Raw genomic sequence first — 141,094 nt, forward strand, 5'->3', positions numbered from 1 at the left:
GCATGCTTGGCTCCCAGTGATGGACTCTTGTCAACAACTAGGAGGTGTGGCCTTGTTGGAAGAGGCTGGGGTGTTTCTTTTTTTTTTTTTTGGAGCTGGGGACCGAACCCAGGGCCTTGCGCTTCCTAGGCAAGCGCTCTACCACTGAGCTAAATCCCCAACCCACTTTTTAAGTTTTGTTTTGTTTTGTTTTGTTTAATTTATTAGTACATTGTTGCTGTCAGATCTCAGATGGTTGTGAGCCACCGTGTGGTTGCTGGGATTTGAACTCAGGACCTCTGGAAGAGCAATCAGTGCTCTTAACCACTGAGCCATCTCTCCAGCCCCGTCTTTGGTGTTTCAAAAGCCTAAGCTAGGCTTGATCTCTCTCTCTCTCTCTCTCTCTCTCTCTCTCTCTCTCTCTCTCTCTCTCTCTCTCTGTGTAGCTCTCAGTTCCTTCTCCTGCACCATGCCTACTTCTGTGCTGCCGTGCTCCCTGCCATGATGACAGTGGTCTATCCTTTTGAAACTGTAAGCAAGCCCCAATTAAATGCTTCCTTTTGCGCCCTTGTTTTCTTTCTTTCTTTCTTTCTTTCTTTCTTTCTTTCTTTCTTTCTTTCTTTCTTTTTTTTTTTTTTTTTCCGGTGCTGGGGACCGAACCCAGGGCCTTTCGGTTGCTAGGCAAGCGCTCTACCACGGAAATGCTTCCTTTTGAAAAAGTTGCCTTGGTCATGGTTTCTCTTCGCAGCAGTAGAACGGTGACTAAGACAATGGGTGTTTTGCCTACATGCATGTCTGTGTGCCATGTGCATGCAGTGCTCACAGAGGCAAAAAGAAAAAGAAAGATGTGTTGAGTCACCTGGGACTGGAGTTACAGTGAGTCACCACATGGATGCTGGGTACCACATGGATGCTGGGAACTGAAATGCACCCTGTTCCTCTCCGAAAGAGCATTCAGTGCTCTTAACCAGTGAGCTGTCTCTGCAGCCACTGCTATGTACGTACAACTTAACATATTATATCCATCCATTCATGCATCCATCCATCCACCATCCATCCTTCCATCTATCCATTTTCATAACCTAAATTTGAGTTAGTGTTTATGGCCTGGCTTGGTGGCACATGCCTGTAGTCCCAGCTATTAGGGAGGCTGAGACTGGAGGATCCCTTGAGTTCAAGAGTTCTGGACTATAGTGCACTATGCCAATCAGGTGTTCACACTAAGTCCAGCACCAATATGGTGACCTTACGGGAGCAGGGAACCACCAGTTTGCTTAAGGAGGGGGGAACCAGCCTAGGTCAGAAACAGAGTGGGTCGAAACTCCTGCACTGATCAGGAGTTAGTGTTCATGAATAAAACCACATTGAATAGAAAATAAATGTCAGGAATGCTAGCATCTTGAGGGTAGCTATGAGGGTACTTCCCAGAAAACTCAATGTCTAAGCTAATGTCTGAATGAGGCAGGAAAGCCAGGCATGGAAAAGAAAAGTGTTCTTGGAAGAGGATCCATCAAGAACCAAGGCCCCAAGGTGAGGTCAAAGTAAACTTTAATCTGGTTTTATTCTTAACCATTTCAAAGAAAACTGGTATTCTTAAAGGCAGTCACCCTGACAGCCTCTAGGACAAGTGCCGCCACCATGACTACAGTGAGAGTTACAACAAAGGGGCTGGTGCACAGCTTGGGTTGAAGCAGACTTTTCATGGTTAGTCTGAGAGTCAGATGTAGGGTTGTAAGAGCCAGTGTCTCTCTGTCTCCCATCCCCATTGACCCCTGCAGGACTGCGCGTCACCCCACTGGTCCTCACCTCAGTGCAGTGTCTCTTCCTCTGCCCATCTCATACACACTGTGCAAGAGGGTCGCTGGCACCTACTCAGGTAGATTTCAAAGCTGTATGCGTTTTACCTCATTGCCTGAAGATGGCTCTGTGGACAGTGTAGACTCCTGGTCAGCACTGTTGTGCTGCCTGTCATGGCCCCAGAACAAAACCTCCAGTCCACGTCCCTATGATTGGGAGTGGACTGATTTGGTCTGAAAAAGAAGAAACTGAAACGTTCTTGCCTTTCATAGACCCATAGCCATTCTGCATTGTCCTGGACAAACTCTTATGGCTCCCCGGTGGGACTGGCTATGAGGAAGAGGGAATAGAAACCTAACTTCTTCTGCCTCGGAGCGCAGTCTGTGGCCGGATTCTTTCCCTGCCACTCTGGGCATTTGCCGTTTCTTTTTTTTCTTTTTTTTTTTTTCTTTTTTCTTTTTTTTAGAGCTGGGGACCGAATCCCGGGCCTTGTACTTGCTAGGCAAGCACTCTACTACTGAGCTAAATCCCCAACCCCGACATTTGCCATTTCTTTCAGTTTCCCTAACAAGCCAAGTCCTTCCCTGCATACATCCGGTACCACAGTTTGAGGGGAAGGCCAACATGGAGTAGAGAAATCAATCATGGAAGCAACAGCTCTTAATTATTCATAAAGAAACGCAACTTTATTATTTTCAAGTACACATGTAGTGCCTCAAACTAGTGTCTCACAGAAGGTCGCCAGTAAGGATCTTGTAGGTGTTCCTTTAACAAATATATCAGGACTGATAGTAATTAGCCTATGCACTTGCTGATTCTAAAGGGAGATTGCTAAAGTGCTCGGAAAGCATACTTTGAGACTAACTATGCTGCTCCTAGCAATATCGTTTATGCTCTTGAATTACCCAGCAGATGATTCTATTGATTGTGCAAAGGTAAACTTTTGTTCAAAGTCAGTGATCTCAAATTAGTCAGGCCCAAATAAATACGGTGTCCCATTTAGACTTCCGACTGAAGGCTATGCATGACTGACAAATTTCAAGGTATTTAGGGTAAGGCAAAACTCAATCCACCACGATGAGACAGTAGCCTTTGGGAGGCCCTGGGGCCTGGCCTGATGCTTGTCTTGACTTTCATATTCCCACCTCAAGCCTTCCAGTTTCCTTGCTGATTCTCTCTTGCTTCCCTCATTCATCCAGGTGCATCTATGCTATGCTTTCTAGGCCAGGATTAGAGAACAGGCAGCTGTCTGAAGAGCGAATATGTTAGGTTGAGAAGAGAGTAAGGAAAGATAACTCTATGTCATAGAAACCTGAAGCCAGCTTCCTGTCTCAAGGAAAGTGGGCATTTGCCCGGGCAGCGGCCGTGCCATCTGAGAGGTCAAAGGCGCATAGGTCTCTTAAGAATTTCTCTTGTGTCTAAAGTTTCTGACTGTGTCATGAACTACACTGATTCTGCATGTTCCCGAAAGTCAGGGATGTCCTGGAAACTTTTCTACACTGATTCCTGCCAATGGCCAAGAGATCCTTTTTCAGGACAAGCAAGGCGATACTGGACATGACGTGGGTTCAGCAGGTGGGTAGGAAGCAGAAGGCAGTGAGAGAGCACAGGGAGAAGTGGCAGCTAACAGGGCTCTCAGAACAGCACGAGGCCCCAAAGAACTAATTATTCTAAAGAAGGGGGTGTTCCCGAGTATGTGGTTGAGATAACTGGACCTTCTGTGAAATCTGAGCCTTGTGGACAGAGAGGACCACTACCCAAGGGTCAGAGGGGCACTGGGTGGCACTTACTGCTAGTCTGATGAGATGAGAGTTTGGTCTGCTGGTGTGCTAGCCTCTTAAGTCTCTCACAGAGCCAGAGCCTGTCCCATATACCTGAAGGCTGAAGATGACACACCTGTGGTCACTTCCTTCCTTCTTTCCTTCCTTCCTTCCTTCCTTCCTTCCTTCCTTTCTTTCTTTCTTTCTTTCTTTCTTCCTTTCTTTTTCAGCCAGTGCACCCCAATCTCCACTTGCCAGCCCAGCTCCCCTCTGGTTCCTGACTGGTCTTGGCTGGGAGACAGACCCCACCTCTCCAACTGGCTTCCTTTTCTGGCCCCAGGCTCTTGCACTCACAGAAGCAGAATTTTGTGTTTTCAAGGTGTAAGGGGAGGAGCAGGGGAAGACTCAGGCATGAAGGTGAGGAAGGCAAGAATGAGAAGAGGAGTGAACAGGGTGGTGGTGGTGGTGGTGGTGGTGGTGGTGGGTACTGGTGGTCTGAGAGGCTTTCCTCCAGGGTTAGACAGGATTAACCTTTGGGTGTTGATCTAATGCAGGTGAGGGTGAAGGACTGGGACACAGGGAGGGCTAGGGCGACCCCCGGTTCTTCAGAAAATGTAGACAATGTAGGAGAGTGGGACAGGAAGGATCTGAGGAGGCGACCTCAACATGCACTGTCTTAGGGTTCACAGCGGGACCTATGGAGAAGTTGGAGCAGTCTCCTCAAGTTTATTTACCCAAGCCTACCCTCTGAGTTCACGCCACCGTCGCTTCCTTGTGTCTCCCCAGCCCTTCCCTTCACCACAACACCCATCAGCCCCTCCAGAGCACCCCATCTCCCCTGTTCTTCCTTTTGTCGGTGAGCTCAGTAGTACGTCTCCTTCTCCACCCAGCCTGTTGGAGAGATGGGATAAAGATTGCAGCAGGAGCATAAAAAGAGGTAAAAGATCAACCCCACCTATGGCTTGAGTAGCTGGGGTTAGACCAGGGCTTGAATAGCTGAGGTTAGACCAGGGCTTGAATAGCTGAGGTCAGCGAGGAGAAGCCAGGAGAGTAGGGCAGAGGAAAAGGACAGCCCCCGGCCTGCTGGGTGGGCTATATATTTTTAACTGGGAGGGAGGGGACAAGTCTGTTTTCAGGGTAGACTTGTATTTCACTCAGTAGAGGCTGAAAATGCCTCCCAGGCTCTCCTGGAGGCAACTGTCCCACCGTGGCTACAAAGACTGACATCCTTACTATTTCTTTTAAAAATCAGTTTTCAGATTTTATGTGAAAATACCAAAGGTTTAGCTATTGGACCACTGAACACCAAACACTGTACGTGGGTCTGTGGTTTGCAGGCTATCCATTTCAACCCAGCAAATGCTCAATGATGTTTCTAGGGAAAACAAACTAAATTTTAGTTGATGCCTGGGAATCAGGAGCCCTGTGTTCGTAAGTAGATAAGTCACCTCTGGGCATCCTTTTTTATCATCAAGTGTATAGATGATTAGATGACCTTGAAGGTCCTTTCTATCCTGACAGTTAAAACCTGTGGTTCTAGAGCAGTAGTTCTTAACCTGTGGGTCATGACCTCTTTGGGGGTCAAATGACACTTTCACAGGTCAAACTAAAACTCGAAGGTCAAGACAAGCACTAGGCTAGGCCCAAAGGCCTCCCAAGGGCTGCTGTCTCACAGACATTTACATTACAATTCATAACAGTAACAAAATTGCAGTTATGAAGTAGCAACGGAAATAATTTACGGTTGGGGGCCACAACAACATGGGGAACTGTATTCAAGGGTCACACCGTCAGGAAGGCTGAGAACCACTGCTCTAGAGGAAAGTGGAGACCCTAAAGGGCCCTAAGTTAGATGGGATACAGGAAGAGGCCGGGGCGGGCGGTAGCTCAGGGCTGCTGGGACCTTAGGTCAGACAGACCTCTGCAGAGTGGACATGCTTACCCCCGGGGTACCGCCGCAGGATGAGCTTTCGGACTTCATCATAGATGAAGATGAGGAGACTGTAGGGAAAGGCACAGAACCACCACGTGACCCTGCAAGCAACGGAGGGAAGTGTCAGGACCTTCAGAGAGCGGCACAGTGTCACAAAGGTAGAATTAAAGTCATTCTTGGGTCCTAGAAGGAGCCCAAGATTTCTCTGCTGCTACCACTCCTTCGGTCACCTAGAGAGACACTCACTTGAGTGGGTACATTCGGAGGGCCACCCCCATACCCGGGCAGTAAGACAGGAAGGCAGCCAGAGCCGTCTCTTCTAGCAGCCCAAAAATCAGGATCTTGTTCCTAGAGAGACAGAGAAGGCAGCGTTGTGGGAGGATGTCTGGAGGGAGAGCTCCAGGGACTCCCCTGGGGGCAGAAGGGAAATGTGGGGAATCGGTCTTCATCCAAGTCCTTTTCAAACCTTTTCTCATGCTTTATGTAACCAAAGAAAACAAATGTTTTCTTCTGCTTGTTCTGTTCACCTCTGGTTACTGTCTATTTTATATACATATACATATACATATACATATAAATATATTCATTAAATAGTTATTTCTATGTAACTCTGTGCCAGAGAAATAGAAGTCAGCATTTAATATTGTTATTAAATATTAATATTGTTAATATAATACCCATAGACAACATATAATATTGTTATTGCTCTAGGCCCATGGACTGGGAAAATATCATCTTCCCAACAAGATGCTTTAAAAGCTGCTCCGGACAGAGCCCATGGATGTCTTCTGTTTCTCAGCATCTCCTTTGACCTGAGTGGTTGTTTATCACAGACACTGACTCAAGAGGCTATTTGGGAGAAACTGATCCCAGCCAATGCTTGCTCCCGTGTGACCACACAGGAGATGGTTACCATAGATTCTCTGCATCAGAATTCAAAAGCAGGACGGAGCCAAGTTCTGAGGGCAGTTTCTAGAGTCAGATCTGTCAACTCTATGGCTAGCTTCGTCCCTTCCTGACTTTGGGTGATTGATGAGTGCCTAATTTCTTGGAGCCGTGTGCTTGCTCTCTACGTATGGTAAGAGGAAGAGAAGACAAGTTTCCTTTGGTTACAAAAAGCGTGAGGCAGTGCCTGAGGAGGACATAGGAATGCGTCTCTCATTGCTCCTCTTCCACACGGCCCACATTTTAATTGATTTTTGCCTCCCAAATTATACTTGTTAGTGATGAATATATTAAAATATATTATAAATATTCATAGGTTCCAAGCAGAATTATGGATTAATATGCCATCACTGTCTTCTTGGGGACTGTCTAAGGATGACCCACTAGGAAACCTGGCAGATTCTTGTAAGTAAAAGCATATCTCTTTTTGAAATGTTGCGAAGAGTATGTCTGAGGACTGTTAGTGGGCTGAGACAGAAGGTGAGGCCTGGGTACTCTGAGGCTGCCTCTGGCGAGGTGGGTTTGTGGGTCTCAGTGCTTCTTCCTGTGCTTAGCCAGAGTCATATTGTTTCGTTCCTATCTGCCTCTCTGTGGACTGACTTAATCAGTTTGGCTCTGTCTCTACCTTCCTGCGTCTCCCACATGCTTCCTTACGAATGTCTCCTACAGGACTGGGCCTAATTTCTTAGATTCCCTGGGACAAAACATGGGGAATGGTGGCCTTTCTTTATTGTAGAAAAAAAAAAAAAAAAAAAGAGCCTGGCCCTTTCAGTATTCTGCCACTCTCTGTGTTAAAATCACAAGTGGTCGAGGTGACAGATGTACCCACGATAGGCTGCCTACTGCAGTGTGGGGTGGAGAGACCAACCCAGACAGCCCTGATCAGCAGCTCATCAGCTTAACCATTTAACCTCGGGGAACTTCTTGCCCACACAGTGTACAATGGTACCCACCTGGAGGAGCCATTGTGAGATTAGTGAGACACTTGATTCACTCCCTAGTATACGGTGCCACACTGTAGGAAGGCCTGAGTATGCCCCTGGGCAGATGCAGCACACGACACGAGTGCTATAAACCCAGCTACCTGCCAAGTGTTGGTGTGGAGTACAGGAGGCTTGACCCAGAACTGGGGAGAGGATGTGGCTAGGTGCCATTTTAGTAGGGAATGGAAGAGGAAGGAAGAAGGGTGAGAAGAAAAGGAGGAAGATGAATGTGAAGGTAGGAAACAATAACAAAGTAACTCTCGGAGCAATGTTACAACTCAGTAGAAAGAGTCTTGCCATTCCGTCCTCATTTTTGGTCTGTTTCAAACACAGCCATGGTTAAGTACTTATTACAACCAGACACTTCCTTAGCAAACCTGAGCCCTGGCAGCTAAGGTGAGCTGGCGTTGGAGTCCTGGCCTACGCGGGTTGGTGACCACGTGTACAGGACTCTGCCTGGTAGGGCCTCATCGTGGTAGGTGCTCACTTCATGCCCTGCTGGAACACCGAGTTGCGCCGGGTCTTGCAAATGATGAGGTCAGCCCACTGCACAACCACGATGCTGGCAAAGAAGGCCGTGTGGCATGTGAACTCCACCACCTTCCGCTGCTCATAGGTCTGGGCAGAAGAGAGGCAGGAGAAGGTAAAGTGTGAGAGGAAGGCATGGTGCCAGGAAAGAGCATGCTTTAGGCGGTTGTTAAACCCGGCACGTGACCGTCTTCTACCCCCAGGCTGCTCCTAGCCAATTCCTGCCAGGGCCTCGGCCCCATCCCTACTTATTAGCACCACGCTTGCACAGCCCCACTCACCCACTCTTGTCCATAGCTGTCCTCCAGGTCGTTGGTAGTCCGATCGTCCCAGTCAAGGCGGATCCCAAGTAGCCTCGATGGCAGGAAGCCGTTCTCTGCCAGTATTACAAAGTAGGTGAAGAAGCCGCCCAGAGCCTGGATCATGCCTGGAAGTAGTGTAAGCAAAAGGTAGGACCTGAGTAGAGAAAGGAGAGGGAAAGGGACATCCCTTGGGGACAGAGGTGGAGCCGGACTCTTTCCTGAAACGTCACTCATCTCTCTCAGGAACTAGAAGCAGCCTTTGGTGGTGGTGGTGATGGGGTTTACCCTCCCAAGCCCTGGCGCACCGATCTGTCCGTAAGCCATGCTGATAAGCCTCTCGTTCACCAGCTTGTCCGTCTGGGAGTTCCGTGGCTGCCTCTTCATGATGTCGCTCTCAGCCGCTTCGTATGCTAATGAGATGGCAGGAACCTGTACACACGGGACATGGGGAGGAGAAGGTATCTGAAGAGCTCTGTGAAACCGCTCAGTGAAGCGCCAACAGAAATCAGTACACTGGTATTTAAGATCCTGTTATCACGAGGGACATAGCTTAGGGGTGCTTGTCTAGCATTGAGTGAGTCTTGGGTTCAATCCCCGGTACTGCAGTGTGGTGGAGAGGAACTTCCTATTTCCCTCCAGGCCTGTGAAGATCTGCTGTCTACTGGTCAGGGTCTGGTCAGATGCCCTGGTGCTGCTCACCCCACCCCTATTCTGTGGGACTGCCTGGTCTGGCTCGACTCCGCCCTCTGTCCTCACCATGTCTGTGCCCAGGTCGATGCACAGGATGGTCACGGTGCCCAGGGGGAGGGGGATGTTGGCAATGATGAACAGCAGGAAGGGGGTGATCTCAGGGATGTTGCTGGTCAGGGTGTACGCGATGGACTTCTTCAGGTTGTCAAAGATCAGGCGCCCTGTGGAGAGGTTCTGAGGGCATCAGGGAGATGAGAGGGACCCTCCCCACCCCAGCCCCTGGACTGTGGCTGGCTGCTCGATTTTCTAAGAGGAAGGTTTAAAACCCGAAGCAGCCTGGAGTCTTAGAGTGAAAGTCAGAGGAAGCAGAAGGTCTGGCTTCAGACATCCTGGATGTCACACAGCCCACACCGCTTTCTCACCCTCCTCCACGCCCGTCACAATGGAGGCAAAGTTGTCGTCGAGAAGGATCATGTCAGCCGCCTGCTTAGAGACATCAGAGCCAGAGATGCCCATGGCAATGCCGATGTCAGCCTTCTTCAGCGCGGGGGAGTCGTTCACCCCGTCACCAGTCACTGCCACGATGGCTCCCTGGCATGGGGAAGACACCAGAGGTCCTTGAGAAGAGTCCTCGTCTGTCTGGCTCCTGACTTTGCCCTGTCTCTGCCTCTTGCTGTCTTGCTCACCTGCCTCTGACAGCCCTCCACAATGATGAGCTTCTGCTGAGGGGAGGTCCGGGCAAACACGATCTCCGTGTGGTCCCTGAGGATCTCATCCAGCTGCTCTGACGTCATGTCCTTCAGGTCTGAGCCGTGCACTACACAAGCCTTGGCTTCTCTGGAGGGTAGGGGCAAAATATCTGACCATCTACGCTCAGGCCGGTCCTGTTCCCCCTCCCTGCCCGCTGTGTGCCTGAGTTTCCCGGGAGGTGGGACTCCATCTTGCTTCTGTGCTCCCTTCTGTGAAGCCGAGTCCTGCTATTTCTCTGATTGGAGACATCCTACCCATGCAAGCATAAGGCCCTGTTTGCTAGGCAGGACCTATCCCTATAGCAACCCTGCAGTGTGGACAGCATCTTAATCTCATAACTGAGAAAATGGAAGTTCAGGGCTGCAAGATGTTTCCAAGGTGACACAGCCTGAGCACAAGCTTGTCTGAGGAACCAGCTGTTGGGCTGTTAAAGGAAAAACCTTAGTCTACGGGTCCCAGAGATGCTCAAGGGACACCCCGGGCCTCCCTGGGAGGTGATGTGTTGGCCAGCGATGGGGTCTTTGTAATGGCCTCACCTGGGATTGACTTGGCTGACAGGAATGTTGAGCCTGGCTGCAATGTCTTCCACAGTCTCGTTACCCTCTGATATGATGCCCACACCTTTGGCAATGGCCTTGGCTGTGATAGGGTGATCCCCAGTCACCATGATCACCTGATAGGAAGGAGAAGGCAGAAAGAGAAAGCTATGTTGGTTTCTCCCTCCCCATTCCTCTCTCCAAATTATGTCAAGATAAACTACTAGGGGTGTGTGTGTGTGTGTGTGTGTGTGTGTGTGTGTGTGTGTGTGTGTGTGTGTTTGGCAGTAAGGGCAAGAGAAAGAACAAACTGGGTTCAGAGGGACAGCCAAAAAAAAAAAAAAAAAAAAAACCATCTATGGCAGATTGACAGGTTAATGACGGTCCCTTGGCAGAGGAGAGTCTGTGTTCTTCCCCAACCCTGTCTGTCTGTCTGTCTGTCACTTGCTTGCTTACTCTATGTTCCCCATCCCCTCTCTCTCCTCCAGTCTCTGTAGGACAAGATCTTGAGGTATGCAGCCCACACCAGCCTCAGACTCCCAGGATCCTCTTGCCCACGACTGTCAAGTGCTGGGATTATGTGTGTACAGTGAGGGTCCTGCCTGAGTTGTCTGGGAGGCTGCTTCAGGAGTTTGGCTACGTGGATATGAGACAGTCAGAGCTGGCCAGGCGCTCCTTTTTATCAGCTTCCTTCCTCCTCTTCCTTCTTCTATTACTTTATGTGTATAGAGGTGTTTTGTCCGTCTGTATGTCTGTGTACTATGTACGTGCCTGGTGCCCTTGGAGGCCAGAAGAGGGTCCTCTGAAAGAACTGTCAGTGAGTGCTCATAACGGTTGAGCTACCTCGCTACCAAAAAAGGTTTGGTTTCCCCAGTGTCTCCAGCGGTCACTGCAGCAGTGCAGTGAGTAGAGCAGGGCTAAGATGGCGACAGTGTCCAACCGCTGACACGCTCGTCTGCTTCCAACTGTCCTGCATAGTGTGGGGGGAGGCAAGGCGTGCCTTCGCCGGGATAATTAATGTTTTCTTACTGTTGCACAATACATGGAGTGGGATGAGAAGGGCGTATGCCTGGAAAGAGGCTATTATCAGCATAAAGTGAGCCAAGCTAGAAGAGGACAGATTTGCATATGTGGGCTTGTAGAAGTCCCACAGATCTGAAGCAAGACACACATCTTCAGGCCCCACTGCCTTCTCTCCCACCCCCTATTATTAACCTGAAACTACCCCCAAAGTACCTTCCTACTGAAAAACAAGAGTCTCTTCAAACCTCATTGTCCTTGACTCCCTAATACATCGAAACCCTTCACTCTCTTGGTTTCTGCACCTCCTTCGTCTCTGCCCCAGTTGTATCCCCCATTCTATTGCGTGCTCACTCAGCTTCCTCAGGGTGGCAGAATGGAGCAAGTCCTGGCTTGGGACAGGAGCATTTCCCAGCTGTTGGAACTTAGAGGAGCCAGTTTTCTGTTTCAGCACAATGGAGGGGGTGGTCCACAATCATCCCAGGCTGGCTTTATGTAGACAATAAATGTTAGCTGCATTTTACTGCCCCATCACCCTCCCTTCTCTTTCTCCACTTCCTCAGAAATGTCGGTGGACCTAGGGTCTCACTCCTTGACTCCTGTTTGCTTCCTGAACAGTGTAATAAAATACTCTAATAAACCTTTAGTCTCTACTCATGTGCTAATGAGATTTAAATCTCCAGTCCTGACCTCCTTTCTTGAACTCTAAACTATATTCCTGTCTCTAGATGCTCATTCCCCCTCCCCACCCCTTAGAAATGCTTCAAGCTTAAGGTCCAAGCTGAGATACTCAGTTCTCCCAGCTCACCCTCCGGCTCCTCCCTCCTCTTAGAACCATCTGTTCTACCCATTCTGTCCCGTTCTCTCCCATAGCTTTGCACCTCATGCTCACCAACTTCTCAAAATGCTTCTCAAATGCAACTCTGTGTCTCCTTTCCCTGTCTCGCTGTCGTGTTCAGATCCTCATCTTGGCCTGGGCTACTGTACATCTTCAATCTGTCTTAATCTGTCTCCCTGTTTCCCTGACTTCAGCTCTTGCCCAAATCTAGTTCGTCCTCCTTCAAGCTATCTCTGTGACATCTATGGCCTTCTGTGGCACACAAGTCTGGCATTTAAAGGAAATCCTTCCAACTGGCCCTGACCCAGTGTCTCAGTCCTAATTCCCAGGAGTCCCCCATCGTCTCTCCCCCTGCTGACCTGCACACCCCTGAGAGTGTGGGCACATCTGGGTACATACTGTTCTTGCTCCCCTTCCTTTCGAGCCTACTGAATCTTCATCAGCCTTCAAGGCCCAGGTCAAATATCATCCCCTCTGCTAATCCCTGTCTGGTTCTCTGAGGCGGAATTAACAGTTCCCAGTTGGTTTTCCACAGAGCCCTTGCCCAGCCGCTGTGCCATTTCTCATCATGCCGAGAGGCACCTGACTGGGCAGAAGGAGGATGGCTCCCAGACAAGCCAACTGGGCATCCTATTCCCATCTCACCTCTTACGACATTTCTATTTCGGGCAAGCTATTTACCAACTCTGAGTTTCTCTGTGTTTGTTTTTCAGTGGGGGTAATAATGCCTATTTTCCATACTGAGTTCTAATTGTATTCAACACACACACACACACACACACACACACACACACACACACACACACACACACAGCACTGAGTCTTCCTGGTGTGATGGTTAAGAAACAGACTGCCTAAAAAAACAAAAAAACAAAAAAAACAAAAAGAAACAGACTGCCTAGTTTCAAATTCTGACTTAGTAACTTACTAGCTAGGTGGTCTCGGGCTTGCTACTCTGTGCCTCAATTTCTCTCTCTGTGACAGGGAGATGCTGGTGCTTACTCAGAAGACAGCCATGCCCAGTGCTTAAGAGTAGTGTCTGAGGCATGTAAAAAGTTAAAATGACTTACTATTGGGCATCTAACCAATTGTGACTGTTCTGTGATGTGCTTAGAAGCATCTGTCCCCCACCCAGAGAGATCTTGAGCTCAGTTTCTACTCATCTTTGTATCCTCTGTGGGATACCGAGACTTTGCTTTTGGGGGGCAGGCTGAGTTGCATTGTTTAAAAAAAAATTGTAACAGTGATGGGACCAGAATTGGTGACCAGAGAAAGAGGATGTCAAAGATGCCTGATGAATATCGGAAAGCAGTAAAACCAAACAAATAGAATAGAAGAGAGTAGTCGGTGATAAATGACTGACTGCACTTGGACAAGGATTCAGTGGCAGAAGAGGGGGGATCGTGGGTGAGAGAGGAGAATATGAAGTGCTGAGAGGAGCCCATTGGGGTAGACAAGAGCTTACTAGTCCCATTCCAAATGGACAGACTGAGCAGTAATGGGGCAGTCAGATAACTAAGTATCCATGCCAGGAGTGTTGACTGGTGCTTTGAATGAGGTGGGGAGGGAGGGGGCCCATGCAGATGGGGCAGTGAGCTGAGCTAGATGCTAGGCATGCGCAAAAGACAGAAATGAGCGCTCTTGTCAGGCATGCGCCTCTCCCTGCAGATGGATAACTCCTCTGGGTCAGTGGGAAGGAGGCCACCAGGAGCCTGTGTCTCCTCAGGACACAGCAGCTGCAGTCGCTTGACCTCTGGCACCAGGCATACAAGGACACGGGTGTGTGTGTGTGTGTGTGTGTGTGTGTGTGTGTGTGTGTAGGAAGGAGGCCAGTACCTTGATGCCCGCACTTCTGCACTTGCCCACAGCATCTGGCACAGCTGCTCTGGGGGGATCAATCATAGACATGAGCCCCACAAAGCAGAGCTTCTCTGTGGGAAAGTTCAGCTCATCCGTGTCAAATTTGAAGCCCCGAGGGAACTTTCCAGAAGGCAGGTTCAGCTGACAGAAGCCTGAGGAGGAGCAAGAGGGAGGAGTGAGAGCAGCAGAGTGAATGGCTGCCTGGCAACTAGAGACACCACCAAGGCTAGAGACACCACCAAGGCTAGAGACACCACCAAGGCTAGAGACACCACCAAGGCTGGAGACACCACCAGGCTCCACCTTCTCAGCCCTGCTCCTCCTTCTGCCTCCTCACCCAGCACTCGCTCCCCGAGTCCTCCCAGCTCCATGTAGGCGTTTTGAAAGGCATCTTGCATCTCCTTGTCAAGAGGGATCTCCTTGCCCTGTACCAGGATGGTAGAGCATCGGTCCAGGATGCGCTCCGGGGCACCTTTCATCACCAGCACATGGCTCTGGGGGCTGTCTTCCCTCTCATGGATGGAAAGCTGGAGAAGAGAAAGGCAGTTACCAGGGGGAGCCATATAACCTTGGTGGCTCTGTTGCTTAGCCCAGGGTCGGATAGCAGCTGCTTTGAAGGAAACCTTCCTTAATAACATAACTCTCATCCATCAAAGACTGTCAACAAAGGAGAAACTCTGTGTGTGTGTGTGTGTGTGGGGTATTTGCTTATCATCCAGAGTCTTAAAATCCATGGTGTTCTATGGAGTCACTTCCGTAGAACAGTGACTCATTCAACAAATAGTCATTAGGATCAGCTGGGATAGGCGCTGTGCTAGGGGGAGGATGGCTTTCACTAGCGTCCCCTAGTCTCCAATGACAGGGGGACTTTCCCTCCATGGTGCATGCAGAATAGACCTGAGGCTATTCTTGGCACAAAGAAGATGTGTCTAAAGGCTGAGGAGTGCAGCGTTACGGAAGTGCGCGTTAGTCATGCGGATGGCAGTGTTGAAGGACCATGGCCTGTAGATGGGGTCTATGTGAAGAAGAGAAGGTGCTAAGCTGTGTGAGGTAAGGTTTGCCTGTTAGAGAGTGATGCGGTCGGGCCAGCTAGGACTGAGGTGGGAGAGCATGTCCCTCAGACATACCCCGTCCCTTCTTTCCGCTATTGAGTCTCTGTTCACCCACTCTCCCCGCTTTCGTCCCCCATTTTCTCGCTCTGTCCCAGGAGCCCAGCCAGACCTGATATTTGTTGGTAGAGTTGAAGGGAATTTCTGCCACCTTGGGATTCCTGTCCCTCATCTTCCTCACTGAGCCACAGGACAACTCGATGCACTTGAGCAGAGCTGACTCAGAGGCGTCACCGGCTGTGTCCCGCTGCCAGAAGAAGAGGGAGTTCAGTGTCAGGGTGGGGGAGGGGAGGGAATGGAGGATGGAGGAGACAGAGCACCAGTTGAGGTCACCAAGGCAGCTAGGGGATGTGAGAGGAAAGCTGGGTATCTGCAAGGGGACTTGGGAAACATCCCTCTAACACATCTGCACTCTCTGGCTGGCCCCCTACCTTAGACACGGAGATGTTCTCCTGCCCAGCCTTGAAGACGGCACGATTGCAGAGACCAGCGATCCGAGACAGGGCTGTCCACGTCGGGGACCGCTTGTCAAAAGTGGCCCCTGGCAAGAAAGGAGGGAGAAGCTTGGCTCTCCATTAGAGAGTTTTCACACCCTGGTCTCCCTCTTCCGCGAGGGCCCTCAGGACCATCCACTTCCCTTCACCCTTTCCGGAGCACCCAATCACCAGACTGATCTTCAGTGGTGTCAGCCTCATGGATCTGGTTGTCAAACCACATGTGAGCCACCGTCATGCGGTTCTGGGTGAGGGTGCCCGTCTTGTCCGAGCAGATGGTGGACGTGGAGCCCAGCGTCTCCACCGCCTCCAGGTTCTTCACCAGGCAGTTCTTGCGAGCCATGCGCTTGGCTGTCAGCGTCAGGCACACCTGAGACACAGAGAGGAGAATTAGAGTGGCCAAATCGAGAGTGACAGCTGTCTATGACTTTCCCCATTCTGAAGCTCTAATCCTTTTCCATTAATTCCACTCAAAAGATTGTGTGGGACCTAGCAAGAAACAGTGGCAGGTCAACTTTAGGCGTGTTAAATAGGTTCTTAGGGATATCAGTGGTAAATGTCTGGAAGAAAGTTGACGATAACTGACTCCAGGACAGATACAGAGATGTGACAACCACCCACATGGAAGGGACAACAGAAACTGTGGAAGAAAATGGGTTTCTCTGAGGGCAGCAAGGAAGAAAGGAGAGGCTGGGGCTTGACAGCCACTGAGCTGCTGTGAGGGCAGAGGACGGGAGAACCAGGGTGGTGACACATCACAGCGGCTGATGAAGGACAGAGGACAAGAAGGTGGGACAGAAGTATTCATTTCAGCAGCAGAGTTAAGGATGAGAACCGAGAAATGTCAGTGGATTTGCTAGTTAGTCACCGGTGACCTTTGAAAGAGTCTTTATAGCACACGAGACAGGATGAACCCCAGACTGCATTGGGAGACAAGCGCACAGATGGTGAGGGACACGGCCGTGACAAGCCCCCAAAGAGAAATCAAATGCTCAGCTACAGCTCAACCCCCAAGTTTTCATCTTAAGACTCCGAGGCGTGCCCTGAACCATTTCTGTGTACAGCGTCCGCGATGTGACTGCAGGGACCTGAAGAGAAGAACATTGCTGAGAAGCAATAAGCCACTGTCTGCATCGAATAGGGAGAAGGCCAGAGACACTGAAGGCATCAGCCTCACCCACTCACAGTAACAGTGGCCAAGAGCCCTTCGGGGACGTTGGCTACGATGATGCCGATGAGGAAGATGACAGCCTCCAGCCAGCTGTAGCCCAGGATGAGCGACAGAACGAAGAAGGAGACCCCCAGGAACACGGCCACCCCCGTGATCAGCTGAATGAAATGCTCGATCTCCATGGCTATCGGCGTCTGTCCCACCTCTAGGCCAGAGGCAAGAGTGGCTATGCGGCCCATCACCGTCCGGTCACCTGTGGCGATCACAATGCCCCTGGCAGTGCCTGCCATGAAGAAAAGAGCAGAGGATGAGTGCCCCGGACTCGCCGGTGACTGACATCTCCTCACGCTTTCTAAGGAAACAAAACCATCACAAAGTAAATGAGTCAAAGGTTCGAACCCTGGAGGCCACTTTTAGTAAACAGGGCATGGACCTCCCTGCCTAGACCACCATTCTTAGGTTTAATACAGTGGCGAATTGTTTTCTTTTATATTTGAGCCTGAGGAGACATCTTGCAAGTATTACTGAAGTTCAAATTGAAGAGATTCAATAAATGAAATAAAAATTGCTCACAACATTTCAGCAAATCAATTTTATACTAGGTATATTTTTCCAAAGCATATTACAAACAGAAGTAAATTACTTATTGGTTTTTAAGATTTTCTTGGGCCAGAAAGATGGTTCAGTGTGTTAGGGCTTCTACCTGCCAAACCTGATGACCCAGGTTGGAACCAAGTTCTGCAGGTCCTCCACATGTACACTGTGACGTGAGTGTGCTCACTTACACAGACACACACACAGACACACACACACACACACACTTATGAAAGATTTTTCAATTAGAAAAACTAAGACCTTCTCACTAAAATAACCTTTTAGCCTACATATTTATATCTACGTATTTATTCTATATATTTATAATCTATAAAATAATCTTGTGATTATCTAAAATATGTGACATTATAAGGGTCTTTGGGAAAGGAAGTGTGGTACCCTGGGGACAGCATGCATGTTGAAGTCAGCCAAATCTGGGTTCAGATGCCATCGGAACTCCTACTTAGGAGTCAGTAGTCAAGTGGGCTGTAACTATCGCCTGCCACACAGCTGGCGTGGATGTGACTTGCATTCTTTCCTTGTCCTCCCTTCAGAGCTAGTCGCTGCATAAGCAATAAGGATACCTTATCTGACCTTTCAAATGCCTTCAGTTATGGGAAAGGCATGACAAATCAGAATCGCAGCACATTAAACATTTAGGAAATTTAATGTGTAGTGACTTTTATTGTAATTCCGATTCTCTGACGGAAGGAAATAAGCCCAAAGAACCAATGTATTGAGGAGAAGGAGGGCCAGGGAAGGCCTGGAATGCAAGAGGGTATTCCTTATCACCTCTGTGGTCCAGGCACACCTCTCTCTCCTACCATCTCTTACCCCTGGATTCCTTCCCAGAGTCGGCCCTGACTCAGCTCACTGGCTGGTCCAGAACCACCAACTAGAAGACCTCACTTGACCTCCATGCTCCTAACAGTTGGGTGAGGGGGCATCTTGACTCACCATCTGAGGGATTTGTAGAAGGCTTTCAGTCTGGAGATCAACAGAACTGAGAGCTTCTTGTAGAGAGGTGACTTCCAGCAGAGTCAGTCTGCCCTTGGCCAATGCCCTGCTCTCCAAAGATGACTATAGCAACATTCAGGGCCCTGTCCCCTCAACCTTTATATGGGGCTTTAGCCAAATAAGTACAGTTTCAGGAGTCAGCCCCTTCCCTGTGCTGCGCTGGAATGAGGAGTTTTCTCGGGAGGCTAGCTCCTCACCTTCCACGCAGTTGGTAGAGAAGAAACAGATATTGCGGGTCTCCAAGGGATTCTCATGGGTGAACTCAGGGGACCGGGTCTGGGGCTCCGACTCCCCTGTCAGGGATGAGTTATCCACCTGAGGAGGGAGATGTGAGGTCATTAAACTGGCGGCAGCACTTTGTGCACACAGCTGCCTCCTGAGCCAGGTTCAGCTCCCCTCAATCTTCATGACAAGAGGGACAAAATTACACTTGCCCTCATCACATATTTATGACATTACTCAGCTATCACCCCGACTTGGGTATGGATGACTGAGTCTTCCTGCCTTTTTTTTTTTAAATGTCTTTGAGTTATTTACTTAACCCACAAGGCCTTTGTTTGTTCACCTGTAAAGTGGGGGGATGTTAGCAGGGTCACTGCATTGCACAACTCAAGAGACACCACCAAGGCTGTCTGTGAAAATGCTGCCTCCCAGGGTTATCGGGCTGCAACAGATAGCAGCCTTTGTAATTATGTCCCCTTTTCCCAGACACCTATGTAGCCAGGCTGGGTGGACCTTGAACCAATCTCCATCTTCCTGACTCTACCCTCCGCCTGTGGAGGGTTGAGATCGTAGGTGTGATCCATCACATCCAACTTCTTCACCTTTCTTTCCTTAAATTTTATTTATTAGGAAGGGGTCTCTGTAGCCCAGGCTGGCCTGGAATCTCTCAGAGTGAAATTAGATAGTGTAGGTAAAGGCTTCTATCATGGAAATGGTATTCAATATAGAATAGCTATAAAGTGGCCAGGTCAAAGAAATCCCAGGACATAGAGAATTCCTAATAGATACATAGAGGTAGCATGTAGCCATCATATGCTGGAAGACCTTGATGTTTGCAATTGGGGTTTTTTTTTAACTTTTTTTTAAAAAGATTTGCTTATTTATTTATTTATTTATTTATTTTATGTATACAAGTGCACTGTAGCTGTCTTTACACACACCAGAAGAGGGCATCAGTTTCCACCACCATGTGGTTGCTGGGAATTGAACTCAGGACCTCTGGAAGAGCAGCCAGTGCTCCTAACCTCTGAGCCATCTCTCCAGCCCCTTTTTTTAACTTTTAAACTTTCACGTGGACCTCTCTTAACTGTACAGACTCAACCCCTTGCTCCAGGTGACCTCCTCACCTTGCAACCGTGGGAAGAGATGATCCGGAGGTCAGCGGGGACACGGTCTCCACCCTTCACTTCCACCAGGTCTCCCACGACCACCTCCTCTGCATTGATCTGCATCTTCTCTCCCTCTCGGATGACCAGAGCTTGCTGTGGAAAGGCCAAGAGCCTGTCACAAATTGTTCATTTCTACCTTTACTCTCCAAGAAGAAACCCCCACATCTCATAGCAACAAAACTGGGTTCTGGCACGGAGAGCTGACAAGGGTATTTCTGCCCGCCTCAGACCACAAGACAGAAAGAGATGGACCATCTCAGAAACCTTATGTCCCAACTTGGATGGAGCCAGTCCCTGCCATCTACCTGAGGCACCATGTTCTTGAAGGAGTCCATAATCTTGGAGCTTTTGGCTTCCTGGTAGTAGGAGAAGCAGCCAGTGACGATAACTACAGCTGCTAGCACGATACCTAGATATAACTGGTAAGGAGAGAGCGAGTTTGAAAGACCTGCCATTTGTCACCTCCAGGGGTGGGTGACATTTGGGATGAGCACCCCTAGTCTTCTAACCCACAATTCCTAGCATGAAAGGGACAAAGAAGGGAGTTCCTATGGCTCTGGCTTTTCTAGGAGTGACGACCCAGGGATACAGACCAGCCTATTAGTGGAAGGAATATGGCGGACTGTCTCTCTCATTGCTGACCACATGTGTTGGAGGGTGCCTCATGGGTCTGTACAGAAGCCTCAATTCTCTTCAGCCTGAGGTACTGGGCCAGCAATCTTGTTTTCTGGACCCTCCCATCACCTTATTTGGGATTGAGGGGGGGCAGGGCCGTGAACCAATCCAGGGGTCAGGTGCTGGGCTCACATTGTCGTTGGATGGTTCGTCCTCCATGGCGGCCAGGATACCATAGGCTAAGAAGCAGAGAAGTGCCCCAATCCACAGCAGGATAGAGAAGCCCCCAAAAAGCTGACGACAGAACTTGACCCACTCAGGAGTTGTAGGGGGTGGAGTGAGGGCATTGGGTCCGTCTCTAGCCAGAATATCCTGAGCTCGCTGGTTGGTGAGGCCCTGGGGAGTGAGGAAAGGTGTAGGGGTGGTCATAAGAAACAAACCCAACCCTCATCACACCTCTGGGCATCTTGGAGAATGATATTCCGCTGGAGGGAGAAACATCTTCCTTGGTCGGAAGGGGTGGGACCATCACCAGGGACCACACAGAGAAACTGGTGTCCATAATGAGACCAGGGCCATGAAGGCTAAAATGGACTCCCACTGTGGCTCCACCTTGGTTATTCTTGGGTTGAAAGATGTTTTTGTTGGGACAGCATGCATAAGCACACCGGAAAGATTCCTTGTCTGACCACCCTCCTTTCTTCCTGCAGATCCTTCCTTTCTCCAGGGCTCCGGAAAAAGCCCCACAGCTTTGACCCTGAGTGTCACGCAGTTTTGGCAACCACCTATTACGTTTTAAAGAAAGCCTAGCCAGGTTCACTAGATTAAAGGCCTCTTTCTGGATCCAGGTAATCTTCCATGTTTGATTCTAGAGGGGTGCTTACTATATTGCCCTGGAATTCTGTTTGTATGGTTTTGTCTTTGAAATGTTTGCTACTGACTTCGAGCAGGAACCATGTGTTACTGATCTTCATGTCGCACATTCACCGACTTTACGTGTGAGCCTTGAGCTTCAACTGCATGCCTGGCACTGGAAGGCTCTCCAGACAAGCAAGATCAACAAAGTACCCACCCACAATCTAAAGAGGAAACCACAGTGACAACTATACAATGTTGCCAGAGAGTGGAAAACGTGTCACAGAAAATAAAGTAAGGTTAAAGAAGGGAGCATAGCAGTTTAAGCAAAGAGACAGAAAGGAGTGGGTCAAGGATATTGACCATAAAATTTTGTATCTTTTGTTTTTTTGAGACAAGGTATTGTTCTAGCTTGGAAGTTACTTTATAGCCCAAACTGGCCTTGGACTTGCCGCTAGCTTGAACAATGTTTTTGTTTGAGCCATGATCTCAATAGCTTGTCTACCATGGTCTTGAGCTCTTGGACTCAAGTGTTCCTTCTGTTTTAGCCTCCTAAGTACCTAAGACTACAGTTGACCACCATAGCCCTTGGAAGATAACTTTTTACACTAAGGGTTGAATTTAGGGCATCACACGAGCTACACAGCACCCTACCATTTTACTACATCCGGAGCCCTCTTCGATTTTATGACAGGGACTCTTAAGTTGTCTGCCCCAGCCTTGAACTTGCAATCTTCCCTGCTTGGTCTCCTAAGTAGTTGGGGTAATAGGTGTGCACCAGAACACCTAGCTTTGAGAAACAATTTTTAAAAATTCTTAAGGATGAGCTCGGCAATCTGATGTGTGGCTTGCATTTGTTATATAATCCAGCTCATCCAAGGACAGCTTGTGGTCATCTGGGGAAGGAGAAATGGAGGCACTTTGGGAAAGGAAACTGAGCACATTTGGAGGCAGGGAGAGCATGGGCCTGGGTACAGATCCAGCAAGTCATTCTCCCTTCCTGAGTCTCCTTGCTTTACTAAGCGGGCTGACAGTGCCTGACAGAGCTATGGTGAGGATTAAAGAAATGTCTCCACTGCATCTTATTACAGAGCCAATGATGTAGCAGGAGCCAGCAAGTACTATAACAACAGGGATGAGTCACCTTGCTGGTCCGTGCCTGTCATCTCTGAGAGCAGTTGCTTGAGGAGGAGCACAGAGCCGTGCCAGGGTCTGGGGCCCTGGGTTCTAAGGAATTCTAGATTCCAGATGCATGGGGAAAGAGGGGGAAGCAGGGGTCCAAAGTCTACTTCTGGCCTTGCCACCAACTAATCCCATGACCGTAGGTAAGTCTCTCCTCTCTGGGCTGCTTCCCTCACTTGCAAAGAGCATTGTGTTCTAGTTTTGGGGATTTCCCTCCTGAAGCTGCCTGCCTCTCTCACCTCGTGGCTCCACTCACCTTGGACAGATCCACTTGGTATTTTCGGCCCAGCTCATCCAAGGACAGCTTGTGGTCATCCTGGGGAAGGGGAAATGGAGACAGTTTTGGAAAGGAGCTAGGCACACTTCTGGGCACAGGGTTACGTGGGGAGCACGGGCCTGGGTACAGAGCTCCTTTGGGTGCTCATGGCTGCTGGTGTGTGACTACCAGAGCAGGGCTGCTGCTCCATATCATAGCCCTGTGATCTGAAAGCACTGTGGTCCTCACCATGGCAACCTCCTTCTTCAGCTCATCGAGCTCCTTCTCTTTCTGTTTCTTCTTGCCACCCCCATTCTCCGCAGTGGTGGCGGCAGGCGAGTACTCACGCCCTGCCTGCAAAAGAAAGGGAGGGCACAGATAATCAGGGAGACTGGGGGGAGCCTGTTCACACCAGCCATCCAGGGTGTCATACCATTAGAAGCAGCACACATTTTGAAAAAGATCATCCTATGTGATTTGAGGGGACTCTGGGTGGGGAGAGGGTTGTGTTGATGGGTGGGGTATCCTGTAGGGAGGTCTGTCTTTAGAGAGAAGGACTGGGTAGAGTTAAAAGTCCCAGCAAGGCACGAGAAGAAGCAGGCTTGGTGGTGGAAATGGACTAGGTAGAGATGATGGGCTGAGAAGCTATGAGTGACAGATTCAAGTATGTTTGTAAAATGGGAGCCCAAGGTATTCTGGGAACCCTCACCAGCCTGCTGGGCAGGCTTGCCCGGGATGGGACAGAGGCAACTTCAAAGCATAACTGAGTTCCCTCTGTCAAGAAATATATATGAGAGTAAATAGAGACAGAAGTCATATAAGTCAGGGTCAGCCTTGGGGATCTGTCCAGGTCAGCTCAATGTTTTTAAGAGTAATCTTCTGAGGCCCCTGTTTGCCCTTCTTTTCAGGGCCACTGTAGGTTTTCAGGATCACATGGAAGTTTCTTTGGGGAGAAGGTGAGGATTCTTCATTCAAATGGAGACAGCCTTGGAGCAAGGGGTTAAGCAGGGGCTAGGAAAGGCCTGGTGTTATGGTTAGTGGACAAAATACCATCGTCTCTCTCCGTGTCCCTCCACCTCCCTCAGGAGACTGGGGATAGCTGGTCCCTCCGGCTCTTCTATGGGCCTTAAAGGCTACACTGAGCTTTTAGGAGTGGGTTTTGATGCTGTGGTTATGATTTGTGTTTTCCATAAAGAATGAACGAATACCTGGTAGAAAGGAGAGTCAGTGGGGGTGAGGGGGTTGCTTGTTTATTTTGTTTTTCAAGATTATGTATTTGGGGGGTGTTTTTGTTTTTAGTCGGGTATTTTTTTTAAGCAGCTTTTCGGCTAACAGCAAAGGTGAGTGGAAAGTAGAGGAAGTTCTCATGAATCTTCCACCCATGGACACCCTCCCTCCGCATCGGCATCCCACATCCTTAGAGTGATACATTGTTTCAGCACCATCTCCCAGTGGGCGGGGCTGACACTCTCGTAGTGAGTGTATGTTCTAGGGGCAAATGCAGATCAGTATGGACCTGCCATTTCACCAGCATGTGGCTGTGGTCCTCTGAGTCCTTGGTACTCCAGAATAGCATCAGAGCCATCTGGGGGTTATGGCAGCTGCTGTGATCATAAGGAATCTTTAGCTTAACACCCTGAGTAATAGAATTCTGTCCAGTGAAATCCGGAGCAATGCTGGGCATGGGACATACAATACAAGGTGGGCACTTGTTTCAGGATGCAGTGCTCTTGGAGACTGTGTGACTCAGACACGCTCCATTTAGAAAAGAAGACCGACCCGTCATGCTTTCGTCTCTATCTGAAATACCCATGATGCAATCTGGTCTTGAGCTTCTGAAGGCCAAGCATCTTGGGGGAAGCTGAAATGGTCATCCAAAGGAGTTGAGAAGAGCTCAGAAGTATTTCTACCTCTCCCTTCCCCGGGGGATGCAAGAGGCTTCATTAAGTTGGGTAAATTGAAATGTTTCGCCCTCTACCACGCTTGGTGAGGCTGGCTGATGAGAGGATAGGAAGCCACCAAGGGATTGAATTTGAGAAAGCATCTGGATAGACTTCAGTGTGGTCCTTGGGGGCCCGAGAGGTAGGAGGCTTGGGGTAGAGGCCGAACAGCAGAGCCCAGGGAAGCCTCTGCACATTTGATATTAAATAGGAGACGTTAAAATGAGAGTCAAATGCCACTTAGGGAGCCGGGACTGGTGATGTGTACATCTGTATCCCATAATACCGATGGAGGTAGAGGCAGGCAAATTGGAAGTTGGAGTCCAGCCTGGGCTACATAGTAAGATCCTGTCTCAAACAAACAAATACATGTGCTGGCCCTTACATGTCGGTGTGTCAGAGTTGTGGCTGAGCTAAATAACTCCATGTGGCCCTTTCTCTTCCCAGCTCCCACCCTGTTCTCCCACAAGTGCAAAGCTGCCCTTCCCCCCTCCTCCTGTCCTGGCAAGGACCTCAGACTCCATGGCCAGGAGCCTGCAGAGATTTGGGGCCAGTGGCTGCCCAGGGAAGAAAGAAAGAGGAAGTGGGGACCCCTCTCTCCCCCTCTGGCCTCCCCTCCCTCCCTTAGCACAAGGCCCTCTCTCTGGTTCTTCAATGCTGCAGGAGAACAGAGAGTTCTTTTTCAGACTGGGACAAAGTGGGGGTAGCTGGAAACCAGCCAGTGCTCCCCCCACCCCCACCTCAGCCTCTGGAGGAGGCTTGGCTCCCTCCCACCACTGTGATTCCTTCCCCCAGCTCCCACGCTGCCCTTTGCTGCCACAGAGCCATGGACTGGAAGGAAGGTGAAGCAGACCACGGAGTGGAGCGTGGGGAGTGGGGTTGTTCTCCGCAGGGCTTTCCTTGTAGGTAGGACCCTGAGCTCCCAGACTTAACCCAGCTTTTCACACCGCACACAGCCGCTAGGTTAGGGATGCCACAGGTTCTGGACCCAGCAAGGGGACTAGGGGAGAATTCTGAATGGGGAAGTCAAGGTCAAATTACTTTCCAAGTAGATAGAACTCTGTGAGCTGGGTCCACCTTACTCTAAGGTAGAGAGAGGAGGGTGGAGGAGTGTCTGCTCTTTCTCTCTACTTAGATGGAGGTAGGGTTTGCCTGACCTGATTGGCTCTGGCCTCTCAGAGGTTCTGCCCCTCAGCTGGATCTGCTCTTTCTATGGGGAGCAGGAAAGATATTGCTGGCGGTCCCAGGACAGTGTGGCTTCTTTTAATTAAGCCTCTTCCTCAGGGAAACCCATTGACCATAGAGAGTTCCTGAGGGTGGGCTCACAGCCCTCACCTTACCCTCCACCACCCATGACCCTGTATGCTCAAAGGCTCTTTCTTCATTTGCAAATTCGCCTTCTGAGAACATGCTGTTGTGAGGCTGTGGACACATGCACACACACACACACACACACACACACACACACACACACACACACACACACACACAGATGCACGTATGCTTGGGAGCGCAACACTCTTCTATTTCCAGTTCCCACCCCAGCTCTGGACCCCTGGTGTCCAGGATCAGAGTTTTTCCCAGCTGTTCGGCTTAGTGCAACAACATGTCCTTGCCTGACTCTTCCTTGGACCCAGAAGTTGGCCCACAGCCCCCCTGTGGCACTGTCTTCCTCACATTTTGCAATGGCCTGTCAAGCCCTTTCCCTCCGTGCCCTCCGTTCCCTCCAAGCCAGTGTTCCACAGAAGGAAGGCTGCCAAGCACAGTATGTAAAGGGATCGGGGTCCCTTTGCTTCATATGGGAATTTCATTTCTAAGAATCGGGAAGCCTTGTTCTCGCTCGCCCAGACATGACTGTTAATCTTTTCATTGGCAGATCCATTGCTTCAGAATGCCATGGGCAGGGGCAGTTCTCAGCAGCCTTTGGAAAGGTCCCCAAAGCCTATGGCCTGGAGCCCAGGACAGTGTTGCTGGGGACATCTGGAGGGGTGCTGGGGTGAGGGCTGGGGATACATCTTTGCTCCGTCTCTCCCAGCTGACTCTGACATGCCCTGCTCTGAGAGCTGGTGTAACGAACTGCTAGGTGGCCCCAGGAGTGTGGTGTTCCACAGCTCCTTCCCGACCCCAGGCTGGCCCCTGTGCTCTTGGGCTAAGGACCTCAGAGCAATAGATATTTTCAGTGGGTAACAAGGGCAGCAGCGAACGAACAATGCCAAAGTCCCTTCAGCTGGGAAGCTAGGAGCTGTGGAGAAAGAGGAGGGATCTGGGGAGAGAAGATGAGGGGGTGGAGAGCGGGGGAGGTCTGGAAGGGCACTTGGGTGGTTTCTGGGCTCCTTGTGGGAGAGGCAGAGAGCAGGGTGGCTGCAGAACCTGACAGTCTTTAGGTTCTTGAGCACCATGGAATGAATCCACATGCATGTGAAGTCGGGAGACCAGTTCCAAGTTCAAACCATCCCACGCAGTTCAGTCAGCGTCTCTCACCCTCTCTCCACATCCCATTTCTACTCCACCCTCCAGAGAGTGGCCCCTGATCTTGGGGAAGATACTCACCCCACGACCCATCTTGGGGCAGAGTGGCTGAGGGGACCTAGGCTGGAAAGGTCACCAGGAGGATCCCAAGACCACACCGCCTGTCTGGGGCAGCTGGAGACCCTGGCAGACAGGCAGAGAGAGCCAGAGCAACAGGGTAGCTTTAAATAGGTCCCTCTCCCCCTCACTCCCGCCTTCCCCTTCTGGGGAAAGAAACGTTTGTTGAAACTGGATCCCTGAGGACTCCTCCCCTCCCGCCCCTTTAGCAACTGGCCCAGCTGATGGTCCTGTTTTGTCCCTGGTGTGCCCCCCCCCCCAGCTCCTCATCCCATGGCAGCTACAACCAAGAGAGAAGCAAAGGGAAAGGATTAGGGAGGGGGGAGCAGGAAAAAAACGAGAAGTGGCCCCTTGAAAGCTAACAGCTCAGGGTCCTAGGACTAACCGCCTATAGTTCTAGGTGAGGAAGCAAGGCTTTAAGAATTCAGCAATCTTAGTGGATAAGACAGAATCTCGCCAACCTCACATCCAAGCTCCCAGAGGAAGCAACAGCCTGCTCTGTCTGCTGTAGAGGCTGCAAGGACGTTGTGACCAAGAAAGAATTAGAACACAGATGACTCTTATATTTGAAGCTCCTTGCAGGGACCAAAGCCTGGAGGTGCTGAGCCAGGCAAGTCGGACTTGCTGCCCTCTGGCTGCTTCATATACCACCCCGCCCCACAATAGCTGTGAATTTGGCCCAACACATCCTAAACTTATTTCAAACATTGATACTTTGTAACTTTATAGCAATTTTTTGTTTGTTTGTTTGTTTGTTTTTCGACACAGGTTTTCTCTGTGTAGTCTTGGCTGTCCTGGAACTTGCTCTATAGATCAGGCTGGCCTCAAATTCAGAGATCTGCCTGCCTCTGCTGGGATTAAATGAGTGCACCACCACCTTCCAGCGTGATCTTTTTTTGTTTGTTTGTTTTTGTTTTGTTTTGTTTTTGTTTTTGATGGTGTGATTATACAGTTGTCCAGTGTGGTTTGTAGATGATGTGAATGTTGTAGATGGCAACATTGTGACACACCTGCAACCCAGAGAAGGCTACAAGAGTCTCAGCAAGACAGGTAGAAGCAGTTGGGAAGGTAAATGACAGAAGATATGAAAAGCCAGGAAGGCAGCTCTAGTCCAGCAACGCAGGCATTTGGAAGCATCTTTGCGTTCTGTATGTGGAACAGATGAACCTCCCCTTCACTGCTACAGAGGAGCTCGGGGTGAGTCTGCATCCGGAGGTTGGTGAATGGTATGAGAAGTCAAATCTGGGAGGTGTGGCATTTCTAAGGAGCGTGTGGAAGTCATTATCTCCTCAGATACCAAGGCTGTGGGCTAGAAAGAACAAGGACTTCCTCAGTTCCTTCTGGGAGGAAAGGGACAGGCAGACTCCACTATGAGAGACCTGTGTAATGACGTGGGAGATCCCAGAAGTTGGCCTGGGGAGCGAGAGGGGGCTTCACCTCCAGCTGCAAAGGCGTCTTCAACATTGTTCTCAATAGAAACAGGAAGGGAACAGATAACTTGTGACCGGGCCACCTGCTCCCGTGCTGCTATCGGTCATTTGAGGAAGAGCAGAAGGGGGTTGGGGACAGAGAGAAGACTTCTGCCCCCATCTACCAGGAGCAGTTAGAGGACAAGGTTCTTCTGCAGCGTCCCCATTTCTCTAGGCACAGAGATGGCGTGAGTGGATACCCGCTGAGCAGGGGCTGGTCTGAGAACCCTGACTGGGAAGGAGGAGGGAGGGAACGGGGCTCTGGCAGGAGGCCTAGGTACCCGCTGGTTTGGCTGGCTGGGTTGAGCCCCCTCTGGCCCCGGAGGGAGCTCCCTGTAGAGGGATTATGGACCTCTTGTTCAGGAAATCTACTCTCAGAGCACAGGGCTCACATCTGAATTCCCTAAATAACTGGCCACCTCCGGCTCTGCCGCTGAGATTTTTCCATTACAGGCATCAGAGGGTCAGCTCCTACCTGCCCCTACTGCTTCCTCCTGGGCTTAGGCAGGAAGGATGGGCCGTATAAGCACGCTTGGATTCTCTCATGGTCTGCGGTCTGTTCCAGGCTCTGACTTGGGTCTGGAGTAGAGGCGACAGGGAAATCATGAGAGGGAATAAACACAGTCCCTTATGTAAAGCTAGGAAAGAAGGTTCTAGAAGATTTATCCAAAGGCTACTGGAGCTGTGGGGTTTATGGGTGAATAAATGATCCCTTGGGGTTTAGGGGACATCTATAGGCCTGGGCTAGAGTTTCTGAATGATCTCCCTAGCCTCTTCAAGATAGAAGGTAAGACAGAAGAGAGACACAAGGCTCTGAGCTCCTGTGCTTGTCCCCCCTCCTCCCTGCTGGCACCTTCCAGAGTTGTCCAGTCCTTCCCACGTCCTGGATCTGCTGTCTGTAGCCAGGCTCAGTAACGGAAAGGGTTGTGCCCTTCCTCTGCTTGCAAAGCCTGCTAGGGCTCCCTGCCATGCCCTGCATTTGGGTGACCACAGTCCCAAGGACACTGTGCTTGAGTGCTTGAGCCGCAACAAGTGAGACAGTAGACAGAGCACCAATAGCCGGCTTCCCTCCACCTTCCCTGACCACTCCCTTCGTGGATGTCGGGTAGTCTGTCTCAGACCCCAGATCACAGTGGAGAGAGACATCTGGCCCTTTAACCTCGGTACCCAGGTACCTGGGGTTCCAGACTCAAACAGAGAGACCTGAGTGCAGAAGGTGAGAAGGCAGGAAACTCAGAGTAGAAAGAGGTCACAAGGGACCAAATGGAAAAGGCCAGAGCCATGTTTGGTTGGCAGAGATCTGAGAAGTAAGAACGTGTATACAGAGGGTAGGGAGAGAGAGAGAGAGAGAGAGAGAGAGAGAGAGAGAGAGAGAGAGAGAGAGAGAGAGAGAGAGAAGGGAATATGTACTATCGTGGGGGTGGGGTGCTAGATATGACCGAAGGGGACGCTCGTGTCTGGAATTCTGTGAGTAGGAATGTACCAAGTTCGAAGTCCAAAGGAGCTTCAGTCTGGACAAGTGGCTCAGTTAGGTCACTTCCTAGGAAACACGGAAACCTGGCTTCTATCCCAAATGCCCCTAACCTGAGGGCTGTAAACATGCTTATAATACCAGTACTTGGCAGGTAGAGGCAGGAGGATCACCCTAAGCTACATAGTAAGTGTGAGAAGTCAACTCAGACAGGATGAGAGAGCCTGTCCCCCCACCTTTAAGTTGACGGGGACAGGGGGCACTGCGTGCTTGGATGTGTGCTCCATCTATTACAAATTAGTCGCCTGCATAGGAGTGTGTAGTGTGCACGTGTCCGTGTGCAGGCATTCACGTGTGCTACAGAGAAAGCTGTGCATTACTGTGGGTGTACGTGAGAGTCCATGGGAGAGTGTGTAAGGGGGAGGGTGGGCGCTCAGCTGCAGATGGACTCCTAAAGGAAACAGTTTTGTTTCCTAAGTGACTGGCCTCCTGGGGCCTCCAGCCCAGACTTGAAGGTTGTTTCAAGATCAGGAAAGAAGAGAGTGGGAGGGACAGAGGGTGGGAAGGAAGAGATGGGAGAGGTTCCATCACTCCCCGCCCCCCCCCCGCGCCCCCGCCCCCTCACCCCACTCCTCTGCTCCGTCCCTCTTGCCTGCCTCTCCTGATGCCAGCCTCCTGGGCTGTCCTGTCTCCCCTGGTCCCTGCACCTCTCATCTGCCTTTCTAATGTGGTCTTGTCAAGGCTGCCAGACATTGGGAACCTTCTGGGGGGTGGGTGACATTTTTTGTCTTTTAAAGAAAGACCATCATGGAGTGAAAAGTTAGTTGGGAGTCTAGAAGGTCCAAAAGGCTCTGCTTCATCCCTCCTTCACTCCTAGCTCTCTGCTCATATCCCCTCAGACTGTCGTGGTCTTTCAGAGGGAACATTGGGCTCCAAGTCACAGGTGTAGCTGTTCTAGGCCCACAACTACCTCAGTTTCCCCACTGAACTCCAAGGACTGTGTGGTTTTCTCATCTCTTCCTTGATATTGATTCCTCTGTCTTCTCCTCGGTCTCTCTTTTTGGCGTACTCAGTGTAGCCTCTAATGGATATTTTTTTAATTTACATTTCAAATGTTATCTCCTTTCCTGGCTTCCTGTCCATAAACCCTATCCCATCCCCCACCCCTGCTTCTATAGGGTGCTCCCCCACCCACCGCCTCTCCACCCTGACATTCCCCTACACTGGGGCATGGAGCCTTGGCAGGACCAAGGGCTGCTCCCATTGACTCCCAACAAGGCCATCAGTGTAGCCTCTAAAAGTCCTTTTCCTTGGAATCTCCTTCTGTCTGCCATCTTTAATCTTTTCCCCAGCTGGGTTTCTTGTCCTTTTTTGATTGTTCAAATTACATTGCCTAGAACTCAGAAAAGAGAAAGAGAAAGTCATGGGGAAGCAGCCTCCTGGTCTACCTGCCTCTGACCCCATTATCTTTTTGCTTTCCTTGCTTCTCTGGATCCAGAAAGGTCCGCATTGGGTTTCCATTGGGACAGACAGGTTGGGGTGTTAAGGAGAGTAAAACAGTTGTTCGTGTCTGCTGTCTCAGGCTCGGTGGTGCACCTGCCTTTCCTGGGGTCGGGGTCATGGACTGGTGCAGTGGACACTTGCCTAAAAGTCAGGTCCCAGTGGGCCCACCAGTCACTTTTATGACATTGCCACTTGTATGACCTTGGACAGGCTGTCACCTAATTTGTCTCCCGGGTGACAAGGGCTGCCAGAAAACCTGTGAGATCTCCCTTTCACTTCCTGGGCTCCCCAAACTCTGGGCTACTTCCTCTTACTCTTACCCACCTTGGGGGGGGGAGCAATAGCCTGCAGTTACTCTGGGTTGGGAGGAGACGAGGGGGCAATTGCTCCTGCCCAGTCTGGTGGTAAGGTACAGGCTCGTCTGCTTCAATTAGTGTGAGTATAGGAAATGAGTCTGGACCCTTTAACTCTTGGCATAGAAACAAGGAAAGATCTGTCTGTTTGGTTTTTGATTAGCAAAGATAACTTCTCTATTTTACACAGAGCCACTGTGGAGGTGGGCAGGGTATCCTCCGGACTGGGGAATCTGTCATCTCTTGGCTGGTATTCCGGAGCACGTAACAGGTGAAGCTGTTTCCAGAGAGCTTTTGGACTGTAAAAGTATGAAAGGTGTTGGGGAGGAGAGGGTTAATGGGCCTTGCTGCGTTTGGGGGCAGGGGTCACAGCTGGGCCCTGCAGGGTTCCTGTTTCCTTTGATTCCATCTGTGTGGGGAGGGAATGGTCCCCCCAGCCCCCTGAGGTAGGTTTGCTTTGGCTGAGGATCTGACCCAGCCACTGGCCCAGAGCTCCCCACCCTCCCATTCTTCCTATCAAGAGGCAGCCTGGCCTGGCCCTTAGCCTCCTCCTTCCTGCCCGTCTCCTTCTTCCCTTACCATGCCCTTCCTCTTCACCCAGCATAGAGTTCCGTTTGTCTGCTTGTCCCCTATGGCATTTTGTATGCCAGGCTAGGAAAGGGCTCCCTGTAAACATCTGGCTCACCCAGCCATGGCTTCCCTCCTATGTAATGCACTTTCAGAATTCTAGGGAGGTTGGCCTCCTCTTTGCCTCAATTTCTCTTACAGTCCAGGAGCTTTTCCCCATAGGAATGTGGCATAATCAACAGTGTGCCTTCCTTCTGGTGCTACTGAGTCACTGAGACATTCAGCCTGCACTCGTTGAGCTCCTTCTGTATGCCCCATTCTAGGCCAGTACTGGAAAGACTGCCCTAACCCAGAACCACGGTTCCCACTCTCACGGTCCTTTTGCTTCGAACCCCACCCAGGCCATTTAGTCTCCAAATCCCTCCACCCTAGCCTTTGAACCTATTTTTCCTGAGTGGGTGCTGAACCTTTGAGATTTCCCTATTTCCTTAATCTTCCTACAACTTCTCCAGCCCTGTGGCCTCAGGCCCTGTCTTCCACATGGGGGAATTCCTCGGGGGATGCTCCCATCTCACAAGTTGTGTATCACAACTAATGGTGAATGAGCATTAGATGGGTACTGCGTGCTGAGTGTGTGACTGTCAATTTGGCAGGATCTAGAGTCACCCAGGAGACAAGCCTCTAGGTGTGCCTGTGAGAGAGTTTCTAGATTAGGTTAATGGAGTCGGGAAGACTGACTATAAACTCCGGCAGCACCGTTACATGGGCATGGTGGGGGAGGGGAATGTGAGCCGAGCACCAGCGTTCATCGTCCTCTGCTTCCCGACTGTGAACACAATGTGTGCAGCTGCCTCTCACTCCTGCTCAGCTTTCCCCACCATGATGGACTCTCCCTCCCACAATAAGTCGCTTCTGCCAGGCATTTCATCGCAGCAAAGGAAAAAGGAATTAACACACCAAGCCTCGCTATGTCACAGACTAACATATCTCAGCTTCCAGTGTGAGAGGATTGGGAGGTAGGGACCTCTGGGAGATAATCACATAATGGGGGCGCTGGCTACATAATGAGCTTGCTGGGGGGGCGGGTATTGTTGGTGGTGTTTCTAACCTGAGGTATTATCCCCTTGACTGACAGGATTACAAGCGTGTGTCGGGCAGAGGCAGGTCAGTGCTCTTATGAGAAGAGATGTGGACAACCTGTTTCCTCTCCCTTTGCTTGTTGTCATGTGGAGGGGGCGGCATCACAGTCGCTATGTGCAAACCAGGGGCAGGTTCTCACTCGATGTGGCATCTGTCAGCACCCCGACATTGGATGCCCCAGACTCCAAAACTAAAGACGATGCATGTTAATTTAGTTCTCATACCAACTCTGTTTTACAGAGAGGGAGACTGAGCACAAGTAGTGGGTCTGGGACTCAGACCTTCTCTGTTTGGTTCTAATGGCTGCAGTGTGACAAGAAAGAGAGCCTAGGGGATAAAGGGGAGGGAAAGGGGCCAGCAGCGCTCTGCGAGCTAGGCTCTGATGGCTGCTGACTGCACAGAGTTAGACTACAGGGTGATGGCAGCTCCAGGATGAGAGAGATGATTCTCAGCCGGAAGAATCAGGAAGATCTTCATGGAGGAGGCGGCCCTTTGGTTGGGTCTTGATAGATAGGAGAGGTGTGGCTCAGTGAGATGGAACCCTATGGGTCCAGGCGTAGGGGGCTGCAGCGACCTCCAAAATAGAGAGGAGAATGTGAAGTCGACCCTGGAAATGGGTACTGAGAGCCTCAAATGCCAGACGAAGTGTTATCCTGACTGTCAGCGTTGCATTAAAAAAAAAAAAAGAAAAATAAAAACCTGGGATGATAAAAGTCACCTGGATGCGTGTTAAAAATACAGAACAGCGGGGCCGGCTCAAAGATTCTGATTCATGAGGACGGGGGCGGGGCGTGGGAGTCTGTATTTTTACCATCGAGAAAGTTTGAGAAATATTGCTATAAACAATATGGAGACATTTAAAGTTTTTGAGGGGAGAAATAATCTCATTCAAAGTGTACCCTGGGTAGACTCCTTTGATTGAAGGGCGTGTGAGGCGTGGGGCTGGAAGGAAGAGATAGGAGCTGTTAGGGAGAGGGTGTGGCGGGTGAGGAGGCAGGGATGGAGGAGCGGGAGCGGTTGCTTGCAGGGCAAGGGAGAAAGGACTTGAGGAGTGGGGTGTGTTGGGCAGTTCTGAAAGTCAGATAGGGAAGGAAGGAGTTTGCTTGGGGGAAAAGGCTATAACTTCACTGTGGTGTGTGGTGAGGCTGAGGTGTATGTTCCAGCTGCAGGAAGGGCTCCTCGAGTAGATGAGGCTGGACCTGGAGCTCGGCAGTGAGCATGGGCTATGGAAGTCACCTGCACAGAGGTGACCACTGGGGCAAAAGTCACCAAGGTGGGGGGGGGGTCTGGAGGACAAATAGCCAAGAGTCTTAGACAGAACTTTGTTCAATACTTAGGCCAAAGATGGGCCTAGAACAGTTCTCAACCTGTGGGTCGTAACCCCCTGTGTGGGTAGAACGGCCTTTTCATGGAAGTCCGTATCAGATGTCCTGCATATCGAGAGACTTGCATTATGGTTCATAAAACTAGCAAACTTACAGTTGTGACGTCGCAAGGAGTATAATTTTATAGTCGGGGGTCACCACAACATGAGGAACTGTATTAAAGGGTTGCAGCATTAGGAAGATTGAGAACCACTGCTCTAGAGGATGGTGAGGTAGAGAAGCCAGAAAGATTGGGAGAGCTAGACCAAGCCAAGGACCTAGAGTTGAGAGAGGAAACCTTATAAGAGCACAAGAAAGAACTAAAAAAAAAAAAAAAAAAAAAAAACAAGTTTCTGATGGCAAAGGGAAATGAAGCTGTTTGCTTCTTTTTTCCCACCTCAGTCCTTAGAGGTGACTGGTGTGACCTCTAAGGAAGCCATCTTAATGGCAGGTCAAGTCCAGACACAACTCCCCCTCATCCCACACCGACGAGGGTATGTGGTGAGGAAGCTGGGGGGTGAAGCAGGCCACCTTCTTCCAAGAAGATTGCTTCAGGAAATAGAAGGCCACGGAGACAGTGGGTAACTGAGGAGAAAGTGTGAGGGGTAGGGGACTGAGGCACTGCGTGGAAGGCACTCTTTTCTCCTGTCTGCTGGGCCCTATCCCACTGCTCATGTACAACAGTGTTTCATAATTTATCTTCCTGACAATGACCAGGAAACAATGAGCTCAGTGCTGCGATGGTTCCCATTATAAAAATGATGGAACTGAAGTTAGGGACAGTCAGTGATAGGATGAATGTCACCTGGCAGTGAGAGCCAGGCCTTTCCAAAGCCTTACTGTCTAGCCCTGACATTCTGGCCCCACCTACTCAGGCCATACATTTTATGTTTTGTTTGGTCCCTTCATCCCAAGAACATCGAGAGGTAGGACCCTCTGTGCCAACACTCAGTGCCGATGTAGAGTGGCCGGATCTCCTTATTGGAGTTCCCTGTCACCATAGCTGGCAGCTGGTTACACCTCCATACCCATGTCATGCCCCAGATCCAGTTTCTTGTCCACAAATGGAGTCAGAATACCTAGAAAGTAAATCTCGGGCTGACCACTAATTGGACAAAATGTTTCCTGAACCTGTTTATGTAGTCACTAACTCAGCGTGCAGGACAAACATACTCAAGGGACGTAGTATTACTCTCTGCCCTTCTTCTCCAGGGTCCTAGCCTTTGAGGTGCAATTTCTCTCTCAGTGGATGTGATCTCTGGCACCTTCCCTCTTTGGGACATAGAGCCTGCCCTTACTAGGTTGCCCAGGAAACAGGGTGGCTTGATTTTTGAGGGATGGAAGTTTGAGTTCTGAAATAGGAAACTTTCATTTGTGGGTAGAAGTGGTCAGGGCAAGATAGAGTCAGAGGAAACAGAAATGTCCACCATGAAGGCCATGGGGGTAACCAGAGAGAAAAGACTGATTTCTTCTAACACACCACACACACACACACACACACACACACACACACACACACACACACACACACACACACACACACAGCTCACTCTCTTGCTCAGTCACTCTGCAAATGTCTGCTGAACTTCTGGCCTTTCCAGGCACAAAAAGAATTGATAATGTGGGGAGGTGGTGTACACCTTAGTCCTAGCACTTGGGAGGTAAAGGCAGGAGGATCTCTGTGAGTTCCAGGCCAGCCTGGTCTATAGTGTGAGTTCCAGGACAGCCAGGGCTTCACAGAGAAACCCTGTCTTGAAAACAAGAGGAGAAAGAGGGAAGAGGGGAAAGAGGGGGAAAGAAGAGGAGGAGGAGGAGGAGGAGGAGGAAGAGGAGGAGGAGGAGGAAGAGGAGGAGGAGGAGGAGGAGGAGGAGAATGGCGGTGGCCTTGGGAAGCTCAGTCAAGACAAGGAGGCAGACTGCAGCTCTGTGTATACAGTTCAGTGTGGAAAATGCCATCCAAGGGCCAAGGGCAGATGTGAGTGTGTGCGTGCGTGTGCACATGTGTGTGTATTGGGGATCGTCTCATCATCAGGACCCAGCTCACACTCACTCTCACGGCCAGCGTCCTCACCCCCACTGTTCCATCTGTTTCTTTGTTTTTGCAGTTTTTATTTCTGGCTTTGTTTTTCTGTTACTTTCCTAATAGAGAGCCTTTGGAAAAATTCCATCCCTGTTTCAGTTGGACCAAGCAAAAAGGGAATTGTCCACTCTTTGGCCAGAATAGCCAAGGGGTACTGGCCTCCCCCAGAGTCCAGGTGGACAAGTGGACGGGCAAGGACTGATGAGAAAGAGGCTGAGGAAAATCCAGGGAGGTGGGGAAGCAGGATGATCAGAGCTTGGGTGAGCTGGCTGGGCAGGCCTGTACCCCCACGCCCCACACCCCCATACCCCACACACACCCTCTCTGCCTTCTGTTCTGGTTGGAGGGGAGAACAGAGAATGCCTTCCATCTCAGGGTACTCTGGGGCTGGGCCTCAAAACTTTCTTCATATAGGAGGCTGAGAGGCTCTGAGACCCCGGAGTCAGAAGGGAGTCTTTGGCATGTGTACATGAAACCTATTCTTGTTCCTTTCTTCCCCTCAACGTCCCAGCACACAGCTCTCACTGTTTCCTCTTGCTCAGGACCTCTAGTGCTGCACTGATTCATTCAAGAAATATTTATAGAACACCTACTGTGTGCTACATACCAGCCCCCCATAGACACACCCATACACACTCAGATTACACCACACACACACCACACATGTCACACCACACGCACACGCTGTATATACACACCACGCCATACTTGCACACACATCTCACACACGCCACAGCATACACACACACCACACACACCACATTACACACTGCACATACATCTCACACACACACATACATACACCACACCACATCACACATACATCACACACACATACACATATACACACACTACACATCACATCACTGCACACACACACCACATTGCACCACACAGTGCAGATACATCACACACACACACACACACACACACACACACCACACCACACACTGCAGATACATCTCTCTCACACACACACACACACACACACACACCACACATGCACACCTCATTATTCACCGAACATACATCTCTCTCTCACACACACACACCCATACACCACACCACACATATATCACACACACCACCCATCACATCACACTGCACACACACACACACACCTCCCCACACACAATGAACATATGCATGTCACTATATAGGAGGGAGAAATACGCTCAGAACATTTAAACTCTGGAGCTAATTTGCTTTTGCCTGTGAGTGCTCCAGTTTACTTGTAACGCAAGCTTGGGTGAATTGCACAAGGTCTCAGTGCCTGCTTCCTGGCTCTAACGCAGAGGTAAGCACAGTTCTTAGCTTCTAAGGCTGTGGTGAGGACTGAATGAGCGAGGGTAGTGTGTACACAGCACCCAGCACAAAGCACTCTTTCAGTCTGGGTCAGCTCGTGTTCCTCACCTCACTCAGCTGGAGGCAGACAAACCCATAAATGACCTGTTCTTCAATTTGCTTCTTGCTCAACCTGGTGACTCAGAGGCAGTCACCTGGTGCTAACCACCGTTTCCCCCCTGAGGCTCAACTAACACCCAGTCCACAGACCTCTGTCTACCAAACTGCTATTTCCTGAGGGCATTTCGTGCCTACTCCATTGAGTGTGGCCTGCCTTTCTTTGCTCTCCGGTACCCTCTAGATGGAATTCTGAACCAGAGGTTCCCTCTCAGCTGGCTGGGGACAGAGCAAAAGTACAGGGAGCCTCAGGGGTGGAGCCCAGATACCTACACCACAGGCCTAATGAACACAAGACTTGGCAGGGTAGAAAGCTGAGGGGCATTCCAGTTCAGAGGGTTCCATGTGTGCCATTCCAAAAGTGGGCAGCAGCTGGCACTCATTTTGGGTGAAGCAATGGCTAGGCCCACTCAGTGGGTCAGAACCAGGTCACACCAAGGCCCAAGTAGCATAGTGGCTCCTCTATTCTTGAACAACTGTGCTGCCCACTTGGCACCGGGCTTGAGAACTAGAAGTGTGAGCGCTGTCAGGGCAGGAGGAGGGACCAGGGACACACACACACACACACACACACACACACACACACACACACACACACACACACAGAGAGAGAGAGAGAGAGAGAGAGAGAGAGAGAGAGAACACTATAAGGCTGCACACGCCTTGCTCAGGGGGGGAAAAGAAGCAGAATGTGCTTGGGGGCCATTTTGTGGGGATGTAGTTGGGTGTGTGTGATGCCTTGTATGTCTGTGTTTGCTTATGCACCTGCTTCATTCCCTGCATGAATTTGTGGTCCAGGTGATGGGTAGGGTTTTTCTCTTCCTCTGACTCTGACCCTTTTTGTAACTTCTCAACAATTCAGCAGAGAGAACTTTCCCTTTGGGGAGGGTGGGAAACTATGTTTCATCAGTGTGGTCTGGGTCAAGGCTTTGTAAACACACACAAACACAAGACATTCTTGTGTGTGATCCTTAGTATCCCTCCAAGCTGGAGTTTGTACTTATTTGAGAGAGGGGGGGTAGGGGGACTATGTGTGTGTTGGTGTCATTTTCTCATTAGCTTAGTGGCTAGTGTGCTTGTCAGTTTGTCTCAGCGATACCTGTCTCTACAGCTGTATGCCTCTGTGTGTGTGTGTGTGTGTGTGTGTGTGTGTGTGTGTGTGTGTGTGTGTGTGTTGTGGCTTATGTTTCTTTTCTTTTCCTGTAATATTTGCTTTTACAATGTAACAGGCTAGAGGATTCTAGCCTCAAATCTGAATTTGGACTCCAAGGAAGCCAACACTGGACAGCAAGTCTAGCAAGCTCAAGCTCCTCCATGCCTCAGGTTTCTATAGGGATGACAAGGGCTAACCTGGGGAAAACGAAATCAGATTGTGTTGCAGTCTGCATGGGGTAGAACACGTCACCTCAATAGTCTTGTCTTTGAACTTGTTTCTCCCTGAGGGGCATTGTACCCTTGGTTGTGACTATAGGATACGACATTTCAGCCAGATTATAACTGTTTCAGGGCAGACTTTGGGTTGTAATTACCTTTAACGATATTCATGACACCTAACTGTCATCTAGATGTCTCATACACATGCCATCTGGAGGCAGAATGAGTTAAATAACCCTATGGAACAAGACTGGTGACTGACGCCTGCCCACGTGTGGCGGTACGTGGAAATGTGCGTGGGAATCTGGTGTGATGGTGCAGTGACACCCAATGGTTACTACAGTGTCCATGTTTCCACAGCCTCAGGCTTCCTCTCTATCCATGCTTTCGTCTAACCTGGAGACTGTCGGGAAAGCTCTCTTCCTTTTTGGCTCACCCCACCCCAGGACACAAGTCCATACTGTGTTTCCTTATGGGAGGATGCATGAGTACCGCGGTGCCCTCCAGTCTTTGACATTGATCTGGCTTCTGCTTTGCTACAAGTGCGTGTGCTCGAGCAATGCCCTGCTGGGTGTGTGCGCAACACCCTTCTGGGTGAAGCCCCTTGGTTTCAGTGGGGCCATGTGCCTGCGTGCGGTGTGCCTCGTGCCTGGCGTTTACTCCCCTCCCCCAACTTTCCCAATTACATAAGCTTCTTAGGAGTGAGTCAGTCCTGGACTTTGCGCTCCCTCTGCTGGCCACTGCGGGACTGCACAGTTTTGGGAGGGGTGTGTAAGCTTTCTAGCCCAGCCCCTAAGCCCTGTGTACTGGCCTGGGAGTCCCTTTGTCCCAAGCTAGAAGGTAAGCTCCTGGAAGAGTGCTCCTCCCACTCCATCCCATAATGCTTATACCGAGTACTGACTGTTACTTGTTCATTCAGCAAACGCAGGATATCACTGAGAGTAGGGACCTTGAAAGCCTTGCTGACTAGGGTACTACTAAAATCCAGCACAAGGCCTCACCCACTACGACACGAATGCGTTTTCGCCCTGAACAGAGTGAACAATGGTGTACAAGAAAATATGAGAACTGTCAGGCCTGAGGTTTTGTGGGTTTGCTTTGTTTTGCTTTTTTGTTTGCTTTGAGACAGGATCTCACTAGATAGCCTTGGCTGGCCTGGAAGTCATAGAGATCCATCTGTCTCTGTCCCAGTCCCTGCCCCTGCCCCTCTCCTGCCCCTGCCTCCTGAGCGCTAGGGTTAAAGGTGTGCACACCAGTCCTGGGCTTTAAAGTAACCTTAAAGTTTGTGTGGCCTTGGGCAAGACACGTAACTGTTTTTAAAAGTTCAGGTCTCTCTTGTGTTAAATGACTTCGTCTTGTAAAATAAACTGTAAAGTTTAGAAAGGACACCTACAGGTGGTGGTGGTGTTATTGTGTAATTATCCCATAAATGGCTGCTATGATGATGATGATGATGATGATGATGATGATGATGATGATGATGATGATTGACTTTCAAACCAGTATTAGAAAGGCATTCAATCCACTCAACTTCCAGCTAAACAGAGAAGGCTTTCTCCTGAAGTCTCCCTGTAGCTTGTACTTCTCACATAACTCAACATGGCTTCTAGAGAAATAAGTGTGAAGAAACCAGGCTGGGATATATCCAGATGACAGGCAGCAGGTCCCTTAGCCTCTTGCTGTGCAGTCTTGGGTCACCAGGGTTGAAGTTCTGACTTCCTCATAGATTGTCTGTGGTTGCTGAATGTGGCTTCCACTGGAAGGCCCACGAATACTTCCCTAAAAATAGGAAGTCAGTGCTGGCCTGAATCACATTTTCTGTCTGTGTCTCGATTTTCTCAATAGGGAGTTGTAAGTGAGGAACAGGGATGAGGGGGACAAGTAGGGTATGGAGGTGAAAGACCTAGGCTTGTTCTAGGCCACTTCCCCAGCCTTGGTTTTGCCGGCTGAGCCGTCCCTTCTCCCCATTCTGGCCCCACCCTAATCTCCGCCTTTTTCACAGTTGGAGACACAGTATTGGGAAGAGACTTCTCTTCCTTTTTCCTACCTCCAGGCTAGCTCCTCCCTTCCCAGCAAAGAGGTGTGTTCATCTCTTCTCATTGGAGAATCCAATTGGTAGAAAGCAGTTTAATGCAAAAACAAAACACCCCCATAGTTACCGTGTGCAACAAACGTCTGTGCAGGATCTCAGTTAATAGTCGCCGTAACTACTTGAGTGTTTACAGTCTCTGTTCCGTAATTGGTGGGGGGAAAAGTGAGGTTGAAGGGGTTGAGCTGAACAAGAATCTTCCAGCTAGGAAGTCTGGACGGCTAACCCACTTCCCTTTCGCTTTGCATTCTGACCGGGTATTAGAACAGATTTCCAGTGATCTTCCAGGACCCTTAAGCCCCTTTGGGTCCGCTTCACGTCCAGGAAATCCGGGGTCAGGCCATAACCACATAAATCAGCTAGGTTTGTTATCAGGACTCAGTTGCCCACATCATCCAACTGAATTCTGAGTGCGTAACCACAGTCACCCCATCATCCATCCCCAGAGGCCCTGCAAGCACCCCATTCTCCCGGAGAGGCTGGCAGGTGCAGGGCGGGGTGCCCTCTGAGCTAGGGTGGGTGGGGGTAGAGGAGCCCAGGTGCCAGTTCGCCCAGCCTGCGGCCAGAGGCGGAGTCACCATCAGGGTCGAAGTCTAGCCTAGGCGACAGCCCGGGGCGGTGCGAGGCGGGGGCGGGGCCGGGCAGCGGGGCGCGGCCCGGACTGGTCTCCCGAGCTGCGGAGGGCGGGAAGAGCGGCGGGAGGAGGGGAAGAAGGAAGGAGGGCGGGGAGTTGGCGGCTCCCGCTCGGCTGGGCTTTGCGCACCCACGCTTCACTGCTCCGCTTTCTGTCCCCCCCCACCCCACCCGGGCATGCGCCCCCCGCGGTCCTGGCCCCCCAGAGCTCATACGGCCCCCAGGAATCTCCCCAGAATCGCCTACGCAGAATGGGCGTCCCTAGCCCCACGCCGCTGAGTTCGCTGCTGCTGCTGCTGCTAATACTTGGTAAGCGGGGTGGTCGCCGCGTCCCTGTCCGGCCGGGTAGGTGCCTGACACCGTGCAGCCAACCAGCTCACCTTCCTAGCATTTCGAAGCTGGTTGCACCCCTACTGCTTCATCAGACGTGTCTCCACTGTCTCTGGGCTCGGCGTCTCCCTTCCTTTTGCGCCTGCCTGCCCAATCAGTTATGGGGAGGGTGATGGTGCCCTCGCTTTAGGCTCCTAGCTGAGCATATTGGTGACTTACTAAGGTATCCCCTGAGATACCATAGCGCTCCGAGGCAGGCGCCTCTTCTCTCATCTGTTACACCCAGCGCCTGGGGTCCGTGCGCCCAAATACCGTGACAACCTTCTGCCCCACTCTCGGCTCCAGGCCTGGCTTTGGGTGTTTGCTCTGCGTGGGCAGTGCCTGGCGGTCTTCATAATTGCCCAGTGTTGGCTAGAGGCCCAGGGTCTGATTCTGACCATGATCTTTGAAGAAAGTCTCCCCTACACCCCCACCTCCTAACATAACACCTCACTATCTGAGGCTTCCTCCCTCACAGGTCTCCACCCTGGGCCAGTTCCCTTCTATTACTCTCCCAGATATTTGGCTGGTTGTCAGACTCAGTTGGTCCCAACATCCCCGCCTCAGGAGATACCAGGTTCCATGGAAACTGAACCTGGGATCTCTAAACACCCAGTGTCTGTCCTGGTGGGTGTTTATGATGGTGTGTGTTCTGGGCCAACCTTGTATCGTGGGTGGTGTGTGTGTGTGTGTGTGTGTGTGTGAGAGAGAGAGAGAGAGAGAGAGAGAGAGAGAGAGAGAGAGAGATGCACATAGGGAGGAATCTAAAGTGTTATAGTCAAGGCAGAAGAAGCCTGTGGGGCACCCCGACTGCCTTCTCTGGTTTATACCAGAACTGCATGGTGCCACACAGAATGGTTCCTTGCTGCTGGTCCTTCTGGGACCAGGTTGAAAACTCTCCTTTGGAAACAAAACAGGAGGCCGAGTGATGTAGGGAGATGAAGGATCTGTGGGGCTTGGTTGCCTAGCGATTGCTTTCCCCCAGTGGGCTTAATGGAGCAGGGATGGGCCCAGGGGAGGTTGGGAGGAGTGAATGCTGCACGGGGGTGGAAGAGGAGCTGAATGGCATCTTAGGCCACTGCATTCAGCACTGGCATTCACTTCACAGGCGAGGGACGTGAAATATTACGTTCCAGAGAGTGCATCCAGTGGGGATGGGGGTGGAGGGATTTGAACTCAGATCTGACTTCAGAGCAGACCTCTGACTGTTAGAAAGGAGGTGACCTGGCAGGAGAGAACCTTGTAGCCACCTACTTCCTGAGGCTGTGGAGACAACTTTCCCATGGGGATCGCCAAGCATCAGCATGTGTGGGGCCAGGAAGGTGGGAAGGGACCTTCTCAGCAGAGTCTACCCATGGGCAGCCAGGACGGTGTCATCTTGGCTGTCTTTACCATCGTCATCCTGATTATGAAATTGGGTGCCTGAGTCACACACACACACACACACACACACACACACACACACACACACACACACACACACACACACACGGGCTCAGTGCCAGAACTGAAAGCTCTTACTTCTGAAAGAGAAACTGAGACCCAGGAGGGGAAAGGATTGGTCCCAGGTTGGCTTTCTGACTCCAGCCTGTGCCTCAAGCGGTGGTCATGTGTTCTCTGAGTGACGTAGCCAGAGGAAGAACTGGAGAGCAGGCTCTCAGGCTCCTGGGTGGTTCCCAGCAAGCTGTGGACTCCCCTCCCCTCCAGAATCCTGGAAATTACAGGACTCTCCTTGGAAGCATCTCCTCGCCTCCTTCTTGGTTTTGTCCCTCTTCAGGGGTGTGTAGAGGCCCTCCAGAGAGGTCAGGGACTTGGTCAGAGTGTCACATTTCACTTTACTTTTCTCATCTAGAAGAGAGATGATTCCCTCCCCCTCCCCCCCGCCAGTTCTTCTGTGTTGGTTAGGAGAGCAAGGAGAGAGCTCGAGACTCACATCTGGGCTTAGAACCTAGTCACAGTGCTCCCTAGAGGTGCTCTCTGGGAGAGTTTATTTCCCTCCTCTGTGAAATGATTGACAGCCCTCCTTGCATTCTAGGGTTGTGTGGTCTTACCTAGACACAGCTATGGAATGGTGGAGAGGAGAAAGGAGCTGAACTCTCTAAGGTTTTGGATCCAGCTGTCTGTTGGGACAGGGGTGGGGGTAGAATGGGTGGAGGGAGGGAGGGAGGGAGAGAGAGAGGGGAAGGGGCAGCAGGTGTTTAGGGTCTCCTTATAGAAAGGAGGCTTACGTAAGCGCTGTACACCATAGGCAAATCGTATGTAAATGAAAGCTTTTGTTTGAGGGCTGTGTGTAGTGCATCATCTGGGTTAGCCAGAAGGTTGACAGACTCTGGGGTGCGGGGGAAGGGATCTTCTGCCCCAGGCCTGGGCAGAGCCTGGTTCTTGCCCTAGAAGCCACGGCTGCCTGTGTAGCCCTGTGGGCTGGGAGAAGCAGTGAGCTCATGGCACAGCTGTAGTGGGGAGGGTATTGTGTGGTGATGACTGGCCAGGCCCGTGCCCTGTCCAGCATGGTGCCCGGTCCAGTGCAGTACCCCAGCCAGCCTGAGCCACTGGCTCCATTGTCTAGCGCAGGTGACAGAGCTAAGCCAGGCAGCCTTTCTGTAGGATTTTGTCAGCACCCCATTCAGCAAAAGCCTCAGAATCCCTTAGCTAGAAGTTCTATCCGAGCCCCTAGACATGCATGGGGCTCCAGCGATAAAGATCCAGCCAAGAACTGGCGAGTCAGGAGTCAGTCTTTTATTTCTTATTTCTAATGGCGTGCGTATGAGGGTCCACAGGTATGCATGGTGCAAGTGTGTGTGTATGGGTGTCTGGGTAAATGTCAGGTCAATCAGGGGCCATTGCGCCATCCACTGCATTTTTTATTATCATTTGTTACTGCGTGCGTGCGTGTGTGTAGATCAGAGGACAACTTTCAGGACTCAGTTCTTTCCTTCCCTTGTATATTCTGGGGATCAAACCCAGGCTGTCAGGTCACTCCCCAGTCACCATGCTGAACTTTTACATAGTTGCAGGGAATTGAACTCAGGTCCTGATGGTTGCCCAAAAACATTTTACTTACTGGGCCGTCTATACCCCAGACTCCAAACGGACTCTCTTGTTCACACAGGTGCTCTGCCTCTAGTTAGCTAGAGAGAGAGTTTTCCTCTGTTCCGGTGGATCTGAACCTATGTCCTATGCTGAGATGCTGGTGTCTTGTGCCCCAGCAGCTCTCCCATGTTCCCATCTGTGTCTTAGGCCCAGCTACGTTCTGACCTTCCCTAGGTCAGCAGTCAAGAATGGTGCTGATGATACTGGCCAGTGAGTGGGGACCCGTTCTTTCTGAAAAGATTCCAATTCTCTCTGCCTTTCCCCCCTCCCCCCAGGAGCCAGGTGCTCGCCCGGCAGGTGCACGTCCCCAAGGGGCCTCTTTACCGTGTGGCTGGCACCGCTGTCTCTATCTCCTGCAATGTGAGTGACTATGAGGGCCCTTCCCAGCAAGACTTCGAGTGGTTCATGTACAGACCTGAGGCCCCAGCTACGTCTCTAGGCATCATCAGCACCAAGGACAGCCAGTTCTCCTATGCGGTCTTTGGGCCTCGAGTGGCATCTGGTGACCTGCAGGTGCAGCGCCTGAAGGGGGACTCCGTGGTGCTCAAGATTGCTCGCCTGCAGGCCCAGGACTCCGGCTTTTATGAGTGCTACACCCCCTCTACGGATACTCAGTACCTGGGCAACTACAGTGCCAAGGTGGAGCTGAGAGGTACTGGGCTCTGAGCTGGGTGGTAGAGAGCCTCTCAAGTACTGGGGTTATCGGCATAAGCCAGAACGCTCAGATCTAGTCTTTCTTCCTCCTCCTCTTGCTTCCTCTTCCTTCTCCTCTTCTCTCCCCTCCCCCATCTTCTCAGTACCGGAGATTGAACCTGCCACAGCGTGAAGCATACCAGGGAAACACTCTTCTAAGCTACATTCTCTGTGTTGCTTTTTGAGGGCTCACTCTTGTAGCCCAGGCTGGCTTACAACTCACTAGCCTAGGTTGGCCCGGAACTCGTGGCAGTACTCCCACAATTCTCTGTGTAGCCCAGGCAGTCTTGTGTCAGCTCCAGTGCCATCAAGCCCATCTTCCCATCAGTTTCTTTCTTTTGGTGGGGGATGGGATGAAGCAGAAACTTTCTCTTTTTAGAAAAAAAAATTTTTTTTTGTTTTATATATGTGAGTACACTGTCACTGTCTTCAGACACACCAGAAGAGGGCATCAGACCCCATTACAGGTGGTTGTGAGCCACCATGTGAGTCCTAGGAATTGACCTCAGAGCCTCTGGAAGAGCAGTCAGTGCTCTTAACCGCTGAGCCATCTCTCCAGCCCCCAAAGCAGAAACTTTCTAAGTTGACCAGACCTGCGCTGAACTTGTTCTGTAGCCCAGACGGGCCTTGAACTTGATCCTTCTAAGCCTTAGCTTCTTGGGTAGCTGGGATTATAGGCCGGCCACCATCAGGTCTGGCCTCTTTTATCTTTAGAGAGGGAAGACAGAATTACTTTTCTGAGTGTTTAAAATGGGTCAGTCTCAGACATCAGAGTGGGTATCAGTAGGCTTGTTCTGTGACATTCAGCAAGCATTTATTGAACACCCTAATGTGCTCAGACCAAGCTTGGCATCTCTGAGTTATAGAAGAAAGATACCGCATACAGTGCTTGCCCTCTGTGAGCCTACAGAGTATGTAGCGACGTAGGAGATACACAGGAAACAGGAGGGATGCTGCCTCCCAGCCCGCTCTCACTAAAGCCTTTCTCTCCAGTTCTTCCAGATGAGCTGCAGGTATCTGCTGCCCCTCCAGGGCCCCGAGGACGCCAGGTGGCAACCTCTCCCTCACGCCTCACAGTACATGAGGGGCAGGAGCTGACGCTGGGCTGCCTGGCTCAGACCAAAACGAAGAAACACACACACCTGTCCGTGTCTTTTGGGAGAGCCATTCCTGAGGCGCCAGTGGGGCGAGCCACCCTACAGGAAGTAGTGGGACTGCGCTCTGACATGGCTGTGGAGGCCGGAGCTCCCTATGCTGAGAGGCTGGTTGCCGGGGAGCTTCGGCTGAGCAAGGAAGGGACTGATCGGTACCGCATGGTGGTTGGGGGTGCCCAGGCTGGAGACTCCGGCACCTACCACTGCACTGCCGCTGAGTGGATTCAAGATCCTGATGGCTCCTGGGTTCAGGTCGCAGAGAAGAGGGCAGTCCTGGCTCATGTGGATGTGCAGACGCTGTGTGAGTATCACATATCTAACTGAGTGGATATCTCAGCCGGCATCAGAGGGTGTAACATGGCCATCAACTGACCGCAGAGTTCCTCTTCCAGAGAACGAGCAGACATTCTTTATTCTCTATTTGTGTTTTCTCTGCTCAAAAATTGGATGTGGAGGCACAAGGGCTACAGTGGAAGGGTGAGATTCAGGTCCTGGGGTGAGGGACATATAAGAGGCCTCTAAATTTCTGCAAAGAGGAATTACATGTGAGGGCCTGGGCGTCCCTGTGATGCCTCCCATCTCCTGCTGTGTTTCAGCCAGCCAGCTAGCAGTGACAGTGGGACCTGGTGAACGGCGGATTGGCCCAGGGGAACCCTTGGAACTGCTGTGCAATGTGTCAGGGGCACTGCCCCCAGCAGGCCGTCATGCCGCATACTCTGTGGGCTGGGAGATGGCCCCTGCAGGGGCTCCTGGGCCTGGTCGCCTGGTGGCCCAGCTGGACACAGAAGGTATAGGCAGCCTGGGCCCTGGCTATGAAGACCGGCACATTGCCATGGAGAAAGTAGCATCCAGAACCTACCGACTACGGCTGGAGGCTGCCAGGCCTGCTGACGCGGGCACCTACCGCTGCCTCGCCAAAGCCTACGTTCGAGGCTCTGGGACCCGGCTTCGTGAAGCGGCCAGTGCTCGTTCCCGGCCTCTCCCGGTGCATGTGAGAGAAGAAGGTGAGAGGACGTTGAGCCCTTGACAAGGTTCAGAGCGTATAGAATTTATTTCCTAACCCCTTAGCCCCTGAGCCTTCACCCTGTAACCCCCGTGTTCTTTGCTCTACAGGCGTGGTGCTAGAGGCCGTGGCGTGGCTAGCAGGGGGCACTGTGTACCGGGGAGAGACCGCCTCCCTGCTGTGTAACATCTCTGTGCGGGGCGGCCCCCCGGGGCTGCGACTAGCAGCCAGCTGGTGGGTGGAGAGACCAGAGGAGGGCGAATTGAGCTCTGGTCCTGCTCAGCTTGTGGGTGGAGTGGGTCAGGACGGTGTGGCAGAGCTGGGAGTCCGGCCTGGAGGGAGTCCTGTCAGTGTGGAGCTGGTGGGACCCAGAAGTCATCGGCTGAGACTGCACAGCTTGGGGCCCGAGGACGAAGGCATATACCACTGTGCGCCCAGCGCCTGGGTGCAGCACGCTGACTATAGCTGGTACCAGGCAGGCAGTGCGCGCTCCGGGCCCGTCACGGTCTACCCCTACACGCATGGTGAGTGACAACCACCCTCTACCCACCTGCTTGTCCCCTTTCCTGCCTTCCCTTGCTGTCCTTTTCCCACATCCCTTTGCGTCCCCGTCCCCGAGCTGGCTGAGTGCTGAGATGGGAGGTTGTGGGTTGGCAGGGATGACGCTCAGCCCTCCCTCGGGGAGGGACCGGTGTGACAGCAGGTGGAGGACCATGACACACTCTGAGCAGAGCCTGCCTTCTTTCCCGCCAGCTCTGGATACCCTGCTTGTGCCCTTGTTGGTGGGTACAGGAGTCGCCCTAGTTACGGGAGCCAGCATCCTCGCTACCATCACCTGCTGTTTTATGAAGAGGCTGAGGAAGCGGTGATCTGTAGCACCCCAGGTGAGGGAAAGGAACCCCCAAGCCGTCTTCCTCAGGCTTCCTGTGCCGAGCTGTTCCTGGGCTCCATCTGGCAGAGAAGCAGCCAGCACAGTCCTGCAGGATCACGTAGCGGGGTGAGGGGGTCAAAAGGAGCCCCCTTCCTCAGGCTACTCCACATGCTCTCTCCAGTTCTTGCAGGTGTCAACTGTCTTCCAGCCAGTGCCACCCCTCCTCTGGTTGCCTGGATACCCTCTCCCTCCGTCCAGCCCTCCTTTAATTTATTTGACCAGTCCGTCGCCACCTCGGAGCGGGAGACATGGCTCCCCTCTTCCCACCTTCCGTCAAGTTTCCTGGTTCTTAGTCGCACACTCATGTTGTAGGAAGGCCAGTTCCTGCCCTCAAACTAGTTTTTCTAAAATGTGAATAAACTGGTTTTATAAAACTCAGGGCCTGTTGTGTCTTCTTGCGCCATGAAGCTGTAAGAGGCAGCCTGGGGGGATGGGGGTGGGGTGGGGTGGTGGTAAGGTGGACAACCCAGGCCTCTCTTCCCACCATAAACACCATCTGTCCTCCGTGGGCCTTGTTACCCACCAACTGTAGGAGGGGGATGCCTGGGTCCCATCTGTTGCCCCAAATGTCTGTGCGGAGCCGACTCCTAATGGGGCTTCTATTTGGTGAGGGGAACATAGGAAGAGGGGGTGAGCTTTGCCTGTTTTACAGAGCTTCCAGGGACAAGTCTTCCTGAGCTCCCCAGACTGGGGCGCACCCTTCTCTGGTCTCCTTCTCCTGGTTGAACTAGTCTTGGACCAGACTCCTCCCACCAGGCCCTGGGGCCTCAGTCTTTTTCCTCCTGACCTTAATTATTCTCTGACAGCAGCCGAATAGGAGCCTCAGAACATGGCAGCGTGGGGAGGGCCTGTGTCCTCTGTGTACACAGAGCTGCTGCATCTGCCTACATCTGATGCCAGGACTTGTCTACTGGCTGCAGCTCCCCGCCTAATGGGTTCTCCGGCCCTAAGTCTCGGCTGTCCTGCATTTCCAGCGGCATCCGGTCTGCCCTCTTCATTCAGTGGTTGAACGTTTATTGAGCGTTACTGGGTTTGCCACATAAATGTATCATTTTCTTTCTTTCTTTCTTTCTTTTTTTTTTGTTTACAGATAAGGGACGGAGGCCCAGAGAATATGTCTTGCTGAGAGTCCTAGAGGTAACCAGTGACCCTCAGCATTGGTGTTAGGAAACAGGTCTCCTGTCTGTGCCCTGGACAGTAGGGCCCTGAGTGGTGGCATCTCGGTGACTTCCAGGAGCAGCTTCAATGTCTCCATTCCAGTGTTTTGTATGTGGGTACCAAACACCCCACCCCTCTTGTCTCGACTCCATGTTTTTCCCCCGAATTCAAACCCTGCTCGCTCCTGTGCTCAGGTTCAATATGTGTACGTGGGACGGACCTCATCGCTGAGAGTGACCCAGCTGGCCCTGAAACCTGGGTCCATTGCTGGACGGAAGGGGAGGGGCAACAGACAGCTTTGAGTCCTCTCTGAGTGGACCCACGCTGAGATGGGGACTGGGAGGGAGGCGCAGCGCCCTGTTGGATGCCGGCTTCTTAGCCTGGGACAGAGCAGCAGACTTTTATTCAAGGGCAGGGATGGGTGTAGCCAGGGGTCCAAGGTTCGAACCAGTCCCATCAGAGGACATGTTCACTTGGGCTACACTTGGCTCCAGGGGGCCAGCCTCAGGTCCCTTGCCATGCCTTGCCGTTGCTCTCACCTCACCATCCCAGGATGACTGAGACAAGACCAGTGACTGAGACAAGATGCAGTGGAGAGGGGATGTGAGTGTCTCCAGGGTGCCCTGTCCTGGGAGGACAGGTGGCAGACAGCAGACAACTGTAAATATGGGCTCCATTTTCTCACCCAGTCAGTCTTGCCTTGTGAGTCTTATAAGAGAGCCAGTCCTTTGTGGTGAAGCCCATTCAGCTGCAGCTCCCTACTGCCTCCTCAGGAGTCCTTCTCTGTCTCTGTTGCCTTCTCAAATGCTATTGGCCAGTTATCAGTGATGTTTCCTTTCTTGGACCCAAAGTTAAGCTCTTCAAGCCTGGGCCTGGGTCCTTGCTCCCCAACATTCCCCTTCTTGTTTCTCTGTTCCTTAAGGGTCCTGGGCTTCTTTTCAGCGCCTTCCAGCTTCTCCTCCGCTTAGATGCCTCATCCAAGGGTAGCACCCAGACAGACAGTGTCACCATGATCTGGGAACCTGCTAGGTCTGGGAACTGGCTAGACGTGCAGATTTTTGGTTTCCGTCCCGGACCTATTGAGTCAGAATGCTGGGAGCAGGACCGGTAATCTGTGTTTTAACAAGCCCACCCCCGTGAGTAACAAGCCCATCCCCGTGAGTAAAGCTTCGTAACTGCTGGCTCCCATCATTCCCCCCTGCCTTACTCAGTCCTTAGCTTCCGGGTTGCTAATGCCCTCTCACTTGTGGCTATAACCGCTTGTGTGGGCTCCCATTGTGAGCCCCACTTCCTTCAGTTGCTGTGGGTATCTCTGACCTCCACCTGTGCTGTGCTCCGGCGTTAGGAACAGGTCTTTGAATATCACACCTGACACTTAGTCACTGTTCTGAATGAGCCCCTGCCACTGTGCCCCAAGGATAAACTACTTTCCCCAGGGATTTGGGTTCCCTCATAAAACCCCTTATTAAGTCTCTCCCATGGCCTTTCTTTTGCTTCGGAATCTCTCTCTGCCTTCTTGCTTCTCCGGCAGTACCTGCAAGGTTTCATTCCTCTCTCTCGAAAAATTGTTGTCCTTGGGTCTCCCCAGGTCCCTCTCCAGGGCCCCTGCTCCGGGTTTACCTCCACCGCTTGTTTGCCTGTAACCTGAGGATTAAGGCCATCGGCACCTTTCTGACCCATCGCTATGGGACAGTGAAGGTGGGGAGGGCACCCACATCTGTGCCCACCTCCACCCAGTGCTTTCTTCTCTGTGGCCACTTTGTCTAGTTAGGCAGGCATGCCACACATAGGGAGGCCAGTTGGGGGGTGGTAAGTGGGGACTGCAGTCTACCTGACAGTTTGCTCCCTAAGCCATGGACTCTGGTTCAAGGCTACCCATGCCTGGAAGAAAAGGGTGCCTGTAGATTTTGCACAAAGGAGTGCTGCACCGGCTGTTCACCAACTGTCAATCCACCCAAGCTATCCATTGACTGTCTCTTTCTGCCCACCTTCCCATTCAACCCCCATAAGCCCATCCTTCTGTCTATCCATCCACCCATGAACAGATGTAAAAGTCAAACACAGACAGACTGATACGATCTCTCACCACCCCCACCCTCTATTTTCTTCAAACCAGGACCTTGGGCCTTCCCCACTGGATCCTGGACTCAGTGGGCCTCTCCCAACGTTAGCCATTCCGTGGGACACTGCCTGCCTCCTCTTCTTACATCTCCATTCTGCAGCCTCCATGGACCTGCGTCTGGCCCCCTGGTCTGCCACAGGGGGTTGTAGAAAACCAGTCACACCTTGGACTCACTCTCCGGGGGTGGCAGGCAGCCATTTTGCTCCTTGTCAGCTCCATCTCCTGCGCCTGCCCCCTCCCCAGCCCCTTCTTCCTCCACCTTCTCATCCAGCCTGCTGGGGATGGACCAGTAGAGATGGGCGTCAAGGCGGGCTGCAGCTTCTGCCAGTTCCCGAGCACTGCATGAGGGTGTGGGCACCTCAAAGGTTTCATGGAAGCTAGCGTAGTCCACCTCATAGAAACCGTCCTCCAGGGTGAGCACCGATGTGAATCGGTGGCCCCACAATACTTCGTCTACCAGGTACGAGCTTCGAGCTTGGCACGTCATTCCTGGGGGGAGGAGAAGGGGCATTAGTCAGGGGGATCTCTGCCAAAGGATTCCTGCTCCTGTCTGTCATCCCACAACCCTCTTCTCTCCCCGAGAGTCCCACCTCTCTTGGTCAGCCCTCTTCTCCATTTGCCAACCTGCTCCCCCTACTCTCCTTCGAGAAGCTTAACCTTAAAATTAACCTCGCCGTTTCCCACAGAGACGCCTCCACCCGCCCCCAAGCAATGGGCAACTAGCTGAGCTGATTACGGTCCAGGATTGAAAGCTCGCCACTGCACCGAAAGCCCAGTCCTCGGTGTGATGGTGCAATAGTCTGGATCCTTAAAAAGGTGTATTACATTTATGTGAGTCTATAAGCATGCATTCGTATGTGTGTGGAGGTCAGAGGACAACTCCGGGAGGCGGTTGACTCCACAGTGTGAGACCTGGTAATTCAACTCAGGTTATCAGATGTGGTGGCAAACAGAACCATCTCTCTGGCCCTGGGTTATCTCTTACGCAAACTGAAATCTGTCTCCCAGGACCTGTGCCCCTGAGTGTCTGTAAATACAGCCCGGGGTTCCCTTACATCTTCTCTTCCTCAGACTGAACCCTCATGACCGTCTCTTACTTCCTCTGACTCCCCCAAAGCTTTCTGTCCTCATTGTAAATCACGGAGGCCCAGGTCAGGGTCTGAAGTGCCATACATTTCTCCAACTGCGGCCTCATCTGTGCATAAGAGAAGGCTTACTATCTCTTGCTTCTTACCAAGATGCTTTAGTGAAGTGGCCCGTGATGACATTACATAAACGCCTCTGGAAGCTGCATCACGTTGCTACAGCAAGCCTGTGGCCAACTAAAACCCCCAGTTCCTTCTCCACCGGAGCCTTTCCATGCTGAGCTTACATAAGTGATTTTTTTTTTTAAGCCTAAATGTAGAATTTTATATTTATTCCCCTTAAATGTCATCATGTTGGGTTTTGGCTCATTATTCTTGCTTTTCAAAAGCAGTTTGAATCCCAAAATACTACCGTCCTTCCCAGCTTTATCTCTAGAAACATCAAACAAGCTCCCGCCCCCTTGTCCTTTAAACTGCCCTTCCCAGTTCTTGCCCCGAGCCTGTGTCCTGTCTTCTCTGTTCGGTTTTTGCACCCTCCTCTCGGGGCAGATCATTTTGTTCCTACCTCAGAATCTCCCCAAACCAGAATCCATCTCAGAAACAGAGGAGTAAACGTTCACTAACCAGAGATGGGCTCTGACATTGAAAGTCTGGCCCTGAGACTTCTTGGGGACATTGGTATTCTTTGGCAAAGCTGGATTAAGATGTGAAGGCGGGAAGGAGAAGCCACCAGGGCCTCTGCAGGGAGAAGGCATGAGAAGCAGGGATTGGGCTTGGGGCAGTAGGAATGGGTGGGAAGTGGAGGTAGATGAAAAAGTCCCTATTAGAAACCTGCCCGAGGGGCTGGGGATTTAGCTCAGTGGTAGAGCGCTTACCTAGGAAGCGCAAGGCCCTGGGTTCGGGCCCCAGCTCCGAAAAAAAGAAAAAAAAAAAAAAAAAAGAAACCTGCCCGAGATAGTGTCAGAGGAAGGGATGCTGCAGAGACAGAAGGAGCAGTACAGGAAGGGGACGGGTTAGGACCAGCATAGTCAGAGTGAAGGAGGAGTGGGGAGTGGGAAGAACTGAGGTGGCCAAGAAGCAGAAGCGGTTTTGCCTAGAGGCAGGAGCCGGGTTTCAAAGGCTAGCAGCAGGGAGCAAGTCTGTCCGTAGCAGCGCCGCAGCTCCTCCTAGTGGCCCCTTGGTTCACCTGCATTTTCCTCACGCTCCCTGATGGCTTGGACCTTACTTAGAGGACCTGTTTTTGGCTCCTATACTAACTAGTCTTTTCCTACCTGCTCCCAAGCTCTTGACAGTGTAGGCCTGAGTGAAGGTATTGACGTCACCGTTCCTTCTGGAAGGGGGCTAGAAATGGCAACACCAGTGGAAGTTAAGACAGACGGATGGGGTAACGGGGACAGACGTGAGACCAGTTATCACCTTCCTACCCCTAAGTTTGCCTCCTTGGCAAACTTAAATTCCAGAACTATGGATCGCTGGGCTTCAAGAACCCGGCACTTAACCTTCATCCCGACACCGTGCCAAGAAGCACTGAAGATAAATGCCCTGAGTTCAATCCAGGCTGTGCTATTTACTGGCTTGTGACAGCGGGCTATTTATGGGACCTTTCTTTGGGGCTACTCATTCTCTGAAAAGTAAGCATAGTCATAAGTAACCTCCAGGGGAGCTTTGCTGGGCTTAAATGAATTTAGAGATATAAAGTGCAGTTCAAAGTGACATACCTGTCAGGCCAGGGCCTCAAGCTAGCGGCTTTTCATAGAACCCTTCCAAGCTGTTCTTGACTCTGCAAAGTCACCCTGTCCATCCCTTTCATCATCAGGCCTGCCCCAGCATCCCTCCCCCGCCTGTCACCCTACGCTCCACTCTCTGTCCATCTCCCCGCACTCCCCCTGGCTGCTTTTCTTGCCCTTGCCCTGTATCCCTGCCCCCATCCTCCAGCCTGCCCGCACCCGTGGCTTCCACCATGCCCTCGAGAATGACTACGATCTCGAAGTCGTCCCTCTCGAGGGCGCGGCGCGATGCCTCCCAGAAGGGGCTGGCGGCGTCGATCTCATGGCTGATGACGAGAGGTGAGACGAGGAAGAGGCGGTCGTCCCCCGTGTCGAAGCCCACGCTGAGGTCGGTCTGGTGCAGAGGGATGAACTCGCCCTCGAGCGTCTGGCGCGAGCGGATGAGCTTGGCGCGGATGGAGGCCTCGACGATGTGCGAGGATCGCAGGTCCCCCACGCGAAACATGAGACAGAGGCGCCCGTCGCGCAGAGACACCACGGCGTGCGAGGAGAAGACGAGCGTGGCGGCGCGCTTGTTGGGCTGCGAGATCTTGACGAACATGCAGCCCACCATGAAAGCGTTCACCATGGAGCCCAGGATGGCTTGCAACAGCAGCAGCACGATGCCCTCGGGGCACTGGTCGGTGATGACACGGTGCCCATAGCCGATGGTGGTTTCTGTCTCGATGGAGAAGAGGAAGGCGGCCACGAAGCCGTTGAGGTTGTTGACGCACGGGGTCCACGCGGTGTCCTCCAGGTGCTCCAGGTCGCCGCGGCCGTAGGCGATGAGCCACCAGATGGCGCCGAAGAAGAGCCAGGTGAGCGCGTAGGCGAGCACGAAGAAGAGCAGGCTGAGGCGCCACTGCAGGTCCACCAGCGTGGTGAACAGGTCGGTCAGGTAGCGGTAGGTCTCGCGGACGTTGCCCTGCTGTACGTTGCAGCGCCCGTCCTTCTCCACGTAGCGCTGGCGACCGCGGCGCCGCGGTGGCTCCTCCGACCCGGGAGAGAAAGCAGCGTTCTCCTGCGCCATGGCGGCCGCAGCGGGGATCCTGCGGGGTCTTAATAAAGGTGTGCCGAGTTGATGGATCCGGCCAATGCTGTGAGCGTCTCTCCCTTCCTGTCTCTTAGCCTCAGTTTCCTCCCAGTGGTGGATTGGGAACGACTACCCTAACATCCCACAAAGCTCAGAAAGTTGGGAGGGAGGGGGTGCGGCTGGAGAGATGGCTCAAAAGGCTCACTGGTTGCTCTTCCAGCGGATCTGATTTCGATTCCCAGCACCCACAAGGCGGCTCACAACCGGCTGTACCTCCAGTCTCTCGCCCTCTTCTGGCCTCCCGGGGTGATGCACAGACATCATACATGAGGGTAGATATCCACTCACATAAAATAAAAACAAAGGTTAAGAAAAAGTTGTAAGGATTACACAGGGAAAAGAGCACAAACTGGGTGTCATAGTTCAGTAAGAAGGGGGCTTTAGAGATCTCGATGTCACAGATCTCAGCGTCACTACCTCAAGCCGGTGTATGGAGCACCTCACAGGCGTCCCGATCAGACACTTGGGGTTCTGAAGAGGTGGACTTCTTGGCAGTTCCTTCTCTATACAAAGCTCTCCCTGTCAATGAGGACTTGCACAACCTTTCCCCGGCTATTATCCCTTCCCCCAGAACTCTTCAGCTTCCTACCAGAAGACCCACCTGAAGACAGTTTTGAAGTCACACCAAGACCGTTTCCCTCAGTTTTCTCCCTGCCTCACTCTTTCCACTTCCTGCTACACCTTTTCTCCACCCCACACTTACCAAGGAGAAAGAAATGCAGGCTTTGCACAGAAAACCTCCAGCGGGCAAAGGTTGAATGTTCCCAGCATTAGGAGATTCCCACTGGCAATTCTAACCACTCCGCCATGGTCAGTGGTGCTCTGACACCAGCCCATTTCCCCCCGGGGCTCTTTCCCAAAGGAGACATGCTGAAAAGGGTTGGCGATGGGAGACTGGAGGCCACGGGAGGTCGATTGCCCACAGCCAGGATGAAGGAAGCACCAGGCCATCCAGAGTTACGATAGTCTAGTATCTCTTAGAGCCCCATGCTTCCTACGAGATGAGAAATCAGACCAATCGAAACAGCAAACACCCACATCGATCCCCCTCCCAGTTTCCTGCTTTGCAGTCGCTACCCTACAGCAACCCCACCCACATCTGCCATATGTCCTGAAGTGCACATTCAACACAAAGCCCAGATTCCATGCAAAACCCACCTGGTTTTGCTTCAAATTCTTCCCCCTGAGAAGAACTCTGTGTTAAAATCTTCCCGGAGAGACGGGATGTCCAGGGTCCTTCCCTAGGCTCTCACGGCCCCCTAAGAGAGACAAACCATATGAACAGAAGTCTGTAGAACGAGGATTTAGGACTCATCATCCTTCCCTTCTCTTTCCTGGGATTTGTCATCACCCATTCGGGGTGAGGGGTGGGGCAGGAGAGCTGAGGGTGGGGAGGGCAGGAGGCCCTGTGGGGGCAGAGATATGACACAGAGATCTCAGATGGTTTGGATGTTTGGACCAGATCCTAGGGAGAAACTGCGTGGATGTGTAACCACAGATCCGACATTCCAATTTTTAAATTTTGGAGCCAAGTGTTCCGCAGCCAGACCTTTGGAGGGTGTGTGTACGTTAAATAAAGGTAGGAGGAGGAACCACAAAAAGATGGTTTGTATCCTAAGGGGACCCCACACACTTAATTTTTTCATGGAAGTCAAGAGACACGGCCCAGGGACACTCTGGCAATGGCAGATTAAGATCTTCCCCTCCCCCAACAGCAGGCTTGCTTTTCCCTCTCTGCAGCCCAGGGCATCCTCAGCAAGTGATCTGTAAGTTTTCAGTGCCTTAAGACCCCAGGTCTCTTCCAGCCTAACATTAGTTTCAGGTGGGCTTCTAGACGTCCTTCTTAGGGTCTTAGGTAATCTGACCTCCATCTGTGCCCAGGAATGGGGAAGGACTCCCAGTGTCTGATCACCCCCAGAACACTGACTGCCCAGAGAGCCTTCTGCTGCACCCTAGCTCTTGCCGTCCTGAGGAACAGCCTCGTCTTCACAGGGCAGGGAAGACGTGCAGGGTCCACCACCTGAAGAGCAACATCATCATTTCTGCCTCTTCCCTCCAAAGAACTCCAGCACTTCGGACCACAGGTCCTAGGCATGCTGTGACCCCTTTCAGTAAGATCCCAGCACCACATTTTCTTGGCGAGCTCTTCCTACCTCTAGACAGTGCTGGCCAGTACGAGGGGGGTAGGGGGAGAGGGGGGCTTATCGTTTGGAAAGAGGTCTGTCTGGTGAAAACTCCCTCAGGAGCCAGCTCCACCCAAACCCCTCTTGGCTCAGAAATAGGGGCCCAAACCCCAAGTCCCACAACTCAACTCACAGAGCCTGAAGAGGAGAGTAGCCGGCAGCAGAGACCCTTGGGGGTTGGAGTCCATGTCCCTGACACCATCTCCCCCAACACCCTAGGTCCCCTCTGAGAGTGGGAGCCGCAGACACTGCCGTTTCTCCTGAATGTAACGGCAGCTCAGACTAGGACTTGGTATCTGTGTCATCCCCACTTCCCAGGTTCCCCTGCTCCTCTCTCGTTTCTATGGCAACCAGTCTGGCTACAGCTCCACAGCGTCCCCCCTCCCTTCCCCAGTCCTGGGTACCACTCTGGCTAATCCACACGCCACAGCTATTTTTAGCCAAAGTCCCTCCTCCTGGACACCGAGAGTCATCTTTCACCTCTTTATGGGAGGTGGGGGGAGGACCCTAGCATGCTCCTCATTCTGGGAAAATAGAGGCATTGGAAATAAAATATTTGATTTCAGGGGCCATCTGGGAGTTTGCAGTTCATGATCCCCAGCAGGGACCACTGGGTGAAGGTGGTGCTCTCAGGTGGACCAGGCCCAGCAGGACAAGGCTGTATTTTTGAAGAGACCTCTGATGCAAAAGGCAGCAGCCAGACAGAAAGAGGTCTGCAGTCTGTGGAGATAGGGGCCAAAGGCTCCATCACTGTCACCGATAGGGGTGACCCATAGAGGTCCCTTCACTTCTCTAAGCTGTAGTAATTCTGTCTGTCTCAGAGTGTGGGCCTGGGCAAACAGCCCTCTTCTGCCTGCATCACCTGGGCTGCAGATCAAATTAGACAATGTAAATAGAAGGGCTTTGAGATGCATTTTGCTAATAGCCAAAAAGTTGAGAAATGTCCAGCGGAGAGGAAAGTCTAGGCTAGCTCTCACTATCAACCCAACAGACTTAGGGGGGCTCAAATGCCATGCACACTGTGCTAGGTAGAGGCAATTATGAAGTGAATAGGTCCCTGCCCAGGAGCAGCTTCTGAAGCCGACGGCGGAAAGACACAGAGTTGCATAGGGCTGCTGCACACCACTCCTGCTAATGCGTCCAGTAGAAGCTCATTTAATTCCTGGGACGACCCTGTGACACAGCTATTCTTTCTTCTATTTATGGATGGGGAAAACAAAAAAAGTAGCCTATTGAACTCCAGACTTGGACAGAGATGGGGGAGTCACATGTCTCGTCACTGCCTTTGGGCTCTTCATTTAGAGGACTTGGGATGCTTCTCTCTACCCTTAACCCCAGGTCTTCCTGCCTAGCCCAGGTTGGCTCCACGTCCTCAGTGCTGGGAACATAGGCATGCATATATAAAAGACTTTTTCAAGGAGTAGTTTTCATTGTACAGCAAGAGGGAAAAAAATTGAGAGGAACCTGGGGAGATGGCCCCGTAAATGAAGCGCTTGCCCTACTAATGAGGACCAGAGTTTGGATTCTTAGCACCCGTGTAAAATGCAGGATGTGGTGACAAGCACTTGTAATCCCAGCAGAAGGCAGGCATGAGGTTGTCTGAGCTCACTGGCCGGTTAGCTCCACCGAACTGGTGAAATCCAGGTTTCATGAGAGACCCTGTCTGGCACACTAAGGTGGAGAGTGATGTAGGAACACATTGACTTCTGGCTTCCGTGTGTACACACGTGTACATGCTCGGACACACAAAGATGTATACACACACACACACAAACACACATAAACTGAGAAGAGGCACTAAGAGTTTCTGTATGTCTTCTGCCCGGCATATCCCAGCCTCCCCCACTCTCAGCATCCCCAGTGAGAATACTAGCTTGTTTTTACAACTTAGAAACCTGACTTAGCACAGCGTGACCACCGGTCTCTAGATCACGCTCTTGGTGTAGTTTCTCTTGCTGTAAGCCTGGAACAGGCTGCAGGGGTGTGTATCCGCCATGACAGCGTGGAGTGCTTTCCTCTGTGTGCCGCGCCCCTCCGTCATCCCACTCTTCGCTTAGCCTTTGACGTCATGGCGTTGGAATTATACAGTCTGTAGCTCCTCAGATTGGCTTCTTTCACTTGTGCCTTTAAGGTTGCTCCACGTCTATTTATAGCTCCACAACTCATCTCATTCTGATACTGAGCGACGGTCCGTGGCCAGAAAGTACCACAATTCGTTTGTCAATTCTAAATAAAGTTGCTATCAACATCTGTGTGCAGGGTTCTTATTTGGATGAGTCTTCAGCTTTCTGGGGTGTGGTAAATACCAAGGAGTACAGTTGCAATGTCACATGGGAGGAATATGTTTAGTTTTCCAGGTGACTGCCAAACTTTCTTCCAGGGTAACGGTGCCATTTTGCAGTCTCACTAGCAGCCCATTCCTGTTGCTCTGCATCCGTGCCAGCATTTGGTAGCTTCAAGAGCTTCATATCGCTGTAGGAATGCAGTATCTGTAGCATCCCGTATAGCCGGCTACCGCGAAGTCATTGCCAGTGCTATGTTATGGATGCGAGTGTGTGTACACATAGAGAGAGACCAAAAGCTCGAGTTTCAAGAACAGGAGTTCAAGACCAGCCTGGGCTGATGAACACATCAAGTTCAAAGCCAGCTGCGGTCACATGAGAAAACTGTCTTTGAAAGTAAAGGAAGGGGGTTGGGGATTTAGCTCAGTGGTAGAGCGCTTGCCTAGGAAGCTCAAGGCCCTGGGTTCGGTCCCCAGCTCCGAAAAAAAAACCAAAAAAAAAAAAAAAAAAAAGAAAGTAAAGGAAGGAAGGAAGGATGAAGGAGGAAAGGAAGGGGGGAAGGAAGGAAATCAATACATAAAATATTCATACAAGGGAACTGGGAAGATGGCTCGGCTGTTAAGAGCACTGGCTGCTCTTCCAGAGGTCCTGAGTTCAATTCCCAGCAACCACATGGTGGCTCACGACCATCCGTAATGGGATCTGATGCCCTCTTCTGGTGTGTCAGAAGACAGTGACAATGTATTCCCATACATAAAATAAGTAAATCTTTAAAAATATCTGTACAAGGTGCTTACGGTTATATGAAGACAACTGCAAAATGACTGATAAAAATTAAGAGACTGGGGTTGGGGATTTGGCTCCGTGGTAGAGCGCTTGCCTAGGAAGCGCAAGGTCCTGGGTTCGGTCCCCAGCCCAAGGAAAAAAAAACGGAAAAAAAAATTAAGAGACCGTCTTAGTCAGGGTTTCTATTGCTGTGACAAATCACCATGACCAAAAAGCAAGTCGTGGGGGGCAGGAGTTATTCAGCTGACACTTCCACATTCCTGTTCATTGCTGAGAGAAGTCAGGACGGGAGGCCATGGAGGGGTGCTGTGTACTGTCTTGCTCTTCATGGCTTGCTCAGGCTGCTTTCTTAAAGAACCCAGGATGCCTACCCCAGAGAGGACACCACCCTCCATGGGCTGGGCCCTCCCCCATGGATCACTAATTGAGGAAATGCCTTACAGCTGGATCTCCTGGAGACATTTCCTCAACTGAGGCTCCTTCCTCCCTGGTTACTCTAGCTTATGTCGAGTTGACTCACAAAACCAGCCAGGACAGAAACATTTTGGAGAAATAGAAATATTTTAATGTTAATTTCCCCTGGGGTTTATTTATTAATTTCCTTATTTATTTTCAGCACTGTGGATGGAACCCGGGGCCTTATGCATGCTAAGCAAGTCCTGTACCCTGCCTTCAGCCTCTAGCCCCAGGGAAATAATTAAAAGTAAAGAGTGAGATATAAATTCAAGCTGGTGTTATTACTATCACCAATATTGTTGTGCAAAGATACTTTGTATCCGTTCCCCTAAGCCTTAACATTTCAAGGACAATTAACCAAAAGGAACAGGAAGACGGGAGGAGAAGGGGATGATATATAGAGGGTCAGGAATTTAAACAGAGGTGTGTAGCAATGGGAGATGGGGAACTAGGGGTAGCCACCGACAAATCCCAGATGCCAGGAAAGCAAGAGGCTCCCAGGGCCCAACAGGGGTGAGATTACCTAAATACCTTCCAACAAAGGGGAAGGAGACCCTGTAGAGATCATATCCAGATGTTAGACATGGCCCCTGGTTGGGGAATGGGATCACCCACTCATTTCCAAATTTTTAACCCAGAAGGACTCCTGTGTAAAGGAAATACGGGATAAAGTATGGAGCAGAGACTGAAGGAAAGGCCATCCAGAGACTGCCCAACCTGGGGGGGTCCATTCCATATACAGACACCAAACCCAGACACTGTTGCAGATGCCAGGAAGTGCATGCTGACAGGAGCCTGTTAGAGCTGTCTCATGAGAGGTTCTGCCAGAGCCTGACTAATACAGAGGTGTATGCTCACAGCCAACCATTGGACTGAGCACAGGGACCCCAATGGAGGAGTTAGAGAAAGGACTGAAGGAGCTGAAGGGGTCTGCAACCCCATAGGAAGAACAACAATATTAACGACCAGACCCTCCAGAGCTCCCAGGGACTAAACCACCACCAAAGAGTACACATGGAGGGATCTATGGCTCCAGCTGCATTTGTAGCAGAGGATGGCATTGTCTGGCATCAATAGGAGGAGAGGCCTTTGGTCCTGTGTTGGCTCCTTTCCCTAAGGTAAGGGAATGCCAGAGCAGGGAGGTGGGAGGAGGTGGGTGGGAGGGGGAGCACCCTCACAGAAGCAGGGGGACCGGGGGGGGGGATGGGATATGGGAGTTCTGGAGGGGAAACCGGAAAAGGGGATAATAGTTGAAATGTAAATACATAAAATATCTAATAATAAAAAAAGAAAGAACAGGAAGAAACAATGGCACATTAGAAGGCTAGAAGTTTCTGAAATGTGCTCATGAGATATGACAGGTGTGTGGGGTAATATAAGCTTCAGAGGCAAAGAAGAGTTCAAATCCTACTCTAGCTAACAGCAGATGCATGACTTTGAGCAAATAACTTCATATATTCATTTTTTTCTCTCTCCCTCCCCTTGTGCGAGCGCTCTCTCTCCCCCTCCCCCTCCCTCCCTCCCTCCCTCCTTTCCTCCCTCCCTCTCTTTCTGTCTTTCTTGACAGAATCTTGTTATGACTTCCTGACTGGCCAGAATTTGCTACATAGTTCAGGACAGCCTTGGACCTGCAGTGGGTCCTCCTGCCTCTGCCTCCCTAGTTCTGAGGTAACAGACAGGAGCCACTATGTTTGGAAAATGTTAATTTTTTTAAATCTGAGAGAGGCGACTGTGACAGAACACCCAAGCCACACTTAAAAGAGGAGGAATTCAGTCCAGGGTGGTTTGTCTCCATTTTTCTTGGGCCATATGAGATTGAGCATCGTGGTAAAAGCAAGGAAAGGCAGACCTCAGGGAGAGTGGAGGGGCAGGGAGTAGGGAGAGAGAAGAAGGGGGAGTGCAAGGGAAAGGGGAAAAAGATGAAAGGCAAGGGGAGAGGAAGAGAGAGAAGAGGAGGTGGCTTTTTTCTAGAACAGTGGTTCTCAACCCGTGGGTCATGATGCCTTGGGCAAACCTCTAGCTCTAATAATATTTACATTATGATTCATACCAGTAGTAAAATTACAGTTATGAAGTAGCAACAAAAACAATGCTATGGTTGGAGGTCAGCACAGCATGAGGAACTGTATTACAGGTCACAGCACTGGGAAGGCTGAGGCCCACTGTTGAGAGCACACGGCTGGCGCCCTACCTCCTCAGACAGCTTTCACCTCCGTACAGCACCTCCTCACCGCTTATCCCCTCATGGCTTAACCCATCAACAAAGTCAGCTCTCAATAGCACTACATGCTGGGGCACATTTTCTCTAATACCTGAGCCTTTGGGGAGGGGCATTTCATATCAAAACCACAATAAATAGTATCTACTTCTTGAGGGTTGTTTATTTAAAGTCCGATATTGTGTTTTTCTCTTTCTCCCTCTCTCCTTCTCCTTGCCACTACCACTGCCATTATCACTGTCACCATCACTGTCACCACCACTGCCACCATCATCATCATCTCCGGGGACTTCTGAACACCCTGTCCAGCAGGGGCTACCCTCCTCTGTTCTGGCATCACCCGGCAAGACCTGCAGAGGGCTCTCCTTGTCCACTGACCTCTCTCCAATCTTCTTGACTGTTTCTTGTTATTCCAAGTGGAAATATCAGGTTTTTGCCCGAGATTGGCATCAACAGAGCTGTTAAAGCCCCAGTCAACATCCCCGTCTCCTGGGCCTGGCCCTGTCACCTGAGCCTGGGGACTGCTAGGCTTTTTCTCTGCCCTGCCAAGTGACTGCTCACGTTGGTCCCACTGTGCCAGGCGCTCGGACAGAAGAAACCAAACTCCTGGGCAAGAATATGATCGCACAGAGCTGGCCCCTTTTTCTGGAGGGAGAGTCACAGAGCTGACAGTGGCCTCGGGTGTTGTCAGCCAGCTCTCTGACTCCATCCTGGCTGCCCTGAACCTAACCTAGCTAAGAGAGGACGACACTTTCACCTAGTTTCCAGATTCTTTAGGCCCTGTGCTTTACTTGTTAAGCTTAATATCAATCCTTGTTTGTCTGCCTTGAACTGAGGTGGGAGAAAAGAAAATTTTACGAGCCATCAGTGCACAGACAGATAGGTAAGATCCTAGATTTAATTTACCAAGAGAATGAACGCAGCCCTCCAAGAAACCAACCCCGATATGTCAGTGGAGTTGTAGTACACAAAGATTGGGAATAAAGGACACGCGGGCCACGCTGCTGGTCCTGTAAAGAGCCTAGGTGTGGAGCTGGGTGGAGAGCTTAGTGGGCAAAGGACTTGCTGAGCAAATGAGGGAAACTGTGCTTGGATCCCCAGCATCTACAGAAAAGCTGGGTATGATGGTGTATGCTTATAACTTCCTCATTGGTCTCTGGTCTCCACATATGCATACATAGTGAAGGCAAACACACACACACACACACCACACCACACACACACAACACACACACACACATCACACACACACACACCACACACACACACACCACAACACACACCCAAAAACACACACACACACACCACACACCACACACACACACACACACATCACACACACACACCACACACACATCACACACACACACACACACACACACACACACATACACACACACACACACATACACACACACACACACACACACAGACACACACACAAACACACACACAAAACACAACACCACACACAAAACACACAACACACACCACACACCACACACCACACACCATACACCACACACCACACAACACACAACACACAACACACAAAACACACCACACCACACACACCACACAACACAAACAACACACAAAACACACAACACACACCACACCACACATACATATCACACAGACACAATACACACACATATCACACACACACACTCACACTTTGGTGCAAACTAAAAAACACACACTTACACACACACACACTCACACTTTGGTGCAAACTAGAAAACACAGGGGTTGGGGATTTAGCTCAGTGGTAGAGCCCTTGCCTAGGAAGCGCAAGGCCCTGGGTTCGGTCCCCAGCTCCGAAAAAAAGAAAAGAAAAAAAAAAAAAAAAAAACACAGATCCCTTCCCATATCTCAGTTCTTCTAGGAAGCCTACAGAAGAGGCAGGATTTGCATTTCGTCGCTGCTGGTTTGAGCTGAGGGTAGAGGCATCCCTTTCTCCCCCCACAGCTCTGAGTGTGGGTGCAAGATGAGTGCACTGGAGCCTTGTGCTCCCCTCAGCAGCAGCTGCCTTTGTTGCCAGCTATGGGGTCAGCCAACCTGGGAAAGCTTCCTTGAACAAGATCATGAGACTTCTTGGGCAAAAGCGTGGAAATGGGAGAGGAAGTATGGAGGGGAAGGCAGGGGACGGTTGAGGATGTGAGCTTAGAGGAGTAGGAAGGTCAAGCTAGTACAAATCACAGTTGGTATAAATTCATAGGGTCTGTGGGTGGCGACTCACGCTTTCAACCCCAACACTTCAGAAGCATTGGCGAGTAAATCTCTGTGAGTTCGAGGCCACCCTGGTGTGTGTGGTGAGTCCCACTTCATCCAGAGTGACATAGTGAGACCCCATCTCTAAATAAAAGTAGGTAAATTCACAGCGGAGGCAGCCCCAGAACTACACATCGATCTGTTTTGTCTGCCAGTCTACGGGGCTGGGTAGAGTTAGACCAGGGTGTATGCACCAGCATTTAGAGGTGGTAGGGAAGTAGCCTTAGTTTACAGATGAGAAGATTATCCGGAGAAGTCAGGGCTACGACAGCCCTTCCAATCCCAGGCTTCTGAAGGTTCCCTGTTCTTCCCTCTCTACGGTGTATTTGGGTGTTAACAGAATTGCCATCAAAGGGACCAATTAGAAAGGTACTCGATAAAGAATATTTTCCCTCCTCTCCTCTTATTTCTCTGCCTTCTGTAGCTCCCCTGTAATGTAATTAGTCATTTATGACTTATGTCTTATAAACACGGGTTTGTCTATATTATGTCTACTTAAAGGTCGTGACCCACCTGAGTACTGACACGCTCTCCTCTGTGGCCCGTCATTCTGCTGAGTGTTCCGACTTTTAGTGGAACGTGTTAACACTGTGCGACCTAAGCAGAAACGCGCTCCTCGGAGTCCCGGGGACTCGTGTCCATGCCCCGTTCCTTCTAGCCAGCTCTGATGCCTCCTCAAGTGCCCCCTGTTCTGAGGCTCTGCCTCACCTCTTAGTTGCTTCCCTTCATCCTCACTCACCTGCTTCTCCCAGCCAAAGCCCAGCGGTGGATTTTCCCTCTGCAAAGGGTCTTCACCTCAGCTTCCCCTTTTGCTCTAAGGGGGAACTGACCCCATTTTGAATGAGGTAGTAGAAGAAAAGAGACCAGTGGTGAGAGATCGAGTCCGAAAGGAGCAATGAATCACAAAGGGAAGACACAGTTACCACCTGAAAGGAAAGGAGGCTTCAAGGAAAAGGCTCGCTCTGCCCTCTTGTAAGGTCGACACCGCACATCATACCTCAGCAGATTTATTCATACTGACGGTTGGCCAAGAGCCAGGACCTGTTGGTTCTCTTAGGGAAATGAGGTTCTCTTTAAACCAAGCAAGGGCTCTCTGCTATTACTTTGGGGTCAAACAGGTGCATTCAAATGCCAGCTTTAACACCTCCTGGGCATGTTACTAAGGCCTCAGACTCTGGGATTTCCCACCTCATGCTCTGTCATACAGTTAGGTGTGGCGGTGCACACCTGTAATCCCAGCCTTTAGGAAACCGAGGCAGGAGCATCTGTCTCAGGCAGCGTGAACCGAAACAAAGCAAGCCAAATCAACTCCATCAGGCCTGGCAAACACTCAGAAGCACGAACGTTCTGTGCACCCATCACCGATGTTGCTACCCTGCTTGCAGTGCGTTTCAGGACCTCTTTTTGGAGAGACGAAAAGGTTAACCATTAAGCACTAACACACTGCATACGGAGAATATAGCTGTTAATAATGCATGGCTGTTTGAGAATGGAGTCTTGGCTTAAGTCACTCTTCAGTGAGAGCATCACAGTGCCACAGAAGCTGCCACAGCCCCGCACCCTGTGGCTCTTCAGTACCTAATCCTTTCCAATTGCCCAGTTCCATCCCACGCCATCTCACTCTCACACTGGGCTTCACCAGATGGCTTCTCGTCTCTGTTTGGAAGGAGCTTGCCCAGAGACCTTTCCTTCTTCAGGGCGTCAGTTTTCTACCTGCCCTTCTCGGTTTTCACTTTCCTCGGCCCCTGCGAAGGAGAACTCTGAGGTGCAGCAAAGGAGCCTGGACCAGTTAGGGAGGCTTTTGCTGATTTTTTATTTTATTTTATTTTATTTTATTTTATTTTATTTTATTGAGACAGGGTCTTGCTATGTAGCCTTGCCTATGGCAGGCTTGAAACTGGTTATTTAGACCAGGCTCGAACTCCCAGAGAGTTTCCTGTCTCTGCTTTCTGAGTGCTGAGATTAAAGGTGTGTACTACCAGACCCCACTCTGTTCACGGTTTTGATTCAATGTTTCATACAGGACATCTTTAATGAAAACAGTTTGTCTCCCTTTGAGACTGGAGAGAAGGGCGAGGGCTGGGTCAGGTCCTGGGCTAGTGGTAATGTTTATGATTATGGCCATAGAGATGAAAATGTGTCCTAGAGAGATTTAACCAAGGGAGAGTTAACAGAACTTGGTGTCTGAATTGTCGTGGCACAGAATGGGACATAGGCAAGCGTAAAGACCAAGACTAATGTCAGTTTTTCAATCTGCTTGACAGGAGTTACACAGGAATCAGGAAGCTGTGAGCATTCCTAACCTTAGTGAGGGGAAAAGAGGATGGGTTCAGTCTGGGGTCTGTCATGTGAGGGCGTTAATCCCTTGCAGGGACAGGAATGTAAGTAGAGCTTCAAAGAGAATACAGGGGTGAAGAAGAGGTTTGCACAACACTCAGTGACTTTGGTCACTGTGTGTCCAAAGGGCAAGGAGCAAGATACAGAAAGAGAACACAATCCAGTCGCATATGTAGCAAAGGATGGGCCTTATTGGGCATCAATGGGAGGAGAGGCCCTTGGTCCTGTGAAGGCTCAATGCCCTAGAGTAGTGAGGTGGGAGTAGGTGGGTGGGTGGGTGGTGAGCACCCTCATAGAAGCAGGGGAGGGCTGGGAGTTTGCAGAGGGAAACCAAGAAAGGGGATAACATTTGAAATGTAAATAAATAAAATATCCAGGGGTTGGGGATTTAGCTCAGTGGTAGAGCACTTGCCTAGCAAACACAAGGCCCTGGGTTCGGTCCCCAGCTCCGAAAAAAAACAAAAAGAAAAAAAATCCAATAAAAAAGAAAGAAAGAGAGCACAAGACTTAACAACCATGGGTGTTAAAGGAGGAAACAACTATAGATTTGGATGTGAAGGGTCAGAGGAAGTCAGGGTAGACTGGTGTCTGTCCAGGTTATAATGAGCCTTCTGTTCTATTCCAAAGAATGTGGATTAATTCTTTTTTTAAAGTTACATTTCTCTGTATGTGTCTCTGTGTGTGTCTCTGTCTCTTTGTCTGTCTGTCTGTCGTGTGTGTGTGTGTGGTGTGTGTGTGTGTATGTGTATGTATGTATGTATGCATGTATGTATGTATGTATTTGTGGGTGTATCACAAAACACATGTAGAGGTCAGAGGACAACTTTTGGCAGTTGAGTCTTACCTCCTACCACGTGAGCACTGCAGATAGACCCCAGGTCATCGGGTTTGGCAGTAAGTGCCTTTATCCTCCAAGCCTCGCTGGCCTGAACTGTTTGTGCATAAAGGAGTTTGTGAGCCGAAGCATTATGAAGCTGAGTGTGGAAAGACTGGCGGGAATAAGGTTCTAGATGCCTGCTGCCACAGGAGCCCTGCTGAGAGGAGCATCTGCTGTAGGCTGCAGCGGGGATAATGGGAGAAAGAGGCAGGAGGGCTTGTGTGCTCAGTGGGTTTAGGAAGGAGATGCTTTGGTAGAGGATGGAGTTGCGGTCAGGAAGAAACGGAGGCTGAGATGACTGCTGTGTCCCTAGTTGGACCACGGTGACACAGTCACGTGACTTGTAATAAAGAGGAACACTCCTGTGGGTAAGATGTTCTACGTTGGCCTAAATTTGAAATTTACGTCCAGGTGAATTAGAGTCATGGACACATAGGGGCCATTGGTGCCAAATACTTGGGTGACAGTTTTAGAAAAATAATAAATTCATGAGAACTGTCTTGTAATGATTCCATAAACCACGACAGTTCTTTGGCTTCTCCTCTCTGTGTTCTTTCTTCCTTTTATATTGTAGTCTGAGCCCAGACCCATAGTCTTCCCTGTCTGCGAATGTCAAGACTGTGGGCCCTGCTAAGTTGTTCACGCTGGCCTTGAGCTCATTCTGTAGCTCAGGAAGGCTTTGAGCTTGCAACCCCCATGCTTCCACTCCCCACGCTGGGATTGCAGGCCTAAACCATGAGGTCTTCAGACCATCTGACTGTAGCGATCCCTCTCTAGGAGCAGAAGATCACAACACAGGCAGGAAGACAGTTCCTGGTCCATTGCTTTGGTTATGATTGTACTTCTCTCTAAGCGAAGTCCTTAAAAGGGGTCCTTGTTAACAGTTTTTCACTTTCAAATGTAGCACCTTGTAATCTGATCCTCCCTTGGGTCACTATTCCTCAGTTGAGCAGGGGTGGTGCATGCCTTTTATCCCAGGACTCAGGAGGCAGAGGCAGGTAGATCTCTCTGAATTTGAGGTCAGCATAGCTTACAGAGTGAGTTCCAGGACAGCCAGGGCTGCACAGAAAGGAAAAAAGAAAAAGAAAAAAGAAAAGAAATTGCTCTCAGATGCCACCAGTGCCTTTTCATTCTCAAACCCAATTCTTCCCTTTCTGCAATAACTGGTACTGTCCTCAGTTCCTCTCTTTTCCATCCTCCCTTCCTTGGTCCATTGACACGCTGCTCTCTTCACCCATTCATTTATTCATTTTTTTGCCCATCCACTATGACTTTTTAGGGGCTCTTCTCCTCCTAGTCCTTGAAGTGTAAGTCTTCCTCGCTCTGTGTCAGTCTGTCTTTCCACCATGCATGGTCCTTGTTGAGAACTACCTATCTGCCTACTTTGGCAGCAGCTGCTGACTAACTTTCTCCTCTTCTCTCCGACCTCCACCCACCCCTCTCAGCTCCTGACCCACCATCTTTACCTCCGTACCTATTTCTTCAACGGGTTGGCTGCTCTCTGACGTTCAGTGATCTCATTGTTCTCCTGGTTTGTGGTAGGGTTCAGAACCAGTGTGGTCTCCCAAGATTTGCTCTTTGCTCACCACGTCAAGTTGGTCCTTTTTTCTTTTGGCTTTTGGTACCCTGGTCCAAGTTATCTTCGTGCCCACATTATTGTTATTGTTCTTTGTCTGATCTAGTTGCTTCCTGTTTCCCCTCAGAGTCAAACCATCTTGCTCACTTCTAGATTAATCTCCTCCAGCTTCTGTTTTTTTTTTTTTTTTAAATCTTTGCTGTCCAAGAACTCTCAGTTCCTTTCCATTGCCTACAGAAACTCCAGGCTAATCTAGTCTGGGTCTTCCCTACTTCTTGAACAAGCCTTGCTTCTAAGAACTAGCCTTTAGCCAACCCTCTCCCTTGTCAATGAGGGTTTCCTTGCCTTCTTCTCTGTTTTTTCCCCTCTCTCCCACTTTCCCTCCCTCCCTCCTTTCTTTCTTCCCTCCTACCTTCCCCTGCCTCCACTATCCCTCCCTCCCTCCCTCTCTCAACCCCTCCTTCCCTCCCTCCCATTCATCTTTCTGTGGTGGTGATGGATGGAACCCAGGGCAAGCATTCCACCACTCAGCTACAACACCTTCAGCCCCAAAGAGGGCTTTTCAAAAGGCATATGTACTCACCTTATGATTTTAAGAGTTTCAAACTAAACTAAATATATCATTTCCCTGATTTCAAACCTGAATTTATATTAACACAGTGAGTAATACTGGCTATTGATTAGTAGTTCAATATCTGTTATGAATAAAAGTGGGATGTGATTATTTTCTTCTTTACTGCATGCCATACATCAGGTAGTGAGGTGTGAATCACTCAAAACATAGATTCAGGTAATGAGAGCAATCCTCGGGGAGGGTACATAGTGGATGGGAAGATTTTGATGCTATTTCCTAAGCTGAGGTATACTTCTGTGTCCCCTCAGGGCTTCACAATGGAGGTTCCTCTGCCATCAGTGTTCTTCCCTCCATCTTCTTGGACCTGGGCCCCCTGCATCCCCGGGACCTACATAGACATTATCTCTTTCCTGGAATATTTGTGGGGTATCCCCTAAATGGAGCCATCCTTCCCACGTCTTCCACAGCTTTGGATGTCTCCCACACTTCTTTGCACCACTCTGTGGCTTATTTTTCCTTCCAGGTGAAGTTGCTGCAGGTGGAGATGGTTTTTGCACCCCGCTTTTGCACCCCACGCCGCACTCTCTACACAGGGAACAACGAAAAACTTGGAAATTGTACGGGATGCCAGAGCCCTGTAGCCCCAGGAACCCAGGCCAAGTCTGCCACAGTCTCGGTCCTAGTCACAGCCCGTCCTGAATTCATTTCCACCTCATTAACTGGGGCCCAGTCCCGCCCCCGCGGCCCTCGTCCTGGTTCCTCCATTCTGACAGGGCCGCCTCGCTTTTCTTCTTTCTCTTTCCCCCTGTCATCTTGCCAGCTCGGCTTCTATCGCTACGCGTATCGTCCCTTCATCTCTCTTTCTCCGGGACTCTGTCTGGATCTCAGTCTTCGGACGTTTCTGCACCCTTGTTCGTCTGGGTTTGCGCTTCTTTGCCCCCACGCCCCGCCCCTTGCCCAAATCTCTCCAATCCCCAGGCTCGGGTCTGGCGCTCGGCTCTGCCATTGGCCGGCTCCAAGCTTCCTCCCCCCCATCCGCCTCCGCCCTCCCGGCCCCCGCCGGGCCCCTCCATTCACACAAAGTTTGGCTCCTGCACTGCAGAGGGAGGGGGCGGCCCGGCCCGGCCCAACTCTGCCCCCGGCCGGCCCGACCCCGGCCCCGGCCCCCGGGACAAACCCTTATCTGATTCCAGCTGGGGGTTTAAGAGTCTTGGCCCTGCCAGTGGCACAGCTCCGCTCGCCACTCCTGCCCGCCCGTCTCTTCATCTGTCCCACTGCCCCACGATTCATCAGAGCAGCCACTCCACCTCTGTGCCAAGGTAAGACTCTGGTCCTGATGAAGGAGTGCTGGGTCCTATCCACTTAGCGACATCGGGTTCCCCTAACCCTTTGGTCCCTAGGAAAACTGTTTGGACCGCAGCAGTACTATCCTTCAGTCTTGTCAGTTCCAAGTGGACTTTCCTGGGAAGGGCCCCCCATCAAGAGTACTTTACTCACGCTAGTTACCTCAGGCCTTCCATCTAAGAAAGGGGCTTCCATGGTATCTCCCCTTGACACTTGGCACACCTGCAGTTGCATGGGGCTCATCCAGTTACTAGAATAATTACCACACATAAGTCTGCACCCAGGGGCATAGAGACAGTGCCCCTTGCTCCCAGCAGAGACAGGTCACTCCTGCTCCCAGCTCTTCCCCCTTTCAGTGACATTCACACAGTGACACTCATTGATGATCTCCTAATCACCAGTTTACACAGAGGGAGAAAGCCAAGCATTAGATTAGAAGACACAGTCAAGCTGACGTGCCTGGGACCCTCTTCTCCATTTCCTTCTGGGTTCCCCCTTTGAGACACCCCTCCCTAGCGGCATCCCTCAACCTCTGAAATTGTTTCACAAGGACACTGTCAGAAGGAGAAGCTTTTTCTTCTGGAGTTAGGGTAGGTTAAGGCCTCTGAATTCACCCTCCAGGGATCCCCACTCCCACTCTATCCCTTCCTCTGACAGGGACTCACCGAGGGCAGTTGTGTTAGGACAGAACTGATTCTGGGGGAGGAGACCTGAGGCCCAGAATGGCTAGAAGGTCAAAACTGGGAAAGAAAAACCATGTCGAGGTAGGACTTCTGGTATTCCAGTACTGAAGTGCCCTGGGCAGACTAAGGCTGACCAAGAGGTATGTGTGTAGAAATAAAGGCAGATTTGGACGCATGGGAAAGCAAAGCTTAAAGCCTGCTTAGGTCGCTTATCAACACAAATTCTGATGAGAGGTTTCTGGCCAGACTGTCCTTGCCGTGGTATTTGAAATGTTTTTCTCCCTTTGGGACGGACCTCTTTGGGTAGTCTGAGAGGGCAGGAGATGGTAAACGATGATTTGGAGCCTCCTGTTTGGGGTTATGGGGAAGGCACGGAGTGGGCATTGAGAGACTGGCGCCGTGAGCAGGCAGTTACCATGAGCGCAGTTGGGTTTCGTTGTGAACACTTTTCCCTGATCTCCAAGGAGTTTTGAATATGTTCCTGGAATGATGGAGATTATTCCATCCTCTGCCAGAGCGCAGGGTTTGTCAGGTCCCTGGGGTTGGGGGGGGGTTGACTGAGTATGGGGACCAAGTCTAGAAGGAACCAGGTGTCCTGGCTCAAAGCTGGTTCTTCAGGAAGAAGGAAAGGGGAAGAGGGGGTAGAGAAGGCATTGTGCCAGGGAGAGGGTCCAGGGCTAGACTGCAGAGGCAGTAGGCTTGACCCAGGCGGTGCCAATCCCTCCACCCACCCGCCCAGTCTTTGGTGGTGGTGGCAAGGGAGGGAAGAAAAGAGGGGGAGTTAGGGGTGATCTGGGCCAGTCCAGCCTCCCAAAGCCCTTGCCAACCTGGGTCCTGAAAGGACCTGCTGTTTTCTGAGCCATCCCCCCAGCCCCCATCCAGAGCCCAGAGCAGCCAAGTTGTCTCAGTGGATATCAGATGGCAATGACTCCACCGACTGGGGGGTGATGGGGGGGGCATGGTCCCATTCCTTGTGTAGCTCTGAGGCAAAGCCCTACAGCTTTCCCTTACCCTGGGGTGGGGGGATAACACCTCTCCAACATGTGTCCATATATCTTTGGGGGGCATATATTTATGTGGGAGACAATGTGGCATTTCCCAAATTCTCTCTACGGCCCCCTGCACTCTGCACAAACGCATTCATACTCCAGGTTTCCTGGCTTGAGCTAAAAGGGAAGTGACTGGCAGAAGACCCAGGTACCTTCCTCTCCCTTTCCCCCTAGGGACCAGGGAAGCTGGGACCTTAAGATCTGGGTGGACTTGTATGAAGTTCCTTTCCTCTATGCTGGGACTGGTAGGATAAAAGTTTCAAAGGCTTTGGTAGGTGGGTTGTGTAGCAAGGCCCATTTCCGTGAAGGAGATTTCTGGGCGTCCTAGGCTGGGTTTGTCTGTAAGCTGCAAAGAAAGGCTAGGGTCCAAAGCACTGGTGAAGAGGGAAAGAGATAAGGGTACCTAAATTTCCCTGCAAAAAGTTATTTAGGGATGAGAGGACCCCCCCAAAAAAACCAACCCCCCAATCCAAAACAATAAAACAAACAAACAAACAAACAAACCCCAACCAATAACAACAAAGTTCATTCTCCCTCCCTTCTCCGGCCCAGATTCTTCCCTTGCCTGACTGGAGCTACTGTCCAGGCTGGGGCCAAGCTGTCCAGGACAGTAGTGAGGCCCTGGAAAGGGCAGAGAGAAGGACTAGCATGAGGCACCCCGTTGAGATGAAGCTTCAGGAAGACTGGCCAGAAAGGGGAGTTTTGGACTCCAAATGTCTTAGCACAGAATGAAGGTCAGTAGTCTGGGTCCACTCCCGAGAGTGAGGAGCTTTTTTGTTCCTCTCGCCACCTCAGTCCGAGGCCAAGGGATATTTTCAGAGACGAGTGCCCATGGTGTACCATTCTTCATAGAGAGAGTACGTCCTGGGTGGCCCCTCTCCACCCTTCCCCCAGCAGAACCTTGAAAGGGCAAAGAGAAAAGGATTGTGGGAGCAGCCCTCCTGTGGGTGTCTGCCAGCCTAGAGCCTGGATTTGAGGTGGTGGGGAAGGGAGGGGCTGTCTCTGGAATGTGGGAGAGAGGTCAGAGCTGAACTGTGTGGTCTGGAGAAGAAGCTTGGGGAAGTGGGGGTTCCGGGCGACTGGGTTAATACGTGGTACCTTTGCAGCTCTTCCAGTAACAACAACAACAGCAACAATAAAACCCAGGGAAATAGATTAGACTCCAGTAGGAAAGTCACCCCCCCAAAAAAGACATTTGAAATGATGACTGGGAAAGAAAAGGAGACACATTTCTGGTGATTGTGTGTGTGTGTGTGTGTGTGTGTGGGTGTGTGTGTGTGTGTGTGTGTGTGTGTGCTTATGGAGGTCCTGGGTTTAGTTCCCCACCCACATGCCAGCTCACAACCATCTGTAACTCCAACTCCAAGGGATCGGACACCCTCTTCTGGCCACCTGCACACATGGGTTATATGCACTCAGGTATACATGTGACCCTGCCCTCCGTGATATAAAATAAAATAAATAGCCCCAAACAAAATAGCCCATCGTGAAGGCTTCTGAGAGGACCTGTGAAGTTCTTTCATACAGAGCTCATGTGATAACTGTCAAGAGGCTTCTCACGGAGGGCAGTGGAACCCTTGTCACCATCACTCTCTGAGAGATAATGCACACAGAGGTTCAGAGCATGGCCTTGGAGTCCTCGTTGCTGGGTTTAAGTCCTGCTTTTCCCAGTGAATAACCACACAGTTTCCCTCGTGCTTTCATCGGGGCTAACAATAGTTGTGAGGATTAAAAGAGTCAATATTTGTGAAGGACATAGGAGGTGGGTGGTGTGTACAAGGTGTAGTTGGCGGTTGGCATTCTCTAGACCCACCAAATCTTTACTCTGTCATTCCTGGCTCCTGGGACTTGTCCCAGCCCTCAGTGGCAGTTCTCTGAGACTTCGCCCTAGATCTGGGAAGGCAGAAGAATTATTGAGAAGTTAAACACAGGGGTCCCATTTCATGCCAACAGACCAGCTGTTGCCAGAGCAGGGCCTTCATGCCACAGCCCATTCTTCCCATGAAATTCGTGCCAAATTTCTTGTCTTCAGATTGAATAACCGATCTGTTGAACATGACTTCCTCCCCTAGATAATCTCCCATTCCTAACAACCTCTGCTTCTTAGCCAAAGAGACCAATTTCTATCCCTCCATATGGGGTATCTATCGTCCTGTATTTCTGTTCCCTGGCATGGCCCCGTCTCCCCTCTTTTGTATGGTGTATGTGTGTGTTCATGTGTGGACATGTGTGCGTGTACACGTGCATGAGTGTAGAGGGCAGAGGTTGATGCTGGGCATCTTCCCCAGTCTTTGTCTACCTTGTATTTTTAAGACAGGATCTCTCATTAAACCTGGAGTTCACCAATTTGGCCCGACTGACTGGCCAGCAAGCTCCAGGGATCTTTTGTTTTCCCCAGTACTGGGGTTGTAGGCACGCTCATTGTGCCTGGCATTTTATGTGGGTGCTGGTTATCCATTCATGCTTGTATAGCACGTACTTTACTTAATGAGCCCTCTCAGCAGCACTGTGTGTGTGTGTGTGTGTGTGTGTGTGTGTGCATGCATGTGTGTGTATGTGCGTGTGTGTTTGTGTGTGCAAGTGCATGTGTGTGCATGCATGTGTGTGTGCATGCGTGTGTGTGTGTGTGTGTGTGTGTGTGTGTGTGTTGGAAGAGGTCTTAGGAAGCTTGCTGCGTATCCAAGGTTGATCTTGAACTTCCGAAACTCAGTCTCTACCTCTCAGGTGCTGCAATTGTAAACATGGAGGTGTCACCATACTTCCTCCAGGCCTGGTTTTGCTTGGTGCTGAGGGTCGAAGTCTGGGCTTATATATGCCAGGCAACCACACTCTACAGCTGAGCTTCAGCCCTAGCCTGCCCGCCAGTCTCTCCGTCTCTCCATTTAGCCTCTCTTCCTTTTCAGATGGCTTCTGTGCCCTTCTCTGCTTCTCACCTCTGATCAGCCTGCCCATCCCATCAGTAGTTGCTAATGATGGCTTCCACAGCTAATGAGGTTTTCCTGACTCTGGCCTCTCTTCTTGATTCCTCCCCATCGCTGCTCCATGTTGGGCCCTGTCACCACAGAGCAGTGGTTTTTAGCTTGCCCCTTCCGTGCCTGTTAGATCAGATGGGGATTTCCAGTCACAGTATTCAAGCGACTTTCTGCCTTTTCCACCTCCACTCCCAAACCCCATCTCTTCCCGGGTCTGATCCTTTTTCCCTGAGTTCACCCTCCTACCCACTCTTGGCCATCACAAGCCTTCCCAAGGCCCACTTGCCTGAAAACTACAGTGCTCTGGTTTCTCTTTCTGCTCAACCATCTTGCTTTATCTTTCCAACTTTGACTTTTCCCAGGATGCCTCATACACGGCAAATGTTAGAGGGTGCATCATGGCTTTCTTACTTGCTTATGAGTTCCTCTAGGACATACTTATGTCCCTGTCATATTGGGGACCTTCTGAAGCAAAGGCAAGACTTCCCTCCATTGGCCTTAGGGAACCCAGCAGAGGGTTTAGTCCCAGGAATGAGAGAAAGCGCTGTCTACTCTACATTTAGGCAGGACTCTGTGCGTGCTCATTTAGGGGAGTACCCTGATTCTACAGACTTAAGTGGGCATCCTCCACACACCACAGACCCCATTACCTAACTCTCTGGGGAGCTTCAAAGTGACTCCTTATGGACCCACCATTTTGTCTTCGGGGGACAGCGTCCCCCTAAGATCAAAAGCAGCAGGTGTTTGGACTCCACCCAGCTCCTTGTCCTCTAAGCATGGTCCCTCAGAGGGAGGTCTGATCCAGTCTGGAGCTCGGCTTGACAGCTGGGACTGTCCTGTTGTCTTTTTTTTTTTTTCTTTTTTTTGGAGCTGGGGACCGAACCCAGGGCCTTGTGCTTGCTAGGCAAGCGCTCTACCACTGAGCTAAATCCCCAACCCCTGTCCTGTTGTCTTGTTCACACTTCTAAGCAGGGATGTGCAAAGCAAGATGTGTGGACCCCACTCAAATGGGCCGCCGGCCTGGCCCCTTATTGTCACATAGAGTAGCTGCCTCAGCTCTCCCTAGTCCTAACTCTGAAATCCAGGTACACACCTCACTCCCATGCCTAAACCATGGCTGGTCTTATGACTGAAACAGATACATGGCCAGCATATACAAGGTGAAGGTGAGTGTCTATGCTGTCTGCAGTGGTTGCTCTCTCTGTCTCTCCCTGTCTCTTTGTCTCTGTCTCTCTCTCTGTCTCTGTCTCTCTGTCTCTGTCTCTGTCTCTCTGTCTCTGTCTCTCTCTCTCATCTCAGTACCTCTTTACATTCCATTTTCATGAGGGCTCTGAAGGGCATTATTTTCAAAGATTGTGTCTGTCGATCTGCGGCATGTTAGAAACGAATGCTAAGGTGACTTAAGACCATTCGTAACTAACGTTAAAGATAATAACCCCATTGCCTGTTGACGTGAGGTTTTAAGTGAAACTAGCTATGCTTTCATTATAAAGCTAAGGATTAGTAGGAGTGTCACTGCCTTTTATTTACATAAATCTTTTTAATGTCTAGCTCAGTAAAAAAGAAATCACTTGGTTCCTTCTATTTGCTTCTGCATTTACTATGTTGCAATATCTCGTGCCACCTGCCCTCCTGGGAAGCTCGGCCGATCACCCTTGAAATCATCAAAGTGGGAAGAATAAATAATGCTACGTTAGCATTATGACAAGGATGGGTCTGACCTCAGAAGGCCTCTGAAAACCTCCCAGGAAGCTGTGTGGGTCCCTGAGCCATCCCTCAAGAACTTTCAGTTTGATTGACTGCATGGGACATTTATAAAGATCTGGGCATCTTGGCTGATGCCCCTTAGAAGGGTCTTCACTGGGCTAATGGGAGGGGACAGTGGTTAGCTCATGTGTGCTGGGGGTGGGGGTGCTACCTTTTGTCAGTGCAAACCTTAGCTCCTCTATCCACTAGCTCGGTGACCTTGGGTAAATCCTTAACATCCTATGTTTCTATTCTCTCCTCTATAAAATGGAGCCTTTGAAATGCGTCTGCTGCCAGGCATGGTGGTGTGTGTCTTTAATCCCAGCATTCAGGAAGCTGATTGTAAGTTCAGGACTTGTCTGGGCTACATAGTGAACTCAGGGTCAGTGTGATAACTCTTGTCTCAAAATAAAAAGGGAAAATAAAGACTGGGATAGAGCTTAGTGGGAGATGCCCTAGGCTCAATTCCTCCGACACAGAATAAATAAGTAAGCATCTATTGCTGGGTGCCCCTGACCCAATGCTAGAAAGGTGCTTAGGACAGTACTTAGTACTACGAGCTGTTGCCTTCCCGTGTCCTGTCTCTGAGTTCACCAAGAAGTGGTCAGGCCTAGACGAGGTCTTCCCATGATACAGAGGGCATCTCTTCTCTCAGAAAGCAAGTGACCCATGCTAGCTTCCAGGGAAAGTTGGGTCTTGAACCAGGAGTCTGATTTAGGTCTAGCCTTGTGTTCTCTCTATCACACTATGAGGTGAAAGTTAGTTTTCAATGTGAGAAAAAAGGAAGCAGGTTTTACCTCCCCTTAGAAGTCCCCGAGACAGAGTACAGGAGGGAGGACTTTCTGGTGTCACCTACAAAGAAGGAAAACTGGGAAGAAATTTTTGTTTGTTTGTCTTGTTTTTGATTTATGAGCCAGGGTAGCCTTTGGCTGTCCTGGAACTCACTCTGTAGCTCTGTAAACCAAGCTGGCTTCTAACTCAGATCTGCCTGCTTCTGAGTCTGGAGTGCTGTGATTAATGGTGAGCTCCTTCATCAGCCAGTGGGAAGATACTAAGCTCAAACTCGTCTATATCTCTAGATACATAGATATATATCCACCCTCTCTCTTGGGGCTTGTCGGTCCAGACCAGAGGAAATCTGATTAAACAATACGGCAGCTTGGGTGGTTGCTTTCTCCTGCATGTTGCCTGCAGTCTCTTGCCGGGTTCTTATCCTCTTTCTGAAAGCTCCCGTCAACCCAGGACTCAAAGCCCTTGCCCTGCATCCTGACTTGGACCTAGCTGGCTTGTGTTAGGTGGATTTGAATTAGAAACAGATGTGCACCCGCTTTGGGAATGGTCCTCTGGTTTGCTGGCCCTGTGACTAATCCGCCTTAGCTAGGCAGGTGATGTTACTTTGTGGGTTCACCCTGACCCCCCTGGAAGAGCACGAAGGGCAATGGCTATTGCATGTTCTTAGTTACTGCGCCTGCTTTCTCTGTCCCCACAGCGGCAGCAGTAGAAGTCTTATAAGAGGGCAGCACTAGATGGGGAAATGGCTCCGTGGGAAAGTGCTTGCTTTACGTGAGGACCCAAGTTCAAATCTCCATCAGCCATGTAAAACATGGCACGATGTGGTGACAGGTAGATCCCTACGATTTGCTGGCCAACCTGCCTAGTAGAAACAGTAAACTCTGGGCCCAGTGAGACACCCTATCTCACAACATAGAGTTATAGCAAAAGACACCTGACGTCAACCGTAGGCCTCCACACATCGGCTTCCTACCCATCCGTGCTGAATTAAAGGGCAGCATGCAAGGAAGCAGCAGACCAGAGGCCGCCTCCTAAATCTGAGCACCCTGAGTTTCAGAGGTTCGGATCCCTCTACTCCTGAAGCCTGGCACACAGCCTACACCAGCTGCAGCTCTGGCCTCCAGCCTGGGTCCTTACCCTCTCGTGCTGGTGGCCACAGTCCTACCCACACAATTCCCTTGACTAAGGGCAAGATGGGCGGGTAGGGTGGGTGGACTCAGACTGCCCACCCACAGCCCCTCTTCCAACACCTGTCCCCAAGGCCTTCCCTGTTTAGACTGTCCTCTCTGGTCAGCAGCAGGTTTGCAGGCCCTGGTCAAATCTCCTCCTGGCTCTTGGTCAGTGACCCTCGAGGAAGCTGCTAAGGCTAAAATCTCCCCAATCTGAGCCTTGCCCCACCCTGTCTCCCACTGCCAGCAGCCCTCCAGCTCCCTCCCCTGGACTGTGGGACAGCGAGAGGGTTGAGGGGCTGGCTCTGCATACTAATGTCCTGCCCATTGTCAAAGCCCCTTTGTGTCAGAGAGCTCCATTGAGGCGGCTCCGGGGAGGGCACAATGGGGCTCTGTCCCCAAGTTCCCCCAAACAGTCACCTGCTTTCAGAGCCTCCCCCCACTACCCCTCACCCGCCCCAGTGTCCAGAGAGCATGGGGGAGTGCATGGGGGAGGATGTAGGCAGTACGACACTCCCCCTTTGGACAGGCTGGTGAGATGGGCATTTGACAGGGCTGACTGTGGACCACAGGGCCGGGGGCGGTCTGTGGAAGGAGTTGGAATGCAGGTCTGTGAGGCCCGTGACAGAAAAGGGTACTTACAGCCCGTCCACATCTCCTTCTATATGCCCAGCCCCTTTCTTATCCCAGCTCATGGGCACGTGGCTCATATATGCAGAGACACACAGGCACACACTCATCTATGCAGCCCCACACCGGCTCCAAGCACACAGCCAGGCAGATGTGCCTCAGTATAACGTGCAGACTGGGGCTCAAGGACCACGCGTCTATACCACCTTCCGTCAGCATGTGCACCTGCACACCTCCCCCGCCCCCACCTCACCCCTTTTCCTTTCACCCTCCTCCAGCAGCTGCTGGCAACTCCGTACCATCCCCCTCGATGCCCTCTGCTGCTCTGACACAGGTTTTAACAAGTTTGCACTTGTCGTGACCTCAAGAATGTGGCCCTGGGGCGGGGAATGTCCTGCTGCCCCAGACTGTACCTGCTTATACGTTAACCATGGGCACAGCCTCCGCCAAACTTTGAGTACAACCTTCCCACCTCTACCCCAGTCCTGGAGTGAGGCTGGCGGATCAGGACCCCCACCAAAGCTCTGAATCAAGCACACAGATATGCGTATATGTGGGTGGCTAACATACCCTGATCTGGTGCAGGCAGGCCCTGGTGCATTATCTTTTGCATATCCCCAGAGCACTCCAGAACATCCCAATCCCTTATGGGCCTGAGGGGTAGACAGGACAATAATCATTTTCCCAGCAAGACTGAATAGAAGGTGAGATGAAGTGCCCAAGGTAGCTGGTGACCAGACTGAGGCTGTCTCTTGCCTCTGATTTGCTATTCATTCATTCATTCATTCATTCATTCATTCATTCATTCATTCATTGTACTGGCTGTTTCTGGTTCTACTCAGATGGTCCCCTGCTCCTATGGAATTCTACCATAGCCGGCTTTCACTCACCCTTTTCAGAAAGACGTCGTGGGCATGGTAACAGTTGGGAGTAGAGAACGGCAGGTATGGGGACCTTCACTAGGCTTCTGGGTACGGAAAGGGTTTCAGAAGGTCACTTTGTGCAGGTTGAGCCTACCTCTTTGCACTTCCTGCTGTGGCATCAGCCCTCCTCCTCCTGCTGACTCTGGAGAGAGCCTGAGAGAGTAACTCCTCAGCTTCCCCGAGGAGACCACTGTCCTCTGCAAGTCTTTGTCAGCCGGGCTCTACACTTTCAGGTTCCTATCCCTGTCCGTACAGCATCCGTACAGCATCCGTACAGCATCTGTGCCTCTGCTAGGATTCAGACCTGGGGCGTCTCTCTAGTAGCTTGGGGTGGATGCTGTAAAGAGGGGGAGAAAGAAAGGCCTTCTGGCACTTACAGGGGTTTCAAGGCTGAGCTGACTTCTGAAGTTCGCTGGGTCCTGGGAGGATGTGTCAGGCCCCACTGCATTAGCTTCAGCAGAAATCAAGCCAAAAGTGGGTACTGCACAGTGATCTCCACAATGCTTCCCCTCCTTATGTAAGAAGTGCGGGAAAGAACTGCAGGCTTCCTCTATTCCTCCTTCTATTCCTTATCTAGATGTTTCCCCCTGGTAATGCACTCAGCCCAAATCACCTTACCCACCAGTCTCTGTACCTCATCTGTCCTTTCTAGTCATGGTCTTAGGCCTCTAAAAGTCCCATATCGCTTCTCGGCCTTTTGGCTAAGATCAAGTGTAGTAAAAGTCCCTTTTGCATGAATGGAACCCGCCCGCCACTCTTGCTGCTGTGCTAGAACAGTTAGTGAGGTGAGGGGACTACGATGAGGCCCCCCTCTCCCCCTGAATGCAGCTCTGTATCTGTTCAGAATCTGCAAGCTGCTCCCACCCTATCCTGTCCTTCTCAAGTGGAATATGGCTAAAGGGTATGGGGGAAAGTCGGGAGTAAAGAGACTACCTCCTAGGGTGAAGGCTGAACCCCTGGGACTTCTTTGTGAGTCACAGATTGCTTTCCAATTTGGAACCATAGCCTTGAGGAGGAGATGGAGCTGAGAGGACCTGTCCAAGAGGTAGCTCAATTCCCTGAGTATTTTAGTCAGGGTAGGTAGAGTACTCAAGGGTCGCCATCAAGGATGCAGAGAAGAATAAACTGCTCACCAGGCATCGTGGAGTACAGCTTTAATTCCAGCACTTGGAAGGCAGAGACAAGTAGATCTCTGAGTTTGAGGCCAGCCTGGTCTACAGAGTGAATTGAAACCCCGTCTAAAAGAAAAAAAAATCAGAAAAAGAAGGAGAAGGAGAAGGAGAAGCAGAAGCAGAAGCAGAAATAGAAATTGCTTAAAAAGCAACAGAAGGTTAACACTTGCTTTAAAACAGTTCCTGGGTTTGAGGTATTACTAGGCATGGGAGAAGGAAGAAAAGAGGGAAAGTCTCTAGTAGGAAGACCTCCCTGAAATCAACAACTGAACAAAGCTTGAGTGGCCTAAGCGATAAATGACTTCAGAACCCAGGTGGTGGGATTTCTAAATGTCTCAGAGGAACTCTTGTGCTGTTTTCACAGAGCCTGAAGAGAAAGCATCATCGGATGCCATCCCCTCTCTTCTCTGGGAGCCTCACTAATTTCTGTTTCACTTCTTACAGTGTGGCTTCTGGGCTGGCTGCTGCAGGAGGTGCGGGAAGGCCTGAGGCCTGATCAAAGAGTCAGAGCAAACACATCCCAGGCTGGGTGAGGGCAGGGGACAAGCTCTGTGGACCCCAGGGTCAGATCTGTTAGGAAGAAGGAAGGTGGGATGAAGGCCGGGTCCTGCTCTGATGCCAATGTAAAGTAAGATGTGTCACTGGCAAGCTGTGTGAGCCTAGGGAAGTTACACATCTTTCCTAAGCCGTGTCTCCTCTTTTCAGTACATCAAGGGGACTGACTAAAGGGGAATGGGCCTCCTGGCACCAACTGTGACTCAGGCAAGATGAGCATCACAGACTGGGTTCACCTTGCAGTGTCTCTTAGAAGCTCTGTTAGAAGCTTTATTGAGAAAGCCAGCTAATTCTCCAAGTCTAGTTTCCATGCCGTTATACACAAAGTTAATGCTGTTCCCAGCTTCCTAGAGGATTGATCTGCTCACTGTATCACATGGAGCAATCAGCAAAAAACTAGCATGTGGGGACAGCTGAGAGGGCCATTGGTGAGACCACGGAAACACGGACAAGGATGTCTCCCACAAGGGAGGGAGGGGGCTGGAGGCCTTCTGAAGAGTTTTCCAGATCCAAGCTGAATCCTGATGGGAAAGAAGAACTTAGACAGCAAAGTGGGATTGGAAGAGGCCCCACTTTGGAAAGAACTGTTTGCCAGAGTGGACTGTTTGTATGACTAGTGGACAGAGGATGTGTGTGAGGAGAGGATGAGGGGTAGAGAATACCGATGCTTGGGAGGTCAGCGGAGGTCAGACTGTAAGAGACAGAGACAGGTGCTGCAGCGTCTCCTCAACCCTTTCCTTCCAACTTGTCTTGCTCCCTTTCTCTCAAGACTCTCTCTTCTTACCTTGGTCTCCTGGTCCTAGAGGCACTGGATCTGCCTGGAGGACATCTTGATCTAGGATAAGGCTTCAGCAGTTTTAGGTCAGGGGTTAGCACTTGCTTTCCCTTCTCATGCCATAGAAGAGTTGTCTATGTCCTGTGGACAACTGGATTTCTGGCACTGAGCACGCTGACTGCAGCCTCAGTTTTTCCGTATACCTTCACTCTGAAAGCAAGGGTGATTCTGTGGAGACAAGGCTAAGAATAGCCTGCAACATGGTCCGGAGCACTAAAGAGAGCACAGCCCTCAGCCCAATCTGATGGCTGAGGAGAATGAGTCAGAACCCCTCCCTGCCCCTCCCCCCAATGCCCAGAGACTCTATAAGGAGCTAAGAAGGATGGTTTGTCAGGATAAACACAGCACTCTGCAGGGCCGGCCTAAGGGAGGTAAAAGGAATCTGGAGAGCTAATCATGTGTGCATGGGTATGGACGCATGAAGGGCAGATGACAATCTGAGGGAGTTGGTTCCCTCCTTCTGCCATGCAGGTCTCAGAGGCCACACTCAAGGCACCTCCACTCTCATCGCTTACTTATGGGCTCTTTAAGTCTGTAATACCAGGCACTGAGGAAGACACAAAAATGAACCAAAAGTACAGATTAAGAATCAGTTCAGGGAGGTTGGGGATTTAGCTCAGTGGTAGAGTGCTTGCCTAACAAGCTCAAGGCCCTGGGTTTGGTCCTCAGCTCCAGGGGGGGAAAAAAAAGAATCAGTTCAGGGGCAGAAGAAATGTCTCAGCGGGTTAAGAGCACTGTCTGTCCTTCCAGAGGTCCAGGGTTCAATTCCCAGCGTCTCCACACGACAATCCTAACTGTCTCTAAGTCCAGTTCCAAGGGATCCAAGGCACACATATACATGCATAAAAAACATATATACTTCAACCAGGTCAAACCCTCCCTCATCATTAGATTCAAGATGGCAGATTAGGGAATAGCGAATGTATAGAGAAGGGACCTTCAGTAGGGGCCCTATTCTTTCTCTCTGAGACAGTTTTACTATGTAGTGCTGGCTGTTCTGGTACTCACTATGTAGACCAATCCAGCCTTGAATCCACAGAGATCTGCCTGTCTCTGCCTCCCTAGTGCTGGGGTTAAAGGCCTGTGCCACCACGCCCTGGTCTCTCTTTTCTAAAGTGGGGATTGTGGCTGGGATCACAGGACTCCTAAGGAGGAAATCCTGTCAGCTCTGAGCCTCTGTAGTGTCTCAGGGGCCAGCATATAGTCTTCTGAGAGCCCGGGCCTCCTGGGTCTGGAAGAGCCTGCTAATTTCCCGGAGCCTCTAAGTTTGGAAGTTGCTGAGGTGGTGGGGAGGGGCCAGAAAGCAGACATCCAGGAACTCTGTCCATCATTCCTTGCTGCATCCTTTCCCTGGCTCTTGGCAGACTGAGGGGGTTCTGGAGGAAGCCTCAAGTTGGGAATGAGGGGGGCTGGGACAGAGCAGTGAATTAGAAGCCCCTCAAATTCAGAGGCTATAGTAAATCCTAGCCTGCCAATTGCAGTTACCCTAGAGAAATCAGTAATAAGGTCTTGGTTCAGCTTGAGTGACATTAAGCCCTCTAGGGTACAGAGAAACAATATGAGTAAAAATCCTGTGAGACTTGGAGAGAGCTTCTGGCTTACCATTAAATAAATGTCAGCACGCCACCTCACCTTTCCGAGTCTTAGCTCCTCTGATTCTGGGGAATTTTTTTCTTTAGCTGGAAAGTGCAATAAAAAATGATGTCTTTATTTGCATAAAGGGCCTAGCAGATTTCACATGCTTTATTTATCTCTTGTAATCCTGAGCACACAGTCAAAGTGTATTGCCTCCTTAGATTAGGAAACCGAGCCGTTGAGAGATTAAGAGATTGACTGAGGTTCCCAGGACTCCTAACTGACAAAGACCAGAATGACAAACAGTGGCAACTGAGAACAAATAGATATTTTGGCTATTAGTTGGAGTCACCGGAGAAAAAAATGCTTGTCAGCCTAACTCCATTTGAAAATGGGTTTCTGTATCACTATGTTAAGATTCTGAAGCTCGGCTGGAAAAAAAATGTACCTTTATGAATCAGTGATATCTAGTGTGTGCGTGTGTGTGCATGTGCGTGCATGTGCATGTATGTGCGTGTGTGTATATGTGTGTGCGTGTGTGTGTGCATATGTGTATGTGTGTGTGCGTGTGTGTGCATGTGTGTGTGCATGTGTGTGTGCATGTGTGTGCATGTGTGCATGTGTATGTGTGTGTGCATATGTATGTGTGTGCATGTGTGTGTGTGTGTGTGTGTGTGAAGACGGCTCATACAGGCTGTATTTTTGACATTTATGGCCCAGAATCCATCCCTACATATCAAACTTAAGTACTTATACACCGAACAGTTAGATAAATTTTTTTTTTTTTTTTTTTTTTCCGGAGCTGGGGACCGAACCCAGGGCCTTGTGCTTCCTAGGCAAGCGCTCTACCACTGAGCTAATCCCCAACCCCCCCTTTTGTTTTTGTTATTTTTTTAAAGATTTATTTTTATTTATACGAGTCCACTGTAGCTGTCTTCAGACACACCAGAAGAAGACATTAGAACCCATTACAGATGGTTGTGAGCCACCATGTGGTTGCTGGGAATTGAACTCAGGACCTCTGGAAGAGCAGTCAGTGCTCTTAACTGCTGAGCCATCTCTCCAGCCCCCAGTGAGATAGATTTCAAAAGCACTAGCTTTAATACGTGCCCGAGGTAGTCTCTGACTTCAAAAAGCTGTGACACAATACCGCAGAAGCATATTGGGAATCTAAATATTTCTACCTGGGAGCCTAGAGCAGCCTCCAGGACAGAGAGACCACAGGGACTAGGACAGGGCCTTGGGGGATGAAAAGATTTTAGAGGGAAGAGGGGTATGGGAGAGAGTTGGGACAGAGGTGGTGTTCCATGGAGAGAACTGCAGAAGCACAGGTAAGAGTCAAGCAGGGGAGGGTAGGCAGTGCTCTCTATGGCAGGCACAGGACTGTGGGGGAAGAAGAGGCTTCCAGAGAGAAGTGAGGCAGACAGTGGTGAAGGATTCTGAGTACCGTGTCATGAAAGTTCAAATAATTCATTGAACGATCTCAAGCCTGCACTGAATGATAGATCAGGCTGGGCTGTGGAACTCTGTGGTAGCTGGGGGTGGAGATGGGACGAGAGTCTGGGGTAGGAGGACCAGGCACCATTTCAGGAGGAGAACACAAGGCTGAATGATGGGGACCTCAGAAAAATAGGGAGACTCACAGAAAGAATTGATAAGACCTGGTAACAAATGGGCTGAGGGGCAAGAGACCAGATATCTGGCTTGGGCACTGAATGAATGGATGACAATTCTCTGAACAAGAGGAAAACACAGGAGAAAATCTTGAGGAGAGGGCATGGGTCTGTATCTTTTAAATTGGGATGTTCAGATAAATGGAACCTGTAAATACTTGGACATACAGGGCAGAGGTAAGGTGGAATGCACAGGAAGGGCTGAGACTGTGGAGACTGGGAGCGTAGCACTGTTAGGAATGAGAATCAAAGGGGCAGCGTGCGCCCGTGCATGTGCGTGTGCGTGTGTGTGTGTGTGATGCATAAGAAATGTCAACCTGAATCCGGAGGGAAGAGACCTCATCCAAAGAGATAGACCAAAAGTAAACAGAGGGCAGGCGAGCTGGCTCAGTGCAGAACAGAGCCTGCAGCCAAGCCTGACCATATGACTTTGATACTGGGAAGGTACACATGGTGGAGAGAGAGAGCTGACCCTTACCAGTTGTCCTCTGATGTCCACACATCTGCTATCGCACCCATGGAGTAAATGTAGTAAGCGTTTAAAAAGAGGCAGAGGGGGGTTGGGGATTTAGCTCAGTGGTAGAGCGCTTGCCTAGGAAGCGCAAGGCCCTGGGTTCGGTCCCCAGCTCCAAAAAAAAAGAAAAAGGAAAAAGAAAAAAAAAAAAGAGGCACCTGGGGAATGTGATGTCAGGACTGCATACTTAGAGCATTCCGGACAGACAGACGGAACTCAAGAGGAGTTGGTACACTTGTGACCTCCTATCATTCTCCCCTCCCCTCTGGGTCCTTAGGCCCTTTCTGCAGATGAATGGCACAGAAGCTCAGAAACTCAAGTGATTTGCCTAGAATCTTAAAGCCTAGAAGCTCTACAAGTCAGGTTTTCCAGCACACTGCAATTGAAACAAACAAACAATCAAAACAACAAAACCCCAAAGAGTGTGCCAGGAAGGGGCCACCTGCCGACAGTCTCCAATGCTGATAAGAACTGAGAAGGACCTTACAGTTAGCAAATGGAACACATCTGACCTTGGCAAGAATTTCCCGGTTGGCCTTTGCTCACGCCCAGTGTGGCTGTGTGGATCAAACGGAAGGCTTCTAAATTTGTGTAGGTGCTTCCCCGAAGGCAAATTTCTGCCCTCCTGAGGTGGTTGCTACTATTACTTGAATAGTGTTATTGAACCCTTTCATATTGATGATATGGGATCTGTTTGTTTATTTTTTTCTTTTCTTTTTTTTCCGGAGCTGGGGACCGAACCCAGGGCCTTGCGCTTGCTAGGCAAGCGCTCTACTACTGAGCTAAATCCCCAACCTCTGTTTATTTTTAATGTGTGATTACATATAGTTTAACCTCTATGCAAAAGGAGTGGGTTGGTGTGTTGGTAGAGGTTAGGAGATGCTGAGGGTAGCCTGCCAGACTAGAGAGCCCTGCCCCCTGGTGGCCAGGACTTAAATCTGCAGCACAGGAGAATGGTAGGGACGGGGAAGCTTGAAGTTTGTAGTTTTGTAGTTCTCTCCTATCTCTGAGATGGGGGTTTTTATCTGACACATAAATGAGTTTTATTACTTCAGTTGATAGCATTAGACAGAAGTTGGATTAGAATCTCTTTATGGAGTTCAAGATTAGGCTGTGGCTGATCGAGATGTAAGGCAGAGGCGGTCCGCAAAGGCGAGATCTAGAACAGATATGTTGCCTAGCATTGTTTCTTCCTAACCCAACCTAGACTGCGGCTTTCCCCGCCGCGTCCCTGGGAACTGTTCCAGTATCTCATATCTTACTGAGAGAAAATATAAGCTGGCCTGTGGCTTAGTTGGTAGACTGCTTGCCTGGCACGCACGGATCCCCTAAACACTGCATTAACGAGGTGTGATTCTGCACAACCGTAATCCTGGCATTTGGGTGACAGAGCCAAGAGTCATCCTTAACTGCATTATGAGTTCAAGGACAGCATGGACTACATAAGATCCTGCCTCTCTCTCCCCAGGGGTGTGTTCGGAGAATGGAGTTTTTCCTACCAAAGGGTTTCCTGCTAAATCCTACTGTTAGTTGAATTTTCTGATTCTTCCGTTAAGGCAAAGGAGTATGGGTTAACATCTCTACTCGAATGTCCTGAGGTGAAGACTCACGTGGGGCCAGGTTTGGAGGCTCTCCGGACCATTGGAGCCGAGGCTAATGAGGAGGCAATGGTACAGCTGTATCCTCAGTTGAACTCGACACAGTGCCAAGTCCTCACAAAGGACTAGTTTACTGCAGAGCTCAGGATGTGCAGTTCTGTAGACTCAGACAACAGATAAAAGCAGATACCATGGCTGGACCACAAATCGGGGAGGAAGTATGCTGAAGGTGATGCGGGAGATTGGGAGGCACACAAGGAGGTAGCGTGCTACAGGGTCATCCTCCCTTTCCAGCCAGGGACAATGGGTTCTCTGAGATGCCACCTTCTGGAGTTCCCTGCAGGGAATGCGGTTCCCTTCCTGAAGGGGGTCAGAAGGCATTGTCTAGGGAACAAGCTGGAGGAAGGGCCAGTGGGTCCTGATCAGCCCACACTGACAGACAGCAGTGGGGTCTAAACACAGAAGAACATCTGACATGGCCCCATCTCTTCGTCCCTCCCACCCTTGACTGGAAAGCACAGAGGGAGGGGGTCAGGAGGGACAGCGAGAGGTCACAGGCTCCCAGGAAATGCTTTGAAGTCCTTAGTCCTTCCTTCTGATCAAACTACGAGAACTTTCCAAACGTTGACACAAGGGAAGAAAAGCCTATTCTTCCCTGGGCCAGGACATTGGTGTCAGGCTGAGGGTAGAGGATGGGAGGGCCAGGAGGAAGGAGGTTCAAGGGTGGGGGACAGAGGCAGTGGTGACTCAGCTGGGAAGGCAGGGCCCCAGACACAGACACTGCCCCCTTTTCCTTCACCTCGAGATTTGTGCATCTGGCGCCATTTCTATTTGTCTATTTTCACGGGGAAAGGATAGGGGAGATTGATGAATAGTGACAATAAGCTCTGAAAGAACTCACATCCAAGTCCTTTCTTCTAACCTCGAGGGCTTACATAACCCCGAGGGCTTTCCTCATTACTCTTTCCTCTTCTACCCTCTCCTTTCTCTTCTCTTCCTCCCTTTCACTAAGAATATTTGGAAGCCCAGAAATACTTCTTTTTAGACCTAGCCACTTTCCCCCAGGAGGCCTCTAAGGTCACCATTTAAGTGGGATTTGGTATTCAAAGAAGAGATAATACGGTGGTAAGGAGGATCCGAGTCGCTGCTTCCTTTCTCCAATGAGAGGAATAGAACTGGACCTCATTAGCCGGGTAGTGAGGTCTTTTTGTTTGTTTGTTTCTGAGATCGTTTCCTTCTAGTAGAGCCCAGACTGGCCCCAAATTCACCATCCTCCTGTCCCAGCCCCTGGAATGCTGGCCTCACAGGCATGTACCACCATCCCACCAGATGGGGAAGTTTTGCCACAGAAAGAAGTCTTTCCCTTCTAGTACAGCGTGTCCAAACTGACCCAGCAGTGTGTTCTGATGGCAGAGGACAGGAAGGTGTCCATGAAGAGTCACAGGTGCTGTGCTTTGGACATTTTTGAGGTCTGTGTTGGTTCTAAGTAATGGAAATGTTTCATTTTATCCTACTGCTCTTTGCGTATATATGATTAAATATTAGTTCCCTAAGATCTTTCTAGTCTAGAGTCACAGAGAACATGCTGGGGTGAATCCTGGGGCTACTGGGGTCTCTGTGTACAGACAAGTGTGTGCTGGGGCATTGAGGATTCGCTACAACCTCCTTTTTCCACAGGGAAAGATATGGAGGCTTAGAGGGCTAAGAGCTTACCCAGGTCCACCAAGAGTCTGGCAGAGTTAAGACCAGCATCCTGTCTTCTGCTTCCCAGGGCAGTGCATTTTCCCAGCAGACAGAGCCGGGTCCGTCCCCAGGCTGGGACCTACTCATCCTGTGGCCGAGGATTTGACTTCATCTCCAGAGTGTGCTGCATGGACACGTGTCTAGGGCATTTATTCAAAATGCATGTTATTGGAAGATGACCTGCCCACAGATTGTGTTGGTGGGCTTGTACTCCTCACTTAGCTTGTTTCTGGGACCAAATCGCTGGCAAGAAGCAACTGAGGGAAAGAGAGGTTGATTTTGGCTTTTGTTTAAGAGTTTCATGGTAGGGAAGCATGGTGGTTGGAGTGTGAGGTCACATTACATCTGTAGTCAGGAAGCAGAGAGAAAAACGCAGCATTCACCTGCGTCTTTCCTGAGCTCTCGGATGGGCGGTTTCTTTTCTTTTTTTTTCTTTCTTTCTTTCTTTCTTTTTTTTTTTTTTTTTTTTTTTTTTTTTGGAGTTGAGGACTGAACCCAGGGCTAGGCAAGCACTCTACCACTGAGCTAAATCCCCAACCCCGGATGGGCGGTTTCTTATTCTGTCTCTGTCATCGCCAGTGCTGTATACTCCTGTTCGCTATTCTCACCTCATTTGGTGCACTCTCTTTTGACTCGAATTTTGCCCATCCTTTAGACCCCAAGTCACCTCTCCTATTCTTTTCTGAAAGAGACATTTGAGTATAGCAGGAAAAGTTCCAATCCTGGTTGCTCTCACCATCTCCTGGTCCAAATGGAAACCATAACAGTTTTTTATGGTGTTGGGAGCGATGCCCTTAAAACTCTCCATTATTGATGTTAATATTATAGTTGGAGTTAAGTATGACTGGGTTCATTAAGAGGTCAGGGTGATGGAAAATCCCCAGCCAGCAAGGCTAATACAAATCTGGTGGTCAGGATGCCTAATGATATGACAAACTTGTGACCTTTCTGAGAAACCAATATCCTGTTGACGTCAGCCGATTACTTGACCACAAGAGCACAGTGTCCTTGGCGTGCGTGAATGTTTCCTGCTTCCCTCCTCCCTCTGTTACCCCTGCTATGGTATAAATTCAGCCTTGGGAAAAGATAAAATTTGTCGCTTTGATCAGACTCTTGTCTTGGCGTCCTTCTTCGCGTCTCTTGTCCTCCATTCTCTCCTAGGTGGTCCCCAACCTCTGCTGACTGCCCTGCGGGTCAGGGCATTATGGTGATTCGGAAATCATATTAACTAAATCATTAGTTACTGTTATTTTTTATTAATGTTATAGTTATCATTAATAACCAAAACATAATTTAAAATATAGCGCTCAGTTCCACACCTACCACACAACAGGGGCTCAGGTGTTAGTTAGCTCCCAACCATCATCCCTTGGGATGCTGTCCTTCCCTTCCCTCACACACCCTGAGCTGCGGATCCCTTCTTCCTGCCTGATTCCCATTAGCATTGATTCCCACATTAGGCTCTAAGGTCTTCAGGGAAAGGAATTTATATCTTTGTCATCTCTAGGACCCCAGTGCCTTGTTTAGAAGCTGGTACCCAGGAAATACTGAAAATAAATTTATTATACAAGTGCATGAAAACCAAACTCACCCTCCATGTAGTGAGCAACACTACAAATGAAAATACTTTGGCTTTTTCCTCATAATTATTAGTGTTTTTAGTGAACTATCTGGGGTTTCCATGTGTATAAGGGGAAAAAAAATCACAGGAAAACTGGAGAAGACACAAACAAGAAGGGAGGAGGAAAAGGTCTCCAAGGCCCTGGGCCAGAGCTCCATTCGTTGTTCATAGAACAAGAGGTTCTACGGTTCCTCGGCCCTACGGTGTTGGCAGCGTCTTCCCATTCTCTTAGATTGACCTCTATACCTAGACAGGGCTGTGCCATCTTCTGTTCATTAATTCCCTCACGAAATGCTTCCTGGCTGAGCCCTTTCTATGCATCACGTAAGTGTTAGCTATATCCATTGGCTTTATGCTGTTCTGACAAAAACAAAAACAAGCAAAAGCAAAAAACTTTACAGGAGGAAATGTTTGAGCTGTAGTTTGAGATGTTTCAGTCCAGGTGGTAACCTTTCTTGTCCTTAGGCCACTGATGTGGCAGAAGCGTCATGGTAGAAGCATAAGGAGAAAGAAAGCTGATCACTGCAGGGAAACGGGGAAGTACAGGGTTTGGGGGACATGATACGTCCCTCAAGTCATGCCTTAATGATCTACTTCTAACTAGGCCCCACCTCTTAACTGCCAGTTCATCAGTCCACTGATAATCCAACCACTCACGTGTCAAGTCTCTACCTCTGAACACTGCTGTGTCGGGGACCAGGGCCTTCAATACATGTGTTTTCTTGGGAGAATATTTGGTATCTCAATCACGACACTAGGGACAAGACATGGTAGACCTCGATGCTTCCTTCAGTAAACTTGTTTTCACTCAATACAAGGCAACTCAGGAATAGGCTCTGCTGTTCAGGGAAGGTTTTATGGAACAGGGGTCATGAACTCAGGTAGCCTGGAAGACAAAAGCACAGGTAAAGGCCAGAAAGCCTGTGTGAGCACAGCAGGGCTTCAAGGGCAAGGCGTCTGTTTGCCCCAAGAGAGGAATAGTAGGAAATAAGGCATGGAAGATGGGTTGGGAGTGGATCACATAACCCGTCAGGTGCTAGACTGAGTCTGGTCTCTCTTTGGTGACCAGTGAAATGCTTTCTTTGAACTGCTCTGTTGTCTCCTAAGCCTCAGAACCCTGATTCTACCCTCTCCTAGGAATGCCAAGAGCAGGAAAGGTGCGGGCTCTTTGGAAAATACCAGATCAGCATTCACAGATGCATCATCAGACATGTAGTTAAGAGTAGCACGGTAGCGATATAGGATGAGTCACAGGAAAAAATGGCGATAATTAGACAAATCGTAGGTGCCTCAGTGGCTCCTTAAGGCCCCAAAGGATGGGAATGAAATAAAGAGGGGGAAGCAGGGACACATCCACAACACTGAACTGAGGAGGAAGGAGAGTTTGAAATGGTTCTAGAACTTGAGTTGTGAGTAGCTGGGAGAGCCATGGCACCTTTACTGATTTAGGGAACCAAAGAGAGGGATAGGCAGGGAACTGTCTGGAAACGAGTGAGTTTAGTGCTCACATGGTGAAGCTCCTTCCACTGGATCGCTTTTGCTACAGAGAAAGCTCTGTCTTTGGGGTTGAAGGGACTCTTCTCCCACATGATAGGTTTCAGGAAATAGCACCTTCTACTGTCCCCTGCCCTTCTACTGTCTCTGGCGTGAAGTTGAGCCATCCTTTCTGGCCACCTAATAGAGCGTAGTACACTTCAGGGCTAATTAATCAACTCAATTAAAATTTTGAGACAGGATCTCATGTAGCCCAGGCTGGTCTTAAATTTGCTACATAGCTAGAAACAACATTGAACCTCTGAGTCTCCTGTCTTGATCTCCCTGAGGATTTTGATAACAACTGCACCACCATTCCTGGTTAATGCAGTGTTGGGGAATCAAGCTCAGGACTTCATGAGTGCCGTGCAGGACCTCTGCTAATTTAACTTCCCTCACATCTCCTGCCTGCAGCTACCTGAAAGATCCACTCTTTTACCATGCTCCTGAAAAAAAAAATTAAGCTGACCCATATAAGGGCTGGCATTGAAGTCATGCCTGAGTGAACCTGGATCCCCTTCTTCCCGATGTCATGGCTCCTCCTGAAAGGCTCCAGGGCTCAAAGAGACAGCCTCACTCAGACCTGTCCAGACAATGCCTTCAGTCACTTCTTCCTCAGTCTTAAAAACCATACTTGCTTCTGGTGAAGCAGATGCAAGCTTATCCCACGGCCTTCAATTAAGAGTTCACAGACGGCAAACAACGGCAAATAAACATTGCCAAGCACTGTGGTGTTAGAATGTAGGAGCTGGGCAGAGGCGTGCTTAGAAGACGCATGTCGGAGGGAGCACGAGTACAGAGAAAAACTATTTCTTTGAGGGCCAGGAAGGCCTCTGAAGGCATCTCTAGCACTTGGTCCAAGCTGTGTAAGGTAGGCAGGAGGTCGTCAGAAAGCCAGAGATGTGAGTGATACAAAACCATCTCCAAAGGTAGAAGGAATCAGACAGTAGGGTTTTCTGCAGAGCTGAAGACTAAGGATGTGAGGGTAAGGCCAAGAAGTCACAGAAGTCAGGGCTTATGGCACACGATCTTAGTCCCAGCACTTCGGAGGTAGAGGCAGATAGTCCAACCTGGTCTACAGAGGACCAGGATAGCCATACACAGAGAAACCCTTTCCTTGGAAACAAAAACAAACAAACAACCCCCCTCCCAAATAAAAAAAACTAAAGAAGAAGAAAAGAGGAGGAGACGGAAGCAGCGGCAGCGGGCAGAGACTAAATCATGGAGCGCCTTGAATGCTGTACAAAAGTCTTGCAGTTGATCCTCAAAACAACGGGGGACCTTGGCCAACTTTAGTCACAAGAACTGCGTCTTGTCTCACGGGCAATCAAGTACTTGAGAAAGGCTTTGATAAATCCATTTGTTCCGAAGCGCAAGTCACGGGCATAAAATGAAAGTGCTTGTAGGTAAGGAAACCCAGCTTTAGGGGGAAGCTGACAGTGTGAAACAGAAGACAGGCACAGAACTGAACATCACTGTCCTTTTGGAAAAGAATTAGCTCACTTCTTAGAGGGCAAAGGTGGTCGATAGCCCGGCTCAGTCTCTCTCTTCAAGCGCTTCTGTGGAATGCCAGCCCCAGTGCGTGGCTGGCACTGTTCTGGAGAAATTGCACCCTCTAGAGGAGAACGGATGTGTGGGTTTTGGTAGGGCAGCAACAAACCACTTTCAGAACTCCGGCCAGCTTTCCTTCCCCAGAGGCCTGGCCAGCTTGGGGGTGGAGTGCGCTGATTGTTTATCTGTTTCGGAGTCTGGCCACCCCGGAGAACAAAGTGGCCTGGCTGTAGGAGGTGGCAAAACAGCTGAGAACTTCGGATAACAGCTGGAGGTGGCAGATACAAGGGCTGGCAAGGGGAGACACAACAATTGGAGGTGGAGGCGGTAAACACAGCAGCCAGAGGCAACAAAATATCTAGCTAGTAGCCAAAATCTTGTCTATAGTCTTGACCTGCACTCCCAGAGCTCCAGGCTCTGTCTTCTCTGTCTCAGTGAAGCTCCTCAGTTCAAGAATCAGTTTTGGACCAGGAGCCGGAAGACCAGGGTTCGGCTTCCTATTCGATCACTATTTTGCTTTGAGTGATTTTCTCTGAGCCTTAGTTTCTAATGATGTCATCTTTCCTCTCTACCTCATAGTGTGGGGGTCAGATTACATATTTTATAAAGTAGTAAATACTCATGGGCTATTGATTTAGGAGGGATAAAGTAGGTTTTTGAGAGCCCCCATTCTTCCCGATGTGTAGAACCTCCTCTTAATACAAAGCTAGGAGTTAGAGGAAAGACCCCTGATTGTTACCACAGAAAGGTCAGGGATGGAGATGGGGAGGAGGAGGCAGGTGCCCAGTGCTTCTCTCAGGTTTGGTTGGAAGCTTAATCTGTCTATATCCATGTCCTCAGGAAGATGGAGATGAACCTTCTGAAAATACTGTATGGCTTCTCCTTGAGCATCCGGGGACAGTATGTTCTTTCTAGGGACTCTTCACATGGGTACAATCCTGATGACACAGTGTTCTTTTTCAATGTACCTCTGGAACCTTTCGCCCTGTAGTTTGTACTCCCGGCTCCTGTTTGTCCTTGGAGCTCAGAATCTTCATTCATGTGACAGCCCCTCAGGACAAGTATCCTGTACACGTGTTCTTTCTTTCAGACCATCTCTTGACAAGATCCATCCCTTTCCTTTAACCGCTCCCCATGTGATCTGGTCCTGATTTTTTTTTTTTTCATAGCTGGACTGCTGTTCTAGATGGAACACTGAAGAAGTGGGACGAACGGAGCAGAGACGAATCAATTACCTCTTTATTTTAGAGACTTCATTCAGCCAAAGGAGCTTAAGATTGTATTGCTTTAATGGCAGTCAAAATACATGAATAGGGGTTGGGGATTTAGCTCAGTGGTAGAGCGCTTGCCTAGCAAGTGCAAGGCCCTGGGTTCGGCCCCCAGCTCCGGAAAAAAAGAAAAGAAAAAAAAATACATGAATAACTCATACTGGATTTTTTTTCTAAAATGTTTAAGTCTCCGTTTTTCCCCATGGTGATGTGACTAAACTACATCTTCATAGTTCTAAACTCTCTCAGATAGTTTTTGGACCCAAGCACATACTCCAGCGTTTATCCTTTTTGTCACATTTGACTCATTCATCTGGTTCCTTCTGGATCCCAGTTCCACCCAGTCCTTGCAGACTGTCCTAGGTTTGTGTCGTCCACATGATTGATAGCCACAATGTTCTCTAGTTTTGAATGAAGTCAGTGTTAGGAGCATTGAGTAGGGCAAAATAAAGAATAAATCTCTCTGCTACATCAATAGAAAGTGAATTCTGGCCTATTGGGGTTTACTCACCAGAGCCACTGAATTTTAAAACCACCTAATTACATTACCCTTCTGGTCGTTCTTCTCTATCTTATTCCCAAAGATATAATGATAGATTTTTGTCCAAAAGCTTGCTGAAGCTTTAGTTACATATTATCGGTATTTTGTTGGTTTGTCAATTTAGTAACCTTATCATGGAAGGAAATTAAGTTATTTTGATATGAATCAATCTTAGTAAACCCACAGAGGGTTTTACAGACAACTTTCTTTCTCCTTGTTCTGTCTAGTTACACATAATCTTCGTATTTTACTCGAGAATTCTTCCTAGGATCACTACACTTGTTTGTCTATATCTTATGAAGTGTATTTAATTTTTACTTTTGAAAATTGAAATCACTTCCTCTCATCTCTAACTGTGTGGTTCCTTTGTTCTCCAATAGCACTCGGAAATCTTATGTAGAGCTTTCACATCCTTAAGAGTTTGAGGATTGGGGTTGGGGATTTAGCTCAGTGGTAGAGTGCTTGCCTAGGAAGCGCAAGGCCCTGGGTCCCCAGCTCCGAAAAAAAGAACCAAAAAAAAAAAAAAAAAAAAAAAAAAGAGTTTGAGGATTGGGGCTGGAGAGATGGCTCAGTGGTGAAGAGCCCTGACAGCTCTTCCAGAGGTCCTGAGTTCAAATCCCAGCAACCACATAGTGGCTCACAACCATCTGCAATGGGATCCGATGCCCTCTTTTGGTGTGTCTGAAGACAGTGACAGTGAACTCACATGAAAGAAATAAATAAATCTTTTTTTTTTTTGACCCAATTGATAAGATATAATTGCCCACTTAAACATACAAAGCCCAGTACCATCCATCCCTTAAGAATATTGATAACAACTTGTAAATACACAGAGCAGAATCTTAACATCACCTGCCATGGCTTCTCCCCTCTCTCCGTACTCATAAATAAATCTTAAAAAAAAAAAAAGTTTGAGGATCAAACATTCTTTTGTGCAGACCATACAGTGGCGTGCCCGCGCACACACACACACATACACAAATTGTGGTAGGTGGTTGTTATTAGTAGCACTTTTGAGTATTGAGCAGGGCTTTATTTATTTATTTTTTTTCGGAGCTGGGGACCGAACCCAGGGCCTTGCGCTTGCTAGGCAAGCGCTCTACCACTGAGCTAAATTCCCCAGCCCCCGAGCAGGGCTTTATTTAAGCTCCCAAACTGAAATTATTCAGAGCTATAGAGCTTCCTTTTTGCTTCAAAGGAACCAAGGCGATAGGGCAGTGAAAAGCACCAGGGTCTGGCTGGATTAAACACTTCAAATGGTCTCCAGGCTGGTAAGATGGGCAGGCTGAATGCCTCTGAATGTTCTCAGGGCCCTCATTCATTGGTGATCTCCAATTCGGTTCCCTGTGTGGCTAGGACTTTATGGACAGGGGCATATAACTTAGACTCTTCCAGAGGCAAGGCAATGGGGAAAACGGAACAATGATGAAATGAAACGGTTCAGACATATGGGGTGGGGGATAGACATATGGGGTGGGGGATGCAACGGGCTGCTCCAGTATCCAAAGAGCCCAGAGTCCCAGAAAGCATCTTAATTCTTCTCAGGAGTTCCAGATGTCAGACTCAGAGTCTAAGTGACTAAGCTTTTCTCTACTGGAAAAGTACAAAGTTACTTTTGGGGCAGGAATGCCAGACACCTTGTATTACGTGAATGGTCTCCTATTTCAATCTCTTGTCCCACTTTCTACTATCAGGACAAATAGCCATCTTGAATTTGAGCCTCTGAAGACCTAGCTTCTAATGATTATGGAGTCCACCCTCGCTTCACTCACTCAGGGCAGTTATGCTGCCTACAACCTGGCATCGCTGCCAGCCCACGGGGATGCCTCCCTGGGAGCTGACAGGAAGGAAGTTGCTTCCTTTCTGCTTCCTGCTTTTGCTCAGACCTTGTCTGTGCTCACTCTAATATCAGCCGAGACCCTGACCCAGACGCCATGTCTCCCAGGTAGTGCAAACAAATGATGGTGGTAACTGATGACGGCAAAGGAAGGAAGGAGGGTGCAGGGATGGATCCCTTTGGCCATTTTCTCACCATGGGCACTGACCCGGGGTTAGGAGAGAGAGTCATGAAATTAAAGGCATACACACGTCTTAAGCAGGGCTGTCCTAGGATTTCAGTGGGATAGGCTTTCTTGCCTTGATAGTCATCTGAAGGGAGGGGTTTTATTTTAAATTAGTTATCTCCACAGACAGACAGACAGACACACACACACACACACACACGCACGCACACACACACACACACACACACACACACGTTCAGTGGAGATCAGGAGAGCTCTCATCCCTCTCATTTCTCCTTTCAGCAGCCTGTGCACCTCTCACTCTCTCTTCTCTGCTCCACCTCCTCCCCAAATCACCAACGTTATTACCCTGCATTGCATGTTTCGCAAGTGTCTAGTTCACATGTGTCTTCTTCACTAAGCTTCGAGTTCTTAGCGGGAACGATGTCGTTTTCATCTTTCACTTATCAGGACCTCACGCCATCGCTGACATTTAAGAAGGGCTCTACAAATATTTGCTGAGATCAATGGCATCAACAGGAAGGTTAGAGGCTGGCTAGATGGCACTCACTCAGCAGGCAAAGGCATTTGTCACCAAGGTTGGCCACCTGGGTTCAATTCCCAGGGCCCACGTGGCGGGAGAAAACAAAAATCCCGTGAATTGTCCTCAGCAGTGACACTTAAGCACCCCACCACCTCCTATATAAATCGAAGACATTTTAAGAAGGATGATGGTTTCTCTTCTCTTTGGGTGGCATCTAGGAATTGGCCGGATTTTGGCAATAACCTTCTTTATGCTGTCTTGCTTCCTGCAGATGACATCAGTTGCCAAGGTCTATTACAGCCAGACCACGCAGACAGAGAGCCGGCCCCTAGTGGCCCCGGGAATACGTCGGAGGAGGGTCCTGACGAAAGATGGCCGGAGCAACGTGAGAATGGAGCATATTGCTGACAAGCGTTTCCTCTACCTCAAGGATCTGTGGACGACCTTCATTGACATGCAGTGGCGCTACAAGCTTCTGCTCTTCTCGGCAACCTTTGCAGGCACTTGGTTCCTCTTTGGCGTGGTGTGGTATCTGGTCGCTGTGGCCCACGGGGACCTGTTGGAGCTGGGACCTCCTGCCAACCACACGCCCTGTGTGGTGCAGGTGCACACACTTACTGGGGCCTTCCTCTTCTCCCTCGAATCCCAGACCACCATTGGCTATGGCTTCCGCTACATCAGCGAGGAATGCCCTCTGGCCATTGTGCTTCTCATTGCTCAGCTTGTGCTCACCACCATTCTGGAAATCTTCATCACCGGAACCTTCCTTGCAAAGATTGCCCGGCCTAAGAAGAGGGCTGAGACGATCCGTTTCAGCCAGCATGCGGTTGTGGCTTACCACAACGGGAAGCTTTGCCTCATGATCCGGGTGGCCAACATGCGTAAGAGTCTCCTCATTGGGTGCCAGGTGACAGGCAAACTGCTTCAAACCCACCAGACAAAGGAGGGTGAGAATATTCGGCTCAACCAGGTCAATGTGACTTTCCAAGTAGACACAGCCTCTGATAGCCCCTTTCTCATTCTACCCCTGACTTTCTACCATGTGGTAGATGAGACCAGCCCCTTGAAAGATCTCCCCCTCCGCAGCGGGGAGGGTGACTTCGAGCTCGTGCTGATCCTAAGTGGGACGGTGGAGTCCACCAGCGCCACCTGTCAAGTTCGCACTTCCTACCTACCGGAGGAGATCCTCTGGGGCTACGAGTTCACGCCTGCTATCTCGCTGTCAGCCAGTGGCAAATACGTGGCTGACTTCAGCCTTTTTGACCAGGTTGTGAAAGTGGCGTCCCCCGGTGGTCTCCGAGATAGCACCGTACGTTATGGAGACCCAGAAAAGCTCAAGTTGGAGGAGTCATTAAGAGAGCAAGCGGAAAAGGAAGGCAGTGCCCTTAGTGTGCGCATCAGTAACGTCTGACATCCTCTTCTCTCCTCCTCAGCCCTCTGGCCTTTTCCTCTCCCAGTGGCCTGGGAAAAGGATACTGTCTGGGTTCGCTGGAGAGCCCTGGAAGTACCCACCCTCTACTTTCCCTTCACCCGGTGGCCTACGAGCAGTCTAGGCCTGCTGGAGTCCTACTCTTTCCTCTCACTGTCCCCTTGTGCCTTCCTCTACTACTACACCAATGTACATGAGTCTTAGCCGGGTTGGGGCAAGGAGAGGGAAGATTAGGCTGACGTGGCTTGAAAGGCCTCAGCCATGCTTGGAGATTCACATTCAGAGGACCTTGTGATTGGATGGATAGACTCCCCCCAAACGCCCACTAGAATGTTTGATGATTTGAGACTGTGGCTCCATCCTCTGTGGCATCTAGCAAGTTCCCTAAGGCAAAACTCTCTCAGAGAGTCAATCTGTGGTCTCCTCTCAGAAGTACAGGGATCTGAAATCAGTGTTCTCTGGGCTCTCTACCAAATCCTGAAGAAGCCAGAGTTTGTCATAGTGTTTCAGTTTCAGCTGGTAACTCCTGACAGAGCCTGGACTCTTGGTCACCACCTAATTTTCCCTCTCCTGTTCTCAAGTGGATCTTCTCAGGACGACCAGTCTCTCTCAGCTTCTGTTCCCACAGAACTGGGGTTGACCTGAGGAACACAAACAGCCACCATTTTCCTGCACCTATCCTGGATGCTGAGAAATTCAATTTTGGAAGTATTGTTTAAAACTCTAGCCCTGTTCTTCAGGCAGCCCTGTCCTGGAAAGATTTGTTTAACTATTTCCCAGGAATGGGAAGACCTTAGCCAATGCGCGTTCTCTCTCTCTCTCTCTCTCTCTCTCTCTCTCTCTCTCTCTCTCTCTCTCTCTCTCTCTCCTTCCTCCCTTCCTTCCTCCCTCCTCCCTCTCCAAGATAGGGCTTTACTATGTAGCTCTGGCTGACCTTGACCTTACTATGTAGACCAGACTGGCCTTGAACTCACAGATATCTACCTGCCTCTGCCTGCCATATACTGGAATTACAGGCACGAGCCACTATGCCAAGCCCCCAATGCTCTCTTGAATAAGTCTAGTGCCCATGAAAAAAATATCTAAAAACACTCCAGATTATACTGTGCCAGTTTCACTGCTTCCTTTCTTCCCAAACCCTCGTCCCTTAACCCAACTTTTTGAAGTAAGAGAGTGAAACATGTCATTTGCCTTTCTTAACATCGATCTATCAAAACTAGTCACAAGGGAAAAGATTCCCTAGGAAAGTTGAACCAACTTCTCAGATTTCCAGATTACTGTACAGAGCCTCTGGGAATTTGTGATGTTTTGTTACGATTTGGGCTGAAGCAGAACTCTGGCTGACAGCCACTATTTTGTTCCTTCTCCCAGTGCCCTTCTGAAAAGCACCAGCTATTTTATGAGGCAATGCTGAGAGGAGAGGAACTTAAATTCTGATCTCAGCCATTCTGACTGACACTTGGCATAAAATGATGAAAATCAGCCTCATCTCTTCTCTTCTCTGCCTACGGGCCAGTTCCAGGCAAATTACAAAGACAGCTTAAGATCGCACCCAGGCTATTCCTAGTTCTCTGGTGAGGGCTGTATCAGGTGTCATCAGGTCCTGTTCTGGTGAGCTCTGGCTCCACTTGGGTACCCAGGAAACCTCCTGGATAGTTTAGCCAGAATGATGTAACTGTCGGTGTAAGGTGGACGTGACAATTGAGGACAAGCTACACACCTGTACAGAATGTATGCACAGATCTCTGTGCAAAGCCTTGCAGAGCAGCCCAGAAGATCCCAAGGCTGAACCCATCTCAACCATGCACGGATCTCAACTGTGCACGGTCCCTTGAACTCAATTAACTGTAGCCTGAAAGCGTAGAGCCTTCAGTCTCTCCTTATTGTAAAGCTCACCATTATTCTCCAGCTCTTATCAAAACAGGAACCAGAAGAACCTGAATGTCTGAAACAAAGAGCGAGAAGGCAAGAAGCAGCTTCTGTGCTTTCAAATATATTCAATGCCGTGCTTACTGGATTGTGTCCAGCGTGCAAGGACCAAGTGTACTGACTGCCGTGTGTGTGTCTTCTTATCCTGTGGCAATTTATCCTCTGTCCTGTTTCTTCTTCACATTGCTGCTTCCCTCCTGAAGGGATTACCCTCTTCCCAGACCCTTGCCCAAGGCCCAACTCTCCTCAGATTCTTGGATAACAATGTGAGCGAGAGCATTTCCTGCCTTAACCCCTTTTGAACTTCCTCTACAATCCTAGGCTTTGCTCTAAGTTGCACTTTAAAATCATTCTGTCCTGTTAATTCAGAATGGCACCTTCCTCCAACAAGCCTTATGTTCTGCATGAACAACGCCCACTCACAGCCCTAAGTGGTTCTTTAGATCGCAGCCAGACTCTCTGACCTGGAATCCCTTTTCAGAATGTAAGACAAGCTTCTCTAGTGGCCATGACTGATGAGAAATGGGAAATGGGTTCCCTATCTGTACCAGCTAGAGACTTGGAATGTCGGAGAGTAACAGGTGGGCAAAACACCGATGGGGAAGTATATCCAAAGTGGGAAAAATGAGAACAACCTAGTGAACTGAAACCCAGAGTCTTACTTATGATGGACACACAATAGGTGGGTGGAAACTTGGGAAATTGGGATATGATATATATCTTTATCTAAGGAGAAAACCAGAGATAATATATAGACAGATATGTATATATATGTACGTATACCCAAATATATGGAATGTACAGAAAGGAAGTATTCAGACTTTAACAAAGGGACAAGTATTTTGCCTTGGTTTTGGGGAGTAGGATAACCGATCTTCTGTGTTATGGTCAGCAGAACAGTGAGAGGAGCTGATGGTTTTAAGTTTGCTTGATGGAAAAGGGAGGGCTAGACCTGCCCTTTTCATAGATAAAGAAAGCAACATCCATCAAGGTTTGATGAATTGTGCTGATAGGACAAGAGAAGAGAGAGGAGGAAATGGGGCACAGGATTGTCCCATTCACAGAGAGCTAGGAAAATCTACCACTCACACTATGTGCTACCTATCCCTGACAACAACCTGCCATCCAACAAATTCTAAAGCAAGTGAGCAAGCAAGCAAGCAAGCAAGCTAAAGCATCCTTCCATTTTCTTCTCTTCTTCCACCAGGGTGGAAGCTATAGGTCTGAGCCCCATCATTAAAAACTGAGAAGCTGAAGTATTAGTGTTTGGGAGGCAAATGCAAACGCTAGAGTGCAAACACCTGGACTGATGAGCCGTTGAGCTCAAGATACTCTCAAGGCAGAGGCCCAAGTCCATATACAAAAATCCTAAAGCGTACTTCATATGTCAGAGTCTCAGCCCTGGCATGGAGGCAGGTTTGGAATGCTGTGGCTACGAGGCTCTTCGATGAAAATGCCGAATGTGGCTTTCCTCTTCCCCAGAGTATGATGCAGGTCCATGGAAAGTTTCTGGAATCCCTAAACTGGGTTTCACTTAATTCCGGCTGCTCCCTTCTGTTCTTCCCACTTCCTGAAACCCACACCAGCTAGCATGACTATGCAGGGGTTTTCCTGAGGTCAGCAGAAAAAGCAAAGCAGTTATAATGTTGTTATTAGCCAGGGGCAGTGCCTGTTCTTCAAGGCTTGCTATCACAAACCTTGCTAGCTAACCTAGTTTCTTTGCAAAATAACCCATTACCTGTGCTGCACAGTTGGCTGGGCTTCCCAGCCCAGCATTGGCCAGTGCTACTGAAGCAGAAGTGTTTAGGGATGACTTTCCCACATACTGCAGTAAAGACTAAACCAGGTCAAATGTATTTAGAAAAAGACCTGTGAGGTAGTTTTGGTTTATTTTTGTCGGTTCAGAACAAACTACTAAATAAACTGGATGCATTTCTTGTTCTCACTGTGTCTTCTATAAGAAATGGAACCCTAACTTGTTATCATGGTTTGAACTCATAGGCTGAGTTTGGGGAGAGGGGGGCTCAACTAGGCTCTGTTGGAAGGATTTGCCACCCTGTGGCCAGTCTTTCCTGCTGACTTTCCCTTGCACGAAAACATTCAGTAATGGTTTCACCCAATCTGTCACCAACCCTTTTCTTGGTAAGATCCCTTAACAAATACATTTCAGATTCAGTTTTTGAATTTTTGAAAAGTTTTTAATTAACTAATTAATTAATTTTTGAGACATAGGTTTCTCTGTGTAGTCCTGGCTGTCCTGGAACTCACAGCGATCTGCCTGCCTCTGCCTTCCGAGTGCTGGGATTAAAGGTCTGTGTCTTTTGTCTTTGTGTGTGTGTGTGTGTGTGTGCGCTTATGCAAGGGTTTATGGACATCAGAAAACAACTTTGAGGAGTCAGTTTTCTCCTTCCACCATGTGAGGTCAGGGGGACCATGCTCCAGCTGTCAGGCTTCCCAGTGAGCCCTGTTACCCAGTGAGCCACCTCGAAGGCTTGCAAATTCAGTTCTTAAACAGCAAGATTTAATAAACACTAAGACTCAGGAATCTGAAAACTGGATTAGTTAATTCCAGGAGTCAAATAGCTCTGGACTGGACACTGTCCCTTTTGGATAGTGATTATTTTTTTAGTTCATTTTTTCTTTCACACTATAGGAAACCCTCTTTGCATGGTTTCTTTACACATTCTCAAGGCTCTGGAAGTCCATTGTAATCAGCAGACATTTTTATCCCCGGGCCTCAGCATAACTGACTTCTCATGTATTCTTACCTAGCATTAGCCTGAGAAAGTCGCAGTCAGTCTCCAACCCCAATACTCTGGCAAGAAACAACAGAAACAACTGACTCTTGGTCCTTAAGATGAAAGGACAAAGGGAAGAAGGGAAAATTGAGTCTCTCATCATTAATAAATTGACATTTAGGACACACTACATGTGAGTCATAAGACATATTAGATGTACAAGACATATGGAGTAACCCAACACAGAAACAAATGGTATATAACCCGTATAACCAAGGGTAGAGCATTTAGCATATACTAATACAAAATAGAGAATTAACATAATCTTTTAAACATTTCACAGGCTCAGACCCTAAGGCGGGAAATGTTATCTGTTCAAGAGTTCTGCCACTTTCTGCAGCTCACTGGCATGACTCCACAGACAGGCTGTTGAATTAGAGCCTCTCCTACTTATTAGACCAGCCATAGAGGAGAATTAGCTGTGGCTTTTCTGCCAGAATACCTAGAACAACCTACCCAGAAGAACCCTTATTTTATTTATTTATTTTTTAAGATTTATTTATTCTATAGAAGTACACTGTCGCTGTCTTCAGACATACCACAAGAGGGCATCAGATCTCAAACTATCAAACCAGGGATATAAAAAGTAACGATGAGAGAGAATATCAGACAGACTAAAGAAGAGATTGAGAAAAAGAAATAGATGTCCTATCAGCATTTTATTTGCAAGTTCATCACACAATCATTATGCTATCCTGGGTTAGACAGGCCTACTTCCAACTCCACTTCTGCTACTAGTTGGCAATGTGACTTATTTACTCTCCAGAAATCCTGATTTTGCTCTTTAATAAAGGTAAGGATGCCTACATTTAAAAGTAGTTAGTATGTCTGACAATTGGGAATAAGTCTTTAACAAACCACTATTATGAATCAAAATAATTTAGGGCATATATACCACGATAACCCATTACCTAGTATTCAAATAACTTGACAGGCTCTATTCATAAGATGAAGCCAGACAGTCTGCGCCAGTTACCATGTCTCTGAGACTCTAACACAAGAAAGTACAAAGAAATATAGATATAACTTCCACTCTCAAGAACCCTACAATTTAGTTATAAGGTGATTTGAATGGTAATGTGTTATGACGGTACACATGGGCAATGCATAGTAAAAAATGAACAGAGGTAGTTATTAATCTACACCATGTAATTACATCAAAGCATAGAAATATGACTACAAGGTTAATATGGCTGATTCAAAGGATAAATGTGAGATGTAGGAGGAGAGATGTCTAGGTTGAATGAAACCACTTCTATAGAAATCTAGAAGACGTTCCCTAGGCGCAGGCTCAATTCGTAAGATCAAGGCAGTCTGTGTCAGTTACCATGTGTTTGAGACTCTAATACATTACAAGAAAGTACAAAGAAATAAGGATATACTTTCTACTATCACGAACAATTTAGTTGAAACTGAAAACGCTGTAAAATAAAGTATGACGTTCTTAAAAGTCGATTAATAAATGCACTAAGAAACCAGAAAAAGAATGAAAGAGTTGGGAGTCTTTGGCAAGAAATTAATAGTGGTAGGGTTGAACGGGGTGGGTGAAGGGCCGATTTTTACCTACGTGAAGAGTGCTTGAAAAGGACGGAGTTGACAGTACTCCAGGGATGACAATCTAGGCGTTATTTTGGTAGGAGGAACCTTCATATCAGGGTAAAACCACGAGAACTATTTTATTTTTAGGCTTATTCTTCCCACTATATTTTCCACTCTCAGTCCTCCAAGCCAGTTCTGCGAGAGGTGGCAGCAGGTCGCAGCTCACCGAGTCAAGAGTCCTCCTCGGTTGACCCGAGTTGGGAACGCGGAAGCACTGGTTACTACAAAGTTCACCCAGCTCCACGACTTCTCAGCCACTCCGGGATTTCCGAACAGCGGAAGTGTCGCGAAGGAGGGGCCGGAAATCCCGCCTCCGCCGGAGGAAGCTGCGGACGCAAGACAGCCAATCCGGAGGAAGGCAGTAGTTGCATGGAGACAACTCAGAGCCCGCGCGAAGGCCGTAGGCCGGAAGTACAGTGGGGACAGGACTTCGTACCGGAAGTGATCATTCCTGGGTTATTACTGTCGGCGCACCGGCGGGGGAGATGCTCCAAGTGGCCGAGTGGAGTGGGCCGGAGGAGGGTTAGAGAGAGGGGCGCAGCGTGGACCCGGGGCCGGGCCGGTGGCCCTCACTCAGACCATGAGCTACACCAAGCACTGGGGAGAATGGTTCCTGAACCTGCGGGTGCCGCCCGCCGGGGTGTTCGGCGTGGCCTTCCTGGCCCGGGTCGCCCTGGTTTTCTACGGTGTCTTTCAGGACCGGACTCTGCTGGTGAGGTACACCGACATAGACTACCACGTGTTCACGGACGCCGCGCGTTTCGTCACGGAGGGGCGCTCCCCTTACCTGAGGGCGACGTATCGCTACACGCCGCTCCTGAGTTGGCTCCTCACTCCCAACGTCTACCTCAGCGAACTCTTTGGCAAGTTTCTCTTCATCAGCTGCGACCTCCTCACCGCCTTCCTCGTGTACCGCCTGCTGCTGCTCAAGGGGCTGGGGCGCCGCCAGGCCTGTGGCTACTGCGTCTTCTGGCTGCTTAACCCCTTACCCATGGCGGTGTCCAGCCGAGGCAACGCAGACTCCATCGTCGCCTCTCTGGTGCTTACGACCCTGTACTTAATAGAGAAACGACTCATCGCGTGTGCCGCGGTGTTCTATGGCTTCGCGGTGCACATGAAGATGTATCCGGTGACCTACATCCTCCCCATAGCGCTCCATTTGCGACCCGAGCGCGACAGTGACGAGGGGCTCCGGCTAGCCCGGTACTCTTTCCAGGCTCGTTTGTACGACTTCCTGAAGAGGCTGTGTAGCTGGGCGGTGCTGCTTTTCGTAGCAATTGCAGGACTCACTTTTTTGGCCCTGAGCTTCGGTTTTTACTATAAGTACGGTTGGGAGTTTCTGGAGCACACCTACCTTTATCACCTGACTCGGAGGGATATCCGCCATAACTTTTCTCCATACTTCTATATGCTGTATTTGACTGCAGAGAGCAAGTGGAGTTTCACGCTGGGGATCGCTGCGTTCCTGCCACAGTTCGTCTTGCTTTCAGCCGCGTCTTTTGCCTACTACAGAGACCTTGTCTTCTGTTGTTTCCTTCATACGTCCATTTTTGTGACTTTTAACAAAGTCTGCACTTCTCAGTACTTTCTTTGGTACCTCTGCCTTCTGCCTCTGGTGATGCCACTAGTGAGGATGCCTTGGAAAAGAGCCGTGGTCCTCTTAATGTTGTGGTTCATAGGACAGGCCTTATGGCTGGCTCCTGCATACGTTCTAGAGTTTCAAGGAAAGAACACCTTCCTGTTTATTTGGTTAGCTGGTTTGTTCTTCCTTCTGATCAACTGTTCTATACTGATTCAGATTATTTCCCATTACAAGGAGGACCGCCTAACCGAGAGAATCAAATACGACTAATGTGTCTGGATCTTCTGTAGCATTCTGAGGATTCCATGTGGACTAGAAAAGCTTTGTAATTTTTTTTCCTCCCTGAGCACTCTGAGCACTCTAGTGAAAGTTCCCTTGTTCCAATAGAAATTAAAACCGGTGTTGGCCTTACATATAAAGGGGACCAATAACTGAGGTCCATCCTTTGGAAGTCTTAGGACTCTGTTTGTTTGTTGAGAAGTAAATCTTTCTTGTTTGACTGCTGAAAAGCTGGTGAAGTTAGAAGATGCTGAAATATTTTTGAACAGTAGAGGAATAGACATAAGGTCTCTGACAGTTTGTTCCTGTCACTGTGCTACTGTTGTACCTTCAGCCCCTGCCTTTTTTTTCCCTGCAGTTCTGACAGCTATGGACATTTACAAAGTTCCTAAAGGACAACATTTTTACATATAAAGTATTAACAGTTCCATGCTCAGTTGGGAAAGTTTTAAATTTTTGCATTAAATGTGGGGGCTTAGAAGAGAACTAATCCAAAGAATTTAAACTGTGGTCATGTATTTGTTTTGTAATTTAGTTTTTCAGCATTAGTACCAGTGGTATTTGTTTTATACAAAAAGATTAAATTTAAACTCCTCCATCTTTAGACCTGAGTTTAAACAAAAGAAATTGGACATTAGCATGTATATGCTTGCCCTTTTTCTAATTCCTAGAAAGATTTTTCTTCTAGAGTTTAAGTTGAGTATTGTCTGTTGTAAAAGTAGTAGACTTTAGATGGTAAAGCCAAAGTTTTGGGTATGATGTCATTTGCTCTATTCTGGCTTTATCGTCTAAATTGTTACAATAGTGAACATTGTTGATAAGGCATAAACCCTACACTCTGAAAATCCCCTGATAGAAAGGATGATTTTTGAGGAAGACTCCTGTGAAGCATAAGTGGTGTCATTGTTTGGGCTCACTGCTCTAGATCAAGAGGTTGCAAGGGACTTGAGGAATTACAGAAATGAGGCTGTGGTGGGCAGATCTTTTTATGTATCACTAGAAGTAAATACAGTGATAGGGAAATACTTTCTCAACTGTATGAATAAACATTCTAAAATTTTCTTAGAAAACATAGAGCCCATCTATGTTGAGGGCTTTCTAACATTTGAAGATGTCACGGAAATAGATGATTATGATTTTGTGATCATGATTTTTTTTTTTCCAAAAAAAAAATTGGTTTTTTCCAGAGTCACCAACAACAAAAAACTCCAGAAAAATAAATACTGCTCCAGAAAAGTAGTAATTTTTTTTCCTGTTAGGGCAAGCCTTTTTTAAAAAGGCCTTTGTTAAAATATTTAGGGCTGCTCATAATTAAAAATTCTATTGTGGCAGCATTTCTTTGCTGATTCCTTTTGGGATTGGCCTTAGAAGAAAAGGCTTTCTGTTGCTTACTGTGTGAAGAAAAGTGGTCAATTGTAGAAAACAATGGCCTTTCCTAAAATGTCAAAACCCATCCTTTTTATTAGCTCATAACAGCGTACTGCTTAAGACAGTTTAAGTAGTAGCTTTCCAATTTATGGCACATGAACCTTTTAAAATTATTATGGGGATTGAAACCAGGGCCTCAAGCTTTCTAGGCAAGTAGTCTACCACTGAGCAATGTATCCAGCCCCAAGTGAAATTTTGAAATGAAAATTTGAGCAAGGAAAGTATATTCTTGTGTTTGTATAAGCCTGGCTTTTCTTGCTCTTTTAGACAGTCCAGGCTGGCCTTAAACTTTCTTTGTTTGCCCAAGATAAACTTGAACTCCTGACCTTCAGGCCTCTACCTCCTAAGAGCTGAGATTACAGTCCTGTGCCGTTGTGCCTGGCTCAGAAAATCTTTATTAAAGAAACGCAAGTATTTCCTAAGAGATGCAGATGTTTTGCAGTTAATCTGCTGCAAACCTTTATTTTTTTATTTGCTTTATATGTATAGGTATTTTGCATATATGTCTGTGCACCATGTGCATTCCTAGTCTCAAAGTGGCCAGAAGAGAACATTGGCTATCCTAGAACAGATGGTTTTGAGCCACCATGTTGGTGGGTGCTAGGAATCCAACCTGAGAGTCTTCTGGAAGAGCTGCTAGCACTCTTAACCACTGAGCCAACTCTCAAGCCCCCTGCTGCAAAAACATTCAGTAAGTTAAGTGGAGAAATGACTTGATCTTTTTGGGGTTTACTTCTGTTTTGCAACTTTTAAAAGTTTTATTTAGAGAAGAGGCACACATTCCATGTCCTGTGTATGGAGGTCAGATGCAACAGAGGACAACTGGTGGTAGTCGATTTTCCTCTTTCTCTTATGCTAACCCTGGGATCAAACTTGGGGCATCAGTCTTGGCATCAGTACCTTCTTATACTGCACTGTCTGGTCGCTTTGGCTTCTTCCCATTTTGTTTCCTTATAAGTCCTTAAATGATGCCTTAAAATTGTGTAGCTTTTTCTTATTTTCTGTGTAATTCTCTTGTTCCTATACTACCTGCGTTATCTTGATGTCACTGTAGCAAATGCCCTTCGTAAGTCAACTGTAGAGAGAAAAGGTTTACTTGGGGCCATGGATTAGAAGTTTCACTTTGAGATTGGTTGGCCTCAGGCCTATGATGTGGTAGAGTATTGGAGCATGAGGACACAATAAAACAAACTGTTCACCTCATCGTGTGTGCAGAAGACAGAGTATGAGACGTGGCTCTCTCAGATACTTTCGAGGGCGCACCCCTAAAACCTCACACTGGGCTGGCCTAAATTCCACAAGGAGGCAAGCTTTTTAACACCTGGGCCTTTGTGGGGAGAGTTCAGATCCACACTATAGCATCAACTGTAAGACTGATTTACAGGCAAGCATTAATTATTAGATTAAGAAGAATGTTTGGGGTTGGGGATTTAGCTCAGTGGTAGAGCGCTTGCCTAGGAGGCAAGGCCCTGAGGTTCGGGTCCCCAGCTCTGAAAAAAAAAAAAAAAAAAAAAAAAAAAAAAAAAAAAAAATGTTTCTCCAGATGGTTGTGATTTTTTTTTTTCTTTAACTGCTTTTCTGATGTCTCCAAAATGCCCTTAAAGGCATCAAGTTAGTTCCCTGGATTAGGATCATTATTGTCTGTTTTGGTTTTTAGTTGTAGGAGGTAGGGTCTTATATAGCTCAGGCTGGTCTCAAACTTGTTATGTAACAGAGGCTGGCCAAAGACTCATCCTCTTAAGTCTACCTCCCAAGGATAGGATTACCAGGTGTGCTGGCCCATGCCTGGTTTGGATTAGGTTCTTTGGAAAAGCTGTGACAATTATCCACTACTGGGCAGCTCAGCAAGAGGAGTCTTAAAACCGTAGATCTCAGTTACTGACATCTTACCATCTGGGTTTTAGAAGTTGTAAGACGATGTTTCATAAGTTGTATAAAGCCTGTTCTTTAATTTATGACTGAATATATTGTTATTTTTTTAACATCAGTTGTTATGTTATATTACTACCTACACTTTCTTGCCATCTGTGATGTGAGTTATGAATAGAAAAGAAAAATATAAAAAATTCTACCTGTGGTGGTCTTTAAATGCAATCTCTTCTCATTTCTCTCATGCTTTTTGTGTATGTGTGTGTGTGTGTGTGTGTGTGTGTGTGAGAGAGAGAGAGAGAGAGGAGAGAGAGAGAGAGAGAGAGAGAGAGAGAGAGAGAGAGAGAGAGAGAGAGAGAGAGCACGGTGCACACAGGTGTTTATCAGTCTTGGGTATCATCTCCAAGCACCATCTACTTTTTATTTTTTTGAGCCGGCCAGATTGGCTAGGTTGACTGTTCAACAAGCCCTAAGGATCTGCCTGTCTTTGCACGGGATTCTAAGAATTTGTCTCCATACTTGGCTTTTGTTTTTTTCTTTAAACTTTAGCCATATAGTGGTTACGTCGAACACAACTTTTGTAGACAGTTCTGTCTCCCACCTAAGAAGGTTATCATCCTGTGTTTTATGGCAAACTTCAAGATGAGAGGAAATACCCATAGGCGTCCTCCATCTCCATCCTTTCCTTACTCGGTGACAGCTGCTTAACTGGTTTGTATCATGATGGTTTTTCATTGTTAATCAATTACTCTGCCACAACTTAAGTTTTATGACGACACTTCAGATTTGGTGTTTGGACTTAGTTTTATAGATGAACAAAGCGTGTTAAAGATTTGATGGCTTGCTGATAAAAGACAGAACTAGAATTTTAGGTGAGTTTTTCTGACTAAAATAACATGCCCTTTTCACTGTGTTTTAGATTTTTTTCCCCCAGCATGCTCAACTCCAGCAGACGATTTCTGCAAAATAAATGGAACTCAATGCTGAACTCTGGCAGATAGCCTGCCAATCAGTTTGACCTTCCTGATGTAGATTTTTTTCTTAATTTCGTAATTATATTTATATACAGAAAACTTAAGTGTACATTTAGCCAAGTTTACTGGCGAGTTCTTTAGCCTTTGCCTTTTCCGGCTTGGCAATGCGAGCCACAGACTTAGGACCCAGGACGTTACCTCCCTAGTGGCGGCGGATCTCGTCATATCTGTCATTGTAATTGGTCCTAATAGCTTCCACCAGCTTAGCCAGAGCACCCTTGTCTTCCGAGTTAACCTGTGTGAAGGCAACAGTGATGCACGTCTTCCTGTGGACCAGGCGCCCTAGCCTGGCCTTTCCCTTGATGATGCAGTAGGGCACCCCCATCTTTCGACAAAGGGCAGGCAGGAAAACCACCAGCTCAGTGGGGTCTACATCATGGGCAATCACCACCAGCTGAGCCTTCTTGTTCTCCACCAAGGTGGTGACTGTATTGACACCTGCTTGGAGGACAGGTGGTCTCTTAGTTGGGACGTCCCCTTTGCCAGCAGCTTTCTTCTCAGCGCAGGCCAGCAGCCTCTGCTTCTTCTCCTGCTTTGTCTCTGGCCTGTACTTGTGGGCAAGCTTAAGCAGCTGAGTCACTGTTTGCCTGTCCAGGGCTTGGGCGAACTGGTTGATGGCAGGAGGTACTTTGAACCACTTACAGAGGATGGCTCTTTGCCGCTGCAGCCTGATATAGTGGGACCATTTGAAGAAGTGTGTGAGATCTCTTGGGCTGGATGTCCTGCCCAATGCCGAAGTTCTTAGGCCTTTTCTCAAACAGAGGATTGACCACTGTTTTGGCCTCCTGTCTCTTGACCACGGCGGGGGCCGAGGCCACCTTCTTCCCCTTGGCCTGCTTTCCTTTGGGCATCTTGCTCAGCTGGAGGAGAGCCTGATGTAGATTTTTGTAAGGGGCAGTTCTTCAGGTCTGCCAAGTTTCTGTGTGAGCTTGGTGCCCTCAGAGGTCACCAAGCTCCTCTGTTGTTGGCTCCTCTGGGAATTACCAATGTAAGGTACTGGGAACTGAGCCCAGGCCTTCTGGAAGACCAGCAAGGGCTCTTAAATTCTAGCCGATTTCCATTGTTCTTAAACATTTCTCTCACTGACTTCTAGATATTTAATAATTTCCTGACATTCAAATCCTCTTGTAGCTGGTTTTTTGCTACTTTGTGGGTTCTTTTTCCCACCCTCTATCCCTCTGGTTTCACTCCCATCACTAGAGAGGAGAGAAAGGATAGAAGAAGGGAGAGAGAGTGTGAGATTCCTAAGTCTAGTGTTCTTTTTTCTTTGAGCATTACTACCAACAAAACACAACCATGCTGTCTCTTGGGCCCTAGCATTTATACACCCTCTGAAAAGATCCCAGATTCCCAATGTCACACAATCTCAGAAACTATCTGCAGCTGGCAAAACCATGCCTCTGCAGGAGGCAAATCACAGCTGATGGAGTCAGTCAGCAGCAGCCCATATCCTTAGACCCGGGATTAAAACAAAGGCACATCCTTAGACTATTTCTGCATCTTTAAAAGAATCCAAAATTGTCACTGCATCCTCTTGCACCTAGTTGTGTTATATCCTTGCTACTGTCCTTTCCCTCCATCCACCGAGCCTAAGAAGTGGAATCAGTGAATTAGATCTGGTCTTAGCTAATTGTAAATCAAGCTACAGGTAATATGTGATCATAATTCCTGAAGTGTATTCAATTTCTTTTGTGGCTGAATAAAATCCCACTGTGTGTATACGTATCACATTTTCTTTATTCACTGACTCCACTTTTTAGATCATCATAAATTGTGCAGCAAGAAACAAACAAGGATCTCTGTGGAAGAACTTAGAAGTCCTAGTTTGACTTTGGACCCAGGAGTGGGATAGCCGGTTCCTCTGGTAGCTGTATTTCTGATTGAGACACCGCCACCCTGATGCCCACAGCAGCTGCCCCAGTTTACTGTCACAATTTACAACCTCACCTGCATTAATTTTCTTGACTTTAGCCATTCTGACCAGGGTGAAGACAAATCACGTTATACGTTGCAATGCTAATTTGTATAATGAACATCCATGGGCTTAGCAGAGTGTTCTAGGCTTAATAAGACCATGAGAGAGCACGGGTCTGAGCTTAGGTTTAGATCTCGAACAAGATCTCCACCTCTAGATACATCGTTTTCCATCTGTAAAATGGGGATGAAAATAGAATCAGAAAATTGCTTGGTACGAAATTAAGCCAGGCACAGTGGCACATGCCTTTGGTCCCAGCACTTGGGAGGCAGAGACCGAAGATCTCTGAGTTCAAGGCTAGCCTGGTCTACATAGCTCCAGGACAGACAGCTACATAATGAGACTCTATCTTAAAAAAAAGTTAAATTAATAGGCCCAACATTCTTGTACTGGCACAGAACAAGACACTAAATAGGTAAATGGGCAACTTGGTAAAGAAGAACAGAAACACTCTCAAATCTGGTCAGTAAATGGGCTAATGAACTGAACAGCAGTTCTCAAAAGGAGAAGCAAATAGACGATAAACACTGAAAGGGAAATGCAAGTTAAAAGTACTCTTGAGGCTCTGGTCAGAATGGCTTAAGTCAAAAAAAAAAAAAAAAAAAAAAAAACCGCAGGTGAGGATTCAGAAGGCTGGGACGGTAAACTGGGGCAGCTGCTGTGGGCATCAGGATGGAGGTGTCTCAAACAGAAATATGGCTACCAGAGGAATCGGCTATCCCACTCCCGGGTCCAAAGTCAAACCAGAACTTTTAAGTTCTACAGAGATTTGTCTTCATTTTTATTTATTGCTGAACAATTTACAATGATCTAAAAAGAGGAACCAAGAATAAAGAAAAGGTGAAGCATACACACCAGAATTTTATTCAGCCACGAAAGTTAGCAGCATTTCCGAAGCAAAGGGTTGATTGGAATTATATGTGTATATATTATATATGTGTGTGTGTGTGTGCAGACACACACACACACACACACACACACACACACACACACACACACACACGATGGTGGAACGAGAGGAGGGGATTATTCTAGAGTTCCACAGGAGATCCAGAATTAAAGACAGGGTCTCTCTGTATAGCCTTGGCCATCCTGGAACTAGCTCTATAGACCAGGCTGGCCTTGAGCTCAGAGATCCACCTGCCTCTGTCTCCCAAGTGCTGGGATTAAAGGCTTGCACGACCACTGCCAGGCACTGATCAGTGGAGGTTTGGCTTGTGCCCCCAATCTACATAGCACTTTTTTCTCCATTGTGTTGTGGTGGGGGTGGGGGTGGGGTGCCTTTCAAAGGTTAGTGCTCTGTAAATGGGAACACATGTCTTCTGCCTGGGTCAGAAGTATCACAAGAGCCCGAGCACATTGTATTCAGCGCCGCTCTAGCAGAGCATTCATTTAGTCAAAACGCATTCATATTCATTACCGCGAATAAAACCCAGACTAAATGGCAATGTTTCTAGCTGTGCAGACACTCTGCTAATTGCAATGTCTGCTATCTAAAGTGAAATGACACTTACAGTGACTATTTAAAATAATTTGGAGCATGAATACTCGAAGTTCAGTTCATTTCACAAAGGAAAACTTTCACCTTCCTTGCTCCCCATTCTTTAGGCAGTTATTTATAGACCCCTGCGTCAAACATGGTAACAGACGAGTCAACTCAGTGTTCTGCTTTTGAAGAATTACCAGTAACTTTAGAAACAGATTCTGCTAATAAAACCGTATGTGAGACCCCATTAAGTTCCGTAAAAATAGCATGATTTCTTTTTAAAGATTAGGGTGGGTAAGAGCTTGGGGTGGAGGGTGTTCCTATGTTTATTTTACAGATTAAAAAAAAATTCTACTCAGAAACAAGTGACTTTCCAGAATTAAAGAGCTGGTTAACGCAAGACCAGAGTCAGCATCCAGCACCTCTGACCCCAGTTCTTTATCTTCCAATTATTTTGCAAGTTTCTCTTAATGCCAGGTGAAAATGGCTGATTTCCTAGGGAAATTTCATTTGTGTAGAATGGGCTAAACGTTTGAATTGTAAGCCAGCCTCAGCTAAATATCGTCCTTTATAAGGGTTGCCATGGTCATGGTATCTCTTTACAGCAGCGAACCCTAACTGAGACAAAGGTCATGCTTATTTTTTAAAGGGATGTGTAATCACTGACTGAATTTTTTTTTTAATTTTTTTTTTTCGGAGTGGGGGACCGAACCCGGGGCCTTGCACTTGCTAGGCAAGCGCTCTACCACTGAGCTAAATCCCCAACCCCTTTTTTTTAATTTTAATTTTAGTTATTTTACATCCCAACCAAAGTTTCCCCTCCCTCCTCCCAGCCTCTTCCTCTCAATGTCCCCTCTCCCCACATCCACTCTTCCTCTGATACCCCAGAGACCCACGATAGAACCAAAGGTGAATGGAAAAAGTCAATGAAATGACTCTTAATGATAGTCTGCTGTACTCACAGATGGGTGTCTAGCCCGGGTGTCATCAGAAAGGCTTCATGTAGACTTAGATTTTTCAAAACCTACTTTAATAAGGGTTCTTAAACACTTCAACCTCCCTTCTAGCCCACCAGCCACCAGAGGTAGTGGAAAAGAAAGGTTAATAGGAAGTGGGGACTGTGGACCCGTTCAGAAATATTGGGGGGAGGGGTCCCAATCCTCTAGCAAACACCAACATGAATCAGCAGCTGCAGTTCTCAGTCCACTCCGCAACCAGCATCCACGAATTAGCAACGGCAGTTTGATCAGGAAGACGGGGAGGAAGGGCTGTAGCAGCCAGAGGCGTCAAGGACACACAAGAAAACCCACAGAATCAACGAGCCTATAGGGGCAGACAGACTGAGCTGCCAACCAGGGAGCCTGCGTGGGATGACGTAGTCACTTCACATGTATGAAATTTCAAATGCCATTCTTTTGAAGAAACCAAGAGGCTCTGCCAATCAGCCCAAATCTGGAGAAATGCCAAGACGCTGCTGGAATATCACAAGAAGTTCTTTGGTGAGTTATTTTCTACAAGGTTGACTACTTTCTACAAGGCCACGACAGGTCAGTCACGCACTACAAGACGAACCAATGCCAGAGCCACCTCCCACTGTCCGTGGGGTCCTTTTTATATTCTTCCCAAACGTCACGTGTCCTCTCACATGTCTGCTTCAGCAAAATATCCTCTCACCTATTTATTTGCCCCAGCAAAACATCATACGACATAACTGAGTTTCCAAAGAGACCAGAAATTTCCACTTCAGTTTCACCCAGCAACTGATGGAAACAGATGCAGAGACCTACAGCTGAACATCAGGCAGAGCTTGGAAGTCCAAGGTCTAAGATAGTACGTTTAGTAGAACTGGAACCCAGATCTTCCCCGGGCTTTCATCACTTCTTCCTCAGGTGAACAGAAAATGATCCACTGGGTTCTAGAAGTCTGGAAGTGCAGGAAAAAAATTAGTTCAATGATCATTCATTCATATAGTGGCTAGTGCTAGGTATCAGCTTTGGCTATATTCTCAGGCTCTGGGAATAAAGACGATGAAAATAACAGTCCTCGCTTCAAGGAACTCATAGTCTGATACAGGCAACTGATGGGAAAGCAATTGTAACTCCACTTCAATGGCTGAAATAAAATGTACACGTGATTAACCCACCCTTGGTTTGAATAGAGCTAGTGCAGAACCTGGGATAGGTAGGTACTAAGATGTTATCTGCTTTCCTTTAGTACTGGGTAAATAGCAGTGGCTTTAAAAACTTTCCTGCTTAAAATCAGTCTCCTAGCGATGGGGGATACAGTGCCTGAACCGGCCATCTCCTGTATCCAGGTAAGACTTCTAGTGGAGGGATTGAGACACCAACCCAGCCGTAAAACCATTGACCTACAATTTGCCCTGCCTACAAGATGTGCTGGGGTAAAGGAGGTGCAGAAATTTGAAAGCGGCCAACCAAACACAGGTCCAGCTTGAGACCCATGCCATGAGAGGGAGCCCACTCCTGACACTGCCCAGAGAGCCAAGCGTGAATGAGGAGAAGGCAATGAAATGATTCCTGAGGACATTCTGCTATACTCATAGGTTGCTGTCTAGCCCAATTGTCATCAGGGAGGCTTCACCTAGCAACCGACGGAAGCAGATGTAGAGACCCACAGCCAAACATTAGGCGGGGCTTGGGGAAACTTATGGAGTGGGGGGAAGGATTGTAGGAGCCAGAGGGATCAAGGGCACCACAGAATCAATTAACCTAGGCTCACAGGGGCTCACAGAGACTGAGCCACCAACCAGGGAGCCTGTATGGGACTGGCCTAGACCCTTTGTACATATGTTACAGTTGTGTAGCTTGGTCTTCTCGTGGCACTCCTAACAGCAAGAGGAGGAGCTGTCTCTGACTCTGTTACCTGCCTTTAGGACCCTTTCCTCAGCCTGGGTTGACTTGTCTAGCCTTAATAGAGGAGGAGGCTTTACTGCAACTTGATATGCCATGGCTGGTTGATATCCTCCCAAGGCCAGCCATTTCTGAATAGAAACATAAGGGGAGTGGATAGGGCAGGAAGGGGATGTTGGGAGGTAGGTACTGCGAGGAGAGGATGGTGGGGAGGAAGCTGTTGGCTGGGATGTCAATGATTAAACATGCCTTTACAAAATAAACACGATCTTTGTCTTAGTTAAAGTTTCACTGCTGTGAAGAGACAGCATGACCACAGAAACTCTTATAAAGGAAATTATTTAACTGGGGCTGACATAGATCAGAGGTTTAGAACATTATCGTCATGGCAAGAAGCACGGTGGCAGGCAGGCAGGCATGGTGCTAGAGAAGGAAATGAGAGTTCGACACCCAGATCGGGAAAGAGAACTAGTTTGAGTTTCTGAGACTTCAAAGCCTGCCTGTTTCATTGACTTCCGCCAACAAGGCCACGCCCACTCCAACAAGGCCACACCTCCTAATAGCGTCACTCCCTGTGGGCCAAGCATTCACACACATGAGTCTGTGGAGGACATACCTATTCAAACCACCACAACCTTTAAAAAACAAAACAAAACAAAAATACAGTTTCTGAGACAGCTTCATGTAGCCCAGCTTGGCCTTGAACTCATTGTATCTCCAAGAATCATCTTGACTCCTGATTCACGTCTTAAGTGCCGGGATTGTAGATGTGCGCTTCACGCGAGGTTTACATATAAGGATGATTGAACCCAGGGATTTGCGCACGCTAGGGGATCACTCTACCAACTAAGCCATTGCTCCTCACAGGACCTCTCTAATTGGTCCTTCCCTGTTCTGCTTTATCTACCTCATCCCAACCACCTTACCAAAATTCACCAACTCTTCACGCTTTTAAAACGCCTGCTGCTCCTGTGGTTAAGCGCCCTCCTTGTCTCTCTCGCCAGTTCGTGTTTCGTTTAAGGGTGACCTTTGCAGAGCATCCTCCGGTACAGCACTTTTATTTTACAGTGCAGGTTATCTTGTCCTGTAGTTTCAATGTGTGACTATGGCAGGTAGGCCTCGGGTTCTATAAGGACTGGCATTATTTTTTTCCTGCTTATTTTCCAGACGGATGGGAGTAACCAACGTCACTGAGCTAACGGGGTGTTCCGCCTACTCTCCCTGGTTTGTTGAATTGAGTTGTACAGGAGTACGTCAAGTGGGAGCTGGGGACAGTTGAGTCCTGCACACGGTGTCCGTGGTAGCAGCTGTGAAAAGGGAAAGAAAGCAGTTTCTTACCGCCTGTCATTTCTAAATGCCACCCATGTCTGCCTAGTTTTCTAAGTTAGGAGTTCATAATCACCTCCTATTCCTTCTCTTCCTACCCGCCCCTGGCTAATCAGTCACTAAATTCTGTCAGCTCTACCCTTTAATGTCCCCAGAGCCTGCTGGCATCTGGCCATTGCCCGCTGCCAGCTCTCCAGCGCAGGCCCTCATTATTTCACATCTGGAATCGATAGCTCTGACTGGTCTCGCTTTCCATCTCGCCTGCCCTTCATCCCACCCCTCATCTATCCTCCCCGCCGCTGCCACAGTCTGCTTTCTAAGGCACATCTGTTCCTGTCACCATTCAGATGAAAGCACCCTAGGAGGCTTCGTGACCTGCAAGAAGTCCAAATGCCTCGGCGCCTTCTGTCTCGCACCACTTTCCCTCCCTCAGCCTCACTCTGGCTCACCGGATAATGCAGTTTTCGGAAGTGACCCCGGTATGGAGCCCTCATTTGTTCTGTCTCTCTGCCAAGAGAGCCTGCCACCCACTCTTCAAGGCCTAACTCGCAAGCCTCTTTTGAGTTAAAAAAAATTGGAGAGGTTAACTAGTAAGGAAAAACATAGTTGTAAGGCTGGGTACCTAATATTTTTGAGGTACTATTATATTTCATTAGGCTTTTATTTCTTTCAGAGTAGATTAGCTTCTGAGGACAATGTGTGTGGGTATGTGCATTCACGTGTGTGTGTGTGTGTGTGTGTATGTGTGGTGTGTGTATGAGAGTGTATGGTATGTATGTGGTATGCATGTGTGTGTGGTATGTGCATGAGTGGAGTGTGTGTGAGTGTGAGTGTGTGTGTGTGAGTGTATGTGGTGTGTATGTGTGAATGGAGTGTGTGTGAGTGTATGTGTGTGTGTATGTGGTGTGTATGTGTGAATGGAGTGTGTGTGAGTGTGTGTGAGTGTATGTGATGTGTATGTGTGAATGGGTGTGTGTGAGGTGAGTGTATGTGATGTGTGTGAATGGGTGTGTGGAGTGTGTGTGTGTGTGTGTGTGTGTGTGTGTGTGTGTGGGGTGTGTTTGGTGTGTGTGAGGTATGTGTGTGTGTGTGTGAATGGGTGTGTGTGAGTGTGTGTGAGTGTGTGTGTGTGAGTATTGTGAGTGTGTGTGTGTGAGTGTGTGTGAGCGTGTGTGTAACAAGTGCAGTGGGACAGTGTAGGAAGCAAATGCTTGCTGAGCACTGTTTGTGAGCCTATGTATGTCTCATACTCATACTTTCTTTCCTTTAACTGCCAAAATAATTTTTTAAAGTTATCTGCTATTTGTTGACAAAAACAAACAAACAAACAAACAAACAAATGGACTGGTTTAAAAAAAAAAACAACACAAAACGGTCCACTTTCTGACCTGTATGCAATTTTATGATTCTTTTTCTTTCTTGTCTACCCAATCTTTTTTTTCCATCTTTCTTCTCCCTACCCTATCTTTTCTTTTCTTTTTTTTAATTATTTATTATATATGAATGCACTGTCACTGTCTTCAGACACACCAGAAGAGGGCATCAGATCTCATTACTGATGGTTGTGAACCACCATGTGGTTGCTGGGATTTGAACTCAGGACCTGGGGAAGAGCAGTCATTGCTCTTAACTGCTCAGCCATCTCTCCAGCCCCTACCTTATCTTTTCTAATTTATCTTGGAGAAGGCAATCCAGAAAGCTCCAATGTTTTCAAAACTCTTTTCTAATTAGAAGGAGGAGATAGTTCGTAAAACACTGCAGGTTTCAGACTGACGAGGTCTCTAGAACCTGGGAACAAGGCCAAAAATGTCACCCTCTGAAAGTGACAACGGAAAGTCGATGGGATTAATCACTATGATATCTTCCCAGGAAATAACCACCTAAGAAATTCTTGTTAAGTCTGTTGCTGGTAGGATTTGGCTGATTTGTAATCTCAGCTAGGGCCCAAGAATGTCTCACTACCAAGGAAAGCATTTAAGATGCAGCTTGCGTGAGGTAAACTGTAATCTAGGACATTACAGGTGTTTGTCCTGGGGTTATTAATGGCGGAGGCAGTTAGTGACTTCTAAGAGTAACTGTCTGTAAGTGTTTCAGAAGCTTTAATTTCTGTTGGTCTTCCAATAAGGGTAATAAACCCCAGGAGGAAGATTGTGTTATCAATCTCTGGCAGCAGGGGGTATGAGTGACTCATTGCTAGAAAAAAGAGGGATTAATAGTGTGGTGGGCTGTTAGACGCTGTTACAGTTTAGGTATTTGTTCCCACCCATCTATTAAAGGTTCCAGTGTTGGAACCTCAGTCTTCTGTGGTGGTAAGGTATGGTAGGGACTGTAGAGATGGACACTTGGGGAGGTCTTAGGACATAGAGGCAACCACTTAGTAGGACTGTGGAACCCACCTCTTTCGCTCTTACTGTGTGACTTCTCTCCTTTACCTACGTTCTTGGCATGACTTGGCACAGCCAGGATAGTCACCAAAGCTGAGCCAAAGAAACTTTGTATCTTTGTATAGGTGGCTTGCCTTGAGTATTTTGTTGTAATGACTAAAAATGAACGGATACAGCTGGAGATGTCGTTATTAATTAGAATCCCAGTATCCTTTTTGTATGCAAGGTTTTACATGCACATGTCTTCATTGTTTCCCCCTTAGGAAAATGTCTGTAGCTCTAGTCAGTGGAATCCCTGACCTCTAAAAGGTTACGCCCTTACATTGGTGATTAGAATTACAATAAAAAAGGAGACATGGGAAGGACTCAGATGTGAGCTCCTCCTTGGAGAGAGAAGATAGCCTTTTAGAGCTCAGATTTATTGGCTTCGCATGCATGGGGCCCTGTTGTGTATACAGAGAGAGTTCCCAATTCTCTCACAAAAACTGCACGCATGTGGGAAAATGAATTGTGTGTACAGTGAGGGAGAGCAGGAATCCAGCCTTAAGGTTGAAAATTACAAAAGGGTACTGAGGGACTTGGAGAGGAAGCTCGGATGTTCTCATGCGCATAAGTGCAAACACATGCACACACATGTACATATTAAACTGTCCCAAATGTGCTGAGTTAGCACTGAGTTTAGGTTTCATAGACAGTCTGGGGTAGCCACTAGTCATTGTTAAGAAAAGAGCTCATGAGGCTTAACTCTAGGTAGCAGATAATTAAAGTAATTAAGATGGAGTTCCTTCTAAGGACTTGTAGATTATAAATTACAGAGCCTAACTTTAGCTAAAGGATGTATTGAAACACTCCAGGCCAGTTAATAAACTTGAAAGGCATGAGCAAACACGTGTGGGAAGGAAGAAACTGCATTTTGTAGATGTCCACATCAGGTGACAAGCTCTAGATTTCTGTCTTAGGCTTTAAATTTTCAAGAACAGAGTTAACTGTTGGGACTGAACTCCAAAAAGATCAGCTCATTAGCCAAGGAATCGCTCCAGCTCTTGACCACACTCATGACCGTTACTGGTTAGAGCGGGTATCCTACCTTGAAAGGAGGTCTCCTACTTGATAGGAGACCTGTACACAGGCACCCAAGTCTTCAGATTGTGGGTTTCACGTTGCAGCCTCTCAATGAACTTGCTTTTTTTTAATTTGAAAATATATATCTTTATACAATATATTCTATTTATGGTTTCCCTTCCCTCATTTCCTCCTAGATCCAATCAGGTAGTGGCTGGTTACTCCCACAACCTTGTACCACTACTACACCAGCACATCATACAGGCAGGTCACTATCATAGATCAAAGGGCTTATGGATGGGTTGGTGTTTATTTTCTTCTGGTAACGTCAATGCACTTTCTTAATTTCTACAATTAAAAAAAAACCCTAATTGTTAGCCACTTATACTTTCTCTCTTGAGAACTGAATCCAATCCGTTTGTCCATTTATCGATTGGGTTATTTGTTCTATCGGTGTCTAATTTTATTTTAATATAATTTATATTTAATATAATATATTATTTCGTATAATAAATGTCAATGGCTAATAAATACGTTAAAGAATGCTCAGCCTCCTCAGCCATTTGGGGAATCAAATCAAGACAGCATTGAAAATCTCTCTCACTCTTGCCAGACTATCTATCATAAGGAAAATAGGGACTGGCCAGATAGCTCAGTGAGCGAAAGTCCTTGATGAAGGGGTCAAAGCACTAACTTCGCAAGCCTGATGACCTGGGTTTGATCCCTGGGACCCAAAAGGTAGAAGGGGAGGACCAGCTCCATAAATCTCAGTACGCTACGGCAAACACCACCCTCTTTACCTCTCATTGTTATCATCATAAACACTGAAGAGAAGACAGAAGTGCAGGAGGATATGTGGCGGGGAAGAGAAGCCTTCTATACTGTGGGTGGGAACGTAAATTGGCCCAGCTACTATGAAACCATGAAATGTTCCTCGGAACACTGAAAATGGAAGAACCGTATAATTCAGCTCTACCGTTGGCCAATGCCAGAAGGATCACTGAGATGCCCGCGCAGTCATGGTGTCTACAACAGTCAACGTATGAAATCAGTCTGATGACAAACAGATGGACGGATAAAAGAAATATCTACGCACGGTGGAGTTTTATTAGCCACAAAGAAGAAAAGAGTTACGCTGTTGGAAGGAAAATGGGCAGAATTGGAGTACATGTTATGTAGGCCTGGATCAAACCCAGCAGTACTCTGTGTTTTCTCACACGAGGAAACGACATTAAAAACTAACCAACCAACAAACCGTTACAGCCTAGGTAAAATGCTCAGGCCTAGGTAGCTGTTACCTGACCAGCCTGCTATCATAAAGAAACTTCCTCCTGTTACTAGGAAACTTCAACGCCAAGTTGACTACATATTCTGTTGTGTTCTGTGCCCTTGGGAAACAATCAAGATAGAAGTCAGTAGAACTGCTTTGTATAGTTACCCACAGTAAGCTTGGACCCAAACCAACCACCCGTCAGCACTTTTTGAACCCGTGTAGAAGCTTTTATGGTATTTACTTTTATAAGCTGTCCCTGGGAGGGACCTCAACCTAAGAGATATAAAAAAACCTATTTAAAATAAGACTTCCATTTTGAGTAAAGTCCAGTAGTATTTAAGTTCCCAAGACTTCCCTGGGAAGTGACATCCTACTTGACAGAAAAAGACATACATGTAAGTGGGTAGCTGACATCCTGGTTGGTGAGTTAAGACACGAATGTTAGACAAGACAAGTCCCATCCTGGTAGACAGATTAAGGGACGAATATTAGGCAAGTCCCCTGCCACAGTTGAATACCCCAACCGATGGAAACAGGATAACATGTCCAACAAAGACATGTTCCTAAGGAAATCCCCCTATCCCTAAATCCTGATTGGTAGAATAACTTGACACAGATTTTGTAGATTTCAGTCTTCAATCCCCGTAGGCTCTTAACTGGGGTCACAGTTCAGTTTCCGAATCTGGACCACGGCCCTGGTCTACCAGTCCTGGGGCGTATGCTCAATAAACCTTCCTGTCTGACTGAGATCGGTGTTCAGGTAGTTTATGAGGTGATTCCTGAATCAAAACACAAACATGAAATCTGAAAAAAGGTTCTACTGGGAGAGAGGAAGAGGAACTATGGGATGGGGGAGGGGACCAAGCTGGAGAACATGGGATGGGATGTTTCATACAGGTGCATGTATGAAAATATCCTATTGAAACTACATCTTGTGCAATTAATTTTTGCTTTAAGAGCCCCTAAATAATATAGAGAAATGGGAGGAAAAGGGAAGGGGGAGGGAGAGAGAGACAGACAGAAAGAGGAGAAGGGAAGGAGGGAGAGAGGGAGGGAGGGAGGGAGGGAGGGGAGACTGAATTCTAACCACTAAGCTGCCAGGCACCATCAAAAACAAAAGAAAACAAAACCTCTCAAATTAATGGGAGCTGCTTTTCTGGAGACCAGTACAATAGTTAACTCTGCTCTTGGAAAATAAAGATGAAACATTAGAGCTGGGAGGTCATGGGAGCTGGTCACCTGCTGTGGAGAGCCATAAACCGTTTGTCCCTGTTTTCCTTTTTTGCTTACTCCCTTCTCTGGAGCCAGGTTCTTAGATGTGCTGTTCTTTGAGAGAACGCCACAGCTCTCAGAGAAGATGGACCTGGCTGGCATCCCGGAAATGGGAAGGAAACCCTGGGGTGGAAGTAAGGCTTGACTTCACCATGTTGCTGTGGGCCATGGTGAGAAATTCAGGTTATTTATTTATTTATTTATTTATTTATTCATTCATTTATTCATTTATTCATTCATTAATTCATTTATTCTCATGCCCAATAGAAAGTCACTGGAGAGATTTAAATAGAAAAGAGTTGTGTTTTTCATAAGGCCCCACCCCTAGTGAAGAGCTGTAGGCAGTTGATGTCTGCTGAGAGAGGGAGAGTCCCCCTCTCCCTTGGATGAGCTTCCTTACGGTTATCCAATACCAAGTGCTCACCGCTGAAGCATGCGAATGAGCGACAGTACTACACAGACTCGGGGGGTATTTAATGCTCTGCAGGCTGGGGAGGCAGCTCCGTGGTTGCTGCACAAGCACGAAGAAAAGGAGTTTAGACCCCCAGCACCCACAAAAGAGCCAGGAGAGTGTGGCCAGCCACCTGTAATCCCAACACTGTGAGGCAGAGACTAAGGGATCCCTAAAACAAGCTGGCCAGCTAGACCAGATGGAACTGGAGAGCCCCAGGTTCAGGGAGAAACTTCAGTCAAGTGGAAAGTGGTCGAGGAGGGCTCTTATCGTTAGTGTCAGGCCTTCACATGCATGTGCACGCATGTACACTCACACCCACACCCGCACATGTACACGTACAGATTTGAACATGCATATGCTTGTGCAAGCACACACCACACACACTGCTCTGAATCTAAGTGTAATAGCACAGACTTGTAATCCCCGTATTTAGGAGGTGGAGGCAAAATGATCCCCTGGGCTATATAATGAGATCTCGTCTCAATAAACCAGAATATTCCAGACCAGCCAAACAGAGAGTAAAACAACGAAATGGGGTGAGCATGGATCCTGCTAAGACCCACAGGAAATCATTGCAATACTCAGATAAGAGACTGTGATGGTGGCTGTCCTGGAGAGGTTAGTGTCTACTTGACTCAAGTTAAAGTTATTTGGGAAGAGAGGGGTCCCAATAAAATCCATCTGTAGTACATTTTCTTAGTGATTGATGTTGGAGGGACCAGCCCATTGTGAGTGGGGAGGCGGTGGTCCTGGGATCTCTAAGAAAGCAGGCTGAGCAAGCCAGAGGAGCAGATCAGTAAGCAGCATTCCTCCATGGCCGCTGCTCCAGTTCCTGCCCCGGCTTCCTTCAGTGATGGACTTATTATCTGTAAAATGAAATAAACCCTTCCCTGCTCAGTTGCATTTGGTCACAGTGTTTATCCCAGCAATAGAGACCCTAAGACGGTGGCTTACACTCCAGTACAAGAGATGGCTGGGTTCAGCACACATATTTGTATTTCGGAGCGAGAACTGTCAGGACTTGCTAATGGATTTGGTGCCCAGGAGAAGCAAAAGGGAAAAGGCTTTTGGTTTGATCAATGAGATGGATAGTGATGTCCTTCACTGAACTGGAGGAGGGAAGGGATAGATTTAGGGAGGAAGACAGGGCCTAGAATTGATCCTGCCAAGTTCGAGATGTTGATATCTTGGTTAAAGTCAGGGGGCAGTCAGATAGACGCCTGGGAACCACCAGACGAGATGTACTCACAAACAAGGGCTTGATGGAACTTGTGTGCGAGGGTGTTTATGAATGAGCTCCTCAGGGTAATCTAGCATTAAGAAATCTGTCTTGGGGGTTGGGACTACGGAGATGGCTACGGATTGGTGCTGAGTTTGGATCTCCAGCCCCCTTGTGTAAAAGCTCTTTAACTCCACAGCCTGTGTGGATCGGGAGGCCAGTTGAGATTTAACTTTCTAGCCAGTCCAGCAAGATTGGTTCAGTGAGAAATCTTGAATCAAAATATAAAGTTCGGGGTCAGCAAGATGGCTCAGTGGGTAATGGTGTTTGCTGCTAAGCCTTGCAACCTGTGTTTGATCTCTGGGACTCACATGGTGGAAGGTCTCCCGAAAGTTGTCGTCTGACTTCCATAAGTATTCCCATAAGTATGCCATGACACACATACACATGGGCCTACACACACACACACACACACACACACACACACACACACACACACACACACACACACACACGGAGAGTGGCCAGTTAGACAAAGACCATATTATTTGAGAAGCGTAGGCCCTTACCTTGACTCTCTTACTGTACAGAAACTTGTTCGATGCTTTGTTTATTTCAGACCTCCACATTCTTGCTTATGAATGGACTCTTAGATGAATGTGGTATGGCACAGCCTTTGGAGGGCAGGCTTTTCCTTCCTTGAACCAAGGAAGGCAAAATCTCTCTGGCTTTCCTTTCCATATATTTGAGGAGTTGGCAGGAATCCACTGTTCGCTGTGACTGGAAAGAAGGCTAAGTCTGTCAGCAAGTCTCTTTGGGCCCACTCACTTTGTGGGAGCCATTAACCGTACTCAGTGGCCATGGACAAGCCACGTGCTCTAGGTACACACTACTGTAGTGAGCGGTGTGCCGGGAATCCACTCTGTGGATTATCTGCAATAAAATGTAAAATGTTCACAGTGTTAAAGTGAAGCCCGTCTAAGCTCTTTTTGGGTATTTCATATATTTTTGGGGAGGTTTTCTTTATTAGAATTCAACACATGGGGGTTGGGGATTTAGCTCAGTGGTAGAGCGCTTGCCTAGGAAGCGCAAGGCCCTGGGTTCGGTCCCCAGCACCGAAAAAAAGAACCAAAAAAAAAAAAAAAAAAAAAGAATTCAACACATGAGTTCTTCATCTTAGAAGTGATCTAAGCAAAACACAAGTAGAAAGGTGGGACTACTGCTTACATACAGTGTGTACAGTTAGTAGAGATAAACACACACATAGACAGACAGACGGACAGACAGAGAACAACGGTATGTAAATGGTATCTAGCTCTGTCTAACGCAACTGAGTAACCATAGCAACCAATTAGTTCATGTGATGACTCCAGCTTGCTTTATTTTTAAATAAAAATTAAAGTTCCCCGTTTTATCAAAACAATATGTTCACTGTGAAAAGCAGGAACCAAGATTTTAAATGAACATTTAGAACACAGAAACGGAACTCCACAGTCCACTGAAAACCGCCGCTCATACCTTCGGTGTGTCCGTCCAGATCATTGTATGTCATTTAAATTTAACTCGAAAGAAAGCCCGAGCCATCTAGACTCAATGGCTCTCAGTAACAAATAGCCTTGAAGTCTTACTTCAGACCCGAAACGCTAAGCATTTCATAATCCATCTGGGTTGGTTTTGTGGTTTTGTGTCATTTTAGTTTTTTTTTTTAAACGAGTGGCATTCTTGTATGCTTTGTATTTTAGACTAAGCTTTTAGAAATGGGCTTCCTGAGCCAAAGCGTTCTGACGTGTGCTGTCAGATTGTTCTACAGGGTGTACTAAGGTAGACCACTACCAACAACAAATGCCTTTGTGGATGCTGAGACTAAGAAAGTAATTTTAAGAAGTCTTCGTCAGGTCAGTGGGGAAAACTCAATTTGATTTCTTTGATTATGAGTGAGGTTTGAACATCACACGCACTGGCCTTTGGCCTTCTTATTTTATGATTCGCTTTGCCACCGCCTGTGTTCAGTATTCTCTAAAGGTGCCTGCTATTGATCTCCAAGGTCAGCTTCATTATATAAGGAATATTGATCTTTCGTGTTTAAATAGTTTTCTTTACACGGATTCTTTTATATTTTGATCTGAAAAGCTGGGGGGGGGAGTTTATATTTAGGCTGGAGAGATGGCTCAGTGGTTAAGAGTACTCATTGCTCTTCCAGAGGTCCTGAGTTCAATTCCCAGCAACGACATGGGGGCTCACAACCATCTGTAATGGGATCTGATCTGACGCCCTCGTCTGGTGTGTCTGAAGAGAGTGACAGTGTACTCATATAAGTAAGTCTTTAAAACAAAGCGTATATTCAAGGTCTGTTTTCCCTTTTATGATTTTTTGTATTTATGGTTACTTTAAGGAAACCTTCTCCACCTAGTATATAGCTGTTTATTTACATACTTTTGCTTTTGCCCTCCTCCTCCTCCTCCTCTTCCTCCTCCTCCTCCTCCTCCTCCTCCTCCTCCTCTTCCCCCTCCTCCTCCCCTCCCCCTCCTCCACCTCCTCCCTCTCTTCCTCCTTCTCCTCCTCCCTCGTCTCCTCCTCCTCCTCCTCCCCCCCCTCCTCCTCCTCCTCCTCCTCTCTTCTTCCTCCTCCACTTTGTCTTCCTTTTGTTTCTGAGATAATATGTCACACAGCCAGGATAACCTCTAATTTGCCATGTAGCTAACACTGGCCTTGAACTCTTGCCTCCACCTCTTAAGGGCTGGGGTCCCAGGCATGCACCACTATACCTGACCTACTTTCACTGTTTTTAGCTCATGGACTTTATTCGGTGTGACCTAAGCAGAGCTTAATTATATTTATTTTAACACTATTAAAGAGTTAACCAACTTTGCTTCATTTTTCCCTCCCTCCTAAGATTTTTACACATTAGTTATATGATAAAGCACCGATTAAAAGTTGCACATTACCAAGTTGTGGTGATGCACACCTTTAATCCCAGAGGCAGAGGCAGAGGCAGGCAGATCTCTGAGTTTGATGCCAGCCTGGTCTACACAGTAAGTTCCAAGCCAACCAGGACTACATGTAAGACCTTGTCTCAAAAAAAATTGCACATTAGAGGCCCATGATCATATCTAGCCTATGGAAATATATGTATGTGTGTGTGTGTGTGTGTGTGTGTGTGTGTATTGTGTTTTGTGTGCACTTGTTCTTGTGTGTGTGTGAATGCCTGTGCACATGAGTGTTGTCTTAGGGTTTCAATTGCTGTGACAAAACACTATAACCAAAAAGCAAGTTAGGGAGGAAAGGATTTATTTGGCTTATAGCACTAATTCATCCATGAACGAAGTCAGGACAGGAACTCACACAGGGCAGGAACCTGGAGGCGGGAGCTGATGTAGAGTCTGTGAAGGAGTCCTGCTTACTGGCTTGCTTCTCACGGCTTGCTCAGCTTGCTTTCTTATAGAAACCAGGACCACCAGCCCAGGGATGGCGCCACCCTCCATGGGCTGGGCCCTCCCCCATGGATCACTAATTGAGAACATGGCTTACAGCTGGGTCTCATGGAGGCTTTTCCTCAACTGAGGCTCCTTTCTCTCTGAGGATTCTAGCCAGTGTCACACTGACTCACCACACCAGCCAGTCCGTGTGTGGAGGTTAGAGGTCAGTGTCCAGTGTCTTCCTCAATGATTGTTTGCTTTGTTTTTTGAGACAGGGTCTCTTTCTGGGTGTCAACCTTCTAGTCAGCAAGCCCCAGAGAGCTTCCTGTCTACCTCCAGAGAACTGTGGTTACAGCAAGCACTTTGCAAACTGAGCTGCCTCCCAGGCTCCTAGCCTACAGATTGAGTTTGGTTCAGATAGTTTTTGAATTGTTTGTCTAGAGATCAAAACCAGGAAGTTTTATTCCAAAATCTGGCTTTACAAATGTCTCCTGAAGAAATCAGTCTGTCTAGTAACACAGCGATTGTTGCCAGACTCGCGATTGCTCCAGACAAACTCGTAGAGCTGGTTACAGTTACTGCTACCAATCCCCACCCACATGCTTATCTGGTGTCTGCTCAGTTCCCAGTAGCATTTAAGATTACAACCACTGGTGTGTTCATCTTGGCAATTGAACGAATTATGAGAATTAGAAAAAGCTGAAGTTCTTCTGAGTTTTCAGGTAAATTACACAAAAATTATAATATTTGTCTTTCCAGTTTGCGTACTTTCTCATTCTTTCTTCTTGTCCTATTATACTTGGCTAAAGGCTTTCTAACAAAGGTCAGACATGCTAGCCCACATCCTTATATTATACCTGTCTTTAGCAGAGATGTATTGGCATTTGACTTTTAAGTGTGAAGTAAACATTTTCCACTGTCAAAATATGTGTGTTTTGTGGCTCTCTGATGCCCTGTGTTTCATTAATAGAAGCTGTGCGTGTTGAATTTTATCCAATCAAATGACTTCCATATGTATTGATATCCTGTGGCTTTTCTCTAAACTTGACATTTTATAGTAAGATTTTCTGATGTTGAACCACATGCATTCTTTTATTGTAAATCCCAACAACATTTAACACAACCCAATGTACCCTAATATACTTATTAACCTAATTTGCCTTTTAAAAATAATTATAAAATTTGCAGCTCATCTCAAAATAAGATTTGCCTATTGTAATCGCCTCTCTCATCCTTTGGTACTCTGTCAACTTCTTAAATGTACATAGTCAAGTTCTCACTGTTGCTATGGTGATTTTTTTTTATTGCATTAACTGATATGTTCCTTAATTTCTTTGAGAGTTAATTATGTCTACACATATGTGTAGCAGTGACTAATTTTACGTGTCATTTGACTGAGTGAAAATTGCAGAGATAGCTGGCAAAATACCATCTCTAGGTCTGTTGGGGTCCCAGAAGAGATTGGCCTTTGAATCAGTCAACTGAGTAAAGTTCTCCCTGCCAAGATGCGGCTGTCACCAGCGAACTGAGGGCCTGCATAGAACACAAAGGTAAGGAAAGGGTAGATCTGCCAAGGGTTCTTGAGTGAGCGCACCTTTCTTCCCTCAGGCATGGTCTTGGCTCTTTTCCACTTGGACTAAGACTGGGACTGATACCCTTGAGGGACCTGGTTCTCAGGCCTCAGGCTTTAACTAGAACTAAAAACTTCATGGGACTCCAGCCCAAAGAAGGCAGCTGCTAGGACTTTCCTGATTCGCCAATGATTGGAGCCAATCCCACATGAGAAATCACTTTCTTGTACATCTTTTTCCTGTATCCATCCTCTGTGTCTCTGGAGAACCCTAATAGATACGATTTCCTACTGGAATTGAAAAATAATATTTTACTTGCTTGTTTGTTTGTTGTGTGCATATGAAAGTGTGTGTACAAGCATGTGTGGAGGTCAGAGATGGTGTTTGGTTCTCCCCTTCCACCATGGGGACTCAGGGGTTTAAATTCAGGTTGTCAGGTTGGGCCACAAGTACCTGTATCCACTGAGCTGTCCCCTCAGTCTTTTTAAGCACAATTATAATGTGATACAAAGTGTATGTACGGAATGATCTACGGGATGCTATTATGTAATTTATTAGTTTATTTTCTGAGACAGGGTCTCACTATTTAGCCCCCATTAGTCTGGAACTTGTCATGTATACTAGGCTGGTCTTGAACTCACAAAACTCCACCTGCCTCTGCTTTTGAGTATTATGATTAAAGGTGTGTGCCACTGTGCTTGGCCATTTGTATAACAACAACAACAACAACAACAACAACAACAAAACAATAATAATACCCATAAATCACCAACCAACAAAGACATATCACCTGTACTTAGAACTTGCTTCCAACTGTACCCCCTTTCCATCTCCCAAAGAAAAGCACTATACTGATTTTTGAGATAATATGTTCTTGATTTCTGGTCACAGTTTTTACATCTTACCTGGGTATCCTTTAACCCGGCTGTGTCTTAATCTTACATACATGTGTTTGTAGGTTACCCCTTCTGCTCAGTATTATGAGTTTGCCGTCACAGACTACACTCGTTTTCAGACCTGTATCATTTTCCATTATACAGATTTAGTATCTGTTCTGCGATTGAGCGACATTGTTGCATTCAAGGTTGCAGAAGAGAAATCTGCAATTTCTCGGTGTGAACAGCTTATTTTGTTTTGTTTTCTACCTGGATGATCATAGGATATTTTTTAAGAGTCTTTGACTGTCACCATTTACGAGAATAAATTCAGACAGCTCTTTTAAATTTGCCCGGCACTCTCATGGTGGCTCTCTCATCTCTTGCCTGATCATTTCTCTCTGTGCTCTCTCCCTCACAATGGAAGGGCTTCACTTGTCTGGATGGGGATGGATGGCGGGTCTCCGGGAGACGATGGGTCTCTGTGGAAATGTTTCGACCTCAACAAGGGAAACAAATGTGTAATGTCCTCACTAAAACCACTCTTGAAAGTGACATTGCATGTGAGAGGTGGGCGGCCTTGCCTAAGCCAGAAGGGGCCCCTTCTGACTGGCATGGCAGCTGAAACACTTCCTGTGTCTCTACCCTGGCCACCCTCCACCTCACCCCAACCCTCCCACCCCCCACCCCACCCCCACCCTCCACCTCTCATCCTCCACCCCACACCCTCTCACTCTCCCCTACTCCACCCGTGGTCCTCTCACCCCCACCCCCACCCCCACCCCCCATTCCTCCATCCACCACCCCCCTCCCCACCCCACCTCCATCTTCTCATCCTTTACACTCCCCCGACCCTCCCCACCACCCTCCACCCCACCCCACCCCACCTCTATCTTCTCATCCATTACCCTCCCCCACCCTCCCCCACCCCCCCACCTCCCCCACCCTTCCCCCTGTCCCTGTCAACTATCTGCTATTGCTCACGTGACCACGCTGCCTGGAAGTAAATCTCCATTCTTTTCTCAGTGCTAGCTCCAACAAGCCTTGAGCAGCCTGGGGTCGCCTGGCTCTCCCCGAGCGAGCACTCCAGCCCCACATCCCTTCTAAAGGTGATGGTGGTGTTTGACTTTTTGGCCTTGAGATTCTCACTCATCTCTGGACTCGGTCACACAGTGATGTGTTTGTTCTCTTCTACACTGTAGGTCGGTTTGTCAGAGAATCCCCAAGGGAAAAGCATTAAATGTATTGGCTTGGGTTGCCCCCGTGGGCTGGAAACACCACCTATTTAGCTTGTATTGATCTCCAAATTGAAAAGTGGGCCTCTTGTGTGGCACGCTGCCTCCCGGAGCCAGGTAGGAGGCCAGAGTGGATGGAGAATGATGGGCAGCGTCTGTTCTCCAGTCTATACCTTGAGAAAACCCTCAGCTTATTTAGCAGGTTGGCAGGGAAACTGAACACTACCCAAGATTTATAGTCGCCCGAGGGACAAGCTCTTGTTTGCGATGTTGAATAAGACAGTCTCTTCCTCATAGTCTCTGTACGACCAGCAGGGAGGCCAATCATTTGCCAAACATCTTGTAGAAAGGAAAAAGAAATACATCAGATGGGAGACTAGACAATGTCCTTAAGATTCTTCCTTTCCAGAAATCTTGTGACCAGTGTTTTCTTTGGCTGCTTGGGGCGTGTGTGTGTGTGTGTGTGTGTGTGTGTGTGTGTGTGTGTGTGTGTATTTTTTCCCAGTCCTGGAGTCTGAGTTGTTCCTGCTTCAATGTCACCTAAGGATTCGTAGTCAGAGTTTAAATGGGGGGGTTGTCTCATCACTGCACACACAATTCTTTATTAGCTTGAAGGGTCTGACAAATTAAGGATGGCATTCCTTTTGGGCGATCTCTGGTTCAATTCTCCTCTGTGGGCCTTGAATTGCCTGTAACAGTCATTGAGCATGCAGTTAAAATTTTCTCCCTTCCTCTTGGGAAACAAAAGCGATTAGGAAATTGTGACTTTGCTATTGTTCTCAAGTAAATTGCATTAAAATTTACAGGTACCTTTCCGAGAGAAGACAAATCATACATATTACAAGAAGGGAAGAAAGGACATGGTGATTATGTAATTCCTCTGAGAAGGGCTCATTGTTTTGCTTGCTACATAATGTATCCATCGGAGCAGACCTCTCCTTTCGTGGATCTGTGATGCCAGTGAATTCTGACCTGGAGAACCAACCTACTGGCCCCATTTCTGGGAAGATAATTGAAAAGTTAGGACACTCCCTCTCCCCTTGAGAATTGTCTGTGTCCTTCGAGTACAGGTCTTCCTCCTTGATTGGAGACAGAGGAAGGGTGGGGTCGTGAAGGTGCCGTGCTCTTAGATTAATCAGATATTTGAAAAGAAAACTTTATTTTCAGCCGGGATCTGGAAACCACATATCCTATGTAGTGTTTCTAGAACTATGTGTCTAGGGAAGAAAGGGGAGAGATAACATCACTCTGGTTCTTTGTGGCTGTTAGAATGTGGCAACTGCCTTTCTTTCTAACACCATCCAAGTGGGCCCAACCTGAGAAAGAAGATAAACTGATTGGTAAAGTTGCAAAGTATATCATTCCCTTTGGTTGTAACAGGGCACAATGGTCAGGATGCTAACAGACAGAGATGGGACAAGATGGTGACTGACTCTATTTCTGTGTTTTTGCAAACCATGCTAGGCAATAGTCAAGTTGCTCCCGTGTCATTCCTAGGAAGGAGGAAGCTTCTTTGGTTTGTCTGAATGGCCAGGGAGTCTGCAGCTGGATTCAGAAAGCCATCCACAGCAAGAGAGTGGAGATGTTCTAACCTCTCTTCAAGATTATCCTGGGAGAGAAGGTCTGCATTGGCTAACTATAATTTTATGGTTTATTTAATAAGTGTGCCTCAGTTTTCTCTTCTGGAACAAGGGGACGAAATAGGGCACTTTCTGTGAGGATTAAATGAGCTGTAGTTGTTAGGAAAACCTCAGGACCAGTGAAAGTGATTCATAGTAATTAGCTGGGATATGCTTTTTGTCTTATTTGGACATTTGAAGAATAAATTCCTTCCCAATCTTCAGTAGACATATTTTTTTTAAAAAGAAAATCAAACAAGTTGGTCTCTAAGAGAAACTGAATTATGGTGGGGGATTTGCTGATATTTTATACGTACACCCTTGGTGATAAAGGATGCCTGTGTTGAGACACCTGACTCTTATATACTTTGCTTAACACAATAGATGATGCCCACAAATCTCTTAATCGCATTC

General features: G+C 48.7%; 5 protein-coding genes and 1 pseudogene across 9 annotated transcripts; 4 read left to right on the forward strand and 2 right to left on the reverse strand.

The window, feature by feature from the left end:
- Positions 1-4,232: 4,232 nt before the first annotated feature.
- LOC116911034 (sodium/potassium-transporting ATPase subunit alpha-2) lies at positions 4,233-27,239 on the reverse strand. Of its 2 annotated transcripts, none has more exons than XM_032914774.1 (23): positions 27,096-27,239; positions 22,855-22,959; positions 22,606-22,665; positions 20,505-20,708; positions 20,003-20,116; positions 19,656-19,790; positions 18,504-18,621; positions 16,710-16,978; positions 15,696-15,894; positions 15,462-15,571; positions 15,143-15,277; positions 14,259-14,448; positions 13,898-14,073; positions 10,204-10,340; positions 9,604-9,754; positions 9,340-9,508; positions 8,984-9,138; positions 8,533-8,656; positions 8,207-8,352; positions 7,885-8,015; positions 5,750-5,817; positions 5,479-5,570; positions 4,233-4,427 (listed from the first exon to the last, which is right to left on the reverse strand). In XM_032914774.1, exons 1-23 carry the CDS (start codon positions 27,105-27,107, stop codon positions 4,347-4,349), a joined length of 3,081 nt encoding a protein of 1,026 aa, XP_032770665.1. In that variant the 5' UTR covers positions 27,108-27,239; the 3' UTR covers positions 4,233-4,346. The 2 variants fall into 2 exon arrangements, with proteins under 2 accessions (XP_032770665.1, XP_032770666.1); XM_032914775.1 differs by having other exon boundaries at positions 5,716-5,817.
- A 14,820-nt stretch (positions 27,240-42,059) lies between these two features.
- Igsf8 (immunoglobulin superfamily member 8) lies at positions 42,060-50,253 on the forward strand. 3 transcript variants are annotated; one of them, XM_032914737.1, is made up of 8 exons: positions 42,060-42,148; positions 42,842-42,948; positions 46,373-46,746; positions 47,781-48,242; positions 48,538-48,945; positions 49,055-49,468; positions 49,698-49,828; positions 49,997-50,253. In XM_032914737.1, exons 2-7 carry the CDS (start codon positions 42,887-42,889, stop codon positions 49,811-49,813), a joined length of 1,836 nt encoding a protein of 611 aa, XP_032770628.1. In that variant the 5' UTR covers positions 42,060-42,148; positions 42,842-42,886; the 3' UTR covers positions 49,814-49,828; positions 49,997-50,253. The 3 variants fall into 3 exon arrangements, with proteins under 3 accessions (XP_032770628.1, XP_032770627.1, XP_032770626.1); XM_032914736.1 differs by having other exon boundaries at positions 42,061-42,148; positions 42,842-42,944; positions 46,370-46,746; XM_032914735.1 differs by lacking the exon at positions 42,060-42,148 and having other exon boundaries at positions 42,733-42,944; positions 46,370-46,746.
- A 2,740-nt stretch (positions 50,254-52,993) lies between these two features.
- Kcnj9 (potassium inwardly rectifying channel subfamily J member 9) lies at positions 52,994-59,600 on the reverse strand. The gene is made up of 4 exons (XM_032914738.1): positions 59,416-59,600; positions 58,258-58,358; positions 56,187-57,064; positions 52,994-53,644 (listed from the first exon to the last, which is right to left on the reverse strand). Exons 3-4 carry the CDS (start codon positions 57,034-57,036, stop codon positions 53,313-53,315), a joined length of 1,182 nt encoding a protein of 393 aa, XP_032770629.1. The 5' UTR covers positions 57,037-57,064; positions 58,258-58,358; positions 59,416-59,600; the 3' UTR covers positions 52,994-53,312.
- Positions 59,601-73,782: 14,182 nt separating this feature from the next.
- Positions 73,783-105,017, forward strand: Kcnj10 (potassium inwardly rectifying channel subfamily J member 10). 2 transcript variants are annotated; one of them, XM_032915039.1, is made up of 2 exons: positions 73,783-73,981; positions 102,968-105,017. In XM_032915039.1, exon 2 carries the CDS (start codon positions 102,968-102,970, stop codon positions 104,105-104,107), a length of 1,140 nt encoding a protein of 379 aa, XP_032770930.1. In that variant the 5' UTR covers positions 73,783-73,981; the 3' UTR covers positions 104,108-105,017. The 2 variants fall into 2 exon arrangements, with proteins under 2 accessions (XP_032770930.1, XP_032770931.1); XM_032915040.1 differs by lacking the exon at positions 73,783-73,981 and adding an exon at positions 74,418-74,829.
- LOC116911863 lies at positions 84,652-84,830 on the forward strand (annotated as a pseudogene).
- A 5,671-nt stretch (positions 105,018-110,688) lies between the features above and the next one.
- Pigm (phosphatidylinositol glycan anchor biosynthesis class M) lies at positions 110,689-114,134 on the forward strand. The gene has a single exon (XM_032915087.1). It carries the CDS (start codon positions 111,032-111,034, stop codon positions 112,301-112,303), a length of 1,272 nt encoding a protein of 423 aa, XP_032770978.1. The 5' UTR covers positions 110,689-111,031; the 3' UTR covers positions 112,304-114,134.
- Positions 114,135-141,094: the final 26,960 nt, after the last annotated feature.

The sequence above is a fragment of the Rattus rattus genome, chromosome 10, assembly GCF_011064425.1.
Source record: "Rattus rattus isolate New Zealand chromosome 10, Rrattus_CSIRO_v1, whole genome shotgun sequence".
Classification (NCBI taxonomy): Eukaryota; Metazoa; Chordata; class Mammalia; order Rodentia; family Muridae; genus Rattus; species Rattus rattus.

What these genes read in the sequence shown, in the direction of transcription:
- Kcnj10 (XM_032915039.1), top strand. Translation starts at nt 102,968, where the DNA reads ATGACATCAGTTGCCAAGGTCTATTACAGCCAGACCACGCAGACAGAG.
- LOC116911034 (XM_032914774.1), bottom strand. An exon ending in ACCAAGTGGATCTGTCCAAG is followed by an intron (nt 20,709 to 22,605) that starts GTGAGTGGAGCC and finishes CTCACTCCCCAG; the next exon opens with GGCCTCACCAACCAGCGAGC. An exon ending in ACAGCTATGGACAAGAGTGG is followed by an intron (nt 8,016 to 8,206) that starts GTGAGTGGGGCT and finishes TCTTCTGCCCAG; the next exon opens with ACCTATGAGCAGCGGAAGGT.
- Pigm (XM_032915087.1), top strand. Translation starts at nt 111,032, where the DNA reads ATGAGCTACACCAAGCACTGGGGAGAATGGTTCCTGAACCTGCGGGTG.
- Kcnj9 (XM_032914738.1), bottom strand. Translation starts at nt 57,036, where the DNA reads ATGGCGCAGGAGAACGCTGCTTTCTCTCCCGGGTCGGAGGAGCCACCG. An exon ending in GGGCATGGTGGAAGCCACGG is followed by an intron (nt 53,645 to 56,186) that starts GTGCGGGCAGGC and finishes TCCTCCCCCCAG; the next exon opens with GAATGACGTGCCAAGCTCGA.
- Igsf8 (XM_032914737.1), top strand. Translation starts at nt 42,887, where the DNA reads ATGGGCGTCCCTAGCCCCACGCCGCTGAGTTCGCTGCTGCTGCTGCTG. An exon ending in TGTGGATGTGCAGACGCTGT is followed by an intron (nt 48,243 to 48,537) that starts GTGAGTATCACA and finishes GCTGTGTTTCAG; the next exon opens with CCAGCCAGCTAGCAGTGACA. An exon ending in GGTGCATGTGAGAGAAGAAG is followed by an intron (nt 48,946 to 49,054) that starts GTGAGAGGACGT and finishes TTTGCTCTACAG; the next exon opens with GCGTGGTGCTAGAGGCCGTG.